The 128,312-nt window shown below is 30.5% G+C and overlaps 4 protein-coding genes across 7 annotated transcripts; 1 reads left to right on the top strand and 3 right to left on the bottom strand.

The window, feature by feature from the left end:
- Positions 1–3,938: 3,938 nt before the first annotated feature.
- LOC132940914 (nose resistant to fluoxetine protein 6-like) lies at positions 3,939–22,684 on the top strand. Of its 2 annotated transcripts, XM_061008718.1 has the most exons (14): positions 3,940–6,451; positions 6,536–6,922; positions 10,440–10,660; positions 11,095–11,312; positions 13,261–13,352; positions 13,473–13,666; positions 13,894–14,063; positions 14,912–15,080; positions 17,845–18,038; positions 18,546–18,687; positions 18,831–19,020; positions 19,474–19,616; positions 21,255–21,363; positions 22,221–22,684. In XM_061008718.1, the coding sequence occupies exons 2-14, from the start codon at positions 6,640–6,642 to the stop codon at positions 22,238–22,240; spliced, it is 2,145 nt and encodes a 714-aa protein (XP_060864701.1). In that variant the 5' UTR covers positions 3,940–6,451; positions 6,536–6,639; the 3' UTR covers positions 22,241–22,684. The 2 variants fall into 2 exon arrangements, with proteins under 2 accessions (XP_060864700.1, XP_060864701.1); XM_061008717.1 differs by having other exon boundaries at positions 3,939–6,922.
- Positions 22,685–31,552: 8,868 nt separating this feature from the next.
- Positions 31,553–71,080, bottom strand: LOC132940338 (uncharacterized). Its single transcript, XM_061007866.1, has 13 exons — positions 70,667–71,080; positions 58,273–58,938; positions 57,137–58,203; positions 56,884–57,071; positions 53,902–54,012; positions 42,086–42,303; positions 38,391–38,472; positions 38,020–38,130; positions 37,569–37,906; positions 37,271–37,488; positions 35,122–35,276; positions 34,958–35,048; positions 31,553–33,909 (listed from the first exon to the last, which is right to left on the bottom strand). Exons 1-13 carry the CDS (start codon positions 70,673–70,675, stop codon positions 33,399–33,401), a joined length of 3,765 nt encoding a protein of 1,254 aa, XP_060863849.1. The 5' UTR covers positions 70,676–71,080; the 3' UTR covers positions 31,553–33,398.
- Positions 71,081–81,683: 10,603 nt separating this feature from the next.
- Positions 81,684–95,495, bottom strand: LOC132940968 (protein amnionless). 2 transcript variants are annotated; one of them, XM_061008795.1, is made up of 8 exons: positions 95,161–95,495; positions 94,185–94,448; positions 91,393–91,592; positions 89,318–89,567; positions 88,502–88,732; positions 84,593–84,737; positions 82,650–82,818; positions 81,684–82,024 (listed from the first exon to the last, which is right to left on the bottom strand). In XM_061008795.1, the coding sequence occupies exons 1-8, from the start codon at positions 95,234–95,236 to the stop codon at positions 81,923–81,925; spliced, it is 1,437 nt and encodes a 478-aa protein (XP_060864778.1). In that variant the 5' UTR covers positions 95,237–95,495; the 3' UTR covers positions 81,684–81,922. The 2 variants fall into 2 exon arrangements, with proteins under 2 accessions (XP_060864778.1, XP_060864779.1); XM_061008796.1 differs by having other exon boundaries at positions 95,182–95,492.
- Positions 95,496–97,556: 2,061 nt separating this feature from the next.
- LOC132941518 (mucin-2-like) lies at positions 97,557–117,456 on the bottom strand. 2 transcript variants are annotated; one of them, XM_061009608.1, is made up of 2 exons: positions 116,982–117,456; positions 97,557–101,410 (listed from the first exon to the last, which is right to left on the bottom strand). In XM_061009608.1, the coding sequence occupies exons 1-2, from the start codon at positions 117,097–117,099 to the stop codon at positions 100,284–100,286; spliced, it is 1,245 nt and encodes a 414-aa protein (XP_060865591.1). In that variant the 5' UTR covers positions 117,100–117,456; the 3' UTR covers positions 97,557–100,283. The 2 variants fall into 2 exon arrangements, with proteins under 2 accessions (XP_060865591.1, XP_060865590.1); XM_061009607.1 differs by having other exon boundaries at positions 97,557–101,413.
- Between the last annotated feature and the right edge of the window lie 10,856 nt (positions 117,457–128,312).

A 128,312-nucleotide genomic window follows, 5' to 3' on the forward strand; every position in this document is an offset into this window, starting at 1 on the left:
ATAATAAAAAATATCTATAGCCCTTTTGGCCCAACAGTTAAATGTGTATAATAAATAAATAATAATAAAAATAATGATAAAACTCACAGTTAGTGGAGCGCAGACTAGCTAGCTGCAGGTCCTGTGCTATAGTAGGGGTACAATACACGTAAATGACAAAAATAATAGTGTAATGATTGCCCTAATGGCTCACAATAATAAAGGTATGGTTGTGCCGATACGGCGACATATACTCGACGATTAACGCACATACAATAAAAATAATAAATGAGTATTGCCCTTATGGCTCACAATAATAAAGAAAAAAATAATACAATTAATACGTATATAATAAAAAATAGTTGACGCACGTCGGTGTTCTCGGTAAGACGTACAAAACCGGACAGATTCACGGCGGCCGTGCCAAATAATATTTGCATAGACGGCGCGGCGGCGTGCGATAACGTTTAATCTACATATTATATAACTCACAAAACACATTCAATACGAAAATAAAACAATACAAATAAGGTGGTATGTGTGTGTGAGACCAGCTGTCTTCAATGACCAGTGATAATTAACTATATAAAAATAATATTGTTGTTATGTTGCGGCGGCAACAACTAGGGATCAGGGTTACCTTATGTGAAGCTAACTTACTTTTATGGCTAAGGATTGAAAATTTAAAACAAGGCTCCACGTAAATAGGTTATATATAAATTACTTTATTCACAATAATATCATCAAATATACTTGGTAAAATCATAGGCTGACTGACCGTTTTCGCTCAGAATCGATTTTCTTATACAATTATATTATATCATTGAATTCAAATTTAACACCATCCATTACAGTAACCCACTTGTAACCTACTGTACAGCAGAGCGACATCCACTTATCCACCTTTTTTTTTTTTTTTTTATCACCATTATAATAAATGTTCATAATACATTATAACATGTTTGAATTCAAAAATAGCATACAAAACAATGTACAAATATTTGTTTTGTTCAACTTAATATATAATTTAAATTACAGTAATAAAATTTTTTTTTTTTTTATATAATAATATACATTTTAATATTATACTCAAGTTATGTAGTCTAGTGTTTTAACTAGTACAAAACCTAATTACATTATTAATTTCATCAAATTTCTCGACAAAAACGGGAATATTTACATGTGTTAGTAAGTTAAATTCACTCGAATATACCCTCATTTTATAAATTGGTTCATAATAAATACCCGATCCATGTCCTTGGTAGTTGTCTATAATCGTCTCTTCTGTTTGCAACGTATCTGGTATTATCACGCTAGAACAACTGTAACTATTGCGAATATTTTACAATTTATTAAATTATAAAAATTAAAACGAAATGATTAATTATAATCATAGAATAATATATTCTGCTACTGTGAAATAAATATTGTTAACGGAAATAAGTTATAGCCATATGATTAATATACACTTATACTAAGTTATTCTGCAATTGAAATAACATCATTTGATCGATACATTTATAATATGCATAAAATTAAAATAGTTTTAGTTAAAAGTAAATCAACCCAAGAAACAAAAAAATATTTTTTTAATGTTTTAAAAAAGATTAAAAATAGGTTTTAAATTGCTTTCAAAAAGATTTTTAAAATGTTATAATAGCCAACTTTACATTAACAATACGATGTAAAAAAAACACATTTTAAACATTTTTATACGTTTTTTTTCCAATATTTTCTACTTATAAAATATTAAAAAATATTTTTTATCATATCAGTTAGATATCAAGTTATCAAGAAGATCAAGTTATAAATAGTTTAAAGTCAAATAGTAGTTCAGATCAATAAAAGAAATATCATCTCTGTTTGATGTACTTTTAAGTCCATTCATTGATATAAAAACAGAACATCTACATTTCATAGCTTTTGAAGAAATAGGTGTTTTGGTTAAACCTGACATGATAAATGTAGGACAAAGATTAAATGGATGACAGGCTTGAACTTGGCCGTGTAATCTTTGAACCAAAATGTATTGAAATGTCTGATATACCTCTTAAACACGTATTAAAACTTATTTTAGAAAATTCAAATTTATTTATTAATATAGTAAATTATATGAAAGACTTAGAAAACAAATCAGATAATTGATAAATAGTAGTTTTACACAATCTATTTAGTCGCTTTAGTACCAGAAGATTTGAAAATGTGGTAAGTGTATACCTACTGTTCTTAGACAAATTGTAGACATTGTTTTCAGTAAAACTATTAAGTTTAAAGATATTAATTTATTAAAAGTTTTAATATCTGAACATCATGATCTTTATATGCAAGTATTTAACACCCATTTAAAGCCAAAACATCACCATAATATGATACACTATCCAATGATTATGCAAAAAAGTGGCCCGTTATCTATGATGTGGTCTATGAGATTTGAGGCTAAACATAAACAGTTTAAAGATGCCGCAAACTCAACTTCGTCTAGAAAAAATGTACTTTATACGTTAGCACTGAAACATCAATTGCATTTATCTTACAGATTTCTTATAATAATCATTGACGGGAATAGACATTTTAAATGTTATACATTTTTAAAACTTTATATTAAATGTATTTGGATATTATCCAAAGATATTAATTGCAGTAGTTTAGAAATAGGGCGTATTTTAAATTTATCATTTTCAAAAAAAGAAAGCTATGACACAAATAATATGTATTTTGCAACTATAAAATTAAATTTTTTAAATGATAATTAAATTTTTGTTTCGTGGATTAAGTTGAAAAATCAAACATATAATTGTAATAATATGACTATTGTGTTAAGTATGAACGATGGTGACAATAATCTTTCAAAATTTGGATTAATACAATCATTAGTAATATTAAATGATAGTAAACCATTTGTTGTTTGTAAACTTTTTTCTACTAATTATTTTGATGATCATTATCAAGCTTTTAATGTGACATTAACTAATCATTTATTTTGTAATTCACTTGAAAATTTGGCTAGTATAAATCCTACAGTGTGTTGTAAGTCCCCCAATGGTTTGTGTCATATACCCATAAAATATTAGGTTTAATGTTAGTATACTTTTTTGTTTTGTTTTGTTTTGTTTATATTTAACATTATATTCTTTCTATGATTTGATGTTTTTTTGCTATGGTTACTATTATTTACGTATTATTTATGTTGTCCTTTACTTTTTATATATAAATATAGTATTTAATATGCATTTTAATCTTTTAATATTATATAAATCTATTAATAATTAATTTAAATTATTTTAATAAACATGATGTCTACCTTACCTTGTCTTCTTGCATTCTCAATAATTATAAAGGAGGGGAGGGCTAACCTTATAAACCCTCCCCCCTTGTGAGTACGCCCATGATACTTTATAATTTCAAGTGATAAGGAATTAGTAATAAATGGGCACAATATTAAAATATTTTTTTGGGGGGAGGGGATAAATAAATTTAACCGGCTACCGACTAAAATGGATAGTTAATAGTTGTGAAAACTTCAAAGAAAAATATACTAAACATTTTGTACAGGTAAACCAACTAAAATATTTATTTGAAATAGTTAAAATAATAGTTGATGTAATTAGACAGTATAGTTTGACCAACTAAACGGTTTACCTAAATAAATTTAGTAACTACGACTAATTGTCCAGTTATGCCATACATAACTGTCATTTTTGGTTGGAGTAACTGTAAATTTAGTTATACCAACCAATATTTTATTTCTACCTATAGGTACCTAAGTATATACCTAGTAAAAAACTAGTTCTGTGTAAAAATTCCAGTTTATCCTTAATTTTTAGGTAGATTCCCTAATTATTTTTAAAATACTTGGAATTTTCAATATTTTGACTTCTTAAATAAGTACCAACTAGATCCAATTTTCTACCAGAAACCGCTGTCAAAATATAAAATCAAAGAATTTTTTTAACTATACATCGTGTAAATATACACAAATAAAAAACATCATTATAAATTCATTACCGTTCATTATATCCATCGGTGTCCGTTCTGCAGTCGAATAAAAAAAAATTCACTTTAAACAGCTCACAAGATAACTCTACAAACTATCTAGTCCAACAAAAACTTAATGAGCCTGATATTCAACCACAAAATATTTTACCATACTCAAGCCCCAACGAAATCTTAAACATAATCAAAAAATTACCAAAAAGAAAATCACCCGGACACGATTTAATCACTAATACTATCCTAAAAAATATTCCCAAAAAAGCGATAACATATTTGTCCATCTTATTCAATTCCCTAATAAAAATTGGATACTTTCCTACAGAATGGAAATTGGCCACAATAATACTGTTCAAAAAACCAGGTAAAGATAATTCTAATCCCAGCAATTACAGACCTATAAGCCTACTGTCCTCAATTTCAAAAATATTTGAAAAAATTATTCACTTAAGGCTTACTAATTACTTAAATGCAATAAATGCTATCCCTCATTTCCAATTTGGATTCAAATCAAACCACTCCACTGCTCAACAACTTCTGCGACTAACGGAGCATATAAATGATGGATTTGAAAAAAAACTACATACAGGGGCAGCCTTCTTAGACATAGCCCAAGCCTTCGATCGGGTCTGGCACGACGGACTTTTATATAAATTAAAAACATTAAACACTCCAACCGCATTATATAATCTAATTAAATCCTACCTCTCCGATCGCTGCTTTAAAGTTCGAATCAACGATACTACATCGGGAACAAAACAAATTAACGCAGGAGTACCACAAGGTTCAAAAATTTCACCTTTACTTTTTAACTTATACGTCTCGGACTTCCCTACAACAAATAATACTGAAGTAGCACTATACGCTGATGACAGTGCTATATACTCAAGCGCCAAAGACACCGAAACAATAACCCAAAATATTCAAGCCCACCTGAATGAAATTCAAAAATGGGGAGATAAATGGAAAATTATGTTAAACCCTCATAAGAGCACTGCGGTACTCTTCTCCAACCGACGCCCGAAAACTCCTGGTAACTTAAATTTGTGCGGTAATAATATACCTTGGTCACCTAAAATAAAATACCTAGGTGTAGTTCTGGACAGAAAATTAACTTGGAATCCTCATATCACCTCCAAACTACAACAAGGATACCAGAGGCTAAAAATACTATACCCATTGATCAACCGACAAACTGCTTTAAGCTGGAGATGTTCTCTTTTATTATATAAACAAATACTACGACCGTTACTTCTATACGCAGTCCCTGTGTGGGGAAATTGTGCAAAAACCCACATCCACAAAATACAAGTCTTCCAATCAAAAGTTTTGAGAACCATTTCTAATGCTCCTTGGTTTGTACGAAATGATGCACTTCATAAAGATTTTCAGCTACCCACAATAACAGAGTACATAAAAAAATTAACTATCAACTTCTTCGATCACATCAATTATGCTCATAGTGCGAAATTCTATAAACTAAGTGACCCACCTTCTGTACGCCGACTCAAGCGTGGACGCCCACACGACCTATTGTTATAACTATTATTTATTAATATATTATTATTTTTGTTTTTTTTTTTTTTTTTTTTCTCTTCCGTTTTGTAAATATTTTAAAACGTAGTCGATAGTTTCTATTTTTACTAATAATTTTTCTAATTATTACTAATTGTTATATTTTTTCCAAATGTTAAAAAAAAAAAAAAATGTATCTAATCACACTAAGTTAAGATGACATATGTCAGTAAAACTTTATTTTAATAAAAATAAAAAAAAAATAAAAAAAAAAAAAATTAATTGTTCATTTGAACAATCTAACAGTCTATCAATTTTCTTAAAAATATGAATTTCTTTCACACTGAAAGTTTCACGTTGACGTTCAATATTATTTGATGCAACGATGAGTTCACATGTCGACAGTGTCTTTCACTAAATATTGTGAACGTGATTATCGCTGGTGGATTAAGATTGCAATATTGTTATCGTTATACATGATAGAATATTAAAATCAAAAGGAAGCCAGATAAAAATAAGCACATTGTAATTAATCGATTGAAATTTATTTAATTTCACAGTCTAATTAGAAGGTGCATGTATAAATAATTCGTGGATATTTAATTCTTCTCACAATTGCAGCCAAAGGTTAAGTGAGGTAAATAATTGTATATGATATATACCTACTCTTATAAAGAACAATTAAAAAACAAAATTACCATCTATCAATTATTTAAATCATAATGTGCATTTCCCGTCCAACAATATTAGTATTAACCACAGGCTAATGACCTAGCCGTTGAAGCCTTTAATACCAATAAAAAAAAAATAAAAATATTAGTATTCAGCGATTGTGATAATAATATATACAGTATATAGGTACAGGTACTTAATACTCATATATCTATTGTGAATTTCAACCCCGAGCGAGCTCTTCTCCGATTATTAGCAACCACTTGTGGCGTCACGCTAACAACAGGAATAAAACGTGTGTAAAAAATATGATGATGACGTGTACTTAATACTTAATAGTATAATTGTGTGTAAAATATGAATTTGATTTTTTTCCCAGATCGTCCCGTAAAGTGTTTTGTTTTTCCGTACAAAAATTTCTTTAACGAAGACAATAATAATAATATTTAATTGTATACAATACAAATCCATTATAATATTATTATGTCACATCCGTCGCTGCTGACGATCGCTTATTTGTTTGCATTTGCGTTTGGGTTACTGACCGTTCTATTGCAGTCGGTCGATGGTGCGGGAGCCGACGTCGGAGATCATATTTTGCAGCGGGATGCCGCCACCGACCCGATACCCGGTCTTTGGTTGTCCGATCTGTTATACCGTGCGCTGGCCAACTTCACTTTGCGGCGGGCGGACGGCACGGCTTGCCGCCGCCAAACCACCATGTACGAGGAGCATTTGAACAATCACACCAGTTGGGCCGTCAGAAGTAAGTGATTATTATATTGTAATAGGTATACTTATTTATTATTTGCTAATTATTTCCGTGTTGTGCTTAGATGACAAACTCAGTGTATAAAATAAAATAGAAATAAGGGTTAACATCGACGGCTAAGAGGCCAAAAGCTGTATGTTCCAAACATAAAATTTTACAGGAAAGCAGTTTTAAGATTTTAAATTATTCTACACCAAAACATTTGTGTTGTAGATTTTTGTTTTTAGGTGTTGCAACTGATTTATTTGTAAAATATTCTGTAGATTACATAAATTATTACTTTTAGGTCTTAAAATTTTTTTTCAACGTAATTATAATGTTTCTTTTAAATTTAAATGAAACTTGTTATGAATGGCAATTATAATATATTTTTACCGTGGACATTTAAGGTTTTTATGGACATATTAACAGTTGGTAATTTAATATAAACTCTAATTTATTTATTATATAAATAGTTAAAATGTACGTAAGACTAATTTTTTTGATATAAAAAATTCCATTTGTTTATATAATATATGTATATATAAATTTGTTTATATAATTGCAGTAAAAAAGTAAAAATATAAAAAATATTGCAATTTTTTATTGAATGTAAAAAATAATAAAGTAGCATTTTTCATCAAAGTTTTAGTCAAATAAAATCCGTGTTTAATGATATTTTATGCTAATTGAAGATATCATATTATTTAGTGTAATTTAAAATTAAAAATTGTTATTATTTAAAATAATATGTCCGGACATATTCATTTTTTATAAATAGATAAACAAATTCAATATTATCTAAAATATTACACGTCCAAAATTGAATGTATTGTTTTTGACAAAAGTAACAAGTCCGGACTTGTTATATTTGTCCGCTTCATATTTAGATCATGTTAAAATATTTATTGTATGTCTCATTAAATTAGGACTTGTTATATGTGTGCAGTAAAAAACCTATCTTGCACTAAAAACACAAAAATTAAAGTATAAATAAAACATGTTTTAATTATGATATTAACTTGTAACGTTTTACCGAATCAAAAAGACGACCCAGATGTTACCCTATGGAGTAATAAAACGATTTTGAGAAAAATTGGACTTACAACTTTTGGCCTCTTAGCCATCGACGTGAGAGTTTGTAATATTTTCAACCCTCCGACAAACTGCAGATAACATGTGATGGAGAGTTTATAATAACACAAAACAATATTTTAATATCACATTTCATTTGTTTTAGAGTTACACCAAAAACCAAAATTGATTTTTTGGAAAACCGATTTTGCGTAAAAATTCCAGTTTTTCCTTAATTTTTATGTTGTTTTTACCGTCGCTTTTGAAAACTATAGGGACAATAGGTCGTTCATCGTTCCACTCCAAATCTAAAATATATTTTAATTTTTTAATCGTTTAAATTCAATATCTGGTAAACTGTATATATTTTATTCTATAATACAAAATTACAAAATTCAATTTTAATAACATTTGATATTCGCTTAAACATGAATCATATGTATACTGTGCCATTGAGAAATAATAAACTGGTTGTAGACGTTATTATGACATGGTGTTAGGTCCGTGAAGTTAGGGGGATTAGTAAAAATACAATTTTACCTTAACGACTGTTGTGCTGATCCCGTAGGTATCACAACTATAGAGGACTGCCAACTGCACACATTTCTGTTGCTCAATGACACGATTTTAGGGTCTATGTTTCTACGAATTTTTACATTATATAAAGCGCACAGGTGTACTAACAACAGAAGTACAGAATAAACTTTAATTTGTTTAATAAATTCTGGTAATGCATGATAAAAATAAAATATTTATTCTTATTATATTATTTTATTTAAAAATATTAATTAATTAACTCCAACTTTGGAAGATCTTACAATTAACTAAAAATTTTAATTTGACAATTTTTATATATAAATAGCTGTTCCCGATCACTTCGTTTCCCGTAAAAAAATTGTGATTGTTCAACTCTTTTTGGGTGCAATTCAAGGTAGGCAATCCGACTACGTCGGATCTCGGACAATGTGCGAACATTTGATTTGATGCATAGCCAATGGCGACCAAATAATAAATACCTATGCTAATTTATTAAGGTGCCTGCTCGTGTGTCTTTAATAAGAGGCCATATTTAGGCAATATGCAATTTCGTTGCCGCCGCCCATGATGGCATTTGTGTTAGTCGTCAACGATGATTAGTGTGAGTGTGATAGTATGCGGGGTTAGGTTGGGTTAGGTTACTCTATGGGGTACCGGACTATCTACGCACGCACTGCATATTGTGCACACGTCATGTCTACGGCACCGCCGACCAAAAATAAAATGCATGATTTTATTTGCTTAAGGGGATTGAAGGGGGTAATTTAATAAGGGGTCGCGTATAGGCAATTCGATGTCTTATACTCGTTACGCAGTGTGGTTGTGTGCGAAGTAAATGATCATTAGTATGTGCGTAGATACGTTCGGAATCCGTCGTGTGTCACCCTCGCACGCACACGCACATGTCAATAAATCGAGAAAAACGAAATATCTTCTTCTATGCATCACCTATAAAAACTACCAAAAGCAGTAGTAAATTAAACATATTTCCTAAGCATACTTCCTGATGTTTGATTGTAATTTCGAAAAAGGTGTTGAATTCGTAAGCTCCTAGACTATACTGTGTAGGGACCACTTTTTTGATATAAAACCCAAAAAGCCCAAAATAAATACAAATGTAATGCAATTATTTCATGAGATTTTTTAAAAAAAAATATCCAAATTTTAAAGTCCTTTAAAATTAAAAATTGAAAATCGACTTCCGAGAATGCCTAGTTATTTTGCCAAAGAATTCATACATAATATTATATTAAAAATTAAAATTGGATATTCAGAAATATGTGTAATTTACCACCGCTTATTGGTCTAAAACGTACGAAAAATACGTGACATGCGATCCCCTTAAAACACGTCTTACAGGAAAAACTATCACGCATCGTAAAGTACATCGTAAAGTCTGCTTTTAATAATTTTTTTTTCGTTAGAAAGAGGAGAATTTTTTACAGGGTGCATTGAACTTCGATTTTTAATTTCGACCCGGCGAACGTTGTTTTGCCATACAAATTATTTCGTCCTAGTATTACCACCATGATCTGCACCTGATCTGCCAGAATAGCCAATGGAAACCAATAATAAATAAATACTAATTTCTACTAAAATTATTTCTCCTATATAACCAATAGCAACCATTTATAAACACAAATTTCCACCGTAAATCTCAAATTCCCGTTAGAGCAATTCCCCAGATGGATGGTGGGAGGGTGAAAAATACTTTACAGACCTACTGAATATACACACAAAATTTCATAAGAATCGATCAAGCCGTTACGGATGAGTGCAACCACTAACAAAGTGACACGAGAATTTTATATATTATATATTATATAGTATATATATTTTTCATTCTCATTGAACAACTTTTTTTTAATTATAAATTATAATTTTAGTGTATCCACTATAATAAAACCTATTTTTTTTTCAGTGCTAGAATCCTGGGACCGATATCCAGTCGGTTTACTTGCGGGGAACACATATCAAATGGGAGTCTATGACGAATGTGTGGACATACGTTATCCAGTGAAAGGACAGTATTGTTTGTCTGAAATAAAATTAATTCCACCTGCAGGAAAAAATTACAGCTTCAAAAGAACGGAAGATTTAGACGATTTCGGTAACAACCATGCATGGAAAACCATACTTGGGGTGAGTTACGTGAACCTATCTACTATTCTACCTATTATGTTCAACTGATCGTTGTTAAATATCACAATTTTTTTGTCCAGATTTTTGTCAGATTTTCGGGTTTTGGGTTTTGTGGTTTCATTGCAACAAATTATAGAAGGCAAATTGGATTCGGTCTACTTTCATTTTACAATTTTACAATACTTCATGACATTAGTAATACATTTAGGTATTATACGAAATTCCACAATGGTTAGGTTACCTATAACCTACAGTGTTGTTGTATAGACAATATATGTAATAATATGATACTATGATAATGTATAAACATGATTTTAACCTAACGTAGATATTCACCTACATCGTTGTCAATTACTATAGTTCAGTAACTATATATACATTTTAAACTTTTATATATAATTTAATCCATATTATAATATGTTGCGTTGTTTCAGTGGGCCGATTACCAGGACCAAGTGCAACGAAACCTTTTGAATTTGGGAATATGTATACCGGACGCTTGTTCAGCGTTGGACCTACAGACATCTCTACAAAGTGAATTTGACGAGGTGTTTTCCCCAGAACAGTTCAAAATTGTCGTCAGAGTAGACCAGATAAAGTGCAGGGTCCGCGAAGATATGTATCCCTACGACACGGCGTATTACGTAACTTGGTAAGCAATGTGATTTTTATTTCGCCATCATTAAAATTGTGCAACAGAACCATTACAGTATCTACAATTCACTATTATCAGGCATTATAAATAATGGACACTGATTTTTAAAATTGCAAGACGATATAGGTATTATAGGGAGCGCATGGAAATCAGAAAATATTGCGTCCTAATCGCATTTCAGACGAAAACAATTTTATTTGACATGTATTTTAGTAGAATGATATTTTGGACGACAAATATTTCACCTGGCAGTATTTTAACCGACAAATATTTTGGTTGACAATATTTTAGATGATTTTAGTTCAGCCGTCAGTATTTTAGTGGATAAATATTTGGCCGGAAATATTATACCCGACAGCTAAAATCCGTTTCGGTCAATATACAATATTATACAAATAGGCAAAATGATCAAATTATGGTCATCTTCTTCAGTGAATACTTCAGTGAATATCAGACAAAAAATAAGAGGAATGTCCGAATGTAACCTAACCTAACCTAATTATTATTATGTATTGTAAACATATTTTGCATAAAGTTCATCTTGGCCCTCAGTTGACGTCACAGGTATTGGAATACCAAAATATATTAATGAAACAGTGTAGCCATCACTCACAATTATATAATATGAACATTTTTATACCTAATAATTAGTAAGTCATATGATGAAATAACCAATACATGTTAATTCTTTATGATAAAATATATATTCTAAGTTGGATATACAATGTTTACATCATATTTCATATTAACATTGAACATTTAAGTTGGTATTGCATTACAAATTACTATAGTTCTTCAATAAAATTTAGGTTTTGGACCACTAATTTTATGAAATCGCTGAAATGGTCGCTGATGGACAATATGAACTGGACGAGTTATACTTAAAATCATGACTATACAAAATAGACATGTCCTCAAAATTGTTTTGCCCATATATCGAAAAAACGAGATCTTTATCAACACCCCAATGTATTTCGGATATAAATTATCGTTCATTCCAAGTCTGGAGAACACATAGATATATATACAACTAGTTGTTTTGTATATCTATACAACACACACGCAGTGATAGAAAAAATACTCGAGTTTGTTGACATACCTATGTATTAAGTCATATGCTTAAAATATTGCGTTGTTACTACATACAAATTTAAAATTGTCATCTGTACCTAAAATAATAATTTTGTATTAAGTTACATGTTTTTTGGATATATTTCCATAGTGCAATGTCATTTGTCTATAGTTTATGAAATGAAAAATGTTGTTCTTCTATATATACATAGGTACACTTTTTTACTTTTTCATTGAATATAGATAACAATTACAGTCTTCCATACCGCTTGAGCACTGCAGAATATTCACTGAAACGGCTGAAACTACTATTATTACTTGACATTGCCGCATAGGTGACATTAAATTCAAATTTGAATTCAAAGATAAATGTCGTTGTGTACAAAAAATGATTCTGAGCGGAGGCGTTATGTCAGCTTAGCATACTTGAATAATCAAATTTAATAAAAATCGAAATTTTTTCATTTCGATAAATAGCTCATAAAGAGTCAAAATTTAAAATTTGGTAAAAATGTCAAGTATCTAGGATGGTTCGTTTTTGAATTTCAATAAAATATCAAAAATTGATAGATGAAAATTCGTTAATTTACCAATAAAAATCCAATACCGTAAACATTTTTAATTCAAACGCTCATAAAAAATGGTGGTAAACTTTGATAAGGTGGGAACATTTTTGGATAATCTTCTATCAAAATTTTAGTTAAACCAAAAAAATAAAATTGATTTTTTCAAAAAGTAGTGTTAAACCGCAATTAAACATTTCATAATGTACCTACACATTTTTTAAAATACTTCTTATAAGCAAAATATTTAACAATATTATATAAATTATAATTATAAAATTCTATTTTTTTTTTATTTTTTTTTTTTTTAGGTGGATATTTGCACTGCTCGTTCTGATTTGTTGCGGTGCGACGTTACACCATTTAATTAGAATGTCGTACCAACAAAATACTAATGAAAACGGTGAGAAGTAAACGAATAATTGTATCTAATAATATTATACCTAGAATTTTTTATTTTTAATCTGTAAAAATTACTTCCCAATACTTATATAATATTTAACAATCATTATTCCAAGTTTAGGTGAAGTGCCAAGTTCATTTCTCTACGAATTTTCAGCAATCGAGTCAATTAAAACATTGTTGAAATTCGACAAAGACAATAAATTAAATTTTTTTTATACCACAAAAGTATTCACGATGCTTCCTGTTATATGTGGACACAAATTTTTTATTTTGGTGTCGAATCCAATAAGTAATCCCAAGTTTATAGAAAATGTAAGTAGTTGAGAAATATATTGCTAATAAGAATATTATAATATATTTTATTATTATGTCCTGGTCTTATTTTACCCATACAAGCAGTAAATACATTTATTGTTTTATGCTCCTCGTTCAAAAACATATTTTACATAAATACAATTAAAATTTATGAAAACACAATTTTATCCTGTGTATATTACATATTATAATTAAATAAATTATTGTGTTAACAATCTTTGCAGGTATACCTCAAGGGACCAGCTCTGCTGTTGACTGGTTTGAACATCGTCGATCCATTCTTCTTCATGAGCGGTTTCGTCTTATACATTAACCTTTCTCGAGAATTTCGTAAACAAAAGGACGAAACGGTTTGGAAGACACTCTTGTTGCCAATTATACAGCGAATAATCAGGTATTTTTTGCAAATGATTTCCATCAATTTTCACTGTTATTTTTTAAATATTCTGTATTTTTTATAAAAATATATAATATCTGAAGTCTAGAATAGCGTGTCTTTTCGGTCTTTTTTCACATTGATAGAGGTAGAAAAACTTGTTGAGAACCTTCTATAAAATGTCTTATGATGTTAGCTATGAAAAGAAAAACTTTTATGAATTTCTAACTGAAAAATAGTTTACGAAATTTGAAAAAATTATCATGCTCATGAATAGCTCAAAAAGAGACAAAATAGTTTGAAAAATGTACAACCTATGGATAATGCTAATATTAATATTTGGTGAACATTTAAAGCATCTACTGTTATTCGTTTTGGAAATATAAGAAAGTCTCAAAAATTGATCTATATTTTACAGCTGAATATCAAATATTGTAAAAATGATAACTTCAAAAGCTCTTAAAAAAATAATGTTCCATTTAAGTAAAATTTTTTTACTATAGGTAGGAAACTTAAATTAAATCTTCTAATAAAATGTTTAATCTTAAAAAACCTTATAATCTATGAAAAACAAAAACTTTTATGAATTTCTAACTGAAAAATAATTTACAACATTTTAAAAATTTCTTATGATTATAAATAGCTCAAAAAAAAGTCAAAATTGTTTGAAAATACTACCATGGAAAGTGGTAATTTTAAAATTTGGTAAAAATATTAACTATTTAGGATTATAACAAAATCAAAAAAAATCACATCGTTGTAAAATCAATACATTTTTTCGCTCCGCCCAGAATCTAATACGCCATTGATAAGATAATAATATAATATTATATCGTTTATTCCTAATAATTCTGATTTCGTTTTAGAATGTTACCGGCTTATTGCGCGGTGATGGCCATCACGGCGCATATTATACCCCACCTCGGAGACGGTCCACTGTGGCCACATAAGTCGTGGGAAGAAGCAGATATATGCAAGAACTATTGGTGGACCAACCTGTTGTTCATAAGCAATTTCGTTGACGTCAAGCATCAGGTACTAGGATATAATATTTTAATACACTTTGATTCATATTTAGACAAGAAACGTTTTAAATTATTATATATTACTAGCTGTATCACCTGACTTCATCCGGGAAAAAATGAACACACCTAAAATTCGGTGCTGTGTTTATTGGTGTATCTCGATAATAGATACAGTCATAAAGACACTATACCTACATTTTAACTAATTGTTATAGTAGAGTTAAAGTTGAAGTAAAATTTTTTGGATAACGCAATTTATACAATTTAGTTATTCGTAGTAAAAAGATAAAGTGATCGGTGTTTTCCATACAACTCTCGTGTATTTACTATTTTTTTTTTTTTTTTTGGGGGGGGGGGTGAGGTTTTCAACCGAGGTCATTAGCCTGTGGAACTGTGGGGTAGGGTACTGTAGGTTTGTAACACGTGTGTGTTTGTTTTGGCAGAGTTTTTAAGTGGGCACCCGTAGACCATGCCATGCCAGGGTGGGGGATGGCGGCCTCTCTCTCCGGACACTGTGACTGCCCGAAGAAAAATGCCGCCCGTGGCCGAGTTCGAATCGGCGACGGTGCGCGTCACACCCTTAGTTGTAGTCCTTAGCCTTAGTCCGCTCGGCCACTCTGTCCCCCATTAAAACTATTTATATGTAACAAAATGTATATCAATTGGAAGCTTATAATTTTGGGGCAGTCTTTATTTTTGACAGAGTGCACTGTGCATGCGTAAATCATTATATAATCATTTTTCGTAAACTGACATCAAAGGTATATTTCAAACATATAAACGGATTACACTTCAGTTGCTGAAATGAAGAACAAAATCATCGCTTCTTACAACAAAACAGGAGGATTTGCATTTTCTCAAGGGGGTCGGTAAAAAAACATGTCATACATGAAAAACTGTCACGCCCTGTAGAATATTCGGATTTCGTTAATTTTTTTTTATTATTTAAAAGTAGAGAACATTTTGTAGGTCTGATTAAAGCCCGATTTTGAAAATTAGAATTATAGAAGCTGGAATATGCATTTAAATAATGCACAATATTTCTTCTTTTTTCAAACGTATTTTTCTACTACTATTTAAAGTAAAATAAAAATTCAAGCTTTGATCCGACCTGCAAAAACTTCTTATCTTTCAGATAAAAAAAAAATGTTCAAAATCCGATATATCAACGAGGCGTGAGAGTTTTTCCTCTAAAAGCATTTTTGTTCTTCAAAATAGAGCTGATAATAGCACAGAATAATAGTCATCGAAGTCAATCACTGACTTGTGCATGCGTGTGCGTAAATATCTTTATCTGCGCATGTAATTATAGCTCACTCACACTAATATCGATTTACATTCTCACACATAATATGCACATTCCGCGCGAGGCCGATACAACATGTGAATTAATTGCCTAAATTGTACTCCTTAATAAATGACCGGCACCAACAAAGTAACAACAGATTTAATAATAGAAATAATAGATCAGTCACGAAGATAATTGAAACAACCGTCAAAAAAAAAATGGAAAAAACTTCAATAGTGTTGTAAGAATATTGGAAATTCGGAACATAAAAAAGGCCCGTTCTTTTATATTATATTATATTGTAAGGAAAGGTATCGATGACTAAGAGGCCAAAAGATGTAAGTCCAATTTTTCTCAAAATCATTTTATTAGTCCATAGGATTTATCTGGTTCGTCTTTTTGATTCGGTAAAACATTACAAGTCAATATCATAATTAAAACATGTTTTATTTATACTTTAATTTTTGTGTTTTTAGTGCAAGATAGGTTTTTTTACTGCACACATATAACAAGTCCTAATTTAATGAGACATACAATAAATATTTTAACATGATCTAAATATCAAACGGACAAATATAACGAGTCCGGACTTGTTACTTTTGTCAAAAACAATACATTCAATTTTGGACGTGTAATATTTTAGATAATATTGAATTTGTTTATCTATTTATAAAAAATGAATATGTCCGGACGTATTATTTTAAATAATAAAAATTTTTAATTTTAAATTACACTAAATAATATGATATCTTCAATTAGCATAAAAAATCATTAAACACGGGTTTTATTTGATTAAAAATTTGATGAAAAATGCTACTTTATTATTTTTTACATTCAATAAAAAATTGCAATATTTTTTATATTTTTTACTTTTTTACTGCAATTATATAAACAAATTGAATTTTTTATATCAAAAAAATTAGTCGTACGTACATTTTAACTATTTATATAATAAACAAATTAGAGTTTATATTAAATTAACAACTTTTAATATGTCCATCAAAACCTTATATGTCCACGGTAACAATATATTATAATTGCCATTCATAACAAGTCCCATCTAAATTTAAAAGAAACATTGTAATTACGTTAAAAATTTTTTTTAAGACCTAAAAGTAATAATATATGTAATCTACAGATAAATCAGTCGCAACACTGAAAAACAAAAATCTACAACACAAATTTTTTTGGTGTAGAATAATTTAAAATCTTAAAACTGCTCTCCTGTAAAATGTAATGTTTGAGACATACAACTTTTGGCCTCTTAGCCATCGATATATAAATATTTTGAACCGCAGACTACCGGTATTTAAGTAAGAAACGTGCGCGTAACGTAAGGTTAACATAAATTAATTGAAATCCGTTTTTGAAATTGAAATACATCCAATCAACGTCCTATAGTGGTGTCTTGATGAAAATTTGATGATTACTGACTGGCATTCAATATAATTGTATAAATATTAATTTCTATTTATTTGTATTCCAGTGCCTCATAATGAGCTGGTACTTATCGTGTGATATTCAGTTTTTCGTAATCGGAGTTATTGTCGTTTATGTTTACACGAAAAACCCAAATTATGGAATCGCATTGCTTGGCACAATAATTGGTTTGTCGATATCCGTGCCGTTCATAATCACTCTTTTGACGGGAAGAGATGGAATGGATAAATTTCCTATACCGTATGTTAATAGTATTTTAGTCATTGAAAGAACACTTAAACGCACAAGCAGTGAATTCGAATAACTGAGATTTGTTGTACCTATTTCCAATGCTGGTTAAACTATTATTCCGAATTCGTTGAAACGTTTATAATAAGTACCTATATTATATATTTATATATATTTGAACGTCAAATATATATAATTTTTTTATAGTATAGTCGTGCAGTTACCAATCACAATATTGAGTGAAGCCATTGCAACGATGAACGAATGAACGACGTTATTACTATTATCATTATTATTACAACCAACATGTCAACATGTACCTAGATACCTGAAAATATTTTGAAAATTTTAATTTAAGAAATAGTGTAAAAACAAATTTTTAACGATAAACTTTGGTTAAGCAACACCTTATATTATTATTGAATCATAAAATTGTATACAAAAATACGGTACATTATACATGCATGATAATGATACATAATAATATTATCATGCAATATATTATTATATTGTTTACAGATACATATTGTACACGAGAAATATTTTATCGTTAAATAAGTCGTACCGACCAAGTTACATGCGGGCCACGCCATTCTTTGGAGGCTTGGCCATGAGCTTTGTAGTGGAAAAACTGAAGGAAAAAAAAGTGAAATTTTCACAAGTAATTGTATTATATTAGTATACCTAGAGAATGTTATCGTGTATTTTACAAACATTTATCGGCAAATGTATTGGTTTTTACTTATATAATATTATGATTTATGATACCTATTGACGTTTTCTTTGTGCGTCGTGTATATACAGACGTTGGTTCACGGCGGAACATTTTCCATTAGCACGTTTACTTTATGGGTTCAGTCTTACGGCACTGTATTCTATGAGAGAAATAGACCTTATTATCCATTAGAACATGCCTTGTACTCAACTATCTGTCATTGTACGTGGGCAGTAGCGGGTATATGGATTACCATAAGTTATTTCACGTCTGGCTACGGTGAGTAAATCGCGTTTTTTAGATGTCCCGGAGGGTGTGATATTTAATTACCTCTGCAATGATGTCATATTAGGTCACAGCATAACCAAATAGAATATTTCTGGACCTTGGGTCAAATGGGTGAATATTATGAGATAAAGAATAATAATAACATTTATATAATTACATATTATATGTATTATAATTTATAATATATATTATATACAGTCTTATACATTTTATTTATATATACATTCTTAAAAAGGACGTAGGTATTTAGAGTGATTTACCGAGTACGTTGTACGTGCCGTTTTTAATTTTGAACTTTTTCATAGCCCGAGTGCTTTCTTACAGTCAAATTATATAGAAAAGACTGAGTGAGTCCTTGGTCCTAAGCTATTTAAAATAAACTTGCAGACACCATTTCAGGGCATCAGCTTTATTAATATATCGCAACTATAAACGTTTTTACAGGTCTACTTGAAAATTTGATTCGCAATAAATTTGTTATGATTATGGGGAAACTCTCATACTCCGTTTTGTTGGTGAACATAACTGTTATGCTAACATCTCAGAATTCACAGAGGTTACCAGTTCATCTGTCGTCAAGATATGTGGTAGGTGAGACACTCATATTAAGAATAGTATACGGTTACATAGTGGTGTGTAAGTGTGTTCATATTCTATATACCTTCTAGTTTCTACTAATAGACTTATAGACATGATATGTGTATCAGTGTGACAGTGTATAACAACAGCATTACAAGCAGCGTGGAAACACGTCGCAGTGATGTGGCCTGTCTTGACCATAAAATACAATAATCTATAAATCTTACCGTACTACCCCGCACTACTATGCATACGAGTAAACGATCATCTATATTGCCCTCTAAATAGCCCTCTATATTTTGCCATGTTTTTCATACACTAATTTTTTGTCTATTAGTATAAGGTCTATGGGTACGTCCAGGGTTGGACTGGGCCTATAAAAGCCTATTAACTTATAGAAGGCCCCGTATTCAGAAAAATTCAGAGGAGAAATTAGTATTTTTAACATAAAAATAACAAAACTCTAACTTACTGTAATTACACCAACAATATTATATTATCAATGAGTATCGATTTATATAGTTTATATAATATATAAAAATGAATGTATGTCTGTTTGTTTGTCTGTCTGTGTGTCCATATTACCAATTACCATTGCAAACATTTATATATTATTTTGTGATTTCCGTATATGTGTGTGTCCATATTACCATATGGCAACCGTTTAAATTATATTATTTTGAGATTCCCGATGGAACGTGCCCCCGTAGTACAATGGCTTACTATCCTACAGGACAGTAGGTCAGTGGGCCACTTCGCCCTTGGGTTTGTCACACAAACGTCCAGTGGCGCAGAGTACACACTCAGGTGCATTTGAACCACCTATAATGGTGGGTAATAGATAAAAAAATATCCAAGGTAATTAATACTATTACTAAAGTAAGTAGTTACCTACTAGGTACTTACACACGTACCAGTTACGTATACTTAAGCAATACATTATTATAGCATTACTCTATTACCATATTATAATATAGTAGCCTGTGTCGTTGTATATACCTAAACTAATTTCTATGCCAGTGTAATAATTATGTGAGATTATTTTATCTTTGGGTAAAATCTAAAATTATCTCAAAACCCAAAATTCTGGATTACAGAGCATTTTCCCTAGTTATTATACATGGCTCTTTAAATTGCTTATACTCTACCACTAAGCTAGCATTACACCAGAGCGACATTCTCAAAATTAAAAATCGTCAAAATCGATTGAGAACAACAATTTCTTAGGATCATTTAGAAGTTAGAACAGTTGATGATTATTTCCTGTGAGTCTGATATTGATGTAGATCTGCTTATAGATAAGTTTACTAGCACTACATTTGTATATTATCATAACACATTGTTGATAAACTATAATATTTTAACTGAAATATTGAATTTTAAATGATTTTTTTGTGAATCAAAAATCACAAAATAATGTTTCTATATGTATGTATTAACATATTATATACTCGTATTAGCTGAATAATTACCTGATTATAATAGATGTATCTCGGTTTTAGTGTAGCTTAATGCAAGACTTTAAAACGTCAATTTAAAACTCAAAATATTAATTGTAATTTTCCGTTAAAAACTGATGACTAATAAACAATATTATATTTATTGATATGTAACTTTATATGGTTTTTAATTTTATTGGTTTACAGTTTGAAGCTTATCTCTATGATGCATTCATGTGTTATCTGATGGCCATCATCTTATATTTGGTTGTTGATGAGCCGTTTGCGAAATTGACTAAAAACCTGATTATCAGAGGTAAATTATTATAATTGATTTTAGTTTTTTTTTTTTTTTAATTTTGTAAGTAATCGATCGTCCAAATTATTAAGAATCTAATATCTACATAATTACGTACGTTACTCCACCCCCCCCCCCCCCCCAAATTTGAATTTTCCAATTTTTTTGCTCTAATAATTAGTACTTAATTCCTGTATATTCCTGGCCAGGTTTTTACAGTTACTGCTCTAACGGTTTTCCCGGAAAGTAAAATTTTCCACGGGGGATGGAGTAACGTACGTTACATATAATGGCATTTTTGTTTTATTTTAAATTTAAATGCATTTGTCCTAATATTGTTTTATAATAATACCTGAAGAAGTATCTTATATACACTTGCAAACAAACCTGCGGTAGGTACTCTAATTCTAATACGCCGTTCTTAATGGCAATTTTTAAATAATAATATTATCCAAGCCAATCTTATATTATGAATTGGTCATAATTATAATAATATATAGTGGCTTGGCGTGGCGTGTTGGCTGCTACCAGTCGCGGAATGCGACTGGGAGTAAGTAACGGCCACAGCTACTAGCTCCCGGATGGGTGACCACCCGGGTTCATAGTAGTTAAAAAGTAAAAACTTTGCCACACATACACGTGTTTGCTACCTACCGTAACAACCGTTAAAACAATCGTAAAAACCTACCGTACCAACGTTACCCCTAACACAGTTCATAACCCCTACAACAGCTAATGGCCATAGTCGCCGGGCTTATGTTCAATAAAAATAAAATAATAATAATAATATATAATAAATTACCTTAGTAAACAGGTATCTTCCTATATATATAATTATAATTTAATAATCTATCTTTTTTTTTATATATTTTTAGGAAAAGTAAAAGCTCGTTGATCAAGAATGGAACACCGATCGAAAAACCAGCTACCTGTTGCAGCAGTAAAACTGTTAAAAAAAATTAGATTATCTTATAATAAGTAGTGGGTCAGTTATGAAATGTTAGCAATTACACCATAATGTATGATAATATAGTTAATAAAGTTATGGCCTTATGTATCGGTAGGTACAAGTGTACAGCAGTAATACTATTATTGAGTAGCACTGTAGCATTCTGTGCAGTGTGCAACTATTGCGTACCGTACCTACCTATGATAAAATTTAAATATTTAAATAATTATTATAATTGTAATCTGTTTTAAATTTGAAGCAAGTTATATGATCTATCAGCTATCTACAATCATCTTAACGTAAAATTTGCAATATTATGATGCGTTAGTTGTAAGACGGATATAACACATGGGTACCACATGCATGAATAACGTGCTCTTAATAGTAATATAATACAAGTATAAAAAACATGTTGTATTATTTATTATTTTTTTATTATTATTTATACTAAATATGTTATCTTTATATCAATTTTAGATTCTGAGTGGAGGTATTGATTTTACAGTGATGTATGTTTTTTTTTGTCTGTCACCAACATTTTGGATAGAAAAAATGCTCGGAATTTCAAGATCAGCATTTTTTCTGATATAAAAGTGAATCTAGTATTAGTACTTTTGGGAGGTCAAAATCAAAAATCAGGGAAGTGTCTGCTAGTATAAATTATAGTTATCATAATTGGGTAGGTTATTGATCACACTGATTCATTAAGATAATTGATCAGCCTGACCGAGACAGCCGCCAAGTCAAAAATTATATAAGATAATCAAGACAAGTACACTTTTTGCTATTTAGCCTGTCTTCTTTCCAATTGCATTTCTTGACATTTGAGACATCATTTGTCATGTCATAACCATAATATACAAACACGATATGTCGATACAAGTACATAGCGTGTTGTAAACGAAATAGATAGCAATACAATATAATATAGACTTGTCCCTGAGCCCAGGGGTAGTCTAACATGGTAGGAGGGTAAAAGGAAATATCATCCCATGATCTATTTTTCAATATTTATAAAGAAAATAATGTTGATATATCCACAAAAATAATTTATTTTTATAATCTGATAAAGTAGGTAATAAGTATTAATTTGTAATAACAATTTTTGATACCAGAAAATAAGAAAATATATGAAAATATAAGGAAATTATTATTTTTTTTTCTGATTATATAAACGATAAACTCTGGTCCATAGAGTAACCTATCCATAGAGAAACATTCAAAATACTGTAGGTACATATTAAATGTGGTTTAGGCAAAAAAGGAAAATATTTTTATAAATAGAATAAGCATTACATGTTCAGTTATTCAAACATAAAACATTTGTATCATAAAGTATAAGCTATAACTTAAAAGATTCTTCTGATTCATTTATTTTATTTTTAAATTAAAAATGTTTGAAATGTTATAATTAAAAACTTAAAAAAAAGCGGGTAAGTGGATGTCGCTCTGCTGTACAGCGGGTCAATGTATAATGGATTGTATTAAACTTTGATTCAATGGTATAATAACATTGAATAGATAAACGATTCTGATTATTTTTTATTCATTGCTATGGTGATAAACAAAGCTTTAGAAATTAAAATCCCATTTTTAGCGGTTTTTCGTAATTTGTCGGTAGTTTTTCCTGCGGCATAAAATAACTATTAAGAAAATCGAAGAAGAACTCCTTCTGGTAGAAAATTTGTATACAGGATAAAAAAAAAATTTAAAAAAAAATAAAAATAAAAACCACTAGCTTCCTCGCTCCGCTCAGAATCTAAAAATCCAAGTATTTTTAGATAACCTCAATAAAAAAGAAAAAAAAGTGAAAAAGCTGTAATTTTTACGCAAAACCAATTCTTGAAAAAATCGTTTTTATTTTTTTGGGGCAACTCAAAAATTAATAATTATATAAACCCTTGAAATGCTTACCAGATATTTATAATAGCGTTTTCCATAAATAGAAGAACAATCATAAAATATTTAGACTCTTTTTGATCTATAGTAAAATAGTGGCCTTAAATTTTTTTTCGAATTTTGTTAATTTTTTAAAAATTATTTTCGATAAAAATTTAAAAGATTAAAAAATGCTAGGTTCCTTATAAGTTTCATTAATGGAAGTTCAAAAATATTGAAGATACATTGGCTCGATTATTTTTCATATGTATTTAAAGTACAAATATTAATAATATACAATATAACACTTCCATTACAATACGGCATGCTCGACAACTACTGTACAGCAGAACAGTACTCACTTATCCACCTTTATAATATCGATATTAGTCTGGTAATAATAAATTATTATTTATGTATTGATACGATTAATTACCTTTTTCTCCGTCTATTTCTCGACTTATGAACTTGTCCCAGGTATAATGATTCCTCCTAATATCTATGAAATGCTGTAAATGTTATAATATGATACGTCATAATGTCCATTTTTAAACCATGATGGTTCAAGAGACATTAGTTAATTTCCATAATATTAATATCTAATGGCATGGATTAGAATATTTTATTAAAATACTTATTCATAAACATAACATAAATATATAATATGCAGCATACACGTGAGTAAACATTTGGTTGCATTTTTGTTGGAAGAAACTAGCATAATATCTGATATTTTCATTTTATAAATTAAATGCCATATAAATTGATAATAAAATAGAATTTGTTAACGGCACACATTTCACAAGCATCGCATTATATATTTTTTTCGAACCCGTTCTTTATTTCAATTGAATATGATAGTGAAGCTCAGTGTATAAAATGTATGATGTACAATGTCCATACCTAATAGTAAGTAACACATTTGTAGGTATCTATAAGATTTAACAATTACTAACTTTTGTTCTAAAATGTGTGAGTGATTTACCGCTGTAAAGTGATGAGAATTCTGAGAATTTGTAATTACAAATTTTTATTGGAGTTATATTGTCTACTTTGACATTGGCTTTCTCACTTTTTTGATTTTATCCCCCTAAGCCCTTTAAAAAGTTAGATTAAAAAGTTTCATATAATATCAATTTAAAACCAAAAATGCGAGAAAGTCGATCATATAATTAAGTATGCTTACTACAACACTACCTATAAATTCAAATCTATTTTCAGGGTTCTTATCGTTATTCACAAGAACAGCCGTTGGCAATAGAACACAATATTATCTTATAATTCCCATGTTGCGCGTATGTTGGACAAAAACAGATAATCACCGCTTCCGATCCCGCCCATTTGTATTTTTCTGGGCACGTTTCGTTTTCGTGTCGAAAACCTAAAAAGAATCCATAAATTATAAGTTAGACTCCCTTGGATAATAACACGTTTATGCGTGTAAATGGATGTGTGTGTGTGTGTGTGTGCGGGAAAAAAAATGCTTTAAACGAATTACACCGACACGCGTGACTACAATTTTTTTTTATTTACTTGGTTTATAGGTACGTATTGCTATAATATTCTAATAATAATTACATAATGTGTACAATGTACATAGTACCTACACTGCACCACTGCTATACAGTGTATATATAGTGCATGCGCGATGTAATTTTACATTTATTCCTAACAGTAATAATAATAATAATATGCACGCGTGTCTGACCGCATCGTCGTCGCATGTATAATATTTATACCTATCATAATATATATATATAGCTGTAAGATGGCTGCCGGACAATTTATCATCCTATGAAAGCTTTTAGCACGCGTAAAATTTATTCCCGTAGACGTTTATTATAATATCATCGTAAATAAAAATATAAAACAGTTTTAATTTTTATCTTTTTCAAGAAACCTCAGGTGGACTCATAAACCACAGCACACTCCTTCACTTCCTCCAATATGCCACGTGATCCATTTAAGTATGTACGCTCATTATTTCGAAAAGTTTCAACTATTTTGAAAAATATTTTTTTACATATTTTGATGTGATTTTCAAAACAAAATTAGGTACTGAACATATTATACGTTTTACTATTTTTTATAGTTATAATTTCCTAATTTTTTTTCTTTATTGAACGACACCGCATACATCATTGATTTCACAGTCCAAAGCAGAATATTATTCGAAGTATTTCAATCTATAAATATCAAGTTTCGGACGAGTATAGTTCTGCACTAGGTATAGTTAAAAGCATAATATAATAATCTTCTTTATGAACGGAGTGATGGAGTCGTGATACAGGGGAATAAACTATACTATTGTATGAAATTTGATTTGTATAGATTGAAATAGTTTGAATAATATTCTGCTTATTTTTATTTATTTTTTTATATAATATGTTGAAGCCAACAAATGAAGATACATTACAAAATATTATACAAGATAAGTATTAAAGTAACATATGGGAGCGATATAAAAGTGATAACAATGGATAAATAGCCTAGATACGATATAGGTACAATTGGTATGTATGAATTTCCTTCACGTTGACGTTCAATATTTATTATTATTTGATGTAATGATGAGTTCACATGTCGACAGTGTCTTTTGCTAAATATTATGAACGTGGATTTCGATGGGGGATTAAGACTGCAATATTTTAATCGTTACACAAAATACAATATTAGATGACATCGAAGGGTAGTCAGCTCAAAATAAACACATCGTATTTAATCGATTGAAAATCTAATTCATTTCACCGTCTAATTAGAAGGTGCGATTATAAATTATTCGTGGATATTATATTATTTTTATTTCTCAAATGTTAGGTCGGGTAAATTTGATGTGATATACTCTTACAGAACATTTTATATTAAAAATTACCATATATTACATAATATTTACATCACAATGTGTGAGACATACTATACAATCATTATTAATTAGCGACTGTGGTATTGTGGTAATAATATACAAGGTGAGTATAAATATATATAACCTTGAATAATATATTATACAGTTTAAATTTATTTTACTCATATTATACTGTGAATTTCAACCCCGAGCGAATGCGCGATCTGTTCTCCGATTATTAGCAACTACCTGTGGTGTCACGCTCACAATAATAACTAAACGTGTGAAAAACGTACTATGATGTGTAATCAGTTGCGTAATTGCGGGGAGGGGGGGGGGGGGGGGGGTTTGCACTTGCCCCCCCCTGAAATGTTTGTGAAGGCAAAAGTGTCATTTTGCCCCTCCAAATAATCCACATTTAAAAAGTATTCTTAACAAGACACTGATATTATTATAATATTAAAATATTTGTTTCCTCAAATAACTTTATAAAAATTTATATTGATTTTAGGTTTCTCTTGTTGAATAATATTATTATGTTGACGTATTGTCAGTGTTACTGTTATCGCAATAATCGTTTTATTCGTGACTGTTATTATCCGTGATTCGTTTTAAAAACCTTCAAACTTAATCAAAATGTTTTGAAAATACATTAATTACATATAGTACGATATTTACGTATTTTTGCGTGGACATTTTTTTAAGAAAAAAATTAAATAAATATAATATAGAAAACCACATTTGGTGATCACTTCAAGTATTCACAGTTATTTGTTTTTAAAATACGCCAAAGAGGGGGAGATATATGACCCCCCCCCCCCTCCCCCTCTATAACATAATAAATCTGTTAAATTTTTTTTTTTTTTACTGCACTCGTCATCGATCGACTTGTACGAAAAAAAAAAAAAGCGCGGGAAAAACAGTGAAAAAAGATCGGAAAATGCGAAAAAAAAACGCAAAAAATTTCGGACTGCGGTCTGGATGTGACGGCGGGGCTGCGAACAGGCGTCCACTCGCAGACGCTATCCCGCTACTGCTCACCGCGGAGACTTTTGGCTGCTGGGTTTCCCCCCTGGCCCGGTCCGCCCCTCCTTAGCTGACCTGGGTCCGGTGGGCTACCCCGCCGGACCCATATCGACGACAAGCTTAGCGCGGACGTCCGTTCGACGCGGACCGACCTGCCACAGTTGCCCCCACCTCAAACCATCCACGCATTCCGACCTCCGAGCAGCCGGATTACAGGAGCGCGCCACGGCTCCCGGTCGAGAACACGTAGCGAAATACTTCTATTTAAGTTGATGTTTTTGCACGCCGTCGACGGCGGCGATCGCGCTATTATTTTTTTTCAATAATCAATCAAATATAATGGATACGATGCCTTAAAACGTAATTATAATTATTTTTTCACAGATCGCGGATTTATTTTTTTGTCGAATTTAAGAGAATATTTTTTTTTATTTATTCAGTTTCTTATACTGCTGCAGCAGGGTGTAACCGATAGAACTTACTTGTGGAAAAACCTCTGTGCTAATCAATATACATTTTTTTTTTATACATAATTTATAGTCACTCGCGCTACACATCTGCTGTTATACAAACAATTATTTTTATTTTTTTACACTGAAAATAAAAATTTTAAATTTGATTTACATTTTTTTGGATATATTAAAAATTTAAAAATAGCCAATTTGTGAATCAGATTATAAGAACAATTTTGATAGTAAAAATATTTATCCACGTCAAGTAGTTTATTTTTTAGAATTTTTTAAAATATCAATATTTTTTTGATTAAATGAATTTGGAACGTAATTACTTTTTTCAAAATATTTTTTTTGGGAATTTGCTGACATAAGACAGTATACTCCTTAAATTATTTACTAATCATATAATTTTAACAATTATTTTTGTCATATTATACGTTTAAGAAGCATCATTTTTTTCAAGTCTTTCTGTTACACCGTTCATATTATATAAGATTTGTAGACCAAATATGACAGACTACAATATTGTAATAATTTGTAGGCAGGTATTCATTTTCCGTCTTGGCGTATTTCCATTTATTCCTATAATAGGTGTATGATATTTATTGTTAAGCTATTAGATAATGATACAAATAAAATGTGTCAATTTAATTAATAATAAATAGTTAATAAATTCCCTCGAAGTAAGTAGTCAATGGACAATGATACGGAAGAAAGAGCTGTACAAAAATGGAAGATTTTAATGAATATTGGAATTGGATGAAGAACAAAAACAAAATCTGTTACAAGTGTAGATTATATATTTTTTATTTTTTATTTAATTTGATGTCATTATGAAATGCGTTTTTTTTTTTAAAAGATATGTATATTTTACCACATTTTATTGTTATAGTTTTGAAGACTTTAGATACTTTTTTTATGACAATAAATTGAAAAAACAGAAATTTTTTTTACATGCTTGATCATTTGTCCATGAACTTTGATGTATAAAAATTAAATTTTGACGAGTATATAGTTAATTATTATTGAGCAGTTATTGGAATGCCAAAGTTTTGCTGGGTACCCACCACCCACTAGATAGTCAACCCATGTGACACACTGACACTCAGCTCATCCAACCGTTTATCATAAATAACTAAAATTTATTACTCGGTAAGAATTCGATTTTATTAAACAGAATTTTTAGAAAATTATTTTTATTCAAAGAATGGAACTAAAAATATATATTGTCATTCAAAATTGTATAAAATTGTATAAACAAAAGCATTTATTCAGTAATAATTTATTTATTTCCATAAACCTAATACAGTAATATTATTGTATAAGGGTTCAATCATACAGCTGAAGTTAAATAGGCAAAGTAGGTGCTCTGTATACTAAGTACAGCTTATTAAGATTATAATGTTTATACATTTTTCGCTGCTTCAATCGTCCGTCCACACCGATAACTGAAGTGAGTAGGCCCCTTTTCACTAAGTCGGATATTGAAAACAATCGTAGTATCAAAAAAAATAATTAAGGCAAGTAAAATAATAAACTAGGCAGGTATACAATATACCTATCCATACAAATAATTGGTAACATACCATTTTTAGAGAAATTATTCAAATTTTTAGTGAACGGCCCTAGCAGATAGAAAAAATAATGTTTTTACTGTTTCGGATAATTGCAGGCAACTTTCACTAACGTTAATTTATCATTTAGCTTTTCGTTTTTTATACTTGTCTTTTGGCTTTTTTAAAGCCTAAAAAGAAAATAATTTAGTTTATAAAATGGTTTACATCATACAGCTGAATAGCACAAACAAAATAATATCGAATGCTAACCAATCTATTGGCTGCTAAGCTGCTTGATTAGTGCAGTGTTAGGCAGTAAACCAAGCACTTCGAAATTGGGTCCTACTAAAAATATGTGCAGGGCACCCATCAACTCCCACAGCGCTTGTACTTATTGTAAAAAAATTAATTTACAGATTGTATAAATAAATTAATGATATAACAGAAAAAAAAAAGGTATTACATAGATGATAGGTGACCTATACTTATCACCATTTTTGTCTTGTTAAGTATAAAGGTGTACAAGATATTCTTAATTTATTTTAAACATTTAGATAATTAAGTAAATAGGTAGATAACGTTATTCGTAAAATCCAGAGTAAACATTTTGAGTCGTTTAAACCGTTTTCAGTATCAAAATCATATGATTGGATCGATGGACATGATAATGGAATAAAAATTTATAATTCAGCATAAAATCATTACGCATACACTGCCTACCACGGTGACATTTACAGAATTTCCAAAGGAGGGAGTGGTCAGTGATGTTAAATCAAAAAAAATTATATGTTTAACATTTTCATGTTTTTATACCAAATGGAGGAGCTGGAGCCCTCTATTTTTTCAGTTATAGTCTTATGATAATGAATCATGGATAACACAATGAGCAATTTTTCCCACCGCGGCACCGCATCACTTTTTCAATTTCTAATCATATATTCATATTTAAAACATAATATATAAAAACTGCTTTTAATACATGCATATTTAAAAAAATTGAATATACAATTTAAATGGTAAGAATTATGAGTTTTATAACTATAATACCATAAACTATAATATAATATTAATTTAAGAATTTTAAAACTGGGGCTGCTAAGTATACCCAAGCAACACCTCCCCATTCATTGCTCATTGTATTGTACATTTAAACCAGACTTATAGCAGTACCATATGACTATGATTTGAACGATAACATGTTCATGATATGGTAAATTTTTTGCTTTTTGAAAATTACAGCTGAATGAATATCAAATTCCAAAGATGTTTTGGTACCACTTTCTAATAAAAAAACATGTAATAATATGTAAATTTTAGAATATTTAAGAGAATCAATATAATACACCTATCCATAAACTGAAAAAAACATATTATAGTAAGTCTTCACCCCATTACCATAATAGTTCTGTAAAGATAAGAATATTAAAAAAAAAAAAATTGTTTCATTTTCAAATTATTGAAGCGAAAAAAAAAAATCAGATATAAAATATCTCCCAAGCCATTCGAGATCCAACATGTCTTTATTATACAAAAAACCTAATGATTAACAAATTTAAATTTAAACACTAATTTACTCATTTGATATTATTGGTTTGTTGTACAAATTCAAAAAAGCTTTAATACAGCAACAAAATAAAAGATTTATAATGTTTCCACTAAACCAAATAATATTATTACAATATGTATTTTTTTTTATTTTTACTGGACATACATTACTCAATGTGTTTACATCATTATGGTACTTGAAACCATTAAAATAGTGATTGGCCACAAATAATACCACTTACAATACATACAATGGAACGTTTATATGTAGACATACCTAGTGTATATGAAGCACATGGCTAAACTTACTGACGTGTACAAACTACTTACTTTACAGAATAAAAAATAAAAAAAATATGTAGTCGGCTTACGATAGATTCGTCATTTTGTATAATAATATATTAATAAACATTCAATAGGATAAATTTAAAATACATACCCGGTTTATCGGCATAAACATTTTGTAACAAAATCTTTAGAAATCAATCAAACAATCAAACAAACAAACAAAATAATAATAATAATAATAATAATAATAATAATCAAACAGAACATTTTATATACATTACACAATATATAATATTATATATATATAAACAATGTACATATATATAAATATTATATATAAAATACATTCATACACATATATCACAAAATAAACTAATAACTAATAAAAAAAAAATCATACACACTCCAAAATGACAATTTTGAAAAATAAAATCTGTCAAAGCTCTTTGGACAAATTGTACAGGTATCTATCTACAATGTTTGTAAATGAACATTAAAATTGAAAGTATAAAAATAACATTTAAAGTACAAGAGAAAAGGTAAAAGAGTTGGACAGTACAGAGGATAGGAAAAGGATAGTACAAGATTTTTTTGAAAAAACAAAATTTAATTCAAAGACAGTGTAGATAAATGCGTACATGTTTTTCGAAAAAATGTTTTCGAACGTCAGGAAAAAAAGAATGAAAAATAAAATAATATACATTTTACATGACTAATGTATTATGTTTGACACATAAAGCATCAGATAACTTATATTTGGTCAGACAAGTCAAAGTTATACAATACAAATGAAAGCTAGTCAAACTGTTAAGTTACACGATTTGTTGTGCAGTATTGTTTTAAAAAATATAAATAAATTACAACAGTAAAGACTAACAATGACGCAGCGCAGTAATACGCGTAAGTCACAAGATTTAAGTAATATGGTATAATAGTCACGGGGAATTTAAATAAAATGTAGGTGGCATACCTCTATCTCGCGGAAACTAATACTAAAAAATAAATAAAACGTTAGACTACATTATAAACATTTAAATCTTAAAATAAAAACATAGTTACACTGTGTAAGCGATACAATTAAAAAAATAATAATTATTATGTTCTCTTGACACATTTTCAAAAAAAAAAAATTCTCCCCAAGACTCGGTCAATTTTTTTTTTTTTTTTAAAGAATTCAGTCTTAAGAGTTACTAGAGAAAAAATACACACACGCTCGCGCTTTTGTAAAACAAAATAAAATCGTAATAAAAATTCAAAACGACGTTAGCGGTAAAAAGTAAAAGGTATTTTGATTTTTACATTAAACACACATTATAAAATTATAATATAAACATGGATTGTGGATTGTGAACAACTTTCTTACGGTATTTGGCACAATCTAACGAGAGAAAAATAAGTCTAACAGAGAATGCGTATTGTGCGCGAACATGATATTATAAGGATCTATCCCTCAGGACTTTCCTTCCATCCCTCCCGTCACCCATCCGTACGAAGACGACCAAAATATTATCTTCTCAGACGATGGTCAGCCCACCGCCCTGGGCCTTATCACCACCGCCGGTCTGCTCGGCGACCACCTGTACATAGGACGGACCGTGGTTCTGTTCGTAGGTCTGCACCACGTTGTGGAGGTGGTGCTCCGGCGACGAGTTGGACGAGTCCGAGCTGCACGTGAAACAGTCACTCAGGTACCGGTCGTTCGGGCCGGGCGCGAACAGTTCGTCCAGGTTCCGGGTGAGCGCCGAGTCCAGTTCCACCGACTTGTCGGACGACCCGCCGCCCGACTGCGAGCTGGCCCGGGACCGCTTCTCGCCGCCAGCCGGTCCGCGCGCACGCGTCCGCGACTTGCCCACCGACCGCAGGCTGCTGGCCCGGCGCACCAGCCGAGTGGCGATCTCCGACGGTTCCTCTTCCACCTCGAACACGTACGACAGCGAATCGTTCTTCTTCATCACTCCCAGTATCCGGGCCGGCGCCTCCGAGTCTACCTCCACCAGTTGGCTAGTCATCGTGTCCTCGTCACCGCTGAATACCAAACACAACCGACAATATATTATAATTAGTTATGATATTATACGTATTGACATTTTATTCTAGTAAAATTGATTACTGGGATAGGGCGGCGGGTTAGGTTAGGTTAGGGGGAGAGGTGCAAGGGTGAGCTATCGAGGCCAAAGTGGAAATATAAATACTATACGTTCCGTATTTGAGAGAAAGACATTTTTGTGTGTGCTCGAATACACGGGAAAAACACGATTTTTACAATACGCCGAAGTAGAAATACGTATTCGAGATTGAACGTAAAAATTTAATAAATCGGAAAAATTCCGAAATACAATATGTTCAACAACATTTTTGCAAGACAGAGTGCGTGTTAGTAAAATTTATATTTTTAATTCAGTTAGAAATAACTAGAGTCAAGGATTTTTATTTTTTTAATTAAATGTAAAGTTAATAGAAATTTTAACAGTTTATGTTAACATAAACTCATTTAGTTTTAAAATATTTTAATTACATTTTTTCACTAGAAAACAATTAACGTAACACCGGTACAGTACAAATAATTAGCAAAGGCATTAAAAAAGAAAATAACGTACATACTCAGGAGACAAACATAAAATATCTAGTTATATAATGTATATGAAGTTGTTAATGAAAATTCAAATTTAACTTAATTGGGAAGTTGGAACAGACGAACAGTTGCGTTACTTTAAGTCATAACACAAGGGCAAATAAATTAAGTTAATAAAAAAACTGAAATTATATAGGTAGTGTGTTAAATTAATTAAATTAATTTAAATCGCCTAAACTTGTTGACTCGCTAATGCACAGGTCTTCAAAAGTACAAGCTACAAGTCTAATTCCTACAGAGACGACAGTACAATTCGTATTGCGGTGATAACATTTGATAGCGAGATAACATAAGAATATCGATCACGGATAACACACACTGCAATAAAATTACTTCATAAAGATAACACCCATGAAAACACGGGACGCTCGACTTGGGCTCGTTCAAAATAATGAACAATAATGTGTAAATTAATAACTAATAATATTATTATAATATTACCTGTTTTCCGAATTCGAGCTCTCCCTGCTGCATAGTTTCTGATAGTTGTTTTGTGCCTCTCTCATAGCTGCAAGGTCTTGCGGTGTTTGGCCTGCGGAATTAAACATTTTTATTTATAAAATAGATCAAACAGATCGTTGTTCAGACGAGTTTCGACGACTTACTCAATCTCTTTGTTGAAACAGCTAAATGATTAGCCACTTCGGTGCTCTTTTTCAGTTTCCACTGCAGTTCTTCGTTGTGGCACGAAAGCCGTTTCTTCTTTTGTTTTTCCAAGTCAATTTCCCGAGCCATTTGATCTTTTTCTTGACTGAGTTGCCTGTATAACGTGTCAAGAGAAACGATTGTATTATAATACATTTTTTTGAACTGCAATATGTAACGATTTACGAGTTTTTTTTTAATTAAGAAAATTCCACCAAAGTATAGGTGTTCATATTATACCAAATATAAAATTCTTACAAAAACTTTATTACAAACTAGTGATTTTACAAATAAAACTTGACGTACAATATCCGGGTTTGTATATGGGCAAAACAACTGCAGAGTGTTAGTTTTCAGAGAGTTAAAGTATGAAATTGTATTTTGCATATATTGGGGGTAAGTATATATGACATCGGGGTTATCGCATATTCGCATGTAAGGATTATGTTAAAGCACCTGCAAAGTCTATCAATTTTTTAACAAAAATTTAAAAAAAAAACGACCTTAGCGACTGAGAACAATTAAGGTACTTAGTGGTTCGATTAAAATAATTAAAAAAATTGTTGAGTGGAGTTTACTGAGCATCGGTCGGTGCATGTTTTCAATATTTCAATATTTTTAATAGTTTTTAATACATTTAATATAAAGTTTTAAAAATGTATAACATTTAAAATGTCTATTCCCGTCAATGATTTGTTAAAATTGAAAAAGTGTTCCGGTTGATGCATAGTAATCTAGTTTATGCATTGAAAAATCTTTACATTTTTTAAATCGAAGATTTGGATGTACTTAAAATATTGGCAGGCGTGTAGCTAACTATTCCACGTCCATAAATTGGTTTTGATTATTTTGATCTAATGACATGTGCATGGCGCGTGCGTAATATGTATGATGCAGGTGATTGGTGGGAAGTATACACACACTAATGATAATTTACTACACACACAAAAACGAACATGGACGAATGAATTGCCTAAGCACAACTCCTTAAAAATGACACGTTTGCATGGGCCTAATGGGGTATGCATACTGACCGTTTTTAAGGAGTTCAATATAGGCAATTTTCCATTTGTGTGCATGCGGGTCGTGTAAATGTGTGCGTAGTAAGTGATCATTAGTGTGAGTGACTGTGTGTAAATAAATAGCGAAGCGCACGCACATGTCAGTAACACAGCATTTTACACGCTATAGTGCAAACGTGAATTTTAGTGAAACACTGAAACTTAGTTTCGTATTTCCAATAATATACAGCTTACTGAGTGACATTACGGTATGAACACCTATTATACTTGAAGAGAAAACGTTTATCTAGACTTGTACAGGAGTCGATTTTCCATATTTTATTTCCAAAGTCTAATATTTAACTCTAAAAACTTGTGATATTTTACTTTTTCAATTTGAATTATTTTATATTGAGTTTAGTAATTAAAATATTTAAAATTGACTTTTATACAGGCATAAATTAACTTATCTTCTACAATATTGATAGGTGTATTTACTCTTAAACCGCTCAATAAACCATATTATTGGAAATACAAAAGTACATTTTCATAGAATTTTTCAATGGTATTCATACCCCTTAAAAGGATTTTTTGTAGATAGATCAGCGTAAAACTTAATATGAAATAATTTAAATATAAAAAAAATGTCAATCAGTTATTTAAAAAAAAAACGTTTGAGTACCTAGACGTCTTGGGTCATTAAGGCTAAGTTATTTTCTTTTTATTCAAAATTAAAATCTAATAAATAAAAGTAAATTTCTCACAAACTAGCTATATATAGTATAATTTATGAATTATGACGTTTTATTCGTATTGTTTTTTCATTGTTATTTTTATGGATGTCAAATATCTAGAATTTAGTATTTTTTTAATTGAATTACCAGTTCATATTTCTACTGTTAATAAGCATTAACTAACGCAAAATTTAGCACCAAAAATCCCAAATCCCAGTTATTATTTTCATAAGACAACGCCTATCGACAATTATTATTATTATTTATATATACATTTTTTCTTTACGATGAGGTCAAGTCATAACAATATTACTATGTAATACTTTTTGTATGAGTTTAAAACTATAACAGAATGCCACGCATAACATACATACATTTCAATTTCTGACTTTCTCTGTAGCTGTACGTTTAAATCTTCAACTCGAGACTGAGCCGCTTCTAATTTTTGCAAAATCGCTGGTAAATCGTCGCCTTCTCTCTGTAATTTTTCGTTTTGCTTACGGAGATCTTGCATTTCAGAACTCTTCAATTCTAGTACGGTCCTCAACGATTCTACTTCGTCCAATAGCTTTTGGTAACCCAGACTTGTATTCTATACAAATATAGGATAAATGTATAGATATTATAATTTATACTCAACGAAAATCAATTTCGAACAAAACAATAAATTACCTGTAGCTTTTTGTCCTCGATCAACCGCTGGTTCTCTTCTTTTAATACGTCCCTCTCGGACTTTAACAAATCACGTTCATTTTCCAATACCAACACCCTCTGGGTGAGCTCGATCTGTTTTTCCGTAGCCGACTTTTGCATCTGGGACACTTCGAGTTTGTTGGTCTGCTGCAACTCGACGATTTGCTGGTCGTGCGAAATTATCAGTTTCATTTTATCCTCGTCTGATTCATTTTTGAGTCTGTTGAGTTCTTCGTTGAATTGCAACCTCAAGTTATTAGCTTGCACTTCGAGCTTCTTTTCCAGTCCATAGATTTCTGTTTCTTTTAGAGAAGTAACTAGAACATAACATTTAAATCGACACGTATAACAACAGTGGTACGTATGAAATCGTATATTTGACAGTATTATTTAATTCGTAATATATTATATTGGACGCGACGGTTCTTACTTTCATTAACGAGTTTTTCTTTAACTTCCAAATTGTTCTTATAGTCATCGATTTCTTTCTGGAGTTTATTAATTTCTTCTTGATACTGAATACATTTAGCCCGAGATTCGTCTGTAACAGATATTAACAGGTATTCGTCTAATTATGACATTTTGGATTCCAATATACTACAAATTCTGTAATTATTTATAAGCGCGTATATTATTGCATAATATTAAACTATACATTTCTATCATATTGATTTATATGGAAACTTTTTGTTGTCAAACATGCATAATAATTTATTCACTATATAACGTAACGCAAAAATGTCATCGTTATGGTCGTTAAATTATACGTAAATATATGCATTTATAAAAATGATTACATACCCAATGAACATTTAGTTGATACTAAATCGTTGTGATTTGCATCCAATTGTTGTTTCAGCCTTGTGGTGGACAGAGCGTCCATCTGAAAAATGCAAAATAACACGTATTAGAATGACGTAAATCGAATATCATAATATATATTATTCTACGTGACAGATCGAATTAACGAAATCAATATTACCATGTTAAGACTGTACGCAAACAAACTTAACATAATATCCACGCCGGGGTAGGTATAATAGCGGCGACCTAGGTAGGTAGGTTAGCTGTGTAAAAACGCTGAAAATCGAAACGGAACGACGATCGAGAATGCGCGCAATATTAAACGGTCGATCGTCCGAATAGTCGTACCGATTGACATTAATACGCGTTTAGCGCGTGTGTATAGGTATAAAATACACAAATGCCATCGTACAGGTCCGCACTCGGCGGTATAGACGGCACCGCTACAGCTGTTCGATTATATAATTAGAAACCACGAATGCGGTATATCGGTGATGGTAAACCATCATCATCATTGTCACGTCGTATACCGTGCTCGACGAACGATCTCATTGACTGCGCAGCGAGACCAGCCCGAAAAAGAGACTAGACGCCCCCCACCCCCACCCCCACCCCACCCACACCGCTACTGACACATCCGAGTGGTTGTCGTAGTGATGCGCTCCTCCTCAGGTTATTATAATATTATTATTATTGTTGTTTACGGTATGGAAATTTAAAATAGTTCCCGGAAGTCGGGTCTCTCGTCATCGTCGTCGGCTGCAGCCGGAACATACACGAGATTTATGATTATTTTTTCTCACTTCCCCTGTAGAGCGGTAATATCCAAAAATAATTAGATTTGAGAAAAAAAAAACAATCGAGCAATGTAGAAAAAAAAATAATAATAACATAAGTTGTTTGGGCATATATTATTTCGTAATATTTACGGATAATATACATATATACATATTAAACGTTTTCTCGACGAATTCGTTCCATTAATAATTTAACACGGACGCTTTAACAGCGTTAACGGCGTACCAAATGAATATATTATAATGCATATTACATATATAATATATATATATATATATATATCTCAAGTAGTAAAACACTTGTAGGCGGCGTTTTCTATCTCCTTATAATATACATATATATATATATAAAAATATGTTATGGTTAAAGCGAAAACTGTTGAAAGTAACGATACAATGATAATAATACTTTTGATTTTCACAAAACACGTCGAATGATTTTGTTTAAAAAAAAATGTTTTACGGAACATTTATTTTGCTACTAAAAAGACATCTTCGTCAGATAACAACAATTTTCAATCGAACAGTAAATCACTATATCCAACTAGACAGATTTTTGGATAAATATTAGACAACATTATTTCTAACAGTGTACGAGTTTTAATTTAAAAATTAACATTTGATATTATACCTATAAAATACGTTTTACTTTCCCCCGATGACCGCAATGATGCAACCGATTTTCTTTTAAAAGCCGTATAGATTGTCCGTAGTATAGTTTAATTATTGAAGAGACCACTCAACCATTCTATACGCATAATATTGAGAAACGATGGTTAGATTACTACTATTATACTCATCAGCAGGCAATGTTTATAGGAATTAAATAATTACGGCACACAAATACGTATATTATGTTAAAAATGAAAAAAATAATTTCCATGAAAAAACAATCGACCGACGAGCGAAAGTCTAAATGTAAAACGGGAAATTTCTCGAATTAAAAGTATTGTTGACTGTAAACCAAAAAAATATAAGAATATCGAGTAGATAATATAGTCCGTATATATAAGAAGTTGGGTTGAAAACACGCGATACGGTGATATATTTAAAAATAGTTTAAAAATGTCGCAAATGACTTGACTAATATACCTAGTAAAAGTCAATAAAAATATTTATTTTTTTTTTCTTGCATAATACATATAAAATATTATGACCAGTAAACTAGGCAGCACTATGGCAGTAAAGCAATAAATTATAAATAATAAGTCAATATATGTTTGAAAATAGAACAAAAACATGTATCCTTGTATCTCAAAACAATTTTTTGGCTTTCACAGTTACTTATATAATATTATATCTATAAATTTATTTCTAGTTATTTTTTTGTTAAAAATGTGGGAATTTGGTTACTCGTTCGTCGGTATAGCAATCCGTATAATATATAAAATTAAATATTCATATGTTTAAGACATACCTAGTATAAGTATAATTTATTTATTTTTTGAAATTTTTAATTTGTTCTAAATTCTAATTGTTAACTTGCGCATTACAAGTACGGCAGAGATGGTTTTTCCACTGTATTAAAATCGTTTTCGAAAAAGAAAGAAAAAACAATACTGTACAACGATCTTTTGCGGGGAAACGTAAACATAACTCGCCCCGGTATACTTATCCCGACCGCAAAGCTATTCTATTATATTATATTATATGCTCACGACAGGTTTTTGTTTTGTATAATAATATAGAAGAAGAAGAATAACGAGAAAACGACTTATCCTCACCGAAGAATTTACGATATTTTATTGTGCGCCGGTATTCAGTCGTTACAGGGAAGAATCGTATTTATTATTATTACTGTTGTACAATGTACATATGGTTCGGACTTCGGAGTCAGGACGACAGTGGTTCGTGGGGTGGAGGAGTGATTGGGCGGGGTGGTATATAACTCAACAACAACAACAAAAACAAAAACAACTACACTGTATAGGTATCTATAGTATTAAATCCATAACATAACGATACCGCACTATTACCATATAGGTAGAGGTAGATACATACAGAGCGATTCTTTAGACAACGCTCATTACTTCGAAAAGTATTTTTTTTTTATAAGCTACGCACCTTATTATTTCTGAAATCTAAGATACACATTACACACGCAAAACTAACATTTTAAATTACCCTTAATAATTTTTTAACGAAATGTATTGTTGCAGGTTGGTGAACCTACTATATCGATATTTGGTTTTCAAACGTTAACCTGTATACTATGTATACCATCATTACTCATTATACGTTTAATTTCGTAATCCGAAGCCAAATACTTTTCTAAAACTGCCAACATAATATTTTATATATTTTAATGAATTGTTTTTTCATGCACGAATACAATCGTTTTTTAAACAGTTTGATCACAAATTTTGCTGAGTACCACACATCGCTCGCCAAAATATAAAATATGCTTAAAAATGAAAAAAAAAAAACTATTCATTCAATATTTATATACCCGCGACGTTATGTTTAGGAAAGTAAATCTGCAGATCACAGAATTTAACATAATATATGGGTATAGGTGTACCTACTATACATGATATAGCACGCTAACCGCGGTTACCGCATTTAAAAATCAAAAGTCTACAGTCGTGGTGGATTTCGCCGACAAACGTAACCAGGACGAAATTAAATGAAATGAATACATTATACAAAATAGATATATTGTGTTGTGAGAGTGTTTTTAAAAGAAATCTCCGGCAACAAAATCTATTATACTTTTCGAGAGAAAAATATTATATTTCGTCGGCTGTCGAAAGAATCACACTGTATACTACCTACACATACCTATCATAACCACTATCGTATTGTGGTCACCAGCGATATCGCGTACACACAGTTAGGTATCACATCAAGGACGTGCTCGATCGTATAACGAAATCGTTAACGTTTTGTACTTACGTCGTTGACGAGGTACTGGAAGAGTACGGATACCGCGTCGAAACCCTTGGTAACGTGGTCCAGCTGTGACTCGACGATTTGCAGAGTTTCTCGGTCCACGGCATCTCTTTTAACTTCTTTGACTTTTGCCGCCGCCGCCACCGCCGCAGGGGCTGCGGCTTTACCGACTTGTGACGATGTGGTTTTGCCATCGGGTTTGGTTATCGTTAGGCTGTGATCTGTAACCGATAAATTATGATATTTTGTTAAGACGTTTACGGCGCTTGATAACGAGGGTCGGTTCACACTCATCGCGGTTATCCGAAGAACTACAATTTTACAAGCATTGTGACTTTTAATATATAATTATGTTTAATATACTGTTCGTACACAAGACACACATTGTATACCGTTGAAAGTGGTAAACACTAATAACAATAATACACACAGGTACACGATAATACGACTATATTTTATTGTATATAGAATATATAATGACGTTTTCGATGACATAAGCATTAAATAATAATTTAATGGATACGTTATAGGTTCAGTTTATAAAAAAACTCGATACAAATTTACAATAATTAATGTACACCATTATAGTTTGTGAAATTTATATTATTTTTTATTATTCCGTCTGTGTAAACAATAAATTACATATTAGTTATTACCTATTTAATCAGCTATAATAAATGCTAATGTTTCTTGGAAATTAATCAATAACTTGCCACACTTAATTAATTAATGTCTGTAAGTCAGACATCATACACCCAAAGACGCGCCAACCATTAATCTAGCCCTTATTGCTGATGATACAACAATCTATACACTGAAATCGAGACATAGAAGAAATAACAGTCGATTTGCAAAATCATTTAAATATATTAATCAATAATCGTATTATTAATAATATTTGTCAAATAATGGGAAAGCAGTAAAAAATCCTTCTAAAAGTATAAGCATCTTGTGCAGTCTACGCCGTAACCGTATTCTACCCTGCAAAAAACGCGACACGATTGAACTCCATAGGTGTAGTCAATTTAACAATTTTCCAATACACCATTTAAAAATACAGTCAGACTTGGTTAACTCAAAGTAGTTTAAGTTAAAAGTTTAAGTTTACGAAGTTCGACTGTATTAATAGTACATGACATTATAACCATTTGTCATATTTTTTTTTATTATAATTATATTATATTAATTGACATTTATGTATGCCCTGGTGCGGTTTTTCTATCCATTGCAGTATGATGTGCCGGTAAACCTCCACACACATAGAAATTTGCAGAGGAACCTAAAACGTCAAGTTATCAACGACCAATTGGTCCAGAATCATTCCACCGACATTATAGTTCACGGTTTTACACTTAACATCCTTAAATTCATGAAGTTATTAATTTATTGTTAGACATCCAAATTGGAGCTATTATTTAGAAATTAAAAGTATTAAAAAAATTATATAAACAAACTCAGAAAAGAACTATAAGACAAATTTAAATTTATTATGCAAACTTGGACAAATTGAGAACTAAATGAAATATCCGTACTGACTAGAATATTTGAAAGTAATTGGACTACAATTTTGTAGTTCATAGTTTTCGTAATTTCAAATAATATATTTGGACAAATATAATTATTTTAAAAAAAAACGTAATATGTAGTTATTTTTATGCCATATATTAAATAGTGTATTTTGTGTAGTAATGTCTTAATAACAATTTTAACAAAGCCAACAATTTAATTTTTCTGTCAATCTTAAGTCAGTAAATTGGGAAGGAAAATTAGTTAAAGAAACACACATATATTTCAAGGAGTGCAATCGCGTTGCGTTTTTTGTGTGTAAAAAGGTAAGACGGACGCAATCGTGTCCTGCGGCCCTGCACCAACTGTTTACATATTATGCTTGTCATATTTATGGAAAATTTACACAAAAATTCTCAAATTAATTACAAATATTACCTATTTAAAGATACACAAAGATCTCAGAATTTCAAAACTGTAAGAACACTTACAGTGAAAGATTCTTCAAATCGGTTCACAAGTCAACAGGTTCAATGCACTATCGACCACATAAGACCAACACTAAAATGCCATCTAAGACGAGGACGTCCTCATTACATAATTGTTTGATAACGCCACTAACTTATAGTCTAATCTACTAATTACTTAATTACTACAACAGTACAACTCACATCACAATTTAATATTAATTATATTGTTTTATTGCAGTTAGTAAAACAATTTATGTTCATGTAGATAAGCAAGCAAGAAATATCTTATTGTAATACATTTAAAAGACAAAAATAATAATAACTTATGATTTATAAGTTATAATACATAGTTATATATAAGTTTATAACTAGAAAGTTTTTCCGGAACGTTAAATTTTATGAGTGCCTACCTAATATATAATAATAAATTTACAGCAAAAATATAAGGTATGTTAGATTATTATATTATTAAAGACGAAATACATAGAGTTATAAGGATTATAATTTATAATATAGTTTTATAATACCATACAATAATATTATACTAAGACACATTTTACTTAGTTAAAATACATCTAGAAAGCTATATTTGCGGCATTAAATCCATAGTTGACGATTAACTCAAAACAAATTAAAGCAAAAAATAAAATTACCATTAGTATACATTTTAATATTATATGGAATAATCTATATAAACTGTGTCTACATTAAAATAAATGTATGCAATGGCTGATAAGGAAATGCGTTTTAAATCAAGAGATATAATCTTTATGAAGTGTTAAATTAATTTATCGTTCATTTAGTAGGTATCGATAAATTTTAAAACGCATATAAATTGATTACCTATCTAATGTAACACAAACACCACGAATACCGATGGTTGTTATTCTGAATATAAATATAGGAAATAATAACGATTAATATAATATTTAATTTATAATATTAAAGATTAACGCGTTTGTCATGAATTTGACAGAAAACAAATACATAATATTATAGATGATCGTTTTTAAATGCATATTTAGTTTTTTTTTTGTTTAATAACATTATAATTTATAATATAATATAAATTATCATAATATTATATAGGTGGAGTCTTATTTAATCCATTATTAAAACGTAAGCGAATAATACTAATAAAACACGTCAAACTGGAGTGATTGAGTATACAATATAAACATATTATGTAATATGTCATATTAGGATTCAATAACAATGGATCATAAAATTCGCAAAATATTTTGAATTGAATCAAAAAAGTGTTAAGATTTTATTACGAGTCAGCGCTTAATACTTAGCCTCACATTTATTTTCTTCTCAGTGATTTTTACGAAAACTACTATAATATTATATATACAGAGAAAATATACAGGGAAATATGAAAAATGACACGCTCGTCGTACGGCTGTCCAAACAGTATTATACCTATTAAGTTTCCCATAAGTAGGTATATGAAGATATTGTAAAGAAAACTTTTTATAGATTACTCAACGAAAACAAAAATGTAATATTTTATCACGTGTGTCAGACCGAATATTGTAAATAGGTCCTCTCGAATTACAATAATATAATATGTATTGATTTATTTGATACCTGGCATAGTAGTGGCATCATAATATCGTTTTCATATAATAATCGAGAATATTTTACTATGCTGTTATGGAGGCGTTATTTTTATTTAGAGTCAAAAATACATATTAAAATATATTATAATTAACGATTTTCAACAGTTCAACTCTAAACGGTTGGAGACCAGCATCATCATTGCATTATGAACACATAATATATAATATGTTAACATATGTCTCATTCAAAAGCACTATTATACCTATTATGTAAAAAAAATAATCATCTAATAACCGACCCACATTTATTAAACAAAACGCCTATTACGGGCGTATTCACGCCTAGAAAACATACCATATTGTAATCCCAAATAAGAATCTCACTCGAACAAATTGTGGACACGGCTGAAATTATTACAGAAAAATTCAGGTCATAGATCTATTAAAATGATCGAAACGATAACATAAATTATTAATAGATCAGAAGAGATTTTCAAACCAGTATTTAAACGTGTCCAGAAGAAGGAAATAATGATGAACTAAATAAAGGACGATTATATATTGTATATTGATATTGTATATTAACTAGTTACTATACAATATGTCAATATACCTAATATAATTATTAATTTTAGTTTAAATAACTGTAGTACCGCTAATAGTAATAACTAATAGTGGCTGCACTCTTCGAACCATCATTCAGTATAGCGCTTGAAAAATTATTTTTTCAAAACAGTGGGGGGAGGAGGTGGTACACTATAATCTGTATGTCTAATTTTGTATAAAATATTTTGCGTATTAAACAAAATATGATAAATATAGTAACACAACAATTTACTTGATTTATAATTTGATTTATAATAACAAATTAACAATTCAGAACAAGTCGATTTCTAAATGCTAGCCTTTGTACTTGGGGAGTCCGGTTTATTCTTGCATGAGGTGGAATGTTTCAAGGTTTTGATCTTTTACGCATCACAATAATATGTATGTATGACCTACATCAAGTTTACGCATTTATAACTTTAAAAGATTTAAAATTTGAAAAATAAAAATTATATATAAGAGCGCGTAGCATGATATAGGTACCTGGAGTGGACCCGACGACATTGAAAACGATTGAAGTGCACACATCAACATAGTACGTTATAATGATATACATAATATAATAAGAACGCATAAAAATTAAAATTGTAGTATCGAAACGAGATTATTAATTGTATGCGCACTGCAAATGACGTGTAAATAATACAAAATATGTCGTCATCTCGACATAATATTCATATTATTCATGCGTATTATATTATTATAACAGGTATACACGAAACCATAAAAAAATATAAAACGATTTTGCGTAAAAAACAAATTTTAAATCGCGGTCGACGCGTTTACACAACATATCGATAAAATTACACGGATAATTAAACACACGCGTGTCCATCGTCGAAGTTGTCGGTCATTATACATATATGATGCGCCGCGGCCGTCGGGTACATAGTCGGCTGCAAAAGGTAGGTATATAATAATATATTATGGTTATAACCGAGTGGACATTATTCCTATTTTTAAATAATACATGTCAACCGCTGGCCGTCGGCCAAAAAAACGAGTACATAATATACGTATAGAGTAGAATCCGCCGCCGGTGCATCCAAAATACACTTCCAGGAGAGGACGTGTGCGCGGCGGCGGAGCTTATATATATTAAATTTGTTTTTTTTTTTTCTTTCCGAATTGCCACATTAAGAGACTCAAGAGCTTTTTGCTTCTGGAACATTACCCACACGCGGCATATACACACGGGCACGAATTTGTTTTATTGTTAGACACGTCGTAATACCGCGTAATTATTATTATCGTTAAGTGCGTCTCTGCCTTTCGGCCTGCAGAAGCTGCAGTGATGGAAAACGCTGAATCTCTCGTATATTATATTATGTGCTTATAGTTTTATTTTGATGATTGTGTGAGTGTGTGTGTGTGCGCACAACTGCGCACAAGACTCGGTGTGGTCTGGGCCGGGCAATGGTGATAGGCCGCGGCAAGTTGTTGTACAGCGTGGTGCGGAAGTGGCGAGCAGGGCATCGAACCGCACATAGCACATCGTTACAAATTTATCGATGGAAATAATAATATTATTTTATATCGTCGGGGGACTAGAAAAGTACCACGATTCCTATTAAGGGAGCGGGACGGCGGCGGGTCACATAACGGACGGGTTGTGTCGGTTGCAATCTTAGACGAGCCGCGATTGGAGTCTTCTCGGCGACAGCGCACGCAGTTATCCATCAAGCGCAATCCTGCTGTAAACCTTTTCCGTACGCGTATAAAATCGAATTCGATTAGATTCCATCGTATAGGTACGTAGACGAAACGACTTATATACTAATATTCTCGTCTACATTTCAGTGTGCACCGCGCACATAAAATTATTTGTCATTCGCATGCGGCTTCACGGCGGAGTTTGTCGTTCTGAATTTCCAAAGGTTTATAGGAGTTATTCTAGTGTCTAAGACAATAAATAATACTACGACTACACAGATACAATAAAATTACAATGATGCTTATATAGGTATACGATATAAGTACCTGCACACTGGACAGTCGTCGTTCCCTGACGGCAATACCTAAAAACCGCGCACGTAATACGTATATTGGATTGACGTCCGGAAATCGGAATTAATTACTATGGATGACAATATTAATATAGATTACCTACTCTGTACGGTTTTCGAATTCATTCTGGAGTAGTTGTAACATGTTGTGATATTTTTTGCCCTTTTACTGCAATTGTATTTTTTGAAAAAACATAATACCTGAAATAACTATCTATATTGTTTGCGATGAAATTTGGTCCGTAAAGTCTTCAACCGAACTTTGACCAACCAGGAACAACCGCGTAGGTATAATACGCTTCGTCCCAGTATTAAGACACAACACAACAATGAATATTATGCCAAGACGTGGTAACAAATTTATGATGACGACCGCTTAAACTCAAAAGTAACTATTTCGAGAGTTCCGCAAAGAATTGCTGATATGAGTTATCCTGCAGAAAAATCAGAAAAGCACGCGGATAAAAATTTTTTTTTTAAAGAATAAGTTCGTAGTCCCCCCTCCAATAATCCTCATTGTATTACAATTTTCTTATTTGTACCGAAAAAGTGCAGACATTTTATATTAGTAAAAATATACAATTAATTAACACACTGTCAATATTAATTTAAAAACCGCTAAATGCATAGTAAATGATGTGGTATCGTAAATTTGCATCGTTAAAATAAATTAATAATTCAAATATTTGTATAAATAACAAATATTTAGATATTAAATTGATGTTATATACTAGGTATAAACAGTATACTATCTAAGGTAACACAGTTACATTAAAATTTGATGTAATTTGTATTTGAAGCAAATTTAAATAAAATTGGCCATACCTACTTTGTATTGAAATCGAGTAAAACATAAGAAAAACTAATTTTGATTTTATCTTAAACTTAATTATTTACAAATATAATCTGATCAGTACAGCAAACACTGAACTGTCAGTTCCGATAAAAACTCAAGTTTTCAAGTGTATTTATAAAATAAATTTTCTCAGAAAACTTTCTATAAGTAAGAAACTTTTAACAATAACCAAATGATAACAATGTGTATATGATAAATTATATTTGATAATAATATAAATAACACGTTTATACGAGGTGTATCTCCCGTTCAAGAATATTATAGGAACGACACGCTGTTTTTAATTCAATTTAATTGTTAGTATATTTTTGGTAACGTCAGTATCGTTGCCAAAAAAATTAATATTTAGGAGCCGTTTAATTGTATAATGTTATATACGCTGACATGCTGTTGTATATCAAATAGAAAATAATTTGACTAGAACAAAACGAAGATATATAATATAGTGTGTTAAATAAAATATAATAAAATAATCTATACAATAAATCTATACAACAGTGCGAAATGCAAAGATGTATTTTTAGCAATAATCTATATTGATACGGTCTGTCGATTAGCCCAGATCTCCGTTCGGACGAGTAAGCCCGAATTTTAATTTGTCGACCCATACACTCTGGCAACAAGCCCGCTAAAAAAACGAATTTAGTTTTATGCTCTATTCATTTAATTGTACTTTGGCGAAATCGCAAAATTGAGCGTCAAGATTTTAGAAAATATGCCTACATACTTTTACAAAAAATTGAAAAGGCGATAAATTTAATTCGAAAACTAAATGCGTTTACAGCAGACTATAAAGAAAAACGATAAGACTACGCGAACTATCGAGAAAGCATCTATAACAATCACAGACCGGAACAGATGGATGTATACCTTACATATTATAATATTATATGTATTAAAATATTAATAAGTTTTCTTTTCAAAACATTACATGATAACTACAACAGTATACAGACAATATCGGGTTAACAACATTATCACACAACACAACTATAAGAAATTCAGTATTTATCTTAACTTGAAATCCAAAACATACTTATTATAGAGTAGGTATATTGTGTGCAGGTTCAAGATCATTAAAATACCTATTTTATATTAAGCGTTGCGATTCTTAAACCATAATCTGTACTGCAGAGTTTTTTTTTATTCTTTTTAAAGACTCATGGATAAGAGATTATTTATTACTTACCCTGTTGCCGAGCTTTACGCCTGTGTAATCGTAATGACGACCATCTCTGCAAGTGTGGCACGTCCACTTTGTCGGTGAGTACGACCGGCGGTGGCGTTGATATCACACTCGGTCGCCGATTAGACGATTTCGAACTAGAATTACCGTGAAACAGGGCCGTCAACTTGCCCAAAGTGCCTACCATAATTTTATTGTGCGGATAATACTATATGATCGGATAACCAAATAATTGTATTTTCAATCAAGCCACGTCCGGTCTCTCCCTCATCGGCCGGATCGATCACAGCCATGGGAGTAAATCATCATATCCAATCGGATTGCGCGAACCGATTAATTTTCAAATCGCGAATTTGTCGGTTTTTTTTCCCAATCCATTATTCAATCGAAACATTATGTACGACGGGTGCACATGTGAATTATGCACGGAATACTAAAATACGAAAAAATACTGTACACGTCTGAAACCACATTAGGAATCATTGACCCACGATCGTGATACACCGTTGTAATAATTATACCTACGTCCTGAGGCTCATATAATACTGCAGCGAGAACAACGATACATTATAACAGGCCGTAATACGAATATGAATATTATATAGGTAGGTAGTAGGTGCCTATATATATAATATAATAACGCGAAAACCTTAAAACGTTTAAAAACTTTTCGATATTACTGTTTAACATACAGGTTTTCGGTCCAGAAGTTTGTGTGAAATATTCTAAGTAGGTGAAAGCATGCGTGCATTGTATACGCTGTATTATGTAGAGAAAGGCCACTTGGTCCGGCTACAGGTGATTTAATGAAATTTGTGACTAGGTCTGCGGTACGCGTTTATATTAAGTATATTTTTTTACACCAATGACGAAAGATTACCATAATTATTATACATTTATACAGTATCGGATAAATTAATCGAACGAATCAAAAGCGACACGTAGTAGGTAATTGACTACAGATAATTTTTTATTGTACAGGAGAAAAAAATCAGATTCAAAATCAACTTTAAAAAAAGCGTCTATATACGCAACTATTTTGCGAACGTACTTGCCGGTACTTGCTGTTGTATTAGTGGCGGAAAGAATATGATATAAATTACCTACGCACAATCGAACGACATTATGAATTTTCAATTAAATCGTTATTATTTTAATCTGTGATGGACGAAAACAATTTCACAGCTTTTTATCTAGAGTTCAATGTAGACTATATTATTATAATTTATATCGTAATCAAATTATTTGTATTGGTTTTATTAATTCTTGTACTCAATTTTTATCACTTTCAATAACTAAAAATACATTTCAAAAATTGACATAATTATAAAACAAACATGAGATTAAAATAATATTTTATTAACACTAACACTGTTATTATTACAATAAATATATTTAAAAACGGTAGTGTATAATATTATGATATTGTATTTCTAAATTTTAAAATGGCAGAAGTGTGAAGTCTCAGCGACATGGTAAAAAATGATCTTAGTACCGTTGTACTATTATAGCAATACGAAATATGCGGAAACGTATACGCGCAATATATTTACATCGTTTATTCGTCGTGTATAATGAAAAAAAGGCAAGTTCGTCAATAAGGTCAATGAGTTCCCGTAATAGTCTCTGACGGGAATCTATATATTGAAATTTTACCTTACCGACGTGTAATCCATGAACGCAGATTATAATATTATTAAATATCAACAGCGTATAAATTTGCTCCAGAACCGCGTAGATGTGGATCCGAATAAAACGGCGATAATAATAATATTATTATTATTATTATTATTGATAACACACCGGTACACGTAGTACCTACGCGCGTACGAGCTCTCACGAAAACCGGCCGATTAAAACTAATAGTAGTGGCATCTCGAAGAGAACTTCCGCTACGGGCCGGCTTCGCTATAGTACCCGACCTTCGAATGCTGAACCGTCGTTGGCAACCGTTCCAGTCACCCACACAGTGATGGCTAAAATTTTTTTGTTTACAATATTTTAATTTCGGTCGATACGATTCGCGCGAAACGACGACGTTACGACTGGCCAACACACCCGCGTGTGCATGTCGACCGCGCGAGACACACTATCGGGGATAACACGGCCGCCGTATCGATATCGTACAATGGTTAATAATAATAATAATAATAATATTATAATGATGTATGTGCTCATTATAATGTACCTGCGCGAACGTCCGAGGTAATTACAATACACGGACGGGTAACGCGCACGTGTTTCGGCGTCACGACGAATGACTACGACTCGCACAGACCACCACCACGACTTCAGCTATTATCACAAACGGTCCGGCCCACGTGACTACGTCGAGGCTATCGGCCTATCGAGTGATCTACTGATCTATGATATTATTACTATCGCGTTCGTCACCAAAGAGCACAATATTATGTATAATATTATAGTATTATGCCCCAATATCGTCTAACGTTACAAAAGTGAAACATCTATATAACCGTATAAATATTATTTATAATATAAGACAGTTGAAAGTACCATCGTACCAATAACTATATCTCAACTGTCAATAATAATATAAAGAGCGATGCGATTACAATTTAAAATAAAAGCACAAAAATGTATTTACCGAACTAAGAAATTGATTGGTTAAACTAGTAATAACGTTGCGCAATTGAATACCTATACTAACTTTTTTTCGATCAAATAAATTTTCAGCATAAAAACCAAAGTATCAGTAGTAGGTATATCATGGTAATATAATATTATGGTATACATCATGATATCGACTGTACCAACTATTGTTTATACGGCATAATACCATACATTCATGTAGTATACTGATATATATTTTTAAAAAATATAAAACTAAGAATTTTAACTATAAAAAAATATCGAGCGTTAGTGTTAGAATAAAACAGAAGATCTATTAAATAATGATTCCACCACGAATGAGACAACATCAGGTAGAATTACAAGGTACGTAGGTACGTATATCAGAAAACAGGGCTTCCGCAAGTAAAACTAGTTCTCGACATTGATTTTCATTGGTTCATTGGCATCGTGTATTCTAAAATTGCAGTAGTTTTTTATGGTTAAAAATAATTGCAAGTTGTTTTTAATCACGAGATGATTGAAGAGGAAAATAACATATAATACAGTCTACATATCATTAGTCTACTAATGTCATTCTATTCATTCTGTATATGACTTTTATATATTTTATACAATACCTAAATGGCTAAACACTATATATACAATAACCACAAAAATGTGCGCAGGTTGATATGTCACATAGCTTTCTCGAATAGTTATAATTTTCAGATGAGTATAAAAAATACGACACACGCAATTATTATGATCGAAATATTATTATACACGGGAAATATTAAAAACTAATTATTATTAATCGAAATAAATATTTGTAAATATTAATGAAACAATATTATATAATATCTATATGTACGCAAGACAAAATTAATTGATTGGATTTGTTTACCCAGAATGATCACAAATAATGTAAGCGACTTCTTAATTTTTTAATAAAAATATGTGATCTTATTTGATCAACATACACAAACCCATACACACGATTGTATGTTTTAAAAAAAAATTGAAAAATTGATTTTATAAAAGTTTAAGTACCTGAGTGTAATCTTCGGTTTTGGGGAGTTCCTTTTGAGGGCGTAGTCAAATGTTTTCGTACAGATGGTACCACGACATTTACGGACGTCGAGCGCAGGTTAAAATGTTTATCTGTAAAAAAATACGCATCATAAATTTTTATTATAAACGTTTCAAGAATAATTATAATTAAGTTAATAAAAACTAACCTAAACATAATTCTTCAAAATAATGGTGACCATAATTTCCAATTAAAAGAGTTTTCACTCGGTTGAAAATACTAAAGATACCTTGCAGTATGCGTATCATCTTAAAGACTACCAATTAAATAAAAATGTATTAGAAGAATAAGTTATATTTTCGCTCTAGTTGGCCTCGGTTTCCTTATAAAATGAACATTATTGCCACTACTTACTAGAGTCTCCTAACACGGATAGACGAGATTACGTCTTCATTAGACACTGGCGATTAAACAGTTCTAATAAAATATGATATGGGTAACAGAGTGGATGACGGAAACATTTTCTTTTAAGTAAAATATCATAAATGAAAACCGCATTTTACTTTCTAATGCAGTGTTGCATAAGGTTCACTGCGGTGGAATTTTCTTATTAGTAGGAAATAGTGACAATATATTATAAACAGTACGGAAAATTGAATCACTAAAAGTTTACCAAAATAAAATTTCATTGAATCATACGTATCTACAAAATATATTTTCACTAAAAAGTATAAGTACTGAAGTACAAAAAAAATTTATTAAATTAAATTTTAAGAAGAGCCTAGGATGTTTTAGGTTTTATTATGATAATACTAATGTATTAGTATTTTATATAAATAACTTATAATAGCCACTTCGTGAAATCGATCTTTTCATGAAATGGTCATTTTTCATAAAATGGTCACACCAATTTGACATCGTATAATTATTATCACTTAGTGAAAGAAAACATTTAGCGCAAACAATTATATTATTTATTTTAGCTATATCACACTATTACCCTAATCAAAATACTGAATACACCGATTATAATTCAATAACAGGATGTAAAAATATTAAATAATGCAACTAGGTAGGCAAATACTTATTTTGTATAGAAAAACAAAAACAAAAATATATTGTAGTTTAACAAATTGAATGTAAGTGTGTACTTAATTACTAATTAGTTGAGAAAATAATTATGGAGATTTTAATTTTTCTCATACATTAAGAAACTTTCCCATGCTAAGTATATTTTAATTAACGGATAAGTACATAAAAAATATTTGAAAAATATTTCATCTACTTTATATCAATACTATATTAAATACAATTTATGAAAGTTAATTTAATTATATAATTCCCTTCACAATTAAAACATAAGTATTTTATTGTAATCAAATATTAAAAGAAAGAATATTAATAAAATATATCATTGATTTTTGACCCTATATTATGCAGTACGTTCATTTTCACAATAAATAAAATGATACTACAACAAGCTACTCAAAGTATAATAGGTTGCCTATACGGCAGGCGTATTTCTTAGCAAAAATTATTTTAACATTTTTTTATAATAATATGATATCTAATTTTTCTTTGCCTTTCGCCCTAAACCATATGGTGTCAGCCACCTTTATCCTACACCTAACATAATAATATGTCATAACATAATATAGCCATATAGGTAGCAAACTATGAACATAAAATATTAAATATTTTGATTATTGTAATTTTTCGATAATTTATAAACAATACCACATATTATATTATTTGTTTATTATTCTTACACTTTTATATTGTTTTAAGGGGCCTGCAAGTGATCAGTTTTTTTGCTCAAAAACATGCTTTACAAAAAAATTTTTACACCTCGAAATGATCAGATTTCAATAATTTTTTTGGAAAGAGAAGGATTATTTAAAGTCTGTTGAAAATCCTAATAAAAATCATTCTCTTTCTAGCAAAAAAAAATCCATTCATATCAGACCACTCCACGAGGCGTGACAGTTTTTCCTGTGAAGTGTGTTTTGTGAAAAAATTCCCCTTTTTTGTATGTGGGCACTTGCACTCTGCAGCGCGTGTGTAGATAGCCCGATCCCTATATAATAATATTATAACTGCACTCACACTAATTATCATTTATGACTGACACAAAAACCACAGTCGGAGACGACAAGATTGCACATTGCCTAAATATTGCCCCTTATTAAGTAGACACGATACGACTACAGGATCACCTAATAGAATATATTATTATATTATATTTGTATTTAATTAGATAACATAATACCTATACATAATATTATTAATTATTTTTAAACCATTATTCAATATTCGATGTATTAGAATAATATTATATTGTTATGTATTTGTATACTTTTATATAAAAATGAAAGATTTTAATTTTGTACCCAAATATTTTGTTACTGCTAACATTATGTAAAGGTGTCCTAAAACATTACATTACAACCAGTAAATTTTTTTATTACAAATAATTAAGAAAAAATTCATTATTATACTAATAATTCAGTCTTCCGTCAATATAAATGATTTCAATTTGAAATTCTTTCAACCAATTTTCCACTAAATTATTGTTTTTAATAATATCATAATAAGTCTTACCAAGTTGATAAATCTATTAGGTTATGTTAAGGTATTTTTAGGTAATCCTAAATATGTTTTTTGTTTGCAAATCATATAAATAGAAGACGACAATTTTAAATTTTTAAAACTTATCTCTCTAATCTACAAATACTTATTTTTTTTTAATAGTTAAGAATATCTATCTTTAAAACATAAAATGAGTTGTTACAGAATAAACTATTAAACATAATTAACTTAAAATGTACTAAATTTTATTCTAAATAAAATTTTTTTTAAAAATGTTCTATTATTATGTACTTTTTTCCTACTGATTAGAACAAAAATTATACAAAGTTAATTAATTATATTTTTTAATTTTTCTGTTACACTCAGTATATTATTATATTAAATAATTTTTTATAATAATATGTATTACTCACTGGCTAGAGAAGGATGTGATGTAGCTTGTTTCAACGTAATTTTGGTTTCTCCACTAAGATCACTAAAAGAACTATCTCTAGAACTGTTTTGAGAACTCTTAGGAATACATCTCTGTCTAGAAGAATTAGGTGTTTGGTCCGACATTGGTAAGTTGGATTCTGATCCACCACGAGCTCTAGTTCTACGGCTAGAAAAATAATTAAATATTATTTAGATTAGTTATAAAAGGTAGGTTTTGGGCACTTTAAATACCTTTTAGCTTTCAATGGTGTATTTTCTCTATGAGATCTGACAGGCAATGGTTCACTATTAGTGGGAGAATCTTTCAACCTGTTGGTATATGGTACTGTCAATGGATTTATAGAATTAATCTTGCTTTTGACATCCTTCAACCGATTGACACGGCTCTTCTGATCAGTTTTACTTTTTTCTATCTTATTCATAACAGCATCCCAACGGCCTGCTGGTTTTCTATTTCTTGGTGCTCTGTTTTCCTGATCTTGTCGTACTTCTAAGGTTTTTGGTTTCACGGGTGTAGGTCGTTTGTAACGTTTACTAGCAGGACTCGATGCATCTTCTGTACATTCGGATATCGTTGAAGTAGATGGTTGATCTATTGCAACTGACTGAATTCGTTGGCTATTAACAGATGAGGGAGAAGTTGAGTTATTTGAAGAAACTGGTTCGGAACTGTCTTTGAGCGCAGGTGGCTCTTCAAAAATTCTATCAAAATCAGAATAAACACCACTTGAATCCATTTCCTCAATAGTGGGACCAGGGTTGTTGTGATTATCTGGTTGAGTTTCAGGTTTATTATTATCCCCCGAGTATAATGTACCATCAATAACTATAGCTTTACGATGACAATGATCTTCTGCTTCACTCTCGGTAAAAAAATCTGAATCCGTCATTGGTTCGGTTGGTCCAAGTCGTTTAACTGTAGCTCCACGACTGGTAGGACGACTAGTTTCACAATCGCCTTGATAACCAGTATCAAGACTACTAACGCTGGTTATACTTGTAACAACTGTGTTCATTGTAGGAATATTAGGGACTGGTACAACTGCAGTTGTTGTTTTTGATGAAAAATCATCCATTGGCAAATCTTCTAATGATGGAGTCCGATCAATTGTAAAATTATCGTAAAAAACATGTCCAAAAGAAACAGTTGAGCGTTTTGGATAGGCACTTGCACTATCATGTTCAGACACTGTATGATGAGAGGGTTCTGAAGACAGAACTGGAGAAACTAAATCGTCATCTTTAGGCATAGAAATTGTTTCTAAATCATTCATTGTAACATCCCCATCAGAAATACACTGAAACATAATAATAATATAATTAGTAATTTAAAGTTTTTGAATAATACTTAAAACTAATATACATACTTCTGTTAATTGATGAGGTGACATTTTAAAAAGAAGACCTGGAACGTCATAATTTGCCTCATCACCTCTAAATTCAACCATTTGGTCTGGTGACAATATACCAAGACTGTCAGTGCACTCAAATGGAAATTCTGTTTTAAGAATATCTAAATCCCAATTTGCCAAAGTGGATGTACAGCCATCATCAAACATGAGTTCAGCTTCTGTTTTGTCTTCAACAACATTTTGACACTCGGATATGCGTACCAAATGTGCCAAGACAAACAATGCACATTGATCACGACAAGAAAAATATCTTACTCCACATATAGATCCATCACAAACTCCATGTCCGCTTTCAACTTCTACTCCACACCAGTCACCGGGACCCAGTACAGTTTTACCAAAATACCTAAGAATGCCGGTTCTTGAATGTCGAGTCAATTCAACATAACTTCCAACATCTTTTTCAGTCACTGTAGTACGACTAGTTGATTTAAAAAGTGAAGATGGACGAGTGGGTGGATGTACTTTATTTTCAGTATTGCTAAAAAGTCCAAACAGCATAGATGGAGACGATGTGCGATAAGAACCATCGAGATGCGAACGGACTTTACTTGAAATATTAGAAAATCGAGATCTTAGTTGGTTAGAATGCAGCACAGGTATCTTGCTTTCTCCTGGAGCCTAAAACACAAATAAATATAATAATATTAGTAAAATAGTATTATATAAAAGTAAAAATACTCATTTTATAACATATAAAATTATAATGTGTCCCATAAATATTTATTATGTTTAGGTTGTATAACCTACATTTTTCGTTACTTTAAATTAGTTGATACTTTTTAAGCACCCTGTATATTATCTTATAGTTTATATTATAGATAATAGATAATAAATAATAATAATATATTTAAAATATGTCAAATTTGTAATTAGAACATAGAAAATTAAAAACACAGAACATCATTAATAGCTTCCAATTTTCATACAAGGACACTACATTTTTTAAAAATAATACATAAATACATAACTTCATACTTCATTTCATACAAGTTCTAAACATTTTTAAACCTTATATACGTGTTACATCTTAAAAATGTACCTACTACATACCTCCACTCCACAGCTGGAGGAATAATAATTCTATATGTTTTACTGGAATAATTATTGTGAAAATATGCTTAGAAATTAGAATTATTTGTTTAACAATAAGCTAGAATAGAACTGGTATAATAAACAGGTAGAATCCTCAGTTTTTTTTTTTTTTTTTGTAGTACAGAATAATACATATTTATGTAGAACACAGAGGGGCAAGCAGGAACTACACTGTCTGCAAACACTGTGCCTATACAAGTGAACAATCCCATTTGGTTGTTAACAGGTGCGTCACTTCCTCTACATTTTTATTTTTTACTGTGTAACCATGACAACTCTTTATTAATTTAATTGTCTTTTATATGAAATTAAAATGTTGAAATATTAGTTATAAGTTATAACATAGTCTTGAATTTTATTTGAACAATTAAATTATAACTAAAATCCATATAATATAATACATATATTAGACACAAATTAATAATATACTTTTTCACCTCGTTTTGCAGTCTTAATAATTGCAATACCCTAAAAATCAACGATAAATACACAGATAATTTTTTTTTTTTTATTATGATACTTTACATACAAGTAATGCAACAAATAAAATCACTGTAAATAACTTATACTATAAGAAATTAAGAAATTTAAAATTTGGAAATAACACCAAAACATATTGATTAAATAAAGAGTACATACATTTAGAAACTGAACTGGAATGATATTCATTAAAAACTATATTTTACATAATTACACAAACATTTTGTAGTTTTAGTTTCTGAGATTAAGTTAATGTATAGGTACTTTAAAACCAAAATGTCATAAAATATTTACTTTGCCAGATTTCTTGTACCAGAAATAGATTAGAGTACTCGATTATGGAGATTTTAGCACTATGATTCTAATTTGTGTTTTTATAATATTGTTACATATGGCTAGAACCCAAAAAGAAATATTGGCTACATTTTTACCGACCTAATTTTTCAGACTATAGGCCTCAACAATTGAGAGCATAATTTAAAATTACTCACAACAATAGGTATACACAAGCAAGTACCAATCCTAAATGCATGTCAAACTACCTACTTATATATAATTAAATTATTTATGGGCCTGAGGAAAGTCTATGAAGACAAAAACTAACGGATACCAATATCATTAGAAAAAATACCACAATCAATTTTTCAAACTTATCAAGGATCATATTGGAGCAGTGATAATATACATAAAGAGAAAAATGTTAAATGTTCTATGACAAAATAAAAACAATTACATTTAATAACATTAAATTATGTTGAATTATCTATTACTACATAATGAAATCATTTTACTTGATATTATATATAATTGAACAAGAGGTAATAATTAATATTATACATTTATTGGAGAAATTTTTTTTAGATACATAATTAAAACTTGAAATTATATTTAGTAACTTATGACACTTAATTTTTCTCAGATAAAATATTTTTAAAAAAAACCCATTATTATGTGTGACCAATTAATGTAGGTTCCTATAGCGTGCAATGTTTTAGTAAAAACATAAATGATTATACATTTAGACATATAAGAAATAAACCATAACATAATATCCATTATTTTTGAGATGATTTTCCGTGGTAAAATGAAACATAATAGCAATGTATATAGTATCATCTAGATGTATTAGAAAGTAGTACATGCACAATCCACCAAATACAAAAATCATTTGTAGGTACGTACAGTGCAGTGTACAGAGCATAGTTTACTTTCATTTTGTACATTTTCTAAATAATACAATTGTAAAATGGAATATTAATCATTTTTTTTACATAGTGTAAGTATATCTACTTTAATTTGGGTAGGTAGTAGGTACCTAGTTGATTATTAATGACTATAAAATACGTTTATATAATACCTACGTAACTAATTAAGGTCCCCACTAAGGTCTTCTTAACCCAAATTACCAAGGTTTGTCTCTAAAACGTGTTCACGTACACAAGTAGATATAATTATAAATTATTAGGAAATAGATATAGTGTTTGTATAGTTAATACCTTAACCAAATAACCAATAAGTAATAAATATTTAAAACAATTTAAAGAACATTTTTGAAGGCCGCATAGATTGTAGTTTTTGTTTCCATTACATTCATAAAACGTTTATTATTTAATTTTCAGAATTTATTATTCACTTAAGTGTGATCTTAAAAATATTTTTATTAGCTTACTCATGTTTAAAATTAATAAATATGTACTTACGTAAATATTATTGATACCAACTACTAAGTATATTTACCTTGTAATTATTTCATTATGACAATAGTATGAATATTACTGATTCTTTTTGATTTTTCTACAAAACGTATTGCAGTTAAACGATTTAAAATATTTATTTGAAAATTTAGAAATAATATTATTTATTTGTATAGAATATATTATTATATATGGGTGGATCAAAATAAACAGCACAGGTATTGCTTTGTTTTATGTTAGGTCTTTGTATTGTACACAGCCGACCCCAAACTTCCCAAGAGAAGACCTTGGAATGTCCCCAACAACGAACCGTGCAAGCGTAACATTATATACATCGGCGGACCGTGATAATGTTTTTTTTATTATAATGGTATCTATACCATTATGTAGTAGGTAATAGGGATATGCTATATAGCATACCTACTGTTGGTAGGAGTACTGAGACTGACGTACTGTAATGTATATAGTTTGAATAAGCTAAGAAAATAAAGATTAAACATCAATCACAATAGAAGCAAGTCATTTTGTACATCAAGAAACTGTGAGATAACCCAAGATATAACCCGTTGAAGTATTGAACAGAAGTTGAGGGCAAAATAGTTTTTATAATATCGTCATTTCTAATAAATTTGAAAGACTAGACGTATATTAAATGTTTAGAAATACCTAGCAGAGATTTTCCACACTTAACTATACAAAATACAGCAAAAATCTTCGGTAAAAACCATTTGATTTATACGCGGGAATGTGTAGGTTAGTGTGATGCCCGGTGTGATATTTGAAATAAACAAACTTCACTCTTTTACCATGTCTAAACATTTTTTTTCGTGTCTTAGGCACTTAAAAAGTAAAAACATAATATCGTGAGTTTTTAATCTCGTTAATGACTTATACTGCAATACCTAACGATTACGTTTTATTATTATAATAATATTATTACAAATCGCATCAGTTATTACCCACACCGTACCTAGTTAGGTGACGCCCAATCAAAATGGAAAGGATAAAACATCATTGATGCATATCAATGGGACGAGTTTTCGAGCGAAAGAAACACAGTACCTACAACACATAATAATATACGGTGTGTACGCACATCACCTCGGGAGCTGAATAAATTAAAGCTAAATGCTATAATACAATGCGAAATAGTAAGTTGTAGTATTATGTAAATTACTGACATATACCTGTGTGGCTGTGTGCACAATACAGCTACAAAACAGTATGGAAGTATGCCAAAATAAAAATACTAATTATCAACGTATACAACAACCATTTACACTATAACATATGGCTTTTAAAACATGATCTAAATGTTTACAAAACCTACGCCGTTTGGGAATGCAGAAATTAAATTTCATGGGTGGATCACTCGATTTCATTCAAATAACGTCTAAAAAAATATACACGACTAAAAATCACAATTCTTGCAGACTATTATAACTTCTATAAATAAAATTATTGAATTATTCAAATATACAAATATGTATATCGCGAGAAAGAATATTACAGATAATATTTTAACAGCAAAGAAGTTATAGTTATAGTTATATATTATTGGATGAGTAAAGTTAGATTTAGAACCGTGTTTATAATATTATAATTCGATACCTATCAGTTATCACATTCAAAGTTATTAAATTGATAATACACAACTTTCTTGAAACGATACGAGTGAAGTATTAAGAAGAGTTTGTAAATTCTATTATAAAAGCACGATCAAATTTAAAAAAAAAATGGTAGGTAGGTATCTTAATTAAACACAATTAGGTAGACGCACGCAATTATTTCATGATTTATAAACTATAATGAAAATAACAGCAGTTTTTAATCTACAAATTTAAAGGGAAAAACCAACAGCATTAAACAAGTTGAACTTAAATATTTTAAACCATAGTAAAATATTCAATATACAACACAATATTCAATTCATATTCAGCAAGAATCATCACACTAAATAGGCCGAATATTTAACAGTTATATTTTACAACCAAAGTCTTTGTGCACGTTCAATGAAGGAGCAAACGTCAAATAGCCTCTTTATTCGTTTTATAACGCAGTGAAATAATTTACTATACAGAACGTTTTTAATGAGCTACCAACCAATTGTCATAAACTAATATACCAGAGTATATCGTCATTAATATTAATTGGTTTTAAGTTTAATTGTATTTGTTTTATGCATTTAGCCATAATATTATTTTACTAAATGTATTTACAACAATTTTAAGTTAATATTAGTTTTATTGAATATTATTTTAAAAATCCAGACATACAACTTGTATTATTAATATGTATAGGTACATAAAATACATAATTTGTTTTTTACCTGTTATTCTATAATAAGATTTTAAATAATAATTTATTCAATTTTCTTATTTCATTAATGGACCAACTAGGTACACAACTTGTATACGTAGAATATCTAAATGGCTAAAAAGAATTTGTGTACTAAAATAAATATTGAGAACGAGACAAAGTTTAAACTACATATTAAAACAATCTAACGTCGTAATATCAGCATATTATCGGTATTAACTATATAATGCCAATTGACAATATTGCTATCAAAAAGGTAAAGTATAAGCAGCTTGTTTAGCTGCTAAATAACAACAAATGAGTTTATACTCGTAAGACATAAATCATAATACTTACAATACCCAAAATAATGAATTTTCTGATAGGTGCTTACGTAAAATATCTAGAAATCTAATACACTGTTCCAAGAACTGTTAAATAGAAAATAAAATAACCAAGCGTTAAATTCTCAATATTTTAAAAGTAATTTCTTTTGGAAATCAATGATAATGCTCAATATGGATTCTAGATAAGTAGGTATCATAGTAAATATCTACTCACTAAATAGGTTTAGAAATCAAATTTAATAAATATTTGACTTCAGAACCGATGAGTATTTGTAATCTGTTGTAATCTTCCTTAAGCTATAATAACAAAAGGTATTTGGTATAGGATTTTAAATTAAATTAACATCAGCCTTTACAACAATCGACTACATATATAAATGTATGGTAAAATAATGAACAGTAACCCTTAGCACTTTTGTCCAAATTTAAAAAAAATATTGTTCTAGTACCTATATTTACGTATCTATTCACATCCCAAAAACCTAAGAACTTTGAGACATGAGAGATCCGTTTTTTTTTTATTTGAATGATTTACTTATCATTGTCAGTTGTCGTTTACTCGTAATATTTAATACTTTGTCAACTTTATGAAAATTGGTGTATTTGATTTTGAACATATAAAAATCGTGATATTTTGGAAGATAAGCATGATAAGCATGTGACAGTATGAGACAAACAAAGTTTCGGTAAATACTAAACAGGACGAAGATTAAACTATAATAGTATTAATATTAAGTATTATTAAAAAAATATAAATACATCAATATTTAATCTGACTGTGCTGAGTACACTGTACCTACTATAAAATTTAATATTGACTACCTATGTGGATTTTATAAAATGTTAAGATTATTAATTATCATATAATATTATAATTTACTAATTATTATTAAATTTAGCACAACGGAAACCAGAAATTGGAATATGCGCCCACGAAGTTTTTACATGATCATTTACTTTGAATCCAATGTATAAATAACAGTTAAAAAACTAAATTATATCTACACAAATTATAAATAGTAACAAGGCTACCTAAAATATGTAAATTGGCCAAACATATTAGAGCTGTTAATTATGTCAGTCTTCCATTTTCACTTAAGTACGGTCAAGAGTTATGAATATAGGTTGGATTATTTTTTACGATAAAATAATCTAATAATAACAGAATCCAATATTTTATTATAAAATATGCAACTCAATTCTATGAACAAACCATGATAAATATAATAAGATAAAAGTATACTATTAATTTTACTATGCGTAAAGATATACTATTGATGAGTCTTAAAACCAAACGAGACGGTAACTTAGGAAAAAAAACCACATGGAAAAAATTGTGTAAAAAATAAAAATTTTTCTAGAATGTTATTAATTTGAGGTTTCATTACATACCATCCTACAAAGTACAAAATATATCCTTTGAAACAAAGTTTACAATATTAATTTTATTGGTGTTACAAATCTATAGTATTGTAAAATATGCCTACTTCAAATCAATTACACTCGAGAGTAGAGATAAATGTGAGAGACTGAACGTATTTTATATAACAGTTTATATCTTAACCTTAGAAATGGTTAAAAGGATGCTAACCATGCATTTGGAATCTAGGAAAAAAAATCCACGGAATGAAAATTCCCGGATAAAAAATCCCCAAAGCTATACCTAACCGTAATGTTGGGTACAGGTGTCAAAAATAACAATTAATTTTATCCGGGGGTTTTTATTCCAGTGATTTTTTTTCTGATTACCATGCATTTGTTGTCTCCGTCTTATACACGTGCGACCCATCAAATTTTCGTTCACTAGTTTCAATAGTGCAATGCTGTTAGTTTTGATATTAGAGTGAATTTACCCATTATCGAACTTTTAGGTAAAAACATTATCTGTGCTTGAGCTCAGCGATTTTTCAATATTTTCATTCTCAAGCAAGATATGGGTATGTGAAATACCAAAAATTAAATCATCGAATAAAAGCCAACGCTAAAGCACAGATAATATTGTTTTCATCCAAAAAATTGAAAAATCCTTCAAGACGGAGACAACAAAAGCATGGATAGCATGGTAATTTCCTCAGAAAAATGCCAACTGATAAACTGGATAATACCTTTATATATACCTTGATATACCTATTGAAGATGATAAACCATATAAACAACATCTTGAATCAATTGAATTTATGTGTTTAGGTTGTATGTATACAATATTTTAATTGATTTTTTTAAATAGAAAATAATTAAAAACATCATTAGTTTAATAACTGTTTTAAAAAATAAATACTAAAAGTTTAAATTTCAATGTCTTGCGTAGGTAAAGTTTACGTCTTAGGTTATATACAGGGCGCTTATATTCTACCATAAAATATTTCAATTTTTTAGTCATTTTACACCTATATTTATTGAGATATTTTTCATTCAATTATTTTAGTTTAATTAAAAATAATAAGACAACTATACTGCAGTCTAAGGGAAAAATACTAACGTTAATAATACGTTGGATTCATAACATTATTTGTTTTATTATGTATAAATTATATTATGAAATAATAAATTAAAACCTTTACTGGCTCTAATATTTATTATTTAAAATAAGAAACTTTAATTAATCACAGATAAAACATGTATTCAATTCCAGCTTATCAGAACACAATTCAAATAATAAGTAGTTGGTACCGGGGTAGGTACCTAAAACTAGATTGGCATAATATAGTGGTTCAGGTGAACGTAAATTAAAAACATTACATATACCTATTTAATTCGAAGAATGTAATTAATAATATAGAACACAACCCAAGGTATATTATTAAACATAACCTAATCTAACCTATCATAATATTATAATAATATAATGTATAGTATTATACAGATATAAATTATAATTATCTTTAAGGTTTACTCAAAAAACAATCAGTAATTTTGTAATACATAATATTTAATGACTAAAAATATATTGAATATAACGATTTTTTTAGGTCGCTACATGAAAAACTATCTTTTAATTTGATCGCACCTTTCAAATGTGTTTGAAAACAACAATAATAATAATATAAAAGCTACCGCGCATTTTTAAAAACATTTTACATTGAGATAATCAATTAATATACTTACTGTTATATTCAATAGGAATACAATTTTTATAAATTTGTTGTGTGAAAATAGTTTTTTAAGTTTGAATTACGCGAGGAATTACGTAAGTAAGTTGATTTACAGCTGATGCCTATAATAACCATTGCATTTTTAAAAACGGTTTTAGACAACCACCAGCTGTATAATACCATAAAGGGTAATTTTAAACAATGCATCTAGATACAAAAAGGTTTTAAAAAGACGAAACTAATATAGAAATAATGTAAACATAACTAACTAAATCTAATTGAAATCGCGAATCCACAAAAATATATATACTAAAATTCGTACCGTTTAACATAATATTTAACATAATTTAAATATTTTTAAGTGACCTGGTGTGCCACGGTGGTTGGCCTCAGTCACAAACATGTTCTGAGATCAAGCATTAGCCACTGTCGCTAGTTCGCGGATGGGTGATCACCCGGGTTTTAGTGACAAATCCTCGCCACATATGCATGCATATGCTCGTGCACGTGCTCTCACCAACTGTCTTCTCTCCCACAGTTGAAAACCTACTAAATAACCTTCACTAATGACCCTAGATGTTGAAGCATCAACTCAATAAAAAATATGTATAATATTTTATTTTATTTTTTATTTTTATGATCAGTATTAGTTATATTGCTTGAAATATAATCAACTAAATTTAAGAATACCGTGAAATACTTTGTATGTACCTACCCACAAAAATTACTAATTTAACGAAAAAAAGATTTAAAGTATCTAGGTAGGTAGTAAGTCCGTCCCTAACCTACTGTTTTTGTAAATAGTGCTGACTTATTGTCTATTGACTTAGTATTAACTTAAATGTAAGCTACTATTATTGTATATTTGTATCAGTATTCAGTGTCAATGTGTGTCATACCGAAGACTTGTTGCATGACCCAAGATCACATAACTTCTTACGATACTTAGCCATTAGGAAACATCCCTATCTATATATTTATTGGTACCTATTACCCGAGCTACTACCTATGTATTAGGTACTAATTCACTAAAATTAATGTTGTTATTACTGTTATTACTTACAGACGTTACAGATAAATATTTCTATTTATTTATTGTTAATCAAATATTCATTGAAATAATAATATAATAATATAAATAATAAAAAAATAAAAAAATAAGCGAATACAAAAACTGCAGTAGGTAATAATGTACTATAATTTATTATTTAACACTATACATAGGTAATAGGTATATATTATGTTAGAAATCTATTAAATATTGTAGACTATAAGTAGTATACAAACTATATTAGTAACCTATAAGACTATAGGTAGTTACGTGATAATTACGTGAGATCTCACTTACCCACTAGTATCAACAACCGACACGGAATGTTTAGGCCTACACATCATGGTAGTCATGGTACTAAAATATTAGCGAATAAAATAGAAAGAAGTAGACGAAATAGATAAACATACAAACATATTTTACAGTATGAAAATTCTCATATTTTTCATATATTATAAAAATTATAATAAAATAAATAAATTTATTATCATTTATATGTACATATAAACGAGCATATAAATGTTTATAATACGTTTATTAGGTAAGTATATTATTATCGAAAATTAGCAATCTAAGGTAAAACAACGATTTTAATTTCTTTCAAAAGCATATTTTAAACATCACAACCGGTAACTAGTAACTACGGGTAACTATAAAGGTTATAGTACTTGCTGTAACATCGTAGGGTACCTAAATGTCCTAAATAGGACATTACCTACTATAAATTCGTCAATTCGCAAACGCAGGTATTCAAACAACGAGGATTCACCTGAGTAAATAAATAGGGTAAACCGTAACGTTTGAACGCTTCGAACTGTTGGCTTTGTGTTAATGCAGGTAAACATACTTGTGTATAGATTATAATGATGTGATAATATTATATAGAACCCCGTATAGAACAATATATTTTATTGTTCGAAATTTTAAAATGGGTCGTAGCAATGGCAAACGATAGTATAACCAAATATTTTATAGGTACTTATCTCAAAATAAAAAAAAAAATTCAGAAAAAGCAATACGGGCTCAATGCGCTGCGCAATAGACGCGATGCCGTCGTCACGATGGTAGGTACAAACTACAGCAGACCGTATTGTACTCGGTATTGTATATTATTATTATTATTATTATTGTTGTTATTATGAGTACCTACCTATTGTCAATTAGTATCACGTTAAAAAAAAACGTACATACTATGTGTGACAATCAAATTGTTGGATATCTACACCTATAATACGTACCTATTATTACAATATTATCATTATCGTTGGTAAATTATATATTGGGAAATGGCTGGCTGGGCGAGCTCTCCACCAAGGTTATCATCATCGACGAAAACACGAATCGCACAATAATATTATTATTGTTATATCCGATAAAACGGTGAAATTTAGATTCTAGTACAGAAAAACCGAAACCAACTGTATTGTCACGATAAGACTTGCGGAGAGATAGAGAGGCATCGGAGAGAGCTAGAATACACTACACGAACGCGAGTTATATTTTTACTCCGCGATGACGTTAACGGCGTTCTAAAATATGTTTTTTGATCCGTCCAGAGACCAGAGCAGCTGCTGCCATCCGCCGAATTCGTGTTATCTTTTCTATGTTATATAAATTAATAAATAACTAATGTCTAAATAACTCATAATCGTTCGTCAGCTGATTCCGCAAAAACCATACGATACCGATTACCGGTTCTTAGGTAAAAGGATATCCAGCACGCCGGCCGGTTCGGTCCGTCTGCGGCGAACGGTCGTTTTCGAAAACCGTGCGAAAAATCCACAGCGTCCCGGGACGCCTCCACCGGCTGTAGGTAATACACCTACTGCAACAGCCACCAGGTGAGCTACTCGAGGGCGCCTCCGCGCAACGGCCACCACGAGCTCGTTTAACCGCACGCGGACGGCGGACACCTGACCCGAATAATATGTAAAAATAGACGACAGCACGCCGAACTCATTATGCATTATATTATATTATTATATACCTACTGAAATTACACGATTTCGTCGTCGTCCGACACGCGCGAGAGACGATAACAATACACGTAATATTACGATTATTATTGTAAGTGTCGCGACAATCGTTACTTTATACGTTCATTATTGTAATGGGTATTATATTTTGTCACGCCGTCGCGTCGTAAATCGGACGCGATTTTCGAAAACAATGGGACGACGGACGGACGCAATTATTATTGTTTTTGTTTTTTTTTTTTTTTTTATAAAACCACTCTTTATCACGACTACCTATTATAATAATTATTTAGTAACTGTTCGTCAGTCTGCTTACCTTGGCCATTTTGCCGAGATGTGAAATGCGTGGCGAGGCTATATGGTACGCTAACTACGACGACTGCTGCAGGTGTCTCCGCTGCGGGTAACCGCGTTGGAAAACGGCTAAGATCGCGCACATACGAAAAAAATCCTGTAAGCGACGTGACGGGAACGAGAAAAAAAGAGGATCAGCTGTCCCGCCAAATATAACGGGCGACCAGAGAGCCGCGAGAAACGGTTTTTTTTTTTTTTTTTAATACAATAAATTCAGATTGAAAAACAAAATCGGAAAACGTGATGGTGGGGAGAGGGTTTCGCGCTATTGTTATGAGTTATGACTATCGGAGGTGGCGACGACGGATCACACGGCGACAAACGACGCTGACACTGACGGCGGTGGACTGAGGGCGGCCGCGTACTCGCGTCGTGCCGCGTCCGTCGTCGTCGCGGGAGAGAACGGTAGCGGGGTGGGGCGGGTCAGCGGCGGCGGCGGCGCGCTCGTTCGACGATCAATAAAACGGCGGCGGCGATGTTAGCGCGCGCCGAGCGTATGCGTCTATAATAATAATAATATACCTTTGCGTATTGTTATTCGGTATAGGATAACATTATTTCTTCCGTTTTTCGCGCAACTCTTCCCGCCAATATAATAATAATAACGATCGCAATAGATGGCGCGCCGAACACTATCCGGGCTCAGCGCTCCGGGCGGACAACAGTGGCGCGGGGCGGGTGGCCGACCGGCAGATCCCTTTTTCAGGGACAACGCTCCGACAGAAATCCTCCGTGGCCAAAAGACACCGGACAGTTGTAGACAGACGCAATTCACGTACCTGTTATAAACAGCATAATAAAATAATTAGTACAATGTACAGCAATGTTTGGAGAAGTTATTTTTTTAATCCAGTTACCTACATTATTAGTGAAAAACCTCTCAAAATCATGATTAAATTATTCAAAAGTTACCTAGGTAGGTACTCTTATTTATGTTCGAAAATATCACTAGGACTCAGTTATAATTATAATACTGTCGATACATCAACTAAGCAATATGAATGTATATAAAATGTTTATTCAGAAACCATAAAAAGACAAAAATTGTTCATTTTTTGAATAACAATGCATTTTTCAAATTACCACTTATAAAAAATTAAATTTTTTTCATCAATTTCTATTCTAAAAATGTTAGTGTCAAAAATGTGTACTTTTATAATAATATATTTATAATTTATATGTATTATGTAGGTACCCATTTATAAAACATTATCAATATCAATTAAATAGGTTCTTAAAATTTGTTTAAAAATATAAAGAAACAAGATATTTAGTATTTTACTATAAAAAAATAACTTAAATTACGTATAAATGAATCACTTAAAAAGTAATTTTGTTACAGTGACTTGTAAACTTAAAGTTACTCTCCAACACTGATAATGTATTAGGTACATAATATTGTGGAATCGACAGGACCTTGTCAAAGTTTTGTACAGACTACAGACGTACAGAAAACGTATAATATTATGTCTTATGTCGTATAATATATTATAATCTTATATAGGAAGGTATTATTTATTTATTCTACAATTCCGTTGTATTTCGATTTTGCCGTCTCGCCAATGTGATTTTACTGTTTACGAGTTACGACTCTTACGAATGTTACAACCACAACGAGATATAATATACAGACAACTTACAGACGTGTTATTTTAAACAGGTGCAATATAATTGCATGCTATCTTTATACGATTCCAGGCAATCGTTATTTTACGATTAGATTTCTTCGCACGTTAAGGTACTGTTATAATATATAGGCACACCGACCACGAATATCTTTGCATAATAGCATTTAGGAGGTACACTTATTACAATGGCGTATACGGATGGTTATGCAAACGATGACGACGACATAGCATTTTGTTATATTTATGTGTATAACAATGTGATGTGAAAAAACGCTGGAGAAATCGAAAACATTTAAGCAAAAATAAATTATCCACTAGTTTTCACATATACCTAGGTAGTGTATACCTACTAGATATTATTATTATACATATACGACACGCGTAAGATGTCCTTCATGTCGATCAATTATTATTGCCAACACTCGAGTGCATAATAAAATATCATATTATAGGTTATATTTAATATTATATAAACATATAATAAATAATAATGTGCAAGTAACAAGTAGGTAAATTCGTATAGCATATATTCCTCCATACCATAATATTATATATTTATATTATTTGGTTTTTATTTTCTCCTCTGAATATTATTATTTATTAGCCAATACTCTATACACTATACGTGCATGATAATAATATTGCGTCGTTTTTTTCCACCGCGTTCGACTAAAAATATAATAATAATAATAATATTACAATAGTTTTATTCGCAGTACATGTAATACAGTAATCCTGTATAGAGGAATATCAGCGCTGTTATTTCATTTATATTTTTTCAAATTACTATTATTTCACTATTCGAAACATTATGCCTGTTATACTGTGATACCTATGCAGGAGTGTTCCCAAATATTCCAGACTGGCCCAGTAAATAAATTAAAAATTAATGAGAGTACTTTGGGGATTTCAATTTTTTTTTATTTCCCAGTAGTATTACGAAAAATCAGTTATTAAAATGATTATACTAATGATAGTAGTCCTAATAAATGGTTTTAGAAAAATATAAAAGGAGTAATATTATGGGTTTAGTATTTATTATAATGTATATACTTGGACCATTTTTACAAAGTATAATATAATAAATTGTTGATAGATTACTACAATTTTCAAATCACCGTAGCCCCTATAATATAATATAACAATAATGACATAAATAAAAATCTAAGTATTTTAAAATGCAGAAAGGGGATCGTTTTTAAGGAGTTTACTAGAGGCAATTTCCTACGTGATGCATCCGGGTCGTGTAAATATATGTGCTTACTGCTTAGTAATTGATAATTATTAATTCGTACGACTGTGTGTCAAGGAAATAGCGGAGGGCTCCCGCACGCGCATGTCAATAATGCTCTACGACTTCCGAGTATTAATTATTTTGTATTTTCCATCAAAATTATCAATTTCTGAAACATTCTGACATTCTGACTTCTAACATTTCTGAAAACATATTTGAATTCGTCGTGGAATTTACTTGAAAACGACTCTCTTATTATTATTATTAAATTAATTTTTTCACTTCAATATTATTGACAATATTTAAAACGTGTTAACGTATTTTTGAAAAGTAAGTAAGCAATTTTCAAGTTATCACCATCATGACAAATTCAAATATGTTCAGAAAGTTTTATCTGCAGATGGCTAGGATAGTCGGTATGATTGGCATATATAAGTTGGGTCTATTTGTTGAAAACACATTAAATGGAATCGAGTCCCCTTAAGTTTACATTAAATTTCAAAAATCAGAGTTTAAATAAATAAATGATTAAAGAAAAGAGTAGGGGTGAGCATACTTAGTGAATCACCCTGTACTTTCCTATATAATATGATAGAATATACATTAGGACATTAGGTACATTATATCTGTACTCTCGGAGACCTCATTCATCCTATATATGCGCATTACATTGTATAATATTATACTGCAGGGAACGGTATCCACTCAGGACTTAAAATTATCGTATTAACGTATTATCTAAATTGAAAAAAATAATTTAACATAAGGTACCTATGTGCATTTAAATTAAAATGTTTAAAATATTATTATTATAATATTATTTCGTTTTTAAAAATACTGTATTGTAATAGGGGACAAAAAAGTTGTACGTAAAAGTCATTTTAGTCGTTTAGATTAATGTACTATTATAATATATTTATTATTTAGCCATTATGAAGTTAATGGATTTTATGAAAAAAACATTGAATATAAATACAATATCTAAGTTCATTACTCATTAGTATTATATTATTTCCCTTCAAGGCTTCTTCATTATATTTTATGACAAGTGACATTATACGCTATCCCCAAAAATAACATTTAAATGTCCTTTAAAGTTATATTTTGATTAATAGTGTCTAAGTTTGGTATATACTTAAAGCTAAAATAATATTATTAAAAAAAATAATATTTAATACAGGATGATTCTTTTTTAACATAAAAAATTGTCGCATTTTTTCAGAATGTAAGTAACTACTAACATTTTTGAAAATTTTATTTTTTTTATAAACTTTAAACCAGGGCTTGCAAACGTTATAATAACGTTATATTTGACAAAAAACGATTGAAATTTGTAAACGTAATTATAACGGAAAGCGATAATCAAAAATAAATATATAGCCCAAAACAAAACATAAGGATTAACAAAATATATTATATTTCATTAAACAAAACATAACGCAAAACGTAATTTATAGAATATCATTGACCAAAAACTAACGCAAAACCTAATATTTTAAAATCTATTTATTTATAAGGTTTATTGGTTTTGTAGAAACATTTATTTCATGCAACAATCTAAGAATTTGTTATATTATACTTCGTATCCGGGCCGTCACCTACCCGAATTAGTTAATATTTTTCAATTTTATAGGTATTAGCACTATATTAAATAACGATAAACGCAAGACTTGGATAACGTTTTAATTCTAAAAATAACGATAAACGCAAAAGTTGCGTAACGTTTTAATTGTAAGTAACATAAAAACTATTTTTTTTCAAATCAAGCCCTGCTTTAAACAGATCACAAAACAACATTGATATTTTTTACTTTTTTAGATTCTGAGCGAAGCGATGAATGTATTGATTTTACAATGATGTGTGTTTTTTTTTTTTTTATTTTTTTTTTTTTTTTGTCTGTCATCACCTTTTAGGACGGTAAAAGTGCTTGGATTCTCTTCAACAGTAACTTTTCTGATAGGAAAGTGAATCTAGTTGGTACTTTGGGGGGTCAAAAGTAAAAATTTCCCAGTAGTTTTCAAAAGCGACGTGAAAAACAAAAGAAAAATTAAGGAAAAACGGGAATTCTTACGTAAAATCTGTTTTCGAGAAAATCGATTTTGGTTTGAAATGACGGTCATTTGTCATTATATCCACTTGTAATCTACTGTACAGCAGAGCTACATCCACTTACCCACCTTTTTACCATTATTATTTTGTATGTATCCGAATACACATGTATATATCAAATTGTATGCACGCGGGTCTTGTAAATATGTGCGTAGAAAGTGATTTTTCAAGAGTCTTGTCGCGTTATTAGGTCCATCATCCATCGGTATGATTGACAAAATATAGGTACATTTTATTGAAATAATAATTGTCTGATTACAATGTCCTTAATTTCATATTCCTAGGCAGACTGTTTTTTTTAAAAATGTTGATACATATAAATCAAATTTCAAACGAGTAAGGTTATAATCTTATTGAAGAAGTTTATATAAACGGACTATAGTAGACCAATATTTTGCGGAGTACCCCTGTGCCACTCTATAGTATGGTACATTTTTATTTTCAAAAATGTTTTATTTTTTTGAATTTTATTATGTAAAAAAAGTATTATTTTAAATGTTAACACTTTTTGAGATAATGAACATTTACTGTTAAAAAAAAACTCGACAGTATTTATATATAATCAATAATCTGAATAATCATTAATAAATGTAGAATAAAAATTGTTTATAATACCTAATGTAGGTAGTAACTTTCAAATATTTAAAAAAAAAAAGTATTATTGTACGGAATTACGGTAGTTATACCTACCTTGTTTGCTCTTGACAATCGACTGACCCTTGATTTACCAATAATGTTATTAGTTATGTATAATACAATGTTATATTATACATATAATGAATAAGTATCATATATATAATATATGATTGTTTATTTACTATCAGATAAAAATAAAACAATTTATTATAATTTATTCATACACATTACACACAATATGTTTTTAAATATTTAAATATGTTTGCATCTATTATCTTATAATATGGATTTGTCATTATACAAAAATGTTATCTGTTGAACATTTGACTTTAATACATTTCAATGTATACTTTAGTGCGTGTGAAAATAAAATAAAAATATATGCCTAGCGTCCGATCACTAAAATATATTAAATATACGTCTTAATGATCTGCAACAGGTACCATCCACAGCTTCCGCTTACGATACGGCCAGTATAATTTAATAATTTTATGTCACGATTTCCGTGTATCTATATAATATATTATTATGCTTTTGATGTAGGTATGTACCTAGGTATCATTGAATTATTGACTGTTACATGCCTTATGCGTGTTTCGTCTCTTTTAATCGAAATAAAATCGATTTCAATAATATTTACAATGATACTACGACTATATTGACTAGGCATCAGTGAATTATATGGTTTATTTATATTTTATGTGCAATTTATTTCCCTGTAACAGGTTACCAAAAATTGTTACTACTTACTGCACGTACACTTCATATAATATAATAATTATAGTGAATACATTTTATACACATTAATGGAATTTACTATAATGACATATTTTTTTTTTTTTTTAGAAAACAAAAATATATACAATCTGTAATAAATTTATACAATAGGTAATATGGTGGAGGGGTATACAAGTATACAGGACTGGTTGGCGAGATAGAAAGGGGGGGGGTCAAATGGACCCTACTTCATAATTCCAAGTGGTTTACCTATATATTTATTTATTTTTAATGTTAAGGAGGGACCTGGGCCAATTTCGTTTAAGACGGCGAGGTAATGACATATTATAATATAATAACAGAATGTCCATACCTAGTCACTATAGGCAGGTAGGTGCGTCATTATATAATAATATTATATTATAAACAAATATAGGTAGGTACTTCGGAGTTTGTTAATTGTATTTATATTGTTAACTTTCAAATGTAATGGTCCAATTAGGAGACTTTAGAAAACTTAGCTCCGGGCATAAAATTATCCCCTCCAACTAGCTAAGACAAAACAATATAATACAATAGAACACAATATTTAATATTCTATAAATATGATTATATTTGAGTGTGTTGTGTATAATCGTGTTTACCATAAATATTATAACAATCAATTAAAACTAAATTTGACACTGGTTTTGTAATAGCTTTATATTATTATATATTTGCATTAGTATAAACATGTGGTACTGTTTATAATATTATATTATACACGTTTACATAAAATAATTAATAAATACCTGAACTCTGAAGTACTGTACGGAATTTTGGCGGTTACTCAATCATTAAGGTTGTCGTTTACGATATTTACTATTATTTAGATGGAATGTATGAAGTATTGATTAATAAATCAGAAAGAAATAACTAATTTTGTTTTACTGTCTTCGATAGTGTCTGTCTGTCTCTCGAGTGGAGATATAATATAATATTTTACATGAATGTCGATTGGCCGAGATGCGATGTTCATCATAATGTGTTTAGTAAATGATAATAACAACTTTAATAAAAATGGGGAAAGCAGGTAACCACTCTGCTGTACAGTATAGGACAGTGTCGAGTGTATTTCGTCATTAAGTAAGTCACTGTAAAGTATGTGTTAAATTTAATATAAACGATTGAATACGAAAAACGATTCTGAGCGAAGACTCATCGAGGTCTGCTCCTCCTATATACCACTAGACACTAAGTATATTTTATGGTATATGTATACTACCATTATATACGTATACATTTATTTTACTAGTAGTAATATGGTAGGCTGATTTAATTTTGCCAAAATCATTGCATTTATTATATTTAATTATTACAATAGGTATGGTATGTATATATTTATATCGTACCCAAATTTTTGAGTTAATACCGGCTTACCTTTGAACAGGGTGAATAGGTTCGTGGTGTATATAATTAGGCATTAGGCAATAACTTTGGTCACGATAAGGTATTGTTATTACTTATTTTTAAGTGATGCCGCGTCCTATATGATTAAATCAGGTAAATCTATTAAATCATTTTACCCAAAAGTCGTTAATAATACATGTGTAGCACATGGATAACACAGGGTTGCCGAAGAAATAAGAAATCAATTCCCTAAAGTTGATGAACTCATTTCTAACGTCAAATAAGTTTTTTTAAAAGCTCCATCGCGTACGACACTTTTTCGAAATATGGCCCCTAATCTCGTATTTTCACCACAATCTACATATTAACGCTTTGGGGTACATGGCTGAACGCAGCTTTTTATTATTGTGACAACTTGGAAATTATTAAAGAAATTAAATGTTCTTCAATTGAACAGTGAATTTCAATTAAAAATCGCAAGATTTTATAAAAGATCCTAATTTGAAAGCTAATTTAATTTACATTGAATCAAATTTTGAAATAATTTCGAGCACGATAAAAATGTTAGAATCAAAAGATTACTTGTTATCAGAAGCCATGATGAAAATTAAAAACGCAAAAACCACATTAAAAAAATTAAAAACAAAATTGGTGGTATTGTAAATATACCAAACTTAAAACCGTACTAAAAAAAAACCCTTGATATAAAGTAATGAAGACCATTTCTAAGATTTTGGAATGAGAAATAGATGGCAACAGTGAACTACTTGAAGATTTAAATGCAAGTGATATTGCATGTATGAAGTACGCTCCTATAAATACCTACTGCTGAGGTCGAGCGAAGTTTTTCAATGTTCAAAAATGTACTTACAGATAATCGGAGGAATTTAATGTTTGAACACACTAAGGAACTTGATCCAATGCAATAAGGTAAATAAAGAATTCAATTTTTGTTTTCACTTTTTATTAATGTGGGCTAATATTTTATAGATTGAAGATAAAGAATGTTAAATGGCGACTAAGACGACAAAATATTTTATTTCATTATATTTTTACATAATTTTAAACAAAATGTTAAGTGCATATTTAAGTAAATATTTAAAAATAAATACATACTTTATAGCATATTACAGCATTTTTAGAAGCATATTTTGAGGATTTTTTATGCATATAAATCCGGTGTCTAGTCATTGCCAAGCCAGGAAGAAAATTTTAAAATGGATTTCGTTAACCAATCAAATAATTAACATGACTATTTAATCATTAATCAAAATAATATTGACTATTGTTTTTCGACCAGAAACGTTTAGTAAGAGACAATTTGTTAACATAAATTATTTAAGTTTGATTTCAGTACAATTGACCGTTCAGAAAAACTTTGGTATAAAATATATTTTGGTGAAAATGTCAATTATCTGAGGTTATTCATTCTTAAATTACTACAAAGGTCAAAATAAGAAAACCTATTTTGTAAAAACTGCTTTAGCGTAATAATTCCGTTTCCCCCTAATTTTTTTTCTCAATTACTAAAAAAATATTAGGAAATTTTTACTTTTGTCCCACAATGTATCAACTTGATTCACTTTCCTAAAAAAAAAAAAATAACACACATCATTGTAAAATCAATACATTCATTGCTCCTTTCAGAAACTAAAAATAAAATTTTAACTGTGTATAGCTCTAATTAGTTCTAATCCATCAGTGTAGAAATTTATCAAAATAAATTAAATATTTATCACTTACTTAATAATTAATATCAAATAATAAATACATAGAATTAAAAATAATAAGTGTTTGAGTTTATTTGAAATTGAGACGAATATATACATAATATTATCATAGTATGTATTTAATAATGCAAACTATATGTACAATATAATGATAATAAGTATTTATTTATTTAAATAAATAATGCGTTTTAATAGATTTATAACCGATAATATTCCGCCCGATTCTTTGCTAACGATTTACGTCACGCACGAAATGTTTGCCTACTCGAGTTCCTTATTAGTGTTGAAATAATTTGTTTTTCTTATGATTGACGACTCGGCGTTTTGCGTGTGTATCTAGGATTAAAACTTTTAAATTAAGTTTCGACTAAATAAAATAATTAACCACAAGTATAAAGTACGTTTGATACTTTTTGTTTCTCAATTACACGTTTTGGAATCAATAGAAAGCAGTAATGATTGAAATATTTGTTACTACTTATTAAATAATATATATCCGAAATTGCTAGTATTGGATTTATTCAACTCTTGTTATATTTTATAAGTAGGTAACTATTATGTAATAGATTATAAAATAAATATCTTGTCATAACTTTTATTTTATAACGTTCAGACGATCTGCATATGTAAGTATATAATAAGCAGTATTACCATATATTTTATTTTTTTAGATTTGTTTAGTAAGTTGTATTTTGTAATTCATCTGCATAATAATATAATATTCGACTGTAACTGTAAATATAGCTACATTAATAAATAAAATATTATCAACAGAGTATTTTAATATTACAAAATGTTTGCTTATTTGAGATTAAACGGAGTATTTAATATAGTATTTATACAAGAATAAAAATATATAATAATATGTACGGCGAAAAACAACAAAATTACTTATAATTTTGGTAAAGCTACACAGACATTGCAGGCGTACTTGGTCGTAACCTATATTATTTCCTTCCTACTTAAGAGTTTCGACTTATCATTAATTTTAATGCGGAGCGGAGGAGAAAACCACTCGAGTGTCCTAGGATAGAGCTCGTGATCTTTGCATTATTTCGGAGAACTTTAGTACGATATTATCATAATATATCAATTACTGCTTTTACATGACTTAATCGTCAAAGTCGATGTCGTAGTTTCGCAGTGTCAACTTTGTTAAATACAATATCGTGTTTATATTGTGTTGTTGATTGTTGTTGTTGTTGTTGTTACGCTGTCGTCGTAATTTATGGTTTTTCTATCCGTATATTAGAATAATATACTTATACGTCCCTCGGGGTAATCACGTCTGTACGGTATATTATAGCAATGAAAGTGTAATAAAATATTGAACCATTAGGCCACGGGCTATTACAGGGTAACTTTTGGTCGACGCAAAACAAATTAAAAACTGTATGTCTCCGGAGATCTGATGGATACCTACTGCACGTGCAAACGCGCATAATTGTTTCGATTTGAATAGAGCCGACCGCTGTGATGTGCAGGAACAATATTATACTTGCGATGAAAACAATAATCGTTTTCACACGATTTGAGTGATATGTATTATTAAGAGTTTTATTCGAATAATCGCGTACTGCAGCAGCGACAATATAATATGGTCGAAACACGACACGAGTCTGATTCGTATTCGGTTCGGATGGATTGAATTATTATAAACGTATTATGTGACACGGGTTAAAAAATATAATATTGTTACGATCTGTTGTACACATAAATAAACCAATTACTAATAAACGTACACATATTTTGGCGGATTTATAATCATATTAATATCATGACTTTTGTTCGCCAGTTTCTTTCAGTTCGACATCCATCGCGTCACTCGGCGTCGTCAAAACAGACAGATCCGAATACGAATGCATTTTCCTAAACGCCTGAAAACAAAATATACGAGGGTGTTAACTGCAGGTGAGCGATACATAATTACATATATAATATTATATTATGTTTTTTTTTATTATTATATGATTATTTTATAAAAAATTAATTATGATTAATAAAACGTTTATAACGGTAAATCATTTTCTTTTGATTATTGGGGCACTGTGAACTGCAGTAAAGCTTATTCGTATCACAACAGACGTATAACACGTACAGGACATAATTATTGGTAGGTGTATAAGCTTTTGAGTTTAAAACGGAATGATTTTTTACCGAAACATTTTTATCTGAAAGGCTATATAATACTATTATACAACTATAGCGTACGATGCGGAACATCCCCAAAAATATCGTTTTTGTTAATTTTCATACCCAAAACATCGGTTGACGATTGCAGACTTTTATTATACACTTATTGTACATTAATAATAATAATAATAATAATAATAATATATAATTATTTTATACTAATAACTATAATATAAGAGTGTTTTTATAAATATGTATTTAATATATTTTTTTGACAAATGTGCCCCCCCTCCCCTCACATATTAACAAGTCCTAGATCCACCATTGTAGTTGAGTATATTATTATTATGCTATATAATATGCTTTTACCTGCGATTTGTTCATACTCTCCACGGCTCCGTAAGTGGGGTTGTCGAACGAAGTCTTACGCTGCAATCGGACGTCTTCGTCGATTAGTTCTACAGCTTCGTTGGTATCGTTTTTGAATTTGACGAATACAGCACCAGCACTAGACCCAGAGCTGGAAAATAGTAATTTCCTGTCCAAGAAAAGACGATTGTTTGTCATTACAGTTTATAGTATATTGTTAATATTACAGATTATAGATATATTATACAGGGTAATTATTTTAAAGTAAAATAGTTATTGTCTAAGAAAACACAATTTAATTTTTTATTTTAAGACCAATTACCTGCTGGTGATTATGTAGACAAACGCGTAAAACAGTTTGTTCTTAAAAAAACAATATCAAAACCATTTTTCGTATTTTATAAGATATTTCCTGGATTACGCTCGAATTTCTTCTATAAATAATCCTGTACATATACGCATGGTGCATATTTATACACTTTATAAACCATTAAGCCGGCTTTTCTCGACCTTTGTGATTTATATTTATGAACCAATATTTACCAGATTTTTATAGCGACTATGTGGCGCCGAACCGTCCCAAAGCAAGCGGGAAGTATAAATATAAATATGACACAAGTCAGTAAACGCGCACCCACTCACAACCCACACCCACCATAGTCATCATTCTCTCTCTCATCTGGTAGTACAGTATGCTTGCAAGTGTTATTTGACGATAAGACAAAATCATAACTTTTTTTACGATGGTCCAAAAAATCAATTTAATCGTCATAGGTATACCACAACTACGTATATATAATACTATGGATAGGTAGGAGCTAAAGTGTCACTAAAAACTGTCTCTGGTATTATATATCAGACAGTGTACCTATTATAATATACTATGGGTTTCAGTCCATTGATTCAAATTGCACCTCCTCTATACACACTCAGACGATAAAAGTTTCCAATCGACGCTCGGATACGACCAAGGCTTACCATGATTCGATTACCGAACGTTTTTGAGGAGTTCAATATAGGAAATTATATAATGTAAATTCAATGTGCGTAGTAATACTAAATTATCATTGTTGTGTGTAACTGTACACAGTCTGTATTTACTGTAGTAAGGTAATAAAAAAGAGACCGGATACCAACCAGTGAATAGTCGACAAGTACCTACCCAATATTCGTCGCAAAAAACTTGAACAGTTTTATCCATAATTATTGATCATATTATATTATACGATGAAGCTATACATTTTTTTTAAGTTTACCGAGATCAGTCATCTTATTTCAATGGTTTTTTTTCCAATAATTCCAATTTCAAGAATAACCAAGGATTAATTCTTAAAATCAAATTAAAGTGGAATAAATAAGAGTACAATTTTGAAAAATGTATATCAATATGTTTTCAGATTTCTTATCGCATCACTCGTTGTATCAGTACGATGGGTAAAAGATAGGTATATGTTTTTGTTGAAAAAACAATCGAGTAATATCCATCCGTGTAAATTCGATAGTTCTAAACATTTTCCGATGCGTTCAAAAAAATACATATACCCGATATCAGGTATGTATACATTGTACGTCCCGCCATCCGTATATCCGGTAGGCACGTCATAATCATAAAGTCGTAGGTATCGATAAAACTGAATATATTAAATTTTTTTTACCGTCACAGTACATGACATCTGAAACCGAGAATTGAACACGATATTATAATATACACGTTAGCGATCCATCCATATACAAAGGTATCCCAAAGTTCGAGAGACGCCGACCATGAACCCGCGGAGTATAGTTTTTAATAGGACGCGCGACTAGAACCCACTTATCCGTGTTGTTATTCCGACAAACAGCACGACCCCGTTGACGGGTTTTCATTGCTGGTCTGTCCATTAAAATTCACCAGTATTAGCCATAAGTACATAATGATATTATGATTTACGGTTGTGTCTTACCAGTCGTTGTTGTAGTACAACACAATTGCCAACATGCTGCAAAATATGACGATGCACGTGGCTAGGGCTATTTGGCCGTACGTCATGCCGTCCGCGTCGTAAGCCAGTCCCGAGTGGAATATCTTCACGTCTGTCACGCCCTGATCTGCGAAAAACAAATACGCACACACCGGTGAGGAAAAACACGACAAGCATCCCGCTAAAAAGTTAGCTCGATCTCGGCTTAGTGGTTTTTTACTGTACAGCAATCGTTAGAAAAAAAAAAAAAAAAAACACACAAGTTATGATATTAAGGCCCCTGCAAATGGTGTCATTTTCAAGGAGTTGTGTTTAGGAAATTATTTCGTTCATGCGATTACTGATCGTCTTAGTGCGTGAAGTCAATGATCATTATAGTGTGAGTGTACTCCCCTACAATCACCCGCGACCCGCATCAATTTACACTTTATTGTTATTTCTTATCTGGTTTATGGTCGCACGCACGCACATGCACAAGTCATTGAAAGTCACTATAGAAAACCAATTTATGGACGTGAAATAGCCGTCGCGCTGACAAAAATTAACGTACTTCTAGTGGTTCGATTTAAAAAATGTAAAGATGTCTGTGTTGGTATAGCTAGCCATATATGGGTAGAACACGATTGCGTACGTTTGTCCTTTTTGACAACACGATTGCGTATGTTTGAAGATGGGTAGCAAGTATCAAAATAAACACTATTGCGTATGAAATTGTATGCAACGTTGTCAAATTTATTAATTTTACAATATACCAAATAAATATCCAGTAAATGTAGACTTTTATAATAATCAATATAAAAGTTAGTTAGTAATTATTATAGGTGTACAAAAGTCGTATATGTGTGTGTATGTGACTAAGTGATGTGATTATGTGAAGCTGCTCTGGACTCTTTTATTTAATAATTATATCATATTTTGTATATTGTAAAAGGTTACGATTCACGACTGTTATAAGAGTGGTTTATGTCTATATACATTGTGAATATAATATAATATAATTATAATATAGTATAATATGCATTCACAGAGTCATGGCTCTCAACATATTGTTATGATGTTGAGTTGGTTTATGAGCTTGTAACTTAAGAGTTAAAAGACAATGTTTAAATTTGTTATATTATAGATTTATTAAACAACTTATAAGTTATATGTAAATATGTTACATATTTTCTTTGTTTCATATAACAAACAAACTTTTAAAAATGTTCATTTGGAATTTGACGACTATAAACTTTTTGATATAATAAACATTTTATTTTTATTTTTCATGGAAATGAAATATTTCAAGAAAATAAATTTCATGAAATTTTAAAACCCTAACAATAAGCGTAGGTAATAAAAGCTAAATGATTATTAAAAAAGCAATGTATTTATAAATTATTTTTAGTGTAATCATGTGGTACCTATATAGGTACTAGTATGAAAATTGGCAACAACGCTAAATACCTAGTTCGTACGCAATCGTGTAGTTGAAAATCAGGTAAAATCGTACGCAATCGTGTAGCTTAAAAGGTGTCACCAAAAACAATCGTACGCAATCGTGTTTTACCCAGCCATATCATATTATAATATAGGCTATATGCACACTATTATACGCCCAAAAGGTCACCTTAGAAGATTATCTTGGTTACAAATCAACAGTTAAATTTGGTTGTTTCAACTTTTATTTGTAAGACATTTTTGGCACAAGTTTGCTATACTTGCTATTTTTTTATTCTTAATTTATTGAAAAATTATTTAAACAATTTAACAAATATATTAAATATACAACGATTGAGTAAAAAAAGACTTAAGTATTAGGGAAGGTAGAAATATTGTTTTTTCGAGAATACTATAGGCAATAATATTAGTAATACTGTATTAGCAAAAAATATATTACACGCCTATATTAATGAAATGTCGAACAATTTGTTGATAGACTAATCATAGCTCCACTAAATAGAATATAGTATTATATATTTATATGTAATTAGATTAATAATTAATCTACTCACTATAATAATATACCTAGGTAGATTTATTTTATGGATTGTCGTACAATTTGCATTACAACAAGATTGATTTCGACAAATTATGCGATCCTTAAAGTTTTTTGCTAACATAATATAATAACTATATAATATGATTTATTATTCTGAAAACATCAAAAACTTAACTGGTTCTAATTTGGTAATTTTTTATGTGATTGTTTAAAAAAAATTAATAACTATTTTGAAAATTGAGAAAAATAGTTTTGTATTGACTAATGTCATAGATAAAATAGGAGGGTGGTACTAAATGACATGTATGAATGTGGTACTTATTCAAATCGAAAATAAATCCTCTGTAAAAGCTGTTCATGGTAATGTAAAAGCGGGGCGATATATGAGTAGTAAATGTGAGATAATATTATGTAATATTAAAAAAAAAACACATAATAATACGTATCTTTTATGGTGTAAAATATTTGGTATTCAAGAGTGGTGGCGTTTTATACATTTTAATAATATTTTAGTTCCAATGTCATAGACAGCTTTTTGAACACCGGCGCCTGTTGTTATTGACGTCATATTGTAGATAACATTATAAAATATGCAGATTAGGTCCACGGTTTTTCACCATTCGTTCGTTCTCGTATACACATCCCACCCAGCTACATAAACTTCAAAAGTGACGTAACTATATTTGGATAAATTCTACTGAGAGTTAATAATTTTACTTTATTATATCGTAACTTTAAAAAGCGGGAGCGGAAAACCGATGATTTAATTTTGTATTTCAAGTCGAGCCAACCCAAAAGAACACTATACAAAATCATATTTTAATAATATCGTAAATATGAAAAAAAGTTATTGATTATTGAGTGTTTATTTAATAATAATTGTAAACATAGTTGCACATTGCCCTGCCGGACATTGTACATACATAATATTATATTGTATTTATGTACCTATCAACGTTTCAGATTCCGAGCGGAGCAATGAATGAGAATTGATTTTACAATGATGTGTTTTTCTTTTTGTTTGTCATTACCTTTGGGGGCAGTATACAAATATTTAGATTTTCTAGATCAGCATCTTTTCTGATAGATAACTGAATCTAGTTGGCACTTTGGGAGGTCATAAGTAAAAAATTCCCAATAGTTTTCAAAAGCGTTAGAAAAACAAACATAAAATTAAATTTTATTAAATTAATAACAATTTTATTTTTGGTATAATTCTAAAAAAAATAACCATAGATAAATAAAAATAATATATGTTCATCACATGTTTATATTGTAATTTTTCATACAACATAAAATGTTCTATGTGATTCTTTTTAAACTATTTTTTTATAAACATTGAAAAAATTTCGATTTTTATTAGTTTTTTTTTTCAACGATTGTCGATAAAAAATGTCTAGCTCAAAATTTGTTTATAACCTACTGTTACCTTACAATATACTGTAAAACAAATTACTATAATCACAATAATATCATAAAATTAAAAATATACGTAGTAATATTATAGGCTGACAGACCGTATTCACTCAGATTCGTTTTTCGTATACAAAGATTTTATATTATTATTTTATAAATTTAACTCATCCATTATATTGGCTCCTCTAGACATCTAATACACAGCAGAGTGACTTCTCCGGTTTTTCATAATTATATTTTTTAATATTATTATTATGACTATAGCACAAAGAACAATTAATTATTATTAATTAATGAATTACGAGATGAATTATGTCTGAATTTTTGATGGTTGAATACCTAGTTTGAGAGTTTGATTATGTCTTACCAAATAATAATTACATTATAGATTCTTGTACTAGAATCGTGATATTTATCATGTTTTTTTTTTAAATTGTGATGGCATATCTATAAGTATATTACTATAAGAATATCAATTATAAGTAACTACTTACAAGTAATTAGCAGCGATTGTATGGTCTTAGCTATTTCATTTATTTCGTCCACATATTTTGTGCTGCTCACCATTACGACTTGTACTTTTCCGTTCAACAGTTTACTCATGTAATAAGAAAGTTGATGTTTTTCAAACGTTGGTTTTAATTTGGGCATGTCGTTTTCGAATTCTTTGCTGAATTGTTCAATTGTGAAATTATTTGGGTTGTAATTAATTAAAAAATAAGCTCCTAGAATCAAACCACACAATAATGAACATATAGTTTTTTAGAACAGCGCTGATTGATTACTATAATTGCTATACATATATACAATGCACATATTTTGAAGGTAAACACTTGTTTTCTTGAAAAGTACTAACATGTTTGGAAATATTTTTTTTACGTTAAATATAATATAAAGTTATTACAAAACAACATTTTTGAAAAAATTATTTTTTTTCCTATTTTTTTTTTTATATTTTATTCTTTTATTATATTTTTAAAACAAAATATTTTTCTGAGTTATTTCGCTCAGTGTTTTTATGTAAAAGAATTGAATTTTGAACGAATAGTTCATATTATAGTTATTACCCACAAGTACCTATCTAAAATTAAGATTATTTTTCATACACGTTAAGTATACTCTTCGAGTGTTTACTTTTAAAAGAATCGTCTTGTTTACAAACCTTATAAAATGATATATTATAATATATTCAATGAGTGTAATATAATATTAAGGTTAAATTAAATTCACAACTATAGAACCGAATAAATGAATATATCACTCAACACAAAGGGTAATAACAGTATATTATTGTTTATTAAAAATCTCACCACAAGTCCAACAACAATGGCCAATCGGTTTCACTGGACTTAGGCAGCCCAATTTACTATCGCAGCGTTTTGAAGCCACTTTGCATACTTGGTCGATAAGTTGTTGAGTACCGCATTCACATCCTGTATGGACTTCGCAGGACGTCGAAGTCAGTGTAATGGATACGTCGTTGTCGGGGGAAAAACTCTTCAGTTCTTGATCGCCGACGTCCGACAAAAGAAACTCGTTCAATTCGTTTTGACCGAACGTCTGTAATAATATATTAATATAATACGTGTAGTGTGTGTACCCATATTACCAGCTATGTGTGTACAGATTCAATTGGGTTTTTTTCGGTTTTCAATTCATTTGGTTAAAAACAAAAATATTGTTTTACAACAAACACAAAACGTTATATCATTATAATACTCAATATATATTTTACATAAATAATATTATTTATTATTACGACGAATGGGCGCGTTGTACGCGAATAAATAACATTACTATAAGTACTGCTCACTGCTTTTAGTTATCGTATAGGTATACCACGAAATATAATATAAAATATTCATTTTATTATTATTATTATATATATTGCCGACAATCCCGGGGGGTTGCAATAACGTCATAGCTACGCAGACATCCAGTAAAATATGTTATGCATATATTATAAATATAATAAATTAGATCATTACTTATAAATTATTAACCAAACTATATATGAGCCGCAGAAAATAATATACCTACATTTTGGTGTATCAATTTTACCTCCATAATAATTACCATAAATAACTAGTTTTATAACTACGAAAAAGGGTACGCCGTTAAAACGTCTCAAATATTTTATAAAAGTCAGACTCTCTTTTAATATAATAATCCTGATATTGCACCATCACGTCTATATTATTATTAAATATTAAGTCAAGTTTTGCATTTTTGTGCAGGAAATGTAATTTCTACAGAGAATTACGATTGAACTTAAAATGAAAAATATTCTGTTTATTAATATTATATTATTCGTACCTATAGTTGTGCGATATTAAATTTGAATACAACGATAAATCTTCGCTTATCGATAAACGATTCTGATCAGCGAAACATGGTTAAAGTCGTATACTTGTCTGTATCTCTCTAAGCCTCATGGGTACATAATATTTGTCTTGAGGAAAGGGAACCTTCTGAGAAAACTACCACTTTAAAGTTACAAAATATATTTAATGCATAGATTAGATTTCAAATCTATATTTTGATTTCGATTTTCGATATACATATTATTATAATATTATAGATATAAAGTGACTTACTATTTAAAATTGGTTTACTTGCCATGTCTTATAGGTATAATTAAATTAATAAATATTGCATTCATTATGACGAATGTATACAAATTCACTGGTAAGATGTTAATAGTGGTCCGATCAGGATTCAAACCATTATTATATCTACAAAACATGTTTTTTTATGTTCATCGTATAGGTAGGTAAAATAACGAATTAAATCCAGAAATAAATATTATGGTGTTCTTCTACACGACCTTTAGGGGATCGATATGTTACAGAATATTATATTCACATAATTTATGCTTCATTTTACACAATTTTCGAAATCATATAGGATCCGTCATTATATTCAAGGTCTTTGTAGGAATTCTTGTGGTTAAATTTATGTATAGATTCACAACACCTACACCAAATTGATTGACACCGGATGTCAAAATGTCAATAAAATAATTTGACATATTAGTATATTACGTATCAGTTCACACAAACACACTCCACGTGGTGAATTTTGCAAGGAATACCATTAATTTTTTGATTTAAACCAATATATTAGACATGAATAAAAACATTGAAAACCTCGGGAGACGGGAAAACGATTTTTAAACTTTAGTTTTTGGCCGCTTCACAGATTATGCGTTTATCCCAACAGCCCATATTATAATAATAATATGACGTACTGGTTTTATTATCTATATAAATACCGTTTCAGCCAAATCATTGGAATAACGATAATTTATTATTGTTATTTAAATATCATAATAATGGTTTTTAATGACTGCGGTCAACTACTACTGCAGTCGACTTGAACTCACTTGGTTCCCGAACTTCATTGATCCGATGTTGATCGGAACGTCGGGCACGATGACCGAAAACGAATGGCCGGGGTTGAACACGACGGTATCGTGCACGCACGGTATCCGTTCCACGTGTGGCGTTGCTATGTTAAAATTTTCCATCGACCAGTTGTCCGGATCCACCCATTCCATCGGGGCGTTTTGTTTAAACGTCACGTCTGAAATTTAACAACGACCGGATAAAAATTCTGTACCGCGTTCTGTAAACGTGCGCAGGACAGATATTTAGCTATGGGGCCGCCATTACGATACAAAAAGAAATATTATAATTATTGTACGAATAATGAAAGTATTAAATACGTAGGTGGTAATAACTAAACTAAACAATATTATTGAAATACTTCAATCGATATTTTTATAAGATATCGAGTACTTAAAAGAAACGATTTGTTGAAAATCGGCACATAAGCGAGACGCGTTTAGTGAAAGTCGGTAAATTTTACGGTTCCGATGTGATCACGTTATTTAGCAGGACACCTGCTGGAAAATTGGAACTCATCCGGTCACATTCAACAATGACGATAATAATATATTACATTATTCAAGTATTACTATTTGCTGTTATCACATTCAAAACTGCGTAGGTAGTTAAAAAAAAATAACCTATAAATTGTCAATGGACATACTGGATATCTATCGTATATTCGTATAGGTAGTCCACAATGACGAATTAAAGATTTCACGTTTTATTATTATTATTACTTTGTAGAAGGAATTAATAAGTTCCGTCAACATTTTTATAACACAAAACGTCTAGTGCACATACATAAGATACATTTCGCGAGATATTTATGCACATTTGTTATTTTGAGAATATTGCATAATGGTGCATATTTTTTTTTTAAATAATCTCGTTTAAACATATTTTTCGTAATTTAATAATTTATTGGTTTTTTTATAGGCCATCTGCAGGCAATCGTGATTGGCCTCATGATTTTTGTTTATTTTTCGTGAATGATGATTATTATTTGATTTTTTTTCTAAAAACCAATCTGTTTTTATATTATTGCACTTGTAAATAGCGCTCATCGATTCAAAAAATGTGTTGTTACTGATTTATGTTTATAATATTATACTCAATTATAGGTATCTTTTAACACGAAATATAATGGCACGATATAATAATTATATTTTGTTAAGTTAATATCATAATAACTAATAAATAATAATACATTATCAGAAGCAGACACAAATTTAATTTATCTTCATTTGGATATTTACAATTTTCGATGTACAAAACTATTATTTATATATATATTTTTTTTAACTTATATTTATTCTTTATCCATTGGAGGAAGTCTGGATTATACATAAAATGTTTTATGTTATTATTTTAGTTATTTTAGAGCATTGTTGTTTTCTATCAATTGTCATCCATCATAAATTTTAATGATAATATACATAAACGATAAACGAGTATATTATATACGACACCACATATTATTACACGACAATTAATCAGAAACAACGGCATGCATAAATAATTATTAAGTTGAAACTATGTTTATGAATGTCGGTTTTAAACTTAAAATAAATTATTACTCGCTACATAGTTTAAACTTTTATGCAATATATTATAACAGTAATTTCCCACTCATTATAATATATAGGGAGATTCACTTAGCATGCTCACCCTCCTTTCATCTTTTAATAATGCATTTATTAAAATTCTGATTTTTAGAATTTTTAAATACCTACACTAAAAGCCACAAGGTCATATTTTCAACTTTTAAAATATTTAGATTTTTTTCCCCATCGTCCCGTGGCACTTATTTACAACATATAAAACTTATTAAACGGAATGCAATTTCTTTGGTATAATCAATACTTATTTATAACCAATAATCTATCTCATCATTCTCATGTCAAGACAAAAAAATTAAATACATTACGTAATACATTATGTAACTGTAGGTATAAAGATCTATAAAAATCAACTAGGTAGTTGGAAAATTTAAAATAAATTTTTTTATTCAAATAGTCAGTTAATTTACTACAGCATAACTTTTTAGAGTATCCGTTGTAGTAAGTAGTAACTGATTTTTTTATCAGTTAATTTGTAAATAATATGTCAAGTTTAAATCATGTCGATACGTAGGTATAACTGTAGTTAAAACGAATTGATTAATTATTTTTCTTTGTTTAATCATGCCGTGAAGTGTAAACAATGATTTTAAATAAAAATAAAAAAATAAATATGTATTCCTTCAATAACTTGGTTAACACAAAAGGGTGATTATTTCTGAAACTACTACAACTGTTAGCTAGTATTTATGTGCAATAAAAAGGTATATAGGCAGTGCATATTCAACAAAATATTTAGGTAGTTTTGGATAAAAATGTTTAAAAATCACTATGAACGTGACCCGCAAGTAACCTACGTATGGTAGTAAAAATAACTAACTAATCTCTTAAGTTGATTAAGTTCATATTTGTCTCCATATATTATTATTTTGAGCATTTTGAGTTAAATATATTGTTTGTTAACTATTAATTTACAACTTTACATTCTTAATGTTGACTCAAACTTCAAAGCTTAAACGCCGGAAGCCGGAAGTGGTGCGGTAGTGTAGGAAAATAAATTAAAATACTGCAGATAAATCAAAAACGGTCATAATAATTTATCATGTTGTACAACTTTGTTCTAGGGGGGGGGGGGGGGCGACTGATGTACAAATGGACTAACACGGGGTACGCGAAATCAGAAGTTGAGCACCAAATTTTACGTAATTTTATAAGATTATACTCACCCTGTCCCGTGCAACCACCCATCGCTTCGGAAGACGCGGAGATGACTACGCGGGCGTTGGGCTCCAAGATCAGCTGACCGTTGAAGGGCAGCACGACCTCGCACACGTCGACGCCAGCGGCCGGCACCACCACCGGGACCACGGTGTCCTTCTGGAACACGGCCACGTCCACGGGCGAAGGGACGTGGCCCGCGTCCCAGTTGCGCGGCGCCTCGAAGTCCACGTTGGGCGTCCACTGCTTGGCCACGCCGTCCACGGCGCCGCCTGTAGACAACATTTGAGCAGGGAAGTATATTTTTTTAAGCAATGCAAATATTATAAAATATTAATATTATTGTCGTCACGGGCCGTCGTAAAGTGTCTCGGTCGAGTGGAATTTTAGAAAAAAATAAATGCATTACGGTCGAAACGTCGTTTAAACGGTTTTTATAGGATGCGTTAATATTGTGCTCGGCAGCTGGTTATATGCAATCGCTTGGTACAATACTACCTATTTAGTGTAAAAGTGTCCAAAGCGTGTTGAGGTTGACAGCTTCATTAGAACGTTTTGTAAGTGCTGCAGATAGCGTTGAATGTTGATGACCTATTGACCTGCACTCGAGAATACTTTACGAAAATAGGTGTATCAAAAATATTAATTTTTTTTACGTTTTTGCTAAGGTTCTAAACGTTTGATCCTTCGGAAAACAATCGTGTATAATATACTTGTAGGCGTACCCTATTATAATGTAACTAGTAAATAAGTTAAAATTTGAATTTCGAATAATTGTATAATATAATTGAATCCATATTTATAACAATTTCGTTTGCATGCTTTAGATTTTGACTTTTATATAACTTCTGAGCACTGCAGTATGGGTATATTAAAAACAATTATTACTCGACATTTTATGGATTTCGAACTAGACGGCATAATAATAATAATAATAATAATAATATCGATTTATGTGAGCCGATTTATGCTTTACGGACCCACTTGCAGTGCACGGGAGCGAACCTGAGAACGACACGAGAGCTGCGGCCACGACGATCATCGCCGTCGACGGCATCATGATATTATTATATGGTTCTTCTCGTGGGTTGCGATCGCGACGACAGCAACGGAATTATATAAGGACTGCGACAGCGACAAAGGGGCTGGAACGACTGGCTACAACGACGACATAATTTATTTAAAATATATTATATAATTATTCTACCGTTGTTATAATATTTAAGTGTCGATAGTGTATATGGTTAATAATATTACAGTACCGCGGCCAGCTCAAACGCACACTGAACACCATACAGACCGTTATGGTTTTTTAGCCCGACCAGTTGTGGGTGTCGATCGCGCCCGCAGCAGTAAAAAACATGATAATTCGCAATGCATAATATTATACACACATTACACTTGTAGATCTCGCACCACTGCAGTGCATATACAGAGTGGTTCGCCAATCACGCTGGCTCACATTTAATTATTTCTTTTAATATAGTGCGCATTCGTTCAAATAATTCTGATTATCATGATTTTTAGATATTATACTGTAATATTATCGAAGGACCGTATATTTTCTAACACTTAGATTTTGTACAACACACTGGCAGCAGCATGGAGTGTCCTGGCGCGGTACAGTTTTTTTTTTTTTTTTGAACGAGAATTACTCTTTTTCCTGTTACTTGTTAGTTTGAACACGTTTAAATATAGGAATTCAAACGAAAAGTTTTTAAATAATAATGTTTTATGTACTTATAGAAACATAGAATATCCATAGTCCTTGACAATGATATTACATCAAATGTAAAATGCATATAATAGGTTTAATCTACTATAGAAACGTATCTACTTATTATGCTCAGACAATTTTAACAAACTGTTATAAAATGCTAATTGATTAATATTAATTACCATGGTCTATAATTTTCAAATAATCATAGTCCCCATCATATCCTACACACCTATACAATATTGTCGTGCACCGATATATTATCATCCTTAGTATACACAGCTAAATATAATATAGTATATTTGATAATATGGTCCTCAGGTAGAAGGTATGTAATATTTGAAAATTTCAAAAATAGCAATTTGAACCAACACAATCGACAATTTCAATTCAAACCATTCAAATCGGGGTGCGAGCATATTATGTTTGGTGAATCACGCTGTATGCATTATGAACTATTGTAGAATAATAAAATATAAAATATATTATAAAATATTACACTCCCAACAGCGGTCGTCGTGATGTCGGCAAATGGCATAGTAAAATAATTATGATCGACGTTGAACACATGGCCAAACGTATAGTAGTGATTTAAAAGTTAAAATACAAGTGTACAATATAACAACATTATAATAATATTATGGTCCTATGAGATTTCCTTAAATTATAATATATTATTATATGATATGATTCAAAACAACGATGTACCCACCTCGTCATATATGGTTCATATTATATCACGCGACGATCTTCTAAACCCAGGCCCACATCCAAGCGGTTCGGTTACACGGGGAAAACGGCTTCGTTATTGCAGTGGACATGCAGTGTGCCGCATGCAGTGGGTCGTGGAAGGTTTTTTCTCTAAATATTGGTGTGATCCCGTCCTAATAAGGTGCCGTGGTGCAGAAAAAAACTGATAAGGGTCGACGACGCCTCGCCATACACATCAAACACGAAAATAACTGATGGTTCCGTTATCAAATTTTTTTTTTAACAGTCGTCAACTTGACTCAAAAATCAAAATCATTACAAGTCTTACAGCAAATTTAAATCAAAACTCTTCGTAATTACGGTTTTAAAAATCCTTATTAAATATTGATCTTGGATTTATCATGATAAATAATAAATCCAAGATTTGAAGTTATGCTCGGCTCTGATATAATAATGGTCTTAAATCAGCACGACAATATTATTTAACTGTAAATCATTATGTTCTAAGTATTTTATGCATTATATTATAGTTACTGTTGGGCGACGTTGTCCTTAAAAATGCAGGTACCTATAGACGATGATTGATATTTTGATTACGCTGCCGAAGGATAAAATTAATTTTTTCACCTAATATAATTATAGTTTTTTTTATTAAACGTTATTTTTCCATACACATACTCAATAGCATAATATGCCAGTATGGTACCAGCTATTAAACAATATAATACCCACGTAATAAACAGATGTTGTACATAGTATAATTATTGTTTCAGTGACGTATTTATTTATTTTTTAATAATTTATATTATATTATGAATAACACACACTCGATTAAAATATAATATAATCAAGGCAATAAAATATTTATTTTTTTTTTGAAATCATATCAAATATGACTCAATAATATTATAAACAATGGTTCTTTGATATAAAACAAAACGCAAGTTCAATATCGAAACGAATATATTTATTATATAAATTGTATAACACTATAAATTATAATTATAAGTTTTATAATCGACTTCTGCAAATCATATGTTTTACATACATTAAATGTACACAGTTGTAATATTGATCTTAAAAATACTAACAATGAATTTAACTTATAACGCGAGGGAGGAGAGGATATTCCAGACATGTGGGATAGCCGATAAATAATAAAATAGCACTATGCGTAACTCTGCGGGTGAGTGAAATAAATACAATGTAATTGAAGTGTATATTATAAAACGCCATTCACATAATATCAATAAAAATAATAAGTAATAATAACAACGCTGTTCGGATGAAATAATTAAAAACACACATGAAGTTTATAAAGCGGTTTCCGCTTTTTTCCAAAGAATTTTTAAAACAACAAAAAGTATATTAATTTTGCTCAAATAGCAGAAATATTACATAAAATATACGAATAGTGTATCGATGATTTTTACACGATCAGCATTCAACAATATATTACTGTTTACTTTTTATATTACAAATAGATGAACGATTTCAATTAATATTATTAATAATATAACCATATATAGTGGTGAATATACCTTAAATTAAAATAAATTATTATTTCTATGCACGAGATGAATACTTTAAATAACAATAAATTCATGCTACATGTAGATATAATATTATTATTATGCACAATACATACAGTTGCAAAGAGTGTAATATAGGTATAATTGCTTTTTGGTAACTATTCTAAGGCATACGTATTATGTATACCTATACCTATAAACTATATTATAATAGTAATAATAATTTTTAAAAGCGACTTATAACTACTTTACTCATGCGTTGTTTAATAAATAATTAAATAAGTTAACTATATTATAATAATGATTACACTGATTAACATAATATTACAATAAATCAATAACACATTGTTAATCATGCCTTTAAAAAGTACAATTAACTTGTATAATGTTACTTTCTTTTAATCTTTGGTAAATATCTATACGCTAGACAAAACTACTTAATATTATGTTTAATAAATATTACGATATATTACAATACTTAAACTGTTATTATTTGTATTCATTAGTTTTGGTAATAATGAGTAAAACACTGAATTTGACTATAACACAATAATTAGTTAGTATTATATTATGTAATATGTATTATTGTATTAAATAATATGAATTAATATGCGCGTTGCCCGAAAATCGTCTTCATTCCGTTATTATAGAAAATTGTTCGAGCTGATTTAAAAAAAATTTAGCGGTTTACAGTTTACACTTACAATATAATATATTAAATAATACATTCGAAATTACCGAGTTGATTACTGGGATTCAAAATCAAGTACGATCACAAATATTCCAAAAATCACCTCTTAGCTCTACAACTATACACCGTATAATATTGTGTCCATTGGATAATTAAAATCGGTGACTTCATTTTTTATTTCGGTGTATCATCCGGCTATAATATATAGTAGTGAAAAATCATGTATGGTTACGCATTGGTTAGGATTACAATTTTACGTTTGTGTAATTCATCGTTTCTAATGTGGGTAATTTTGAAATCCTTTGACCAAGATTTGTCGTTCCGTCCAAGAACTAGTAAACCGTTGCACAGTCATACTCAGTCGGATAAGATTTGATTTACGATATTTTTGTAAGGTTTTACACACGTCTACACATCAAACCGATCGCTGTGTAGCGAAATCAAATGTCATAATATATTATAATTTATAGTACGCATACCTATACGATATCCAAGCAATGTCATCGGAATGTCGTCTTACTACTACACCGAAACAACACCGAAATAATTGTCTACAGATTTGCGGTGGACCCATTTTGAAAATAATGCATCTGAATGTTAGAATGTACAGGGTGAACAACAGGAATCATGCCCGTTTTATTTTTTAACTGATTAGGAATTGAAGTTTTGATTTATGGAATAATACAAACTTTAATTTTTAAATTAGGTCTTCTCTTTTTGTACGGTTGTAATTGTTAAGCAGATGACTTTCATTATAAATAAATATTTTGGAGTATTGAAAACGAAATTAGAAAGAGCGGTTTCTAAGTTGTATTAAGTTTATGAATCCAGGATAATATGTGCTATACAGTCTCTTGCGTTTATAATACATTATAAATGTATATTAAAGTGAATGCTCACAACTGTATAAAACATAAAATTGATTGATAAATTTTTGAAAATTGTCCGAGCAACATGTACATCGGTGACCTTTTTCTAAACAGAACTGGTTAATTTTTTCAAATTTTCAGAACTTAATTTATTTTATAATATTATGATCTCATATAATATTCTTATTTAACAATATATAATAAATAATTAACAACCATGGGGAACCACTTATTCGAATTTTATTTACGTTACGTCAAAACGTTACTGCAAGATACATCATTGATAAAATATATGGACTATAGAGCATATCGCTAAAAGACAGCACGCTTCTACTATATTATATTAAAGAAATCAAATTATTTCGAAAACGGAAAAAATCGGAATTATTTATTAATTGATTTATTATTTAATTTATAATTTGAATAAAGGACAACATCGGGAAGCGCACAGTTGGTGAACACGACGATATTATAATATTAATACGTCGCGTCATGTATACCTATTATATTACGTGCTATACGACCGTCGGACTTTCCGAAGTCTTCTCTCGGAGCCAATCAAAAATGGGGCACTCAACTCGACCGTTTTATCGACGAGTACCGTGGTAGTGGTCGCGTTTCCTCCGGCTCGGTTCGTCTGGGGGTTGGTTGCCTATGTGGTTGTGGTCCTGCACCACGGGGGCCGCGGTCAGATCGTCCAACTTGCTGGCCAGTCCGTAAGTCTTGACCTTTGAGTGGCCCTGAATGATGAGGTACATGGGACGGCCGGTGACCGGCGACTGTCTGTAATGCGAGAACAGCGGGTCCGTCACGGCCACCGGTGGCGTGGTCCGTGCGGCCGTGGAAGTGGCGGGTGACGTCGGCGGCGGCGTCGTAGTCGTGGTCGTCAGTGACGGCGGCGGGGTTGGCGGCGTCGACGTCGTTGTCGTCGTCGTCATCATCGTCGTCATCCATACGGCTCCGGTAATCGGGGTGCCGGTCGTCGTGACCGTGGTCCGGTCAACTTCGTCGTCCAACAGGGCCTTGATGACCGCCGACTGATGGGACGACGGCGGAACGAGCCGCGTCGGCGCCCGGACCATGGTCGGCGGCGGTTGTTTGCTCTCGGCCACCGCGTTTCCCGGTAAGTCCGGGGACGACGACGACGACGACGACGACGACTGTCGCTGACCATCCACAGCGGCCGACCACTGCTGGTACGGCGGCGGAGTGAGCATCGGCAACGGGGTCCTGGGCACGGGCGCGGCCGGGTGCATCGAGTAGTGGTAACCGGCCGCGGACACCGCCTGCAGCGTCTGCAGGTGGTGTTGCATTTGTTGCTGTTGCGCATGGTGGTGATTGTGCGGGTGATGGTGATGGGGCTGCAGTATATTACTGTTGGGTGGCGGTCTCTTCATTGGTGCGTAAGACGCGGCCTGCGCCGGTTCCCGTTTGGAAAAGTCCGTCAGGAAGAACCGTCGGTTGTAACCGCCATGGACAGCCTGCGACGGCGTCGCGGTCGGCGTCGCCGTGGACGCGGACGAGTAATAGTGAGCGCGGTTAGTGGCCGCCGGCGGAGATTTCCAATAGTGCACTCTGTCCAGCACCGGTGGCAGGTAGTCGAACGTCGGGTCGTTCTTCAGCGGGTCGCCTCGGCCCAATGGCGTCCACTCTTCGAAGTCCATCCGCGGCGAGATCACGTTTCGGCCGTCCGTCATCGTCATCCCGGTGGAAGCTGCTGCAACAGAGCCAACGCAATTGATTTATTATAAAAAATCAAATAAATATATTCGAATCGCTGTAACGCAATCGATTATTTCGGTCGTGACGACCGACTATTAATTTTTGTTTCTATTTTTTACGCCCATCACACGAAACACTATAATGTCAGGTCGCAAGAAAAATTTATCAATATGATTGTTCGATAAGGTTTGGTGGACAAATTTACCGTCTTGAGCCATTAAATCATGTTTTAGGGACAATTAGCTATTATGCTATTTAAACGCTTAGTGATTGTTCACGAAACCCGCCGTGGGCATAATAGTTGTTAAATGTTGTTTAAGTTGTATAATATTATTTCGTTTGTAAATATACTGTTTATAAAATATATCGAGGTTTCACTTTGTCCGTGATAAACATTTACTTAGCCAAGTTAAACTTGAGTAAAGTCTTAGTCTATAAATCTGTCTACTAGAGCCCCTTACTTTTTAGTTATTACTATGTATACCTACCGTTGTTGGTCGTGGTGTATATCAGAATGGTATTGGTTTTGATATAAAAATATATTTTTTTATCGGTTTGTTATTTCGTATATTGATTTTTTATTTAAATAGTAATATTTAACTGTTGAATCTGTATATTATTATGTACAACAGTGTGATGATGACTAACCAGATATTATACGATTCAACGGAATACAATTAATGATATAAAATCAATCAAGATTTTATCATATCTTATTAACTATTCGTAAATTAATTACCAACTAACTGCATCGTTAAAGATATTTTTTAGAAACAATTTAACTTGACTATAATAACGGGCTATACTATTTTGACTCTCAAAAAGTCAAAAGTAAATAATGCAACCTAATAAAAGGTTTAATAAAAGAAGCTTAATCGTATTATTTTTTTTCAAATCAATTTACCCAACAAAGATTATAATATTATTATACACCAATTAGAATAATACGTGTGAAATATTATAATAACTTATTAATAAGTCTGAAAAGTATTTTTATAATGAAGTAATACTATATAATAATATGGTCTATGAGTATTATAAACGATTTCCTATCTTACGCCGGCAACGTTTAAAATCCGTCTAAATAGGTATAGTAATGTAAATTAATATTATATGAACAAGACCCAAAACCAAAGCTATATATTTTACAATATTTATAATTAGAGCCACTTCACGGAAATAATAAGGAATAATTATTGTACTATATAACTGATGTACTTTGATAATAATAATAATTTATTTTTCAGGATCATAGAATAACCTAACTTGGAGTACCTACATATTATATTTTCAGCAGCATAAAACTGTAAAAGAAAATGGTAGTTAATAAACATTTATTACAAGCAAAGCGGAAGGTAATCTTATAAATCCTAAGTTTAATGCTACACTATACAGGTTTAAATAAATACAAAAAAAAAAAATGTAATTAAGTTGGCGTGATGTTGTTTCCACGAACGCAGAATTTTTTTCCGAAATATATGGTACCGGTGCCCGGATAATAAATTTGTGTTAAATTTTGTTCGCGTTTATTTTCAATCGTCTCCGTCGTAGAGCCAACGATTGTCGACACAAGTGTGACCGCGTTCGCGATATATTAATATAGTCTGATCAATAGTTTCAATTTTTGAGTTGGCAATGTAGTACTAGGTAAATGTGGTCTCCAGAAAGGATAAAATTTGACTGCAAAAGTTTAGATTTTCACTGAATGCTGCAAAGGAAACTGCTGCTTCAGCGTTGTTTAAAAAGTCTACATTTTATATATTTTTATGCGATTTGATGTTAAAACACACGCCGCCGCGGCACCGTTAAATAACTAATGAATTCTATGTTTACTGTCTTTTTTAGCTTACAATATGATAATATGATATTGGTCATTACCAGTGTTAGGTAGTAACGTAACGCAAATTACAAATTACTGTAACGCAATTACTTTTTCAGTAACGCAGCAGTAATTTCATTACATTTTACTTAAAGTAACGCAATTGCAACAAAATTACTTTTCAAAAGTAATTTCTATGAAGTAACGCACTAACACGTTATTTTCCACGTTATTAAAATAATAGTTTTGAATGTATTACAGGTATAGCTAGGATATCCCAGAGAAATTAAAAATCTATTATATTTATTTTTGATTCCGATAATAGTTAACAATATTACTAAACATTCCAGGAATAATTGTTATCACTTTATTAGCAGAAAGAAAAGAGTTCGGTTTAAAAATAAAATGTAATAATAATTAATTATGATATATGACTTATGACTATACAGCCATATAGGTGAGATGATTGTACATTTGAACATAATACTAATATAGGTATATTATCACTAGGTCTATGATTGTAAAATATATACATAATAATTGGAATCATATGGTTTAAAAAAATTATAAAAAAAGTAACGTTATTTGTAACGCACTACTTTATTAATGAAAAGTAATGTAACATGATAAAAATAATTTTAGGTAACGCAAATGTAATTTAAATAAAAATATTTGAAGTAACGAGTAACGTAATTTCATTACTTTTTAAAAGTAATTTACCCAACACTGGACTCATTACTCATTACAACGCAAAGTGCGTAAACGGTACACTGTAAATCCGTCGTGTGCTCATATATTGTACAATGACTGAACGACCCGTGTTATCATTTATACTCAATTATATTATGTGAGTTAAGATAGGTATATTATCAGGTAAAAATGTTAAGTCACTATGTTGTCGTGTCGAAATGAATACGTCATGTAAAATTTAACGGAAATTTTTTAGTCAAACATTTGAGAAACGCATCACGACTACAGTGGCGAGCAGGGTCTCCGTGAACGAGGCGGATGCGGGGACGTTATCAGGTGATTACTGTTGCGATTTTTTTTTTCTTTAAAATTATTATCAAGTATATTCTATACAATGAGTAGCTCAGAGGGTATTTTAATTTTTAGATGAAAATTCTTTACAATACATCATAAGTATATAGGTACGTGTAAAGAGGAGGAGCTAATCGATCACACATTGCAGGAAACACCTCAGACTGATTTTCAAAATATTAGGTAATATTAAGTCTTTACGAGTCTTGTTCATAAAAAAATCTTATATCTTTTTTTAGGCCGGAATTATATTCTTTGCATATTTTTATTGAATCTATATGCAGTATGACAGGGGTTCGAAATCTTTACAAATCGTGAAACGTGTAAATTAATGGCAAAAGTTTTTTTTTGCATATTTCAGAATATTTCAAGATAAAAGAATATTTCTTGTAATAAAGAATATTAGAGAATATATCGATTACTATTATACATTTTCAATATTTTGTATTGCAGTGGCGTAAATAATAAAATTATATGCACAATAATAGTGATATATATACCATCATTACAACCCATATAGTAATTTTATAGTCATGTAGATAACAATAAAAATTATCTTAATTAAAAATACGTCATCAATCTAATTTAATTAAATAGGTAAATAAAATGTTACCTATATAGTCGGGACTCGGGAGAATGAAATGTGGCCTCTGATGCGCGGTAAATCTCTGTGATGGTTTCGCAAAGAGCGAATTTTTTTCCATATTTTATCATGAATTTTAAAGAATGTTATTCGGGGCTCTAAATATAACAAATACCTATAAATTTAATTTAGGAAGTCGAAATTGTGATTTTCCCAGACACTTTCATTTCCCCGGTGACCATCTAAATAATAATATCCATACCTTGAATATTATATTATATTACATCGATGCGTCTAAAAATACATTTTTTAAGAATAAAAGTTCGTTTTCTAAATAATTAACGAACTGCTGCTGCTGTCTCTTAAAATAAATAGTCTTACCGCAGCGGCCAGAGATGACGAAAATACGATTTTTTTTCCCCATCAACACGCCCATTTTAAGTCGCATATTATGACGTGTACCGTATTATATATTATATTATATGGTTTTAAGTTTACGATTTTCTATACACGTATGTGTATGCGTGCAAACGTTTTCGGTCAAGTTGTAACCTATATAATATATTACCGGCCGCATGGTGCGTGCGCGTATATAGGTACTGTATATATATATATATACACTGTAGGTATATATATATATATATGGATATTGTATATTACGCTATACAGCCACATAGGTACCGTATACGTATATTTATATATATATATATTATATGTGTATAACGTAGCAGATACTATTGGGACTAGTTTCCCGTCGTTTCCGCCGGCTCGCCACAAATTAGTGATCCCGCCGCACGCCCATTAGGTGGTCCGCAATCGCTGCCGCCAAAAATATTTTTAAAAAAAAAAAAAACCCGACCGCGCCTCGGGGGGCCGCAACCGCGCTATACCACTATGCGCGTAGCTGGTATATATACCGCTTATACCTGCAGCCGCCGCCGCCGCCGCCGTCTCTCGGTCGTATAATACGACGCACGTAGGTACAGTGCACGCGGGTAAAAAAAAAATAACAATAATAATAATAATAAACGTAAAATATTTCTTTTGACCGATCGCAAACCGATTCGCTTTTAATATCATTATATCTTACGTACCTATATAGGTGCACGGCTACTCGTCGCGTATTTAAGTGCACGTGCCGTGTGTGTGTGTGTGTGTGGCGCATATTGTGTGTAGTACTCGTTCGTTTTTTACCGTTTGCAGATTGCCGAGAAACACAGGAAAGACGATTATTATTATTATTTTTTTATTTTTTTTTTTACCATCCGTGGCAGCTGTAGGTACCTACCTATATATATATACCTCGAGGCGAATTGTTTTCGGTTATGTCCAACTCTATATAATATAATATTTAATAATAATGATATTATGCGTACGTTGCGAACGACTCCCTCATAATCGCGTGGCCACGTTCGACAGTCCGTAATAATCGGTTTTTCATTTTGTCCAGCTGGTCCGTTGTCCACGCCGCACTAAGCAAACGTACGGAGACGTCTTTTTTTGTTATTTTTAACACGACAATATTCACTAATAAACGGATACCTGAGTCTATATATATAGCACAATATAAACACTATTAGGTATATTATATTATTATTGTATAGGTAGGCACTGTCGTTCGACCGAAAACAGATCGAATCCGTTCGTCAAAATATCTGAGTACCTATTATAGGTATACGCATACCTCCTATATAGCTAAACTAATTATCGAGAATGAAAACATTTTGGGATTAATTATGGTGGTTAGGTATACTTATAATTATTGGTTTGGTAAATATGTCAGTTATTTATGAGTTACAAATTATACACGCGAAATATGCATGAAATATAATATATATATATATATAACATATAACTAATATAAAATTATATATAGGTAAAAAAAAAATAAAACATAAAAAGTATATTAAATAGAGAGTTTGTTAATATTTATATTTCCTTGTTATACTTTTAACAATATAAAAAATATATACTGTTATTGTCTTAGCATTTTAAAACCATTCTCCGTGAGTTTGTGACCAATATAATTAAAATTATGGTAGGTACCTACTTGAATTATTTAGAGATAGTTTCGTAGAAAAATACGATGACGTTTATAGCAATATTTGAGTAGAGTTACTATAGTTAGTAGTTACAACTAGTCGTACTTAAACTTTAACATAAAATATTATATTGTATTATTCCTGCAAGTCTATAAATTACTGCAGGTATATATTTTTGTGTGTAACCAATAACCATTTGATATTAAATTGATAGATGATTGCAATATGCAGAAAACCGCCCAATACAGCATTAGATATTATAATTTATGATATAAGGCACTTTGCTCCATTCCCTGTATAAATTTACAACTATTACTCTGAAATCTTTAAGATTTAAAACTGTTGATGTTCAACACTAATGTTCATTCTAAAATTATTATTACCGTCTCGTTTAAAATTCATATAGATAAATAATACGCATTCTATTATATTATATACCTAATATTTGGTTTTAACAAAAATAACATATTTTAAAATTTCATCGAAATTAAAAATGTGATGAACAATACACATTTCAATGATTTGATAGAAATTTAAAATGCTGTGGACAAATCAGGTACCTAAGTTACTAATATCAGATACACATAGTTAGAACAACAGATTATTATATTGACATTGAATTAAAATGTCAAGATAAAACGCCTATTAATACAATAACATGTAAAAGCACAATATGTACAACTACGACTATTGAATATTGATGCATTTCACCGAAATTCAAATAATAGCGTTCATCACAAAAATGTTTACAAAACAATAAATACGTTGGTATAATAAAAGATAAATCAAATATTATGACGTGCGATCAAAACAATTACCGACAAAATATGTTTCAGACTCGGCATTTTCACCATGAAAGTACAAAGAATATCGTTTTTAAAATACTAATTATTATAATATCATACTGTACGATATTAATAATTAGTATAAAAATATAAAAAACTGCGAGTGCGTCAAGTGTCAACCCACAACCCACAACCCAGGGGGCGCATCGCTTCAGTTCTGCCTGAGGATAAAAAAAAAACGGCTCGGTACGGATCTGATCATACACACTTTATATAGGTAGTACAGTTGTAGTACACATTGGATTTTTTAATTGATACGCAATACAGTTCAATGTTTGAAAATTATCAGCACTTCAAGAGTTCAGAAAACATATCATTTGAAACAAAAACTATAAAAACACGCCGTCGTCTGAAATAGAACAAGTATTGATGTTATTTCAAACAAATTGCCGAATGACTGTTGATATGGCGAAAAGTAAAATCCGAATTCCTGATGTCAGTTTCTATTCAGAGCTTATTTGTTCTATAATCAATTCTTGTGATCCGTCCAGAATTTAAATTGGATATGATCGTGTGCACTTATAGTTGCCAAGGTGTTAGGAATACAAATTTGAGAGGACATAAATAATTTGCTTTCACTTCTACTAAACATGTATAAAGCAAGTCACATAATATTTGCCGATTTTTTATCATGATAAACTACCTATTTGTATTTCCTACTATAGTACTTTAATATATATTTTAGATGCGATGGATTTTATTTTTAAAAATTTTAATCCATTATAGTTTGGACTTTATCGGCATATTTTTTTATTTTAATTTTTACAGAAAATAATTTTATTATTAATGTTTTGTGAACTATTAAAATCATTGAAAAAAATTGACAGATAAAATTAGTGAATTTCTATGTTAATTTGTTTTCACTATAAATTAGTCGGTACTTTAGATTATACAGTATGTAGGACGTACCTACGTATACACAGTGGTTAAACCATTTATACACCATAAAATTAATGTGATCATTCACATTATACTATAGTGATTGATAATTTTTTTATTATTTTCATTGATTTTAAATACTTTGGTATTTTCAACCATGCGGTATTAACGTGGTTTAATTTTTTTGACTTGATATTTTTACAAACTGAATAAAAAAAAACAAATTCCTACAAACTTGGTCTTTAAATTACTTTCCATAAAATCGATCTCGATTGATCATCTATATTACGTTCGACCACCGCAGTATCATAATGGTTAATGAGATCCCTTCATTTCAGAATTGTATTACCACGACGGACACTGCAGCAGCCAGGATACGCGGAGAAAACTCAGAACACGTGTAAAGCATATTATACCTATACTTATATCGGAGTGAAAATAAAATATTAAGCGTAATTGACAAACGAGTGTTTGATTGGACGTGACGATTATATATTATATTAGTTAGTGACATCGTGTGGGTCGACAACGAACAATGCAACATTAATACACGAACATCATAATCATTATATTTTATAATATTAAAGCGTTTGTGTGTGCTCTTCTAAGATCGTTTTTGATTTGTTGAATGAGTGAGTATAGTTATAATGGGCATTATTGTATTGGGTCTATAATATGAGTCGATGTGTGCTCTATAGATTTTCGGGGAGAAAAAAACCAACTGCGCGATAAACTTGACACCGTATCGGCGTAAAATCTTTTGGGGGAGGGGGGCTATACAAACACTATATGCGTACATAAAATGTATTAAACCTATCTAAAATAAAAATGAACCCTAGCCAATGAGGTGGTGGGCAAATGCACCCCTAACCCTTTCCCTCCACCACTGCTGCGTACCTGCAGCATAATATAATATAATATAATGTATATCAATAACATGAATAATATATAATGATGCTAAACAAATACTGTATTGATTTGTGGAACTCACAGTGGCACATGACCACGGAAAATAAATTAAGGGAAATTAAGCACTCTGTTGAACTCTGGCCGAGATACACTGAATTAAACAGAAAAAATGAAGTTATTCTCAATCGACTCAGAATCGGTCACACGAAACTCACACACGGACATCTTATGGCAAAGACAGATCCACCCTTATGCCTAATATGCAATACAAACTACTCCATCAAGCATATCATCATCCACTGCCCAAACTTCAACGAAGCCAGAAAAGATCTCAACATCCCAGACAACCTGTACGAAGCAATTGGTCCATTTTCAAACTTTCATAGCATAATTTTATTTAAAAAAAAAAAATTGAATTGTACAATAACATATAATATTTAATGTAGAAATTAACACCTGTAAGCTAATAACCTATGTAATAGATGCTTAACCAATAATAAAAAAAAAAAAAATATGTAATGCTAAAAATATAAACTCTATTATAATATTGTATTATTACTATTTTATTATTATTGTCGACCGCGCGGTGTATTTTCCCACTTGTGAGGTCTCTCTCCTCCGGGGATTTCATTCATCTCGCCGACACTCCGACTCTCCTCCGCCGCATCACGCACACTCACACCACAAACGTAAATAGGTACCCCCAATATAATATTATAATGGCCAATAGGTACTCGTATATATACATATATATATATATAATATTATAATATATGTGCTTAAGAAATAATATATCAAACAAATCCAGTAATGATAATTTACATATTATAATAATAATATGTACATACACCTATATATTATTATCATATTATATATATATATATATACGCGTGCGCGGAATTACGGTCCAGACGCCGGGCGAAGGACCTATCAATTACAGATATCCGCGCCACTATCCGATTTCTAGTTTACGACCTATAGGCCACACGGACCACTTTGCGGCACACACTCGCACATACGTGATAATATAACACGTAAGATACATCGCGAAACACGTGGGATTTCCTGCATTATAATGTGCAGTGTTCGGGTTAGAAAAGTATTTTTTTTATCTAGATAACGATAAAGATAATGCGGCTTATTTGTATCTAGATATATATAAAAGATAACTTGACTCATATTTATCTAGATAAAGATAAAGATAAATACTTTTTTATCTAGATGATTATAATATGGATCCGATGCAAGCAAGGTATCAAACAACACTAATCTGACTAGTAGCCATCAGAGGTCTGCCGTACGGCTGGTCTGACGCCACCTACTATACGAACGCCTCACGATAAAAAAAAAGATACAATTTTTTTTTTAAATGGGTTTTAAATGTAGGTATATTTTAGCTGGGCACTAACAGGAACATAATAATAATAATGATGTAAATAAAAATAATTACATTACTTATAAACCATAAACTTTGTTTGAGAATCTGTATAAATATTTAAAAATGCGTTTGTACAATTTCGCGATTTTTATCAATAAAAAATGTATCCAGATGAATTTATTTAGATTAGTAAGAAAATTATCTAAGACGAACGTTTAGATAACTTGTAACTATTTATCTAGATAAGATAAAAGATGAACAAATAATTATCTAGATAAGTCCGAACACTGATTATATGTATTATAATAATATGATATACTCCCACAATTATATTATTTTGTTAGATTTGCAGATACGATCATATTCCTTGCGATGGCCCGGACGGGTCATTTATTGCAAGGGCTGCGTTATTTTTGGTCGACTTTTAAAAAAATGCACTGATTTATCACTACGACAGTACTATATATATTTATACGTGTACACACGCCGTTCATTTTGAGAAGAAACAATTATTACAAAAATATAGAATATTTTATTTCCGCGAAAACGTATTATTATTACTTCTGAAACAAGACGTTCATTCGTGATGATAATATGAGGTTTATTCGTATGCGGTTGTCCAATGTAATAGCTGCAGTGTTGGGGAGTAACTTAAGTTACAAGTTACTAAAACGTAATAATTACATTTTTAGTTATTCGATGGTAGTAATTCAATCATATTTTTATTTCAAGCTATTTATACGTAATTCAAGTTAATTTTTTGTAGTAAAATCACTAAATTACCAGTTACCTACTTTTTTTACTATAATTGTATACCTACGGTTAAGAACCAATTGAAAATTTATGTAATTATAACATAAGACATAGTACGAATTTTTGACAGTATGTACATTTTAGTAATAGTTATTTGGCCGTAATAAAATATAATTTTTTGGGATGGATAATTTCCAATAAAAGATTTTATTTTTGCAAAATTAGTGTCTGTTTACAACTTCATACTATTGATTGTCATAATAATTGCATTGTTAATATGTATTGACAAAATAATATCATTAAGCTCCAGTGATATTTTTGAAGCAGAAAAAAAGGAACCTTAATATAGTTTTAATATACTTGTATTATTCAAACGTAATGTAAAACTTGACCGATTAAGAAAAAAAAACAAAAAACATTAAAAATAGGTAACTAATTACACTCATTTCGATATTACAATTTCATATTAATTACAACCCTGCAGCAGTGTCCACATATTATTATTATTATTATTATTACAACCGTCGACGGGCGATTAAATCAATATTGTCCGATGCGTTTCCGTCTTCCGAGCTGCAGTGTCCGTGCGCGAAATGAATAAAGACTTACCACAGGTACAATAATTAATGTAAAACTGTATCGACGTTATACGTTATTATGGTTTACCTAACATAACATATAATATAATATTATAAATGTACGCGATCGGTGTACCATCGATTTTCGTGTTAATATTATTTTCAATCGAACGCGCACCTATATTGTATATACAAAGTAACATGGCTATTTTCCGGTGTGCGTCATACGTGTTTGTCGGGTCTGTCTGTGGAGGTACTCGCGTATAATAGCCGAGCGAAATCATTCACCGGACGTGTGTGAGTCCGTTCGCACGCGCAGTGAAAGTTGTCAAAGAAGCCGCCCGTGACCCACCACCGATGGTCATTTACCGCCGCCGCCGCGGAGCTCAATATTGGCTATAATATACGCGTTTCACGCGCGTAAACGATATTTCGTCTAGGTACCCTGTACCCGTAGGGATCCGCAGAAAATTAGCTGGGGGGGGGGGGGGTGGTGGGCGAGGGCGGGTTTTAACAATACGTAAAATATTATATTATTATATCTCGTTTTGACTCGGCTTCAACGGGATTTTTTATAACTACCGTCACGCCCTTCTGTTACTTCCAAACACATACGCTGCACTTTCAATTTGTTATTTAGTAATTTGTCATATTTTATACTGCATTCAAAATAAATTTCCTAAACATTATACGGGGGCAAATGTCCCAGCTTGCCCTTGCTCCCACTCAGCAGGACTGCGCGTGCTTAAATAATTAAGACAATTTAATAACTATAATATATTCGATATAATATGCGTACCGCGATAATAGCTGTAGACATAATATATCAATATTCCCCGCAGACGAGTCACGTCGGAGTACAATAATAATTAAGACTTCGTACAGTATACCTGCCTAGAATTTCGGAAAAGTTATCTAAATGATCGTCTCCCGACTTGGGTGAAGTCGAGCCCGCAGCATAGTAATTATTATATACTCGACATAGTAAATTGATCCGTCGTCAACCGTGCAGAGGTACAAATTGCAGCGACCATTCAAAATGTTGACCGAATAACTCGAGAATTTTTTTTTTTCAGATATCGATTACAAGTATATTATACAAACCAATCACGATTGTTTATGATCATCGATTGCACGAGTGGGTATTTGCTCTTTTTTCTCCTTAATTTGTATCACTTTTTTTTTTTTTTTAAGAATCGAATCTTACTGACTTAATTATACAGTTATTGTTTAAAATATTATACCCTGCAAGGTAGCATTGCACACAGTTTGCTCGCACTCTTTCTCGGCGGTCTTACGAGTACTTATTTATTATTTTTTTTTTTTTTAGAATTTAACAAGCCGTGTATTATAGCTGATATAATATAAGGAAAATTAACGGTATATGTTTGCATTTAATATTTACATTTCACATGGTGGGCAACGTCCATTAATATAATAGCATCTCGTACCTATAGTTGGTTGTTGTTAGTTTTGGTTCGTCGGATGGACTCTGGGCCGATTTCCTTGCAATTCAAATAAAAATAAATATTTTGTTTTTCATTAACTATTATTATGGTATTTTTACGAACAAACAAAATAGTAATCAACTGGTAATAATCTAATATATTACTAAATTAATAGGTTTGTGACCGACTAAAATTATACAACTTTATCGAGCACATATAAAGTAATATTAAAATGTATAATAATATGCATTGTACATCTATTTGGTATCTACAACTGTGAATAAAAAATTAATAAAACAACTCATCAATTATATTTATAATTCGACTATAAAAAGTTATTTGATTGATTGTATCTCGGATTTCCCAAAAACTGACATATAACTTAACCTGAGCAATACCTATAATTTGAAAATTATCGTTATAAGTACTAATTGCTGTAATTATTTTAACAAAAAATCAAAGTATTTCTGATTTTTTTTGCATTGCATTGCTTGTATAACGGCGATGTGCCTATACACTCGTACCAGGCGATTGCCTATGACGAGTTGAGTAAGATGCGGTGAATGATTTTATTTAATTTGAGTTTCTGATTTGAAATAAATCGCAATTTATATAGCCGATCAATATTAATAAACCGTTTTTCTATAGGACAATCACTATTAGTATGTTCAAGTATTATAATTAATTTCTATTAGAGTTGGGTATTTTATAATACCTATCTTTAACACACCAAAGTATTATAGGTATCAATATTATATTATAAATTATTGCCAAGTAAAGGGTCTCAACGCTCAACTATCCCATAATTATGCCAAATCTTAAATCTTATTGTTTATTTTCTAATCAATATGAATGTTTAGATTACCAGTATAGAAAAAAAAAATACTAATTAACTTTAATTATGTTGTTCAACAAGTTTCAATTTTCATTAATAAATTCTCAGTTTTATAGAGTGGTAATCGATCTTTCACTTTCCTTACACTGCACGATATTATGTACAGTTATTGAAATAATTCAGAGTAACTTTATTACATGGTTTTAAATGGTAAGAGCATAATAATATTCGAATAGGTACTAAAATAATTTCACCATGTTATTATAGTATAATTAAAAATATTAGTTAACATTTGGTTAATTTAATTCTCATAATTTACAATACCTATGATAAAGCTATTAGTTATATTATACTGTTTTCTTAACTACTATGGTTACCTACTATGAAGTACGTCATACATATTAATATTTTCGACTATTGAAAATCCTCAATATGATCATACCTTTAATAAATCCAAATCTCGACATTTAAACTGTTTCTATTATTTTTCTTGAACTTCGAGTGTCTCGATTTCCTATATTATAATTTATAATAATAGGTACTCACCACTTATACATTATTTTAAGAGCCAACGATTTATCTAAATAGCATACTGCTATTATAAAATAATTAATATTCTAAAGTGCGTATCATTAATCGTAGTTGTACCGATGTATAATTTTATAATAGCTACGTATCTATCTTTCTCACTTAAAATAATATATATCCATAAATAATAAATATATCTGAAAATAATCGAATGTAATTTATTTTAAATAATAATTATATTAATTCTTAATTTTTAAATTTTGTAGATGAATCACGTTCTAATTATAATTAATATTTTTTTCTTCAAGCAATGAACAATATTAATTTGATATGGTTAAATCTCTGTGTCCATTCGCATTCATGTGGTTGTTTGTTGTATTCAATTACTAAAAAAATACTAAGCTCAATAACAAGTAATATAGGTATATGGTAAAAATCAATAAATATTGTTATCTATACAATAAGAAAGTGGTAATTCAACGTAATAATTGAACTTTGAAGTACCTATTGAAGCAATTTAATTACATTTTAAGCTCTATTAGGTACTTACTTTATGACTTATGCCTAATGTATTACACATATTATCTTAATAAACGTAAGACTATACTTTTGAAGGGGAGACTTTTTTTTATTATTTTTATTAATATTATTGTAATATGTCTCCATAATTTATATTTTATTTTTCAGAGATGTGATTAATATTCAATTTATAAATACTGTTTTATGTTCACTTAAAAAAAAAAAATTATAAACTACTTAAATAATAATAATTATCATTGAGTAAAAGTAAAAAATAAATAGGTCTAAACTTTATTACACGGAAGGTTATAGAACTTAAAATAAAATAATAATGTATAACATAAAATTTGATAAACTTTTACATTTAATATTCTTCGTGAATTGAAATTCAGGCCAGTGTATTTGTTTTTAGTGAAATCAAGTTTGAAATTCGCAATAAAATTATTAAAGACGGTCAAGTCGGTGAACCTGAAGGTTCATTAAAAATTTAATTTCATCTGTGGTTAGACATTTTCTTTCAACCACAAATTCGTATACCTATAGTATATTGAGATTAAGTATGTTTTCGATGAGATATCTAATCAACATTAGTACATTACCCCGTATTCGTACTTATCTTCTATATAATTTCTAAAAACGATTCTATTTTTTTTTCACATATTTTTTTATAAGCAATAAATGAACAAATATAATTCAATTTCGATTTAAAAATAATTTTCTATGTCATCGGTACTATTCAAATATAATATTATGATCAATGATCATTATGATTGAAATAATAACAACGAATGAACTGACAATTAATGATTTCCACAATTTTAAACATTTTACGAAGTATAGATTACAGGATATTTAATTTAGAAAATATATTCGTGTCGTGATAAATTTTAACAAAATTTACTACTAGTTGACATTATAATACTAACCGATGAACCGGTTTTATGAAAATGTTAAGCAGTATCATTATAATTTATATAATAATAAAATACTTGAGATAATCATAATTTTACACATATCCACGGTTAAAACTTTAATCGTTTGTTCTGACAGTTTTTATATTCTTTAACAACTAAATCTGACTATTAATACTCACTACACGTATTCATCTTTTGCCTCAGAAATTCTATAGTTTATTATATCCATATAGGCGCACAGTTAAAACGGTACCATTATCGTAAATTTTCAATAAATAACGTAGAACTTTTTTATTTAAATGTATAATATGATAGCAGCTTATGTCTCGTCGGAAATCCATAACAATATTATAGTCGAGCTTACAAAATATAAAAATAACAAAACGTAGTAGATAAATCTACACTTCTTCGTTCGAGTATAACTTCGAGTATATTATAATTTAACTAGAAATCATTTCAAGTACAAATTGAAATATAAGTATAAGCACTCACCGGTGTCCTTATGTGTCCACGGGGCTTGACTTTCGGGTGCAGTTTCAGCAGCCCCGACGACGATCATCTTCAACACGAGCACGCCGACTGCTAAGAATGAGCACCTCAATTTGGCCATCGTCGCGGACGAATTCGATGTGACTATAATATTATTATTATATATTATAATAATTGTAATGCTATATTATTATAACGTCTGCGGCGGCTGCAACGACGATGGCGTACAATAACGACAAAAAGGATTGCGAATTATTATAACATCGGGGTGTGTTGCCCGTGTGTATTATTATTGTTATTGTTTTCGGAGGATTAATTATAATATAATAATAATATTGTAATCACGCGTCTTGCGGAGGATTGTTGTCGTACGGGGCGCCGTGCTGCCACGATAGGAGGTTTGCCGGCATTTTCGATTTTTTCGCGCGCGCACACACACACACACACACACGCACACGCACACCTCTACTGAGCCACTTATTGCCGGGCAATGATGATGAATAATGCTTTCGGCCCGGCCCCGACGAGTATCGGTCGGCCACGACGGGGGGGTAAAGCTCCGAGACACGACGTCTGCGGGGGGAACCTGTTGTTGGCTGGGTGGTGTGGTGGTGGTGATGTTTTTGGTGGTGACGGCGGTGGGGTGGGAGGAGGATCCATATTTTTCCGGGAGAGGGGGAAAGTCGATGGATTTGTGAATGAAATTGAACGTTCGACCGGTTACGACGGACGGAGGACTCTCTTTCTCCTCCGCGTTTCCTGCAGTGCGGTGCACACTCCGTGTCCGTCTTGCCGTTCGTCTAAGTCTCTTTCTCTCTCACTCTCTCTCTCTCTCTCTCTCTCTCACTCGCGTTCCATCTCTCTCATTCACTCAATCATTCTGCTGGACTGGTTTTGCAATATACACGCGTCGTCGTGTAGTGTGTTTTTTTTTTTTTATAGAAATTGAAATCGTTACCGGTAGATACGATACTTACTCGCCTCTCCTCTTCTCTATATGACGAAGATAATACGCACGCCAAACGTAGGTATATACCCGGTATGTAGTGATGTATACGCGAACGAGTGTGTGTCGTAGGTATATGTGCATATGAATCTGCAGTCGGTCGGCTCATGACCTCTGCCCGATACTAAAACGGATATTGTTGGAAAGCAGAAACGTTTTTTTATTTTATTTCGTTTTTCAATAAATGATCCACGGCGAGTAACGTTTATATTGTAAATTTTACATATAAAACTATCGATAACACAATAATTGTTTTTCTCTTTATATTTTAAGTCTTTTTTTAACGTTAAAAATGTAGGTAATGCTAATGAGGTTATATAATGTGACGTTTTCTCGTAATCTTTACGATGCGCCTTAAATGAGTTAATAATATTATGTATGCCAGTTAACATCAACGATAACTTTGAGTTCGTGGATTTAGTACCTACCTACTAGGAAGGAAAATGTTGCACTTTTGATGGACATAATATATATAATACATTTCTATATATTTCACAACAACCTCTTAACACTAATGCAACAATTCCTTGACAAAATAACAAAACCCTTTTCTTTTCAGTGTTGGTCCCTGCTCTGGCTCATATATACAAAGTTTGCCTCTTATGAAATTAATGATCAAGGAATATTACAACGAATAAATAACGCACCACATTTTAAAATTATATTGACTAAAAAAAAAAACCCATTTTGAAGTATATATTTTTGACCGTCAATCATTTTGACAGTAATCAAATAAAAATGAAACCATCAAACTCGAAAGTCGTAGGTAGTAAAATGTAATAAATATGTAGGTATATTGTGCGCATGAGTTATATACTCTACTGGTCAGAATATGATGTGTAATGTGTATTATAGGTACATTTATAACTGAAAATATTTGACTTAATGTCCGATCTCAACGACTGGCCTATAATAAACAGTATTTCAACCAGCTGAACTGGTTCAAGTGCATGTAGAAAAGATATCGGAAGGTACAACTTTAAATTATTTCATATCTATAATGCACTTATTGTGATGATCTAAATTACAAACATACACGTACACGTATACATACAGTTTTTAAGCTTTAGAAAATCAAAACACTAAAATGTACCTATTTCATAACCAAACAACTGCAGTAAAGTGTGAAATGGATCATTGTTTGTTTATTAAACTGTCATCAAAGATGTCAGAATAAAAATAATGATATGTCAATAAGTGGTTAAGTGTTTTTCCCCTGTATTTTAATGAGGCATGACCTCAAAAAACCTGATATTTCATATCGTACTTTTTTCCGTTACATTCCAATAAAAGAATTGAAACTATTTATTTTACAAGTTTTGAGAACGAAGATTTTCATAATCTAAAAATGTTTGTAAAATCTATTTTAAGATTATTGATTCCGAGTAAAGCGAAGATTCTGTTGTTACAATGGTGTGTGGCTGGTTTTATTTATTTATTTTTGTTACACGTTTTTGAATATTGTAGAAAAGTAAAAAGATTTTGTATTAAATATATTCATTACAAAATCGTTAGCAATGCATAATGACAGAAAAGTCACCGTCTGTCCTCCCTTTGGTGGTTATCATATTTTATTCATTCTACCTATTTATATTTCCTAATTCACAATCTATTAGGTTAGGCTAACAGTTCTGCAAAGAATAATAAAGAACTGAGCGAGCGTATAGGGTGCCTATTTAATAAGTACCTACTTACCATAAATAATAATAAAAAAAAACTATAAGTCTAAACCTATTTATTTAAACCTATTTAAAGTTAGTAAGCATGCTAGCGGATATTTTCCCTCGGCAATGAAAATTGAGGGATCATAGATATGTTTTTACAAAATCGGTTGGAAAAAAAGTCGTATCCAGCCCTAAAACATATCTATGTTAAAATAATAAAATTCAATATTTAATAGAAACTTTTAATCTCTTAAGCTTAATTCAAATGTGAGAATCTGATTTCATATAAACACAGTATTTTAAATGTTTCAATTAATTTTTAAAAAATATATAACCTTTTTTTATGTTAACAACTCAAAGGTAAATGATTTTAATTGATACTTACTACCGATAATATAATCTTCGAATGTAAATTTACGTAGGTGTATGTTTTTAAGTTTTTTTTTTTTTATATAATATTATTGTATAATTTTACGAAATAATCGGAACTAATAAGAATAATAATTTGACTTTAATAATTTAATTTTTAACTTGATCTAAAAGTGCACATACCGTGATATGTATAATATATTGTATAGTTTATATTTATGAGGTTAAAGCATTTGATAAAAAATGTTGTTTCTTGAAATACGTTTAAACGTCAAAAACTTATGATAGTCACGTTTAAACTAAAACTATATTGTACGTTATCAGGTCAGGATCAATTAATAAACATAGATTCGCTGCCACGTAATTGTTTTAAAAGCGTAGATAAAAGTTTTTGTACAACGGAAGTAAGTAAGCAGAGGTATAGTCAACGAAAAAACTGGAACACTACGCTAAGACATTTTTCTCGTTCCAATAAGGATGCTTCACGATAAGAGCGTATATAGATAACAATTTATACAGGTGTTTTTTTTTTTTTTTAACGCGATGAATAAGTTTTAGTAAATCACGCAAAACCGAAACGAGTAGGTACCTACTACCTATACACATACCTACCTTATATATTATACCGCGATGGATATTTTTAATAGCTCGATCGCGTGACCCCGATGACCGGATAATCGTAGAGCACTGAAATGTATCCAAATACATTATTATAACGATTACGACTACCGACAGGATTTGAGCGAGAAAGCATAACGGCTAAAAATTGTATTGGTAAACGAAACCGAATGTTCGCACGGAGAGAAAGTGGTGGGCGCGCGCACGGGGTTCAGTGGCGGCGTCCCTACGGCTCTCGGTGTATAACCGCAGCACCAACTGCAGAAGCAGTGGCGGCAGTGGCGGCAGCAGATGATCCACATGCTAATTGTAACACGATTGAGGCAGAGGAAAAAAACACATTTGGACTTGCGAGCAACGAAACTTGTCAAACTGCATTTCTGAATATAATACGACCGAAATTTTAGCGATTCCCCCGCGGGTCCTTTAGATGTATATAATATACTATAATATAATATAATATGACTATGTATAAGTTTACTAGACTAATAAATATTTTTCTAGACACTCCTAAATATCTACGCTAAACTACAATTAGTATACGATGAAAGTATAACCGAAAATATATAATCACTATGTGTGTGTGCTAAACAAAAAGTACATAATAATAATTGAATATTTATTTCCGATATAGGTAGGTATTGGTACACAATATTATATGGCATTATCGTGTGTGCGTGTCAGTTCTATAAATGTTTTATTGCCACATTGTTTTCTCGACTGCTTATGCACTCTTACAACCTAACCCAAAGTATTTTTCTTTTGTCCTTTCGACACAATCTGGGCTATATCTATACCTATCGACTCGTATACAAGACTCGTATACCTATAACCTGCAAATAAATAACGCTTTCGACGACATTCGCAGAAAATGACTTTGTGTTCCATTTTTGTCTCGGTTGTAACAAGACGCGTTCTGAAGCATTATTTTGAGCGAACTCAGTTGTGTGTTGTGAACTCGAGGGACGGAAAACAATAGTCATATATAGTGTGCGAGCTTATTTTACGTCCAAAATATCTTTGCAAATTCAATAATGTCAACCAGTTTACCGCCATCAGTTATAATATCAAGCCCATAATTATTATAGTTTCATACAAAGGTTGGAACAATAACTATATAGGTATAGCTACCTTGTCGAAAAGTTAATTACTTTTTAACATATTTAATTATTCTATATACATTGTAATACATTCGTAACGCTTTTTCCAATAAATTCATATGTACAATAATAATATGTTAAGTAAAATCATGTTTATATGTACATATAATTATACCTTCATAATATTTGAGGTTAAACATTATTATAATATTTTTTGTGTAGTAACGATGTTACAGAATGATTTTAATACAAATAAACAAATAAATATTCTTTGGTTTAATTATTTAGTAGACTCAAACATGTAATATGCCTTATCATTAGGCAACCAATAGTATATAGAAGGATAATTTTTTTTACAAAAAGTTTAGTGTAATTTAAAAAGACTTACATTTTCACGTGTGTAAAAAACATAGGTTTAAAATATTAGCTAATATTTTAAATTTTTCATTAACTTTACAATTTTCTAAATTTGAACTCTTACATAATATTCCTAAGTACTTAGGTTTGGGTAACTTACGTTTTTATTTCTGACACTTACAGACCAGTGTCTATAAAATACTTTTGTTTTTCAACTACCTACTTATTGATATTTTATCATACTATTCATACACGTGTTTCACATATTGTATATACATATTTCTGTACAAGTCCGTATTTATTAGCAAGTTGCAGACGGGAATGACGTCGAATTAAAATTGCACGTATTCGGTCCGGCGTATTATACATGCATAATGCATATATTATTATATTACATATTTTATACATTATAGGTGTGCACTGTAACTAGCAGGCCGTCTAGCCGGAAATGTTAGCGCTTTTAATATAATATATGTTTATGTATTACATATATTATTATATTGTTGACTGAGGTTACAAAAGAAAAGCGAAAGTGCACTGGCGAGAGAGACTTTTGGTATACTCACCAGCTATACATATGATAATATTAATACAAAACGGTATTATTATTCGCCCGTAGAAAGCGAAAATGTATTTTTAACACATATTTAATAACACATCTACACGCGTGCGATGTATGCGTATAGAGTAGTCTATATACCTACCGTTTGACCATGTCAATAGGCCAAAAACAAAAAATTGTCCGAATGGTATACATTATACGCCGTTTTACGTCGGCGTGTACCTTAGAAAATAATGTGCGTCGAGTAAAATATATTGTTATAAGGTTAATGCCACCGCCGCCGCCGCGTGCATAGAAAGCACGATGGAAGTTGGAGTGATAATGATGATAATAAATTATTATTATATGATGAATTTTATAACAGCTGTACAATAATGATATTATATTATTTTAGCACTATTACACCGGTATATACAATAATATAATAATATTATGCAGTTTCGTTTCGGTGCGGGTAACTGTATTGTAGGTATATAGATAATTATTAATTGTACACTACCTATGCGTATTGATAGAGCTAAGCGTCTATTTAAGTTCTATTATAGTCAGTCATTTATTTTCCTTGAGTATTATCGCACATGATATGTCGGAACAAAGTCATACGATTAACTCATAATATATAAGTATATAGAGATTTTAAATTTTAATTAAATATAATTATATACTTGCAAACAAATTTGGTATGCGAACTTTCAAATTAATTTTTTTCATTCTATATACATGTATAACCGAATATATTGCAGAAACAGCGTTATTCCGAATATATATAGGTACATTTTAGAATTTGATGGCAATCGCTTTAAATTTTATAGCAACTAGAACGGTTAATGTCTCTAACGTCTCGGACACGCCTATTCACATAATAATTCATCCAAACTATGTGTTTTATTACAGTGGCCTACTCAATATATCTATAAATTCCGATATTTTAAATATTTGTTATTGGCTATTATATATTTTAATTATATAGGTACTTGGGGAATTCGTGCAATCTAATAGGTTGAAAATGATACATTTTATAATGTTTAAAAAAATTTAATGGAAACTAAAATGTAATCCACGCGGCCACGCATTAAAATTATTGATCCTGATAAATTCTCCTCTTCAAACTGTAATAATATATATTATTTATTATTATATAGTATTTATGTCTAATATTATGCGCACTGACAAAATATTTAAAATCTTGTTTCGAAATGCACCTTATTTGGTTGTACATTTTTCAAAAATAGTATGAAATGCGATCAAATTACAAAATCTAAGAAAATCTATAGGTGCTCAACATTATACTTATACCCGTTTATTAAAAAAACAAAGTGATTACAATTATTTAAATAGGTAGTATTTTATCTACTATAGTATCTACTATACACGACACGTCTATACTATATCTATAGTGCATAACTTACGATTTAGTCGACTTATATAAATATATTTTTATATGTGCGCAGGATAGGCAAACTGTTAAAGTTTATTATTGTTAAAAAAAAAAAAAAAAAGTATACAAAACAAAAATTGGAGTGGTAATAGTTTTAGCTACATCGGGATGAATGAATAATCAATTATTGTCTTATAGCCGAGGGTCCTAGTAACACGTGACTGGTAGTCTGTCAATGAAATATTACTTGGAAGCGTATAGAAAGCATAACACATCGCTCAGTATGAGGTAACCTACATAACTGTGCGTGTTTACCACTCAAAGGTGAATTGTACGATGCTGTGATATTTTAATACCTATTCCTAACCGGTTATCAGCGCCAAGCGGTCTGGTAATCAGATAGATACGACCAACCACCCATTAATAACCACGTTAAAAACGAAACCTGTGCAAGTTATTTAAATGCATAAATACACAACTCTCGGTTGTCGCCACCATGTCTGGTATAAAGAATTTCGAAAATCGAAAAAAAATAATTAAACGAACAAAAAATTAGATGTGAAAAATGTATTGAAACGGTTGATTAATATTGACAATTTACTGTTAAAATTGTAGATTTTCGTGGAATTATGCTTGACATGAGCTACGAATATTTTTAAGCTTTGATCATAATATTATCATTGATTATAACTATATTAACTGAACATCATTACAATGTTTGTGGACTCCGACTGTCAAAAAAAGTAACTCAGAGGAAACAACATTATTTTTAAAAATACGATCTCCAACTGAACATGATCTATAACGAGTTTATTAATACTTTAATGTATTTACTAATTTAATATTCTTTATACATTTTCTCTATTTAACCATGATATAAAATATAATAATTACCTACTTATGTAATAAAACGTTATGGGTACTCTAATAACCTACACCTTCAAATGGGTACTTAAATCAAATAATGTATAAAAAAAAACCCAAATAATGTGTTTTATTATGCTTTAGACTGCCTTTAGTTATATACCTACTATTATATGTGTGCGACGCTAACCTGGTTGTAATATAATTGTATAGAAACATTAGAAACCATTGATAATCTTCAGTGTTTTAGTCATTTTTCTCCAATTTTACAATTTTTTAAATGATATAAGAAAATTATAAAACTTTTTTTTCTACAAACAAATTTTGAATGACGAAAATTAAAATGTACAATGTTCTTCAATGGAATACGAATATATTTAATGAAATCTTACTTTATTAAATGACCGCCAACATAATATTATCATCAGGGACGATCTCAAAAAAAAATCATAGGGGGGTGTATTCTTCAAAATTGCCGACTAGAATTTGAAATTCAAAATTTTTGTTAACTATTAAGTTATTTTTAGTTACAACACGCTATACATTTATAGTTACCTTATGTTTCAATGTATGTTTAAACTAAATTTGAAGTTGAAACTTAGAAATACCTAACTTATTATTTTTAATTTATATAAGAATGAAATAACATCAACAAACATAATAATATGAAATAGGTAATAATTATATAATTATAATCACTTATTATTATTGTTGCCAAATCATTATCTACATTATAAGGATCGTCCTCTCCTATCATAACCTATATAAATATAAAATAATCTCAATAATTGTATTTGCATAAAATATGGGTAGGTACCTAATTATTTACCAATGGTTTTAATCTAATTATTAAAAAATGTCATTCAATTTAATAAAAAATATTAAATTCTGAGTGAAACGACGAGATATGTATAATATTTTTAAAATCTATATTAATTAGTCTATATATTCATAATCTATATTTCGTATATTATAAAAGTGATGAACCCTATTATGTAGATATAATAATAGATATTTTAAGCCCTTGAAATAAACAGGGTAGGTTTTAGATGAAAAATCACAATTTACAACTCGTGGTACTTTCTAAGCATTGTACCGGAAAATAACTCGCGAAGTAAGCACAATTATTAAAATACCGAATAAGATGTACAACAGACTGTTGTCAACTACAGTTGTACGGACATCAAACACACACATTATATACGATACAATCGGTAATCTTCGTGTGTTGAGTGTTTCTTTGAAACGCGTATTTTGGACATTCCAAAAAAAAATGTATAGGTACCCTCACTCGATAACGTATTATAATATTATATTATAATCGCCCGCCTCAACCACCGCCACATGCTATTAGATCATATCATGCTAGTATAATATTATTATGATCTAAGACCGTATACCCACATTGATTAAATGCGATGACGGATGAAAGAAATAGACGGTTTATCGATTTTCTACTGTATATTATATGCATGATTTAATATTTTTAGGTATATCGTTATAAGTATGCGTGTTATGTTATGAGCCGTTCATTAGGTTTTTATCTTGTGCCGACTGCCGATTCTCCCAGTCTCGATGTGCTTTTGCGAATCCGCTCCATAACCCATTACGAAAATATTGAGTCAAAACAATATTAACATTTAAACAATTTATTTAATTTTCCTTTTCTCGTCTTAAAAAAATTTGTTTAATTGTGGTGAAAATAAATTCCATATTGCCGAGTGGGGGGGGAGGGGTGTAATACCCCCCCCCCCCCCCCCATGACCCACCTTCGGTTCGTTCCTGAATATTATAATATATATGTCATGTACCATCATGTAAGTACTCATGTCCCGTAATGGCTGTTACATCGTAAATACTATTCAGTGACAAATAAATTATTTTAAACGTGATTTTTATCTGTGGTGGTCTGCAGTATAGATGTATATAGGGTTATTCAAAATTCCGTTACTAATGGTGATATATTTTCAGGGAGGGGCGTTCCTAGATAGTTTTCAACGGGGAGGGGGTTGTGTTTTTACGAAATATGTTTTATGTCTTGCCTTGGTTACAAGAACAATATCTATTTGCTATAGTCAAATCCATCTGCACATACTTGATCCGGCATATCCGTTGTAATTTACTCTGTTAATTTTTTAACTCCCCTGTGGTTAACGGTGAGATTTGTACACGGTACACGCAGTGTATTTATGCATTTAAAATATTATTCCAAAAACAAGTAGTCCCGTGGAGTATGATCAGGTGACCTAGGAGGTCAGTCTCCAAGGAACAGATGAACCGTTTTGAATAACCCTGTGTTTCAACGATATTATTAGCATCCCCTTGCCTACATCAACAATTAAAAATTCTTTAAATCCTGTTTTTTATAGTACCTACCTAGTATTATAATATCTTCTTAGTAAAAAGACTAATAACAAATTGATTACAAATAATTCACTTGTTCAAAATATACAATAAATTTAATACGTCGTACACTCGTACCTAACCTATGTATAAGTAATAGGTATACGTTTACTACATTTTTAGTATGCACCTTCTACGATTGTGGTAATTTTGCCGTCCAAATATTTAGTAGTAATTTTGTGACTACTATATCTAGTTACAAAAATTATCGGATCACCCCACGCAGTTCATAGTAAACACACTTTTGCGATGTCTTTATATACGAATTGTTCTTTAAATATTTATTTATATATTTTATACTGCATATTATTTGAAATATTGATATTTTTAATTTTAACTATTTATTATAACACTGATTGTAATATTTATAAATATTCTAACCACTATTTGAATTTGGTATTCATTAAACGTACCGTAGATAAAGTATTGAATGTGAAATCTTCGAAACTCACCTAATGTTTTAATTTGAAACGATATCAATATTTTACTTTCACAGTTAAAAAGGGGGACTCATTTATATGGGTAATTATTTTAATATGTATATCATGTTAGTACCAATATATCATACATACTTATAGCTGTAATACTAAAATGATTAAAATATAGTAATAATAATCATTATTTCTGTCGACTATCGTGCTCCGTGTAATGACTCAGCAGTCTACGTATAATACCTATTAACTCAGCCTCTATTTGTATTGAGCTACAATATATTGGCTATAATAATTATTCAATTCTTACTATTATAGGTACATTATACGGCGCGGTCAAACTATGATATAATAGCCAATAGGTATGAACCGATAAAAATGTATATATTTATTTAAATTGAACCAAGGTATCATCATTCATATCTGTACTTGATTTGAACGAGTAAATGTTTCAAATGTATCATCTATGATCTATAATATTATCATACATAACATACGTAGGTACACGATATTCCCGTACAACCTGAAGCTTCTCTGAACAGGCGACTTTCTGGGGAAACAGCTGACCGTCGTTGGGGGAAA

This window comes from Metopolophium dirhodum, chromosome 3 (assembly GCF_019925205.1).
Source record: "Metopolophium dirhodum isolate CAU chromosome 3, ASM1992520v1, whole genome shotgun sequence".
Taxonomy (NCBI): domain Eukaryota; kingdom Metazoa; phylum Arthropoda; class Insecta; order Hemiptera; family Aphididae; genus Metopolophium; species Metopolophium dirhodum.

Excerpts from the sequence above, each read along its gene's own strand:
- LOC132940338 (XM_061007866.1), bottom strand. Across the intron at positions 58,204-58,272 it reads CACCTCATCAATTAACAGAA|TGTATTTCTGATGGGGATGT; the intron begins GTATGTATATTA and ends ATTATGTTTCAG. Across the intron at positions 37,489-37,568 it reads TCGAGGACAAAAAGCTACAG|AATACAAGTCTGGGTTACCA; the intron begins GTAATTTATTGT and ends ATATTTGTATAG.
- LOC132940914 (XM_061008717.1), top strand. The coding sequence starts at position 6,640 with ATGTCACATCCGTCGCTGCTGACGATCGCTTATTTGTTTGCATTTGCG. Across the intron at positions 18,039-18,545 it reads ATGGATAAATTTCCTATACC|ATACATATTGTACACGAGAA; the intron begins GTATGTTAATAG and ends TATTGTTTACAG. Across the intron at positions 18,688-18,830 it reads AAAAAGTGAAATTTTCACAA|ACGTTGGTTCACGGCGGAAC; the intron begins GTAATTGTATTA and ends GTGTATATACAG.
- LOC132941518 (XM_061009607.1), bottom strand. The coding sequence starts at position 117,099 with ATGGCCAAATTGAGGTGCTCATTCTTAGCAGTCGGCGTGCTCGTGTTG. Across the intron at positions 101,414-116,981 it reads GTGGACACATAAGGACACCG|CAGCTTCCACCGGGATGACG; the intron begins GTGAGTGCTTAT and ends GCTCTGTTGCAG.
- LOC132940968 (XM_061008795.1), bottom strand. The coding sequence starts at position 95,236 with ATGATGCCGTCGACGGCGATGATCGTCGTGGCCGCAGCTCTCGTGTCG. Across the intron at positions 82,819-84,592 it reads TTGTACTACAACAACGACTG|GAAATTACTATTTTCCAGCT; the intron begins GTAAGACACAAC and ends TTTCTTGGACAG. Across the intron at positions 82,025-82,649 it reads AGAGTATGAACAAATCGCAG|GCGTTTAGGAAAATGCATTC; the intron begins GTAAAAGCATAT and ends TTTTGTTTTCAG.